This window comes from Amphiura filiformis, chromosome 20, assembly GCF_039555335.1.
Source record: "Amphiura filiformis chromosome 20, Afil_fr2py, whole genome shotgun sequence".
In the NCBI taxonomy this organism is placed as follows: Eukaryota; Metazoa; Echinodermata; class Ophiuroidea; order Amphilepidida; family Amphiuridae; genus Amphiura; species Amphiura filiformis.
In genome coordinates this window covers 28,290,083-28,434,261 of record NC_092647.1, presented here as the reverse complement: position 1 = coordinate 28,434,261, position 144,179 = coordinate 28,290,083, and the positions used below count along the sequence as shown (strand labels likewise).

At 36.5% G+C, this 144,179-nt stretch overlaps 4 protein-coding genes and 1 long non-coding RNA gene across 6 annotated transcripts; 3 read left to right on the top strand and 2 right to left on the bottom strand.

The window, feature by feature from the left end:
* Positions 1–34,460: 34,460 nt before the first annotated feature.
* Positions 34,461–67,067, bottom strand: LOC140142239 (uncharacterized). The gene is made up of 10 exons (XM_072164207.1): positions 66,996–67,067; positions 64,673–64,805; positions 50,473–50,567; positions 46,529–46,621; positions 45,609–45,671; positions 43,168–43,212; positions 41,309–41,394; positions 39,100–39,175; positions 35,402–35,645; positions 34,461–34,510 (listed from the first exon to the last, which is right to left on the bottom strand). The coding sequence occupies exons 1-10, from the start codon at positions 67,065–67,067 to the stop codon at positions 34,461–34,463; spliced, it is 957 nt and encodes a 318-aa protein (XP_072020308.1).
* Positions 67,068–78,888: 11,821 nt separating this feature from the next.
* LOC140142438 (arylsulfatase B-like) lies at positions 78,889–98,543 on the top strand. The gene is made up of 7 exons (XM_072164408.1): positions 78,889–79,330; positions 89,853–90,036; positions 91,567–91,763; positions 92,239–92,455; positions 93,989–94,239; positions 95,795–95,955; positions 98,297–98,543. Exons 1-6 carry the CDS (start codon positions 78,971–78,973, stop codon positions 95,873–95,875), a joined length of 1,290 nt encoding a protein of 429 aa, XP_072020509.1. The 5' UTR covers positions 78,889–78,970; the 3' UTR covers positions 95,876–95,955; positions 98,297–98,543.
* A 5,107-nt stretch (positions 98,544–103,650) lies between these two features.
* On the top strand, positions 103,651–104,995 carry LOC140142238 (uncharacterized). The gene is made up of 2 exons (XM_072164206.1): positions 103,651–103,813; positions 104,644–104,995. The coding sequence occupies exons 1-2, from the start codon at positions 103,653–103,655 to the stop codon at positions 104,993–104,995; spliced, it is 513 nt and encodes a 170-aa protein (XP_072020307.1). The 5' UTR covers positions 103,651–103,652.
* A 480-nt stretch (positions 104,996–105,475) lies between these two features.
* Positions 105,476–142,457, top strand: LOC140141774 (xylosyl- and glucuronyltransferase LARGE1-like). 2 transcript variants are annotated; one of them, XM_072163643.1, is made up of 15 exons: positions 105,476–105,556; positions 110,488–110,544; positions 111,744–111,836; positions 112,522–112,589; positions 113,802–113,853; positions 115,358–115,463; positions 116,453–116,592; positions 121,533–121,684; positions 129,775–129,850; positions 131,090–131,136; positions 132,902–133,064; positions 135,744–135,825; positions 136,626–136,743; positions 138,757–138,846; positions 140,615–142,457. In XM_072163643.1, exons 1-15 carry the CDS (start codon positions 105,491–105,493, stop codon positions 140,793–140,795), a joined length of 1,491 nt encoding a protein of 496 aa, XP_072019744.1. In that variant the 5' UTR covers positions 105,476–105,490; the 3' UTR covers positions 140,796–142,457. The 2 variants fall into 2 exon arrangements, with proteins under 2 accessions (XP_072019744.1, XP_072019743.1); XM_072163642.1 differs by lacking the exon at positions 105,476–105,556 and adding an exon at positions 105,557–105,673.
* LOC140141775 (uncharacterized) lies at positions 125,274–129,055 on the bottom strand. The gene is made up of 3 exons (XR_011857446.1): positions 128,874–129,055; positions 127,889–128,003; positions 125,274–126,396 (listed from the first exon to the last, which is right to left on the bottom strand). It is a non-coding gene; the product is annotated as an uncharacterized lncRNA (long non-coding RNA).
* Positions 142,458–144,179: the final 1,722 nt, after the last annotated feature.

Here is a 144,179-nt window from a genome sequence, read left to right as displayed (position 1 = left end):
GCGATGACTGTATTTAAAATCATTGGTGTTTTTTTAATCATGATTGTTTCAACGTCATGCATACGTATTGTAACACACATTTGACACCATAATTAATCAGATATTATAATTATTAGTATATGTTCTACAAATTGGAGAAAAATTAACGGACAATACAGGTTTTCCTATTGCTCATGCTTAAATAAAACATTAGCCCATCATTTCCCTAAGCCCACTTACTTCCTTCATCTTCGAAGTACTAGTTATTACGTAATGATGGTAATGTTAGTATTCAATATCATTCTTTTCGTGGAAGCAAGGGACAAAATGATCTTTCTTGAACTTATGGGCAACAGCATTTGGGGGTTTTAAAACCGCTGCTGGGAGAGAACATCGAGTATATTTCGATTATAATATTGTAACGGCATTGAATATTAGCGGGCGAAATTAGTTACACCGAGAGTGAGTTGTTTTTAAACCAGTTATTTATCTAAATTATTGATGCAGTTTAACTTTGTTCTCATTTCAGACTCTCAACGTAAGGAGATGTTTTCTTATCTACAAATCCCACGACATACTTGTTTGTTTTTCGCTTGTCAACTCAAACTTCTCGCTCGCAAATACATGTCGCTTCTGCCAGCGATATCTCATGCGCAGAACGAAATATACCTACAAGCATGCAGGCGATCCATGCTAATCTCGAACACCTCTCAGACACATTCTCAGGAGTTCTTAATCGCCAAATTCGCATGCGAGTGATTCGACGGATGATGATAAAGTATGAAGCATTATACTCCGTTTTACAGACATTGCGCCAAACGAAGCGCGGGAATATTTTAAGAGATAATGTAGCCAGATTGGTTGCTCAGATGTACGCCACAGTATGCGGAAAAGCAGAGCGGAGCTGAAATGCAGATAGATGATGCGCGTTTCCTATAATTGCGTTACAGTGCGTGTGCATGTAGGGCTCTCATGGCGTGATGTCTTGTGCGTGTATGGCGCTCATGACACTATGCCGTTCACACACACACAAGAGGTGACAAGAGGAAATCACATTAAAACGCACCCGAGAAATGCGTTTAAGTGTGTATGACGTTTTTCGGCGATCGATTCAAATACGTAAGAACACAGATTCTGCTGGAGCATTTGTGACCGTCCACGGCGAATGAGCCGTAAATTCCTCCCCCGGTCAATTTTGTTTTATTTCGTGTTTAAAAAATAAACATCATAAACTTAAAAATGGTATATCATTTGACTTCAAACGATATCCAGAAGCGGGGTTATGGTTTGTTAAACTTTGCTCCTTCAACAAAATTATAGCTTTTTACGTTTTTACATGTGTCTCTTTTTCCACATTGCTGGTAATATATATCAAACAGTCATAATTGGCGGTCATTTCAAATCATCCCCAAGTCAACGAGGTTTAAGAAAGTTCTCTCATTGTTAATTGTTGGTTATGCATACCTGTACAAAATACAATGGCTGGTAACCCACCACTTGAACAGGATTTAGCAAAAGCAAACAAAGACCAGAGCTATTAAAAGTTCTATAGCCGGCCATCTAGGTAGAAGCTTATTATCCACTTCAACAACTAATTTTGACTATTAAAATAAGACGGATGTCGGGCCAGCTTAAGGGTAGATGCGGTATTGTTGGTCGAAGCAGCCAAAAAAATCGATTTTCATTGTCTAAATCAATATATTATTGAAAAATAACACTTTGATGTTTTGCAAAAGTTCACTATACAAATCATATACTTTGAAAACCTGCTTAATTTATTGTTGTTAATAAGTTATGTACATTTTACGAAAGTGTTGTTGTTTCAGCCCTCTTTACAACATAACTCAAGAACCACAGGACCTACAAAATATTTCTGTGATATTTGAATTCTTCTACACGCTCGCAAGGAAATGAGCAATGCAATTTTTGCCAAAGCTCACTACCATTCGCAAGATGTTGTGAACTACCAAATCGCAACACTTTAAAATAGTGTATTACCTTAAGTTATCGATGAATACGACCTTCGTACACATTTTACACCGTAACACAGAATACAATTTAGGGAATTTACGGCTCATTTGTGCTGCCGGGTCACATTTGCTTGTTAATACAGCATTTTACTTTAGGAGCAAACTGATTCAAAAACACGTCCTCACAGAATACAAGTCTGTCGTAAGTGCGGCATTCATTTTTTACAGAAGCAATTTGAATCTTTATATTTGAGCAGTAATGAAAATTGTTTAAATCATTATAGAATATAGTATTTAATAATATTCCAAATCTAATAATTAAAGACAAAATAACAAATAACATCATCGTAAGTGTGTGTGTCAGTTTTGCTGTTTCCTGCATTACTATCGTAAGTGGCGCTGAGAACTTGAAGACCGTAGAGCAAGAAGACCGTAAGTCCACTTGGCCCCTCAACATGTATACACTAAAGTTGCGTATAATTTCGTATACTTTGGTAATCTGTTATACATGTTCAGGGGCCAAAACAAATCTTTCACAACCTTTCATGATGTTTTCATCCTGGAACATGTATTTTAACACATTATAAATAAAAACCCTAAGAAACTATACGCAACTTTAGTGTAATACATGTTGAGGGGCCAAGTGGACTTACGGTCTTCTGGCGCTCAGGTCTTCACTTGTAGTCTAGCATTCTGAACTCAATTAATTTTCAGTACGAAACCGGGTACGAAACTATCGTAAGTGCATAAGAGTCTTGTACTCATCACTCAACCTGAAATGAGTACAGATTGATATAGCATCGTACAGTCGCACTAACGTGCATTCAACACCCCACCCAGGTGCAATGGGTAGCTGTTAGGGGTAGTCAAAGTCGTTATACTGTGAACCCTGCGCCATTTGTAGGCTGCAAACGTGGTTCCGACATAAATGTAAAGCGCTTTGAGGCTACTTACGGCATAAAGCGCTACATAAATATCTACATTTGTTTGTTTTTTTGTTTTCTCACATCTCAGTCTAGCTTACAGCCTGTGTAGTTTGATCAGCTCGTAATCAGCGGGAATTGTTAGACCTTGACCAATACGCCAATAGATCCACGTTAAGAGTGATATAGGTGACTTGTCTGGTCTATATTTTGCGCGTTAAAGAAAGTGCACAAAGTATAGGACTTGAATTAATAATTCGAGATTCTTTTGGCAAGATGTCACAAGACTATTATCAAAATAAAATATATTGATATTAATCCGCGATGTTATAAGGACCGCCAATTATGAGCTGATAAAACTAAAGCACTTAGGAAGTTTTATTTCATGAAATAAAACATTATATAGTCAATTTCACAACGTAATTTAAAATAATCAAAATACATCCAAATCTAAATTTCGCTAATGTTACTACGATGTCTTGCATTCTTCTTCTTCCTTATAAAGTTATAAGTGCCTCCCTCATATGTATGAGTATTATCGCACTGCGTACAGACAAGCTGTACTTATTTTTTACTCTGGAACCTAGAGTAGATGAGTGTATTTTTGAAGTACAGTCAACAGTACCGGGATGATCCCTGCTCTTTTCGAATAGCCTGTGACGTTCTTTAACGTGCACACTACATTAATGTGAGAAAATATGCATGTACACGGGACCGACAGCTTAAAGTGCCCTCCGAAGCACTAAGCAAGTAGAGTGAAGTGTCTTGCTCAAGGACACAAAGAGCCAGCCGAGCTTAGGCGGACCCGGGATTCGAACCCTTGACCCTTGGATTCACAGTCCAACGCCTTAACCGCTAGGCCACGCTCTCTTCTATTCTGCTGACAACTGTCTCCCAAGTAGAAAGTCAATATCTATTACGTTGTTACATATATTGTATGTCCATAATTTTTATGTAACTTTTGAATGCAGGAGAGCGTAAATAAATAATAATATTAAAACCATTTCCTGTGATGTGAATGTAAAAGACATTTTATGTATAAAAGTAATTTCTTTTACAACCTTTTATTCGAACTCTAGTGTAATTGCTTTCATAGTGTAATATTTGCTTGTTTTGTTTTATTTTATTTGAAAAAGTATTATTTAAAGCAGAAGTTAAATCAAATGATTATCAGTTCAATGAGCGTTTGAACAAATGGCAAGGTATGCATAATGTGACGCTCTTTAATTATAATAATAATAAATATAATAACGTAAATATATTAAAATTATTTATTTATTGCTCCAAATGTGTATAATTATGCGTTACATTTGTCACTCTTTGTCAAAGTAAATGGAATTAATATTTGTTGTTGACACCTTCTGACGCTTTTGCAAATCAAATAAATTCTAATTATTGTTATTAACACAATATAACTATAAGTGCGTTAAACTTAAATTGTTAAGTGCTGCAGAGGGCTTTATAACATGCAAACCTCTTGTTTTACCTTTTGCTTTTGTATATTTCAATGCGGTACTTGTGTGAAGATGATTGTTAATGTGTTGGTAAGTGGTACTTTTCATAAACGTAATGTGTTGCTTTGTATAAGTGGTACTTTGCAGACACTTAAACAAAGGAAAACTTATTCAAAAAATAATATTTTACTCTGTTTAAAAGGTATAGTTATATATAAATAACCCGGAAACAAAAAAGTAAACTTAAATTATAAGTATTAAACATAAGGCCCGTTACATTAAACTTAGGTCTCAAGTATAAGGAATATTCGTGGTTGTTTTTGTTGTTTTTTGTTTTTTTTGTTTGTTTTGTTTGTTTTTTGTAGGTTTTTTAAGGCAGTGATTTGCAGTCGATATACCGTAGAATCCCGTCTACAAGCATATATGCCTCTAAACGATTTTTTTTGTCGAAAGAGACGAAAGACAAATATCCTTTACAAACACGTTACAATAGATTGTTCTTACAATAATGCGTGTTTGCCTATATCAGTAATATAGTTGTTCAAACTCCAAATAATGTTTTTGTGGAGAGTGTCGGCCTCTCGTCTCTTTCGTCAAAAAACTCTCGTTTAGAGGCATTATATTGTAGACAAGGTTTTACGGTATACTATTAATATCTGAAATTTCTTCGCTGTGTTTTAATAGCAAATCATGTCTGGCGAATAACATAGAATAAAGAACACAAGACTCAAATTATACATTTTGTATCTGTGATTTATTTTTGGAAGTCGTAAATCAAATATCTGAATAAAACATTTTCAAAATAAAAAAAAAACATTCCGCATTAGCATTTGATCATCTTGGAATTTTGAGACAAACTTTTAAATTAATTGGGCCAAAGAGATAACCAACTTTCTATAATCATTAACTAAGATTTGTTGTTCCCTTTGTTTGGTTTTTGACTTTCATGTCATCATTGTTTCGTAATATGAAAATGATTCGAGTTGAATAATATAATGTGTGATGTGTTTTTCCCTGTAGTAACCCCGGGGGTAATAACTCGTATTTCGAGGTGTTTAGAGGTTATTGATTGCGCACCAGTTGTTTGAGGGTATTGTGAAATATCTAAATATTGTACTTTGGAACCAAGGAATATCCAGAGGGGCGCAGCCGGCCCCGAGGGATATTCCGAAAAAATGATGCAAAGTCATTAATACAAAGTCATTAACCTCATTAATAACCGTCACTTTTTTGTTTTGGTTTTTTTAATTCATATAACAACATATTTTCTTCTTTTAAATTTGAAAACAAAACACACTTCACTGTATCTTTCATTTCCCCTGTAAACAAATCGAATAGCCTATTGAGGAAATACCGCTAGCGACCAATTTAATAGTCCTCGAAGTAAACTTAATAAATCTAATGATATGTATTTGAAGTGTATGTAGCTGGGATAAAAAGCCGATGATCAATTTACCATTTTGACCTTTCATATTGAAAATATGGATTATAAAAAAAAAAAAAAAAAAAAAAATAAGCTTTTTGGAAAGAAAATGTATATCTTCAATATGAAATGTCAAAATGTTGAATTGATCGTACACTTTAAGTACATATCCTTATATTTAGAAAGTTTACTGTTCAAAAATCAAAAATTTTGAAAATATCAAATTTTAATAAGTTGTCATAAAATTTGTATTATATTTTAAAACAATCTAAATTATTTGATATCAGAAGGACATTCAATTCGATATGTCCAATGTGCTCTCATGTCTCACAAAAAATACTGTCGAAACGTTCATCACAAAGCCCTAAAGTGGCCCAAGCTGTTTTAGGACTACTTTACACAATTGGTCATATCTTCGTTTGTAAGCCACACATCTTGGTAATAATTATGTAATTATTCATCTACTTTAACCTCGTTTTGTCCATTATCTTGTTTCCTGTCACTGAGAATTATTATTTTATCCTCTTATCAATACATTTTACTTTCTTCTTCAAAATTTATGTACATTTCTGATGAGTTTTTGTTGAGTGTTGCTGTGTATTCGTTCATCTTTTGTATGCGTTGCGATTAAGAAGTAAAATGAGTTGCAATGGATGTCGGTCCTATATACTTTAGTATATAAACCTAATATAACAAGTTCTTCCTTTCTTTCTTTCTTTTTTTCTTTTTTCTTTCTTTCTTTCTTTCTTTCTTTTCTTTCTTTCTTTCTTTTTTTTTCTTAATTTCTTTCTTTCGCTCTGTCTTTCTTGTTTTCAAAACTGTGTAAGGCGCGCATTTCGTTTTTTTTTTCACTTTTGAAAAAAAATACTACTGGAGAAAACATCACACATTTTTTTAATACTTTTTAATCTGCAGGTTGAAAGGGATGGATCATAAATATTCTTGAATATGAAGAAATGTGATTTTTTTTTGTGTGTCAGAGAGACCCACTGTAAAATTTCCATTCCAATTTGTAGCAAAAAAATGTTTGTTTGTTTTTCATTTGAAGACACGGATTATAAAGAAAAATAAAAATAAAAATAAAGTTTACTGTACAATTTGACTGAATTAGTCATAGTCAATAAATATTTTCTAATAGTGCCATATTTTTGACCAAGTTTGTCGTGCTATCATGGATGAAATTGATTAACGAAGTCATTAAAGAAGAAAATAAAATTTTATATCGACCGCTGAAAATTTGGAACAACCACTATTGCATTTGTATAAGCATTTCTGCAAACAGAATATATTATAATCTCAAAGCACAGGTTTTGTGTTTGTGATAAATATCTTTAGTACATTATATTATGAAAATAGAACACTTAGTTCTTCCTGACATCAAAACATTTATCTTAGTCAGTATCAATTAAGTGTATAATTTTGAATACACAGACCTGATTCCGTTTCTATCTAATATCATAAGTGTTTTTATCCATTTCATATCGTTTCAGAGCACTTGTGATGCTACTAATTGCATATAAAGATTCATATTAAATCTGTGATAATATTGCATGTGGTAAAGTATAGCATAATCAAACGTAAATAATACTCAAGCTGTGTAAACTCCGCGTGTCGTTCAAGGACACTTCTGGTAATAAGTTTAACGACCTTTGTTTCTTTCATTGAATACCAACAGTTTCTGTGATCTCTTGTCTGGTTTTCGCAGACTAGTTCGCAGACTAGACGTGCACAATACGATGATCGGAATCTACTACTACTGAGGTATATGCTCGACAGGTACAGGGCAGATATTGCACTTACTCTCTAAATTCCTAAGATTTAAAAATAGAGACTTGTTAAAATGACAAAACCTTTCAGAGACTTAAAATTCAAATCTTTATTAGAGTAAAATTTAAATCCATTAGATTTGAATTTTAAGTCTTTTCAAAGTTTTGTCCTTCTAATAAGTCCCTGGAATTTAGAGAGTACCCACTTCTGGCACTGAGCAGTTTTAAGGCGAGGAGTGTATATGAAGTGAATATAAATACCAACTAAAGCTACTGTGGCTCATGAGCCACGAATTTCAAAAGGCGGCCACATCTGACCTCATTTGACTTTTAGCATCATCTTGATGTTTTCATGTTTCCCTCACATCAAGGACGATTTTTACCAAGTTCAAGCACAATCAGGCCCATTTCAACATTTGACCTCGTTTGACATTGGGTGACTTCAGGCTGATGTTTTACGGTTTCATACTCCCCAAGTCTCAGGGATCATTTTCCGCAAGTTACAGCTCGATCGGAGCCACTTCAAATTAGTCCTGATCTTTGACCTCGGACGACCTTTGCCGTTTCATACTGTACTCCTGAAGTGTCAGGAATCATTTTCCTCGAGTTACAGCCCAATCTGAGCAACGTTAAATTTGACCTGCCCTGTAACCTCGGATGTCCTTTATGGTTTCATACTGCCAAGGGTTCATACCACTAAATCCGCGTGTGAAGCGGTTTCCGGTAAAAGTTTATCACGACTATAGTCCCAACTTTGCATAAAAAATGTGCAGTATCAGCTTTCAGATCAGCAAGATCTTGCTGACGTCACTGACATAGCAACGCAAAATTGGTATAGCAACGTGTGACAGAATTAGCAGATAAAAACCTGTGCCGTTGCACACCCATTCGTATTTAGCAGTAAACCCCGATAGAAATTGATGACGTCATCGTAATTATTCCTTGATTTCATCGGCATCAAGATTCTGGTCTCAAAACTCCGAGGCTGGAATTTGGCGATTAATCAACAACAGAGGGCGCTATGTAGAGTAATTAACGACAGGGGGTGAAAGATCAGCTTCACGATATAAATCAAAGAAATACGATTTACTGAGTCATTGGCGATGACTGTATTTAAAATCATTGGTGTTTTTTTTAATCATGATTGTTTCAACGTCATGCATACGTATTGTAACACACATTTGACACCATAATTAATCAGATATTATAATTATTAGTATATGTTCTACAAATTGGAGAAAAATTAACGGACAATACAGGTTTTCCTATTGCTCATGCTTAAATAAAACATTAGCCCATCATTTCCCTAAGCCCACTTACTTCCTTCATCTTCGAAGTACTAGTTATTACGTAATGATGGTAATGTTAGTATTCAATATCATTCTTTTCGTGGAAGCAAGGGACAAAATGATCTTTCTTGAACTTATGGGCAACAGCATTTGGGGTTTTAAAACCGCTGCTGGGAGAGAACATCGAGTATATTTCGATTATAATATTGTAACGGCATTGAATATTAGCGGGCGAAATTAGTTACACCGAGAGTGAGTTGTTTTTAAACCAGTTATTTATCTAAATTATTGATGCAGTTTAACTTTGTTCTCATTTCAGACTCTCAACGTAAGGAGATGTTTTCTTATCTACAAATCCCACGACATACTTGTTTGTTTTTCGCTTGTCAACTCAAACTTCTCGCTCGCAAATACATGTCGCTTCTGCCAGCGATATCTCATGCGCAGAACGAAATATACCTACAAGCATGCAGGCGATCCATGCTAATCTCGAACACCTCTCAGACACATTCTCAGGAGTTCTTAATCGCCAAATTCGCATGCGAGTGATTCGACGGATGATGATAAAGTATGAAGCATTATACTCCGTTTTACAGACATTGCGCCAAACGAAGCGCGGGAATATTTTAAGAGATAATGTAGCCAGATTGGTTGCTCAGATGTACGCCACAGTATGCGGAAAAGCAGAGCGGAGCTGAAATGCAGATAGATGATGCGCGTTTCCTATAATTGCGTTACAGTGCGTGTGCATGTAGGGCTCTCATGGCGTGATGTCTTGTGCGTGTATGGCGCTCATGACACTATGCCGTTCACACACACACAAGAGGTGACAAGAGGAAATCACATTAAAACGCACCCGAGAAATGCGTTTAAGTGTGTATGACGTTTTTTCGGCGATCGATTCAAATACGTAAGAACACAGATTCTGCTGGAGCATTTGTGACCGTCCACGGCGAATGAGCCGTAAATTCCTCCCCGGTCAATTTTGTTTTATTTCGTGTTTAAAAATAAACATCATAAACTTAAAAATGGTATATCATTTGACTTCAAACGATATCCAGAAGCGGGGTTATGGTTTGTTAAACTTTGCTCCTTCAACAAAATTATAGCTTTTACGTTTTTACATGTGTCTCTTTTTCCACATTGCTGGTAATATATATCAAACAGTCATAATTGGCGGTCATTTCAAATCATCCCCAAGTCAACGAGGTTTAAGAAAGTTCTCTCATTGTTAATTGTTGGTTATGCATACCTGTACAAAATACAATGGCTGGTAACCCACCACTTGAACAGGATTTAGCAAAAGCAAACAAAGACCAGAGCTATTAAAAGTTCTATAGCCGGCCATCTAGGTAGAAGCTTATTATCCACTTCAACAACTAATTTTGACTATTAAAATAAGACGGATGTCGGGCCAGCTTAAGGGTAGATGCGGTATTGTTGGTCGAAGCAGCCAAAAAATCGATTTTCATTGTCTAAATCAATATATTATTGAAAAATAACACTTTGATGTTTTGCAAAAGTTCACTATACAAATCATATACTTTGAAAACCTGCTTAATTTATTGTTGTTAATAAGTTATGTACATTTTACGAAAGTGTTGTTGTTTCAGCCCTCTTTACAACATAACTCAAGAACCACAGGACCTACAAAATATTTCTGTGATATTTGAATTCTTCTACACGCTCGCAAGGAAATGAGCAATGCAATTTTTGCCAAAGCTCACTACCATTCGCAAGATGTTGTGAACTACCAAATCGCAACACTTTAAAATAGTGTATTACCTTAAGTTATCGATGAATACGACCTTCGTACACATTTTACACCGTAACACAGAATACAATTTAGGGAATTTACGGCTCATTTGTGCTGCCGGGTCACATTTGCTTGTTAATACAGCATTTTACTTTAGGAGCAAACTGATTCAAAAACACGTCCTCACAGAATACAAGTCTGTCGTAAGTGCGGCATTCATTTTTTTTACAGAAGCAATTTGAATCTTTATATTTGAGCAGTAATGAAAATTGTTTAAATCATTATAGAATATAGTATTTAATAATATTCCAAATCTAATAATTAAAGACAAAATAACAAATAACATCATCGTAAGTGTGTGTGTCAGTTTTGCTGTTTCCTGCATTACTATCGTAAGTGGCGCTGAGAACTTGAAGACCGTAGAGCAAGAAGACCGTAAGTCCACTTGGCCCCTCAACATGTATACACTAAAGTTGCGTATAATTTCGTATACTTTGGTAATCTGTTATACATGTTCAGGGGCCAAAACAAATCTTTCACAACCTTTCATGATGTTTTCATCCTGGAACATGTATTTTAACACATTATAAATAAAAACCCTAAGAAACTATACGCAACTTTAGTGTAATACATGTTGAGGGGCCAAGTGGACTTACGGTCTTCTGGCGCTCAGGTCTTCACTTGTAGTCTAGCATTCTGAACTCAATTAATTTTCAGTACGAAACCGGGTACGAAACTATCGTAAGTGCATAAGAGTCTTGTACTCATCACTCAACCTGAAATGAGTACAGATTGATATAGCATCGTACAGTCGCACTAACGTGCATTCAACACCCCCACCCAGGTGCAATGGGTAGCTGTTAGGGGTAGTCAAAGTCGTTATACTGTGAACCCTGCGCCATTTGTAGGCTGCAAACGTGGTTCCGACATAAATGTAAAGCGCTTTGAGGCTACTTACGGCATAAAGCGCTACATAAATATCTACATTTGTTTGTTTTTTTGTTTTCTCACATCTCAGTCTAGCTTACAGCCTGTGTAGTTTGATCAGCTCGTAATCAGCGGGAATTGTTAGACCTTGACCAATACGCCAATAGATCCACGTTAAGAGTGATATAGGTGACTTGTCTGGTCTATATTTTGCGCGTTAAAGAAAGTGCACAAAGTATAGGACTTGAATTAATAATTCGAGATTCTTTTGGCAAGATGTCACAAGACTATTATCAAAATAAAATATATTGATATTAATCCGCGATGTTATAAGGACCGCCAATTATGAGCTGATAAAACTAAAGCACTTAGGAAGTTTTATTTCATGAAATAAAACATTATATAGTCAATTTCACAACGTAATTTAAAATAATCAAAATACATCCAAATCTAAATTTCGCTAATGTTACTACGATGTCTTGCATTCTTCTTCTTCCTTATAAAGTTATAAGTGCCTCCCTCATATGTATGAGTATTATCGCACTGCGTACAGACAAGCTGTACTTATTTTTTACTCTGGAACCTAGAGTAGATGAGTGTATTTTTGAAGTACAGTCAACAGTACCGGGATGATCCCCTGCTCTTTTCGAATAGCCTGTGACGTTCTTTAACGTGCACACTACATTAATGTGAGAAAATATGCATGTACACGGGACCGACAGCTTAAAGTGCCCTCCGAAGCACTAAGCAAGTAGAGTGAAGTGTCTTGCTCAAGGACACAAAGAGCCAGCCGAGCTTAGGCGGACCCGGGATTCGAACCCTTGACCCTTGGATTCACAGTCCAACGCCTTAACCGCTAGGCCACGCTCTCTTCTATTCTGCTGACAACTGTCTCCCAAGTAGAAAGTCAATATCTATTACGTTGTTACATATATTGTATGTCCATAATTTTTATGTAACTTTTGAATGCAGGAGAGCGTAAATAAATAATAATATTAAAACCATTTCCTGTGATGTGAATGTAAAAGACATTTTATGTATAAAAGTAATTTCTTTTACAACCTTTTATTCGAACTCTAGTGTAATTGCTTTCATAGTGTAATATTTGCTTGTTTTGTTTTATTTTATTTGAAAAAGTATTATTTAAAGCAGAAGTTAAATCAAATGATTATCAGTTCAATGAGCGTTTGAACAAATGGCAAGGTATGCATAATGTGACGCTCTTTAATTATAATAATAATAAATATAATAACGTAAATATATTAAAATTATTTATTTATTGCTCCAAATGTGTATAATTATGCGTTACATTTGTCACTCTTTGTCAAAGTAAATGGAATTAATATTTGTTGTTGACACCTTCTGACGCTTTTGCAAATCAAATAAATTCCAATTATTGTTATTAACACAATATAACTATAAGTGCGTTAAACTTAAATTGTTAAGTGCTGCAGAGGGCTTTATAACATGCAAACCTCTTGTTTTACCTTTTGCTTTTGTATATTTCAATGCGGTACTTGTGTGAAGATGATTGTTAATGTGTTGGTAAGTGGTACTTTTCATAAACGTAATGTGTTGCTTTGTATAAGTGGTACTTTGCAGACACTTAAACAAAGGAAAACTTATTCAAAAAATAATATTTTACTCTGTTTAAAAGGTATAGTTATATATAAATAACCCGGAAACAAAAAAGTAAACTTAAATTATAAGTATTAAACATAAGGCCCGTTACATTAAACTTAGGTCTCAAGTATAAGGAATATTCGTGGTTGTTTTTGTTGTTTTTTGTTTTTTGTTTGTTTGTTTTTTGTTTTTGTTTTTTGTTTGTTTTTTAGGTTTTTTTAAGGCAGTGATTTGCAGTCGATATACCGTAGAATCCGTCTACAAGCTTATATGCCTCTAAACGATTTTTTTTTTGTCGAAAGAGACGAAAGACAAATATCCTTTACAAACACGTTACAATAGATTGTTCTTACAATAATGCGTGTTTGCCTATATCAGTAATATAGTTGTTCAAACTCCAAATAATGTTTTTGTGGAGAGTGTCGGCCTCTCGTCTCTTTCGTCAAAAATCTCTCGTTTAGAGGCATTATATTGTAGACAAGGTTTTACGGTATACTATTAATATCTGAAATTTCTTCGCTGTGTTTTAATAGCAAATCATGTCTGGCGAATAACATAGAATAAAGAACACAAGACTCAAATTATACATTTTGTATCTGTGATTTATTTTTGGAAGTCGTAAATCAAATATCTGAATAAAACATTTTCAAAATAAAAAAAACATTCCGCATTAGCATTTGATCATCTTGGAATTTTGAGACAAACTTTTAAATTAATTGGGCCAAAGAGATAACCAACTTTCTATAATCATTAACTAAGATTTGTTGTTCCCTTTGTTTGGTTTTTTGACTTTCATGTCATCATTGTTTCGTAATATGAAAATGATTCGAGTTGAATAATATAATGTGTGATGTGTTTTTCCCTGTAGTAACCCCGGGGGTAATAACTCGTATTTCGAGGTGTTTAGAGGTTATTGATTGCGCACCAGTTGTTTGAGGGTATTGTGAAATATCTAAATATTGTACTTTGGAACCAAGGAATATCCAGAGGGGCGCAGCCGGCCCCGAGGGATATTCCGAAAAAATGATGCAAAGTCATTAATACAAAGTCATTAACCTCATTAATAACCGTCACTTTTTTGTTTTGGTTTTTTTAATTCATATAACAACATATTTTCTTCTTTTAAATTTGAAAACAAAACACACTTCACTGTATCTTTCATTTCCCCTGTAAACAAATCGAATAGCCTATTGAGGAAATACCGCTAGCGACCAATTTAATAGTCCTCGAAGTAAACTTAATAAATCTAATGATATGTATTTGAAGTGTATGTAGCTGGGATAAAAAGCCGATGATCAATTTACCATTTTGACCTTTCATATTGAAAATATGGATTTTCCCCCAAAATTATTTTAAAAAATAAGCTTTTTGGAAAGAAAATGTATATCTTCAATATGAAATGTCAAAATGTTGAATTGATCGTACACTTTAAGTACATATCCTTATATTTAGAAAGTTTACTGTTCAAAAATCAAAAATTTTTTAAATATCAAATTTTAATAAGTTGTCATAAAATTTGTATTATATTTTAAAACAATCTAAATTATTTGATATCAGAAGGACATTCAATTCGATATGTCCAATGTGCTCTCATGTCTCACAAAAAATACTGTCGAAACGTTCATCACAAAGCCCTAAAGTGGCCCAAGCTGTTTTAGGACTACTTTACACAATTGGTCATATCTTCGTTTGTAAGCCACACATCTTGGTAATAATTATGTAATTATTCATCTACTTTAACCTCGTTTTGTCCATTATCTTGTTTCCTGTCACTGAGAATTATTATTTTATCCTCTTATCAATACATTTTACTTTCTTCTTCAAAATTTATGTACATTTCTGATGAGTTTTTGTTGAGTGTTGCTGTGTATTCGTTCATCTTTTGTATGCGTTGCGATTAAGAAGTAAAATGAGTTGCAATGGATGTCGGTCCTATATACTTTAGTATATAAACCTAATATAACAAGTTCTTCCTTTCTTTCTTTCTTTTTTTTTTTTTCTTTCTTTCTTTCTTTCTTTCTTTTCTTTCTTTCTTTCTTTTTTTTTTTCTTAATTTCTTTCTTTCGCTCTGTCTTTCTTGTTTTCAAAACTGTGTAAGGCGCGCATTCGTTTTTTTTTTTCACTTTTGAAAAAAATACTACTGGAGAAAACATCACACATTTTTTTTAATACTTTTTTAATTTGAAGGTTGAAAGGGGATGGATCATAAATATTCTTGAATATGAAGAAATGTGATTTTTTTTTGTGTGTCAGAGAGACCCACTGTAAAATTTCCATTCCAATTTGTACCAAAAAAAACTTTGTTTGTTTTTCATTTGAAGACACGGATTATAAAGAAAAATAAAAATAAAAATAAAGTTTACTGTACAATTTGACTGAATTAGTCATAGTCAATAAATATTTTCTAATAGTGCCATATTTTTGACCAAGTTTGTCGTGCTATCATGGATGAAATTGATTAACGAAGTCATTAAAGAAGAAAATAAAATTTTATATCGACCGCTGAAAATTTGGAACAACCACTATTGCATTTGTATAAGCATTTCTGCAAACAGAATATATTATAATCTCAAAGCACAGGTTTTGTGTTTGTGATAAATATCTTTAGTACATTATATTATGAAAATAGAACACTTAGTTCTTCCTGACATCAAAACATTTATCTTAGTCAGTATCAATTAAGTGTATAATTTTGAATACACAGACCTGATTCCGTTTCTATCTAATATCATAAGTGTTTTTATCCATTTCATATCGTTTCAGAGCACTTGTGATGCTACTAATTGCATATAAAGATTCATATTAAATCTGTGATAATATTGCATGTGGTAAAGTATAGCATAATCAAACGTAAATAATACTCAAGCTGTGTAAACTCCGCGTGTCGTTCAAGGACACTTCTGGTAATAAGTTTAACGACCTTTGTTTCTTTCATTGAATACCAACGGTTTCTGTGATCTCTTGTCTGGTTTTCGCAGACTAGTTCGCAGACTAGACGTGCACAATACGATGATCGGAATCTACTACTACTGAGGTATATGCTCGACAGGTACAGGGCAGATATTGCACTTACTCTCTAAATTCCTAAGATTTAAAAATAGAGACTTGTTAAAATGACAAAACCTTTCAGAGACTTAAAATTCAAATCTTTATTAGAGTAAAATTTAAATCCATTAGATTTGAATTTTAAGTCTTTTCAAAGTTTTGTCCTTCTAATAAGTCCCTGGAATTTAGAGAGTACCCACTTCTGGCACTGAGCAGTTTTAAGGCGAGGAGTGTATATGAAGTGAATATAAATACCAACTAAAGCTACTGTGGCTCATGAGCCACGAATTTCAAAAGGCGGCCACATCTGACCTCATTTGACTTTTAGCATCATCTTGATGTTTTCATGTTTCCCTCACATCAAGGACGATTTTTACCAAGTTCAAGCACAATCAGGCCCATTTCAACATTTGACCTCGTTTGACATTGGGTGACTTCAGGCTGATGTTTTACGGTTTCATACTCCCCAAGTCTCAGGGATCATTTTCCGCAAGTTACAGCTCGATCGGAGCCACTTCAAATTAGTCCTGATCTTTGACCTCGGACGACCTTTGCCGTTTCATACTGTACTCCTGAAGTGTCAGGAATCATTTTCCTCGAGTTACAGCCCAATCTGAGCAACGTTAAATTTGACCTGCCCTGTAACCTCGGATGTCCTTTATGGTTTCATACTGCCAAGGGTTCATACCACTAAATCCGCGTGTGAAGCGGTTTCCGGTAAAAGTTTATCACGACTATAGTCCCAACTTTGCATAAAAAATGTGCAAAATCGGTACATATTAACAATTTTAGTGTTGCAAATCGTGTTTTGCTAGAACTTGTGAATGTGATCTCTACTAATTTGAACAGAAAACGCGAAAATTTGAGTGATGTTTACGATGATGAGCGCATGAACACACGAGGTCAAAGCGCGGTTAGCAGTCAGACGTAAACACGGGAAAATCGGGTATTTTTATATAGCGCTATTTTTCTCAAAAAGTAGACCTAAAATATATGGTGTCATTTTCAGATATGTTATGCAGAATTTTGTTCTGATTAAAATGATATCAAATATATATTTCAAAGTAAGACGTAACTCGACTTATAGCCTAAAACGTGACCACCTGTTTTGCACGTAAAGTCTATGGAAAGATATTTGGTGGCATGTACCCCCAAAGTGACCGGGATCATTTTCTGCAAGTTACAGCACGATTAGAGTAACTTTAAATTTGACCTGACCTTTGACCTCGGTTAACCTTTGACGCTTCATACTCCCCAAGTGCTAGGGATTGTTATCATCGAGTTACAGCCCAATTGGAGCTATTTTAAAGTTGACCTGACCTTTGACATCGGATAACCTGTGCAGTTTCATACTCCTCTAGTGTCCAGGATCATTTTCCCCAAGATACAGACCAATCGGAGCAACTTTAAATTTTGCCTGACCTTTGCGGTTTTATACTCCCCAAGTGCCAGGGTTTGTTTTCCCAAAGGTACAGTCCCAGCGGAGCAATTTTAAATTTGACGTGACCTTTGACCTGGGCAAAGTTTAACATTTGAGAGAACACCCACCCCACTACCCATACTGCCCTCCCACCCATGAACAAGCGAAATTACACTCCTAAAAATTCTCCACACCTCTTACTTGGTCAACTTATACAGTTGATAGCCCCCCCCAAAAAAAAAAAAAAACATCTTATGTGAGATGATGATCCATTGTTAGCTATCTTCTATTGTTTATAAGATTTTGCTTTAATAATACTTGGGTATGTCACAATATTTCACAAAAGTTGTGGCTTGTCTACTACAAATGTAGGTCACCGTGCCTAATGATTATGTTCTATCAAATTTTATACAAAGATGTTCAAAGCCAAGAAGAAGAAGAAGAAGAAGAAGAAGAAAAAGAAGAACAATATATCAGTGTGGCATTTGATGCCACCCGATATAAGTACAATCGTCTCCATGGAAATGCCACCATGAATTCATATTGTAAACCATGGTATTGGTGAGCAGCAACATTAATACTTTTGTGTGGGACAATGCTCGTCTGATTTGGTTTGATATTAATAAAAGTCTCATAAAATATTTCCATTGTAACTAAAAGCACGAGCATTGTAAAATATTCTATTTTTAAATCTTTTTTTTCGTTGTAATTTTAGTGACATGTTCTTCAACTAAAATACCATGTGGATAAACAAAGAAGTACAACAAATTGTGTTCATATTGTTGCAACAGAAAATAGAGAAAAATGAGATTAAGAAAATAATAAAAGGAGAAATTATGACTCCGAGCAAATTTTAATCGGGTTTTGTTGTATTAATCTGTTTTTATTGTTGTTGTTTTTGGTATCTGAGATGATCAGCAGTTTTTTTTTCCGTAAAAGCAGCAGAAAAAGGCCACTCTGGGATATCGCCGAATTGTTGATTTAGGTTTCCCATAAGGCCATTAGGTGAAAAACCTGATTGACAGAAAAGGGCACCAAGGAAATCATCTGTCTTAGTTATGACTCTGGTAATCACTGGTACGCAGTTAGCTCGTGGTACAAGTATACAAACCTATGACCCTAACCTAATTATATCTGACATCCCTACCCGGAACTATGTCCATTAGAAAATTTGATTTTGGTAAGTCTACATGACGCGTATAAAAGCATTATTTATAGCATGCAGTAGTGTTTATAAAGCGTTACAGGAAACGTTCTCCATATTTGAATACTTCAATTCATCTATACTCTTGACAATAGCTGGGATGGCGAATACGCGGAAGTGTCATCTGCTTATTATTATAGCCCAGTGAAATTAAAAATTACCCATCACTAATTTCAACAGAATCCTTTTCACAAAAGCTTACACAAAAACATATCAAAAGTCCCGGAAAGTCATGGAACGGCGCGTAAGTGGCATAAATCCAAAACGGCCACTCACGCAGGGGTGAAATGTAAAATTTAGTCTAATTTCATCATACGAATTCAGAAAAAAGTATAATTTGACCTATCTCCGAAGTACAGTTCTTAAGTTATAGGGGAAAAGGTCAAATGTCAAAATTACCATGATTACTCATAACATCGTTTATGACATAAACCATAGTCCCTGTTTTTGCTCACTTCGGGCATAGCATAGCATTCTATATTTATATAGAATCACGACGCAAATATTAATCCGTTCCTTCTAATATCCGTAATCTTTCACAGTGATAACCATACGAGAATATTAAATAGAGCCCTAAAAATATTTGCGTGTGTCAATGCCTTTACTTTTAAATTGGTATATCTTGCTAGGGTGCTATGAAATATCTCATTTATATAACAATATCTTAAAGCATAGAGAATAGAGAACAATGAGATTATCAGAATAATATGACTAATTTTAATTGGTATTGTTGTATTAATCTGTAAATTGGAGATATCCAATGGTTTGGATTTTTTTGTTGCCTCTTTTTTTCTTTTTGCATAAATAACAAGAACAAAACGCCAAGGGTTATTGCCAGGTATAAGGGTTGCTATATAGGTCTCACCGAGGAGTCAATCTTGATTGAAAGGTATAAAAGATGATTTCCTTGGTGTCTTTTTTATCTTACTTTTGGCGTCTTCTGAACAAAGGCAGTTATCTCGAAATACAATGAGATAGAACTGTGAGCACTGGCCTAAATTAGTTTTGGGATCCATGGATCTATAGACTAAAATGTTAGGGCCCTAATGGTCGAAAAGGTTCATCATAAGAAATCCTTCCACTAATTACTTCTCAAACTTTTCTTTTTTACTTTATTTTTTTTAACTACTTTTCACTGGTGCTGAATGTATGACGCGTATTCATCGTATCACGAAGAAATTCACGCGGGCAATTCTAAACGAAAGTGAATTAACAATGTTGAATCATATATTCTACTAAAAATTGTATTTTATCAAATTTTGTATGAGATGAAAGAAGTCACAATCCTCTTTTTATTGGGTCATTTTACAATGAAATGAAGTATAGTATGTTTACTATTGATTTTGTTTTACATGAAATAGCACTGTTTCTAGAACAAAAACGGACTTCAGACTGCACAGACTTTTCATGATAGGTGCTAAATGACATGACAATTGTCGTACAGCTTTGCCTGAACCTCCTTGATGTTCATACCCCTAATAAAGAACGTCATTTTGCATGTGTGCAATAATATAATACCACCAACGCTTATATTTTGTGAGGAAACTACTAGGTTTTGAGATTGTAAAAATACGTCTTATTGCGCTGTACAACAATGGTGTGTCCTACAATAGTTCGTCCATGAAACTTTAGCAGTGATAGCGTGTATAATAGAAAGCTTTAACAAGCAAGAAAACGATTTGCCTACCCGTTGCATTAATGTTAAAAGACAATACGCGAATATATATTGGCAGAAATCCCTACTCATTTCATAACATTTCTTGAACAAAATGAAAGTGATACCACTTCTAACCCCCTCCCAATAAAGTCAATTGTAGAATGTAAAATATTCTTCTTTTGAGGTAAGATGACAACACAAATACTAACCTTCCCAAACACTCAATAACACTCACTTTATGTGTATCATGTAAGATCATGTAAGACTATAGACAGGAGATTTACCCACTATCACCTTTGGTTTAATATACGATGTTTGAACACAATTAGTGTAACCCATGTTCAAATTACATTCTTGAACAAAAAAATCATGTACATTGAACGATTATCATGATTTGTATTATTAGTACACTCACGTCACAAGGATTTAGCTATATGTTTCATGTTACCCGGTCGGTGAACTATGATTTGAACACTATGTTCAGTAGTCTTAATTCACACCAACATATATTCGCATACGTGCGTCTGTATTCTATAAACTTATCACTGATCTCTAAAATATATACATTTTTTTCTTAGTATTAGTCAGTAATTTTAGCACATCGTATCCATAATCATACGCGTATGAGTACCCTATATCTTTGGCTACTAAATTTTTTTAATAAAACAATAGTTCAAATCCTAGAATATTCAGCAAAGAATTGACCAGCTGATTTTGATAAATATAGCTCATAACATCGTATCCATAATCATACGCGTATGAGTACCCTATATCTTTGGCTACTAAATTTGATCAATAAAGCAACAACTATATATCGACTGAGGCGATCATTCAAACACAATTGTATTCCAACTAGTATAGACGAATCCAACGAGCCAAGTCATGGTCAGGATTTGGTCGGACATCTTTGGGTAGCCGCTAGCACCAACCTGGTGTTTTTAGCGTCCAATTGTGCAAATAAAAGCCGCCTAAGAGAAGATCCAAGGACGAGGAGGGTTAATACGCCTTAGAAGTGACGTCATAATCGGATTAACTATCATAGCAATAGATGAATACAATTTTTGAATATACCGCGCTGCACTACAGCAGGTTACATTCAACACCTGTCTTCAATCATTATAATAGATTGAATACAATACCGTTCTTTTCAAAGAGACTAATCTTACAGGTGCAAGTGATTAGCATTTCTTTGACATCTATGGTTCAATGCATCGGTACTGCATGAACGTTGTAGTGCGGGGCGATATAGCCAAAATTGTATTCATCTATTGCTATGGTAGTTAATACGATTAACTACGTCACTTCTACGGCGTATAGAATAATAGCTAATAATATAATGGAGATAATTCCGCAGGTAATCCCGTGGCATCTACGATGTACTTGTTTGCAAGTACATTAATGCATAGATACCGCGTGTAGTTAATCCGATTATTATGTCACTTCAACAGCGAATAGACCAGCTGTGTCTTTTGTCGAAGGGAACTGTATTGTGTTGTAAACTTTAACCTTTCTTTTGTCTACCTGTGTTTTCGCGGAAGGTGTAAAACGGGTGATGGAATGCAGTTTAAAATTTCCGCCAAGGCCGAATCATTTCATATTTTGAGTGCATTGTAGCCGACGGCTACCCAACTAAAGGCTACTAGTCAGGTGTAGGAATGCGTGAATTTGGATTCCTCTATAGGAGTATTAATCCCAGAATGCTGAAAAGAAATTTCTTATCAACATGTGTCTCAAACTAAAAATTGAATATGCCGCGTATTATCAATCTACCATACATGACTATTAGTATTTCTAATCCCGTTACCCCACATAGTTTTTTGTTTGAAAATCTCTATTTAACTCACAAAATATGTTAATTTTATCAATAGACAAAACTTTAAAATGATTAAATGTATAAAATTCAAGTCCACTGAATAATATTGATGGATATTTACGATAATTCTCTCTTCTCATGAGCCTTAAAACCGTACAGACAATTACAGTTGTTACCGGCTATAATAAATTAATAAGAAGAAAATTTCACATATTTTGTTATTTAGATTTAAAAAATTCGGGCGATTCCGGGCAAATATGTTGTGGATTTTATTAACTTGGTTTCCTTTCTTCATGAAATAATACTGAATTTTGACTGCCCTGATAAGCGCTTTGGGGTAAAATACACTTTAAGAGGTTTCGTTTAGAATGGTGTATTTTCGGCAAATAATGTACATTTTCAATTTTGCTGCTCTTTATCAGTTTTTATCATGCATTTATTTATGACAATTAACTGATGATATACTATACATTTCCAGGTTTAATATGTAATACTTATTTTGATGCCTTGGTTTTCATATTATCAAAAGCAAGGCATCAATAAGTATTACATAACCAGCACATTTGGCGGCACACTTGATATAGATGAAAGCATAGTTACTTCTTTTGTGGACGGATTATGTTACAATGCGTATTACGTAATGGCAATGAGGTAAGAGATAGAAAGGAGCGGCAATAAGATTACGTAATGCTTTGTTCCTTTGATACCGATTTGATTTTCCGACAAGCTATTCATAAAAGTGGTATCATTGTTTTCGAACAAAGGGGTTCCGCCATTAAATTGGTCACTGATCCGGTATCATATTAACGCTTTTAAACAACAGGCGAGCATCAATAAGTGACCACAATACAGTCATGTGTTACAAGGGCAGTCATGTGTAAAGTGGTACCATTGTTCTCAAGTATCCCAAATGTGTGCTAGTGATATGTTTTTCAACTAAAATACCATGATTGTGTTTAACAAAGAGGTACAAAATATTTTGTTCATATTGTAGCAACCGACAATAGAGAAAAATGAGATTAAGAAAATAATAAAATTGGAAATTTTGACTCACAGCAAATTTAAATTGGGTTTGTTGTATTAATCTGTTTTTATCTGCTTTTCTCCGTAAAATCAGCAGAAAAAGTTCGCTCCTGGATATCGCCGAATTGTTGATTTAGGTTTCCCATAAGGCCATTAGGTGAAAAACCTGATTGACAGAAAAGGGCACCAAGGAAATCATCTGTCTTAGTTATGACTCTGGTAATGATTGGTACGCAGTTACCTTGCACTACAAGTATACAAACCTATGACCCTAACCTAATTATCTCTGACATCCCTACCCGGAAATATGTCCATTAGAAAATGTTATTTTGGTAAGTCTACATGACGCGTATAAAAAGTATTATTTATAGCATGCAGTAGTGTTTATAAAGCGTTATACGAAACGTTCTCCTTATTTGAATACTTCAATTCATCTATACTCTTGACAATAGATGGGTTAGCGAATACGCGGAAGTGTCATCTGCTTATTATTATAGCCCAGTGAAATTAAATTTACCCACCACTAATTTAACAGAATCCATTTCACAAAAGCTTACACAAAAACATATCAAAAGTCCTGTAAAGTCATGGAACTGCGCCTGAGTTGCATAAATCCAAAATGGCCCCTCATGCAGCGGTGACATTTCAAATTAGTCAAATCTCGTTAAAGACCTTGTATTCCTCTCGTCATAACAATTCAGAAAAAGCATAGTTTAACCTATCTCCGATGTACAGTTAATGTTACTTACCTCTGAAGATACCTGTACTTCAAGTTCGCCCATACCCCACCCCTTTGAAGATAAAATCCCAAATTATGATTTTTCTCTCTTTGCTTGTCATAATATTATTAATTCTATACCCGGTATGTTGAGGTATAGCTGCAAATTTACTTGGTTACTAAAGAATCGGTGGGCGACTGGTCAAATATTAATCCTTCTTCTAATATCCGTAAACTTTCACTGTGAAAACCATGATATTAAACGAGAATATTAAATAGAGCTCTTAAAATATTTGCGTGTGTCAATGCCTTTACTTTTAAATTGGTATATCTTGATAGGGTGCTATGAAATATCTCATTTATATAACAATATTTTAAAGCACAGAAAAATAGAAACCAATGAGATTGTCAAAATAATATGACTAATTTTAATTGGTATTGTTGTATTAATCTGTAAATTGGAGATATTCAATGGTTTGGATTTTTTTGTTGCCTCTTTTTTTCTTTTTGCATAAATAACAAGAACAAAACGCCAAGGGTTATTGCCAGGTAAAGGGTTGCTATATAGGTCTCACCGAGGAGTACATCTTGATTGAAAGGTATTAAAGATGATTTCCTTGGTGTCTTTTTTATCTTACTTTTGGCGTCTTCTGAACAAAGGCAGTTATCTCGAAATACAATGAGATAGAACTGCGAGCACTGGTCTAAATTAGTTTTGGGATCCATGGATCTATAGACTAAAATGTTAGGGCCCTAATGGTCGAAAAAGTTCATCATAAGAAATCCTACCACTAATTACTTCTCAAACTTTTCTTTTTTACTTTATCTTTTAAAGCTACTCTTCACTGGTGCTGAATGTATGACGTGTATGCGTATTCACCGTATCACGAAGAAATTCACTCGAGCAGTTCCAACCGAAAGTGAATTAACAATGTTGAATCATATATTTTACTGCAAATTGTATTTTATCAAATTTTGTATAAGATGAAAGAGGTCACAATCCTCTTTTTATTGAGCCATCTTACAATGAAATGAAGTAGTATGTTTACTATTGAATTTTCTTTACATGGAATAGCATGTCGCATTAATCTATTTCTGCAACAAAAATGGACTTTACACTGCATAGAATTTCGTTATACAGTTAGCCAAAAGAAAGGTACCAGTTACGTTCACCCCTGCTCATAACCAAAGACAGATACCGTAGAATTCAGTCTAGAAGCATATATGCCTCTAAACGAGGGGTTTTTTTAACGAAAGATATGAAAGGCCAATACCCTTCTCAAAAACATTGCAATAGATTGGTCTTACAAATATACATGTTTGTACAGCCGCCTTTATCAGTAATATAGTTGTTCAAACTCCAAATAACGTTTTTGTTGAGAGTGTCTGCCTCTTGTCTCTTGTGTCAAAAAAACCTCGTTTAGAGGCATATATATGCTTGTAGACGGAATTTTACGGTATGTCATGATTGGATCCAACAGCCAATAGTAAATTTAAGACCTCATTCGTTGAAATTGTTCAAAATTCAAAATTATTTGATATCAGAAGGACATTCTTCGTATTCAGAATGCAATTTGATATGTCTGATGTGCTCTAATGTCCCACAATAAATACTGTCCAAACGTTCATACCCCATCCCTTAACCCCATGTATGGAATATTTTCATGATTTTTCTTTATTTATAATTCCAAAACAGTTCATCACATGCCAATTAAATCAATTTTGGGTTACAATGGCGGACAGGTCCTACGGCAATTTTGGGCTGATTTGTTGTGAATTATTCCCATTTCATTTTGATTAATTGCAAATTATTTGTCTAAACTCTCAAAGGTATGCTATTAACGAATGTTTTCTATTCTGTGAAGAAAGTAAAAAATGCTACATCGTCTATTTATTTCTGTTTTTGAGGTCAGATGTTTGTTTTTTTTTGGTTATTTTTGGGTTTTTAATTTGTCTCTTTTATACTGTTAAATATTCACATTTCAAACAATTACATGGTGCTATAAAGGACTACTTTCCATTTTACAACTGTGATGATTCCAGATATGACAATGATTATTTATATATTAGAAGAGTAAAAATTACTTAAATTTTCCATTATTACCGTCTGCAAATTGCCCTTTCCGAAAATCCCATAATTCCCTGCGGTTGGACTCAGGATGTCGTCATTTTACGTCACGCCGATGCGCACATCGCGTCGTTTAGCGAATATCATTACTGCGCATACATTGCAAGTCGACGTGACGTCAAATGACGGCATCTCGGGTCTAACCACGGGGATTTACCGAAAAGGTCAATTACATCCTTTGTGTGGTTCAATATGGCGGGCAAGCCCCGTGGCAACAACTGAATCCTTATTGTAAATTATTCCCATTTCATTTCGATTAATCACAGTAATAGATGATTGCCAAAAAGAACGTGTCTCAGGAGTTATTGATGAAAACCGGGTGATCACCAAGAAATATTGGTCGATCCCAGTTTGCACTGAATTTGTAAAATAGCATTATTGCTTATACAAAAATTGTGTTTTTGAATTGAATTTTACTTTCCGTTCAGAAAAGTAAAATTCAAAAATAAATAACATGTATTAAATTCCCTCTGTTACTTCTGCTTAAAGCCATAATGTGTGATTTGCTACACAGCGACGCGACGCCTTCAAGTTTTCTCGAATTCTACGTTTTGCATGATTGTAATGCCCAGCGGTATACTAAAAATACCATATGAAAGACTAAGCCTGAAGTGCTTTAAGGCGTATAAACTGTGTGCATATCGCTATCCGTCTTACGCCTGCTTTGTACATCCCTGCTGCGTGACGCTCCGCCAATAATCATGACAATAACACGATCAGCAAGCTAATACAAGTATTGTAAGCATTGGCATAAATACCAATTTTCTTCGTTTTACGTCATTTGTTTGGCTCGAAATAAAACGGGGACAATGTGACCAGCATACTGCAGTTACTGTCCGTTTTCCTATACACAATACACAGTGCTCTTACCATTGACGCGTGACCTTTACAAATAGCGTACGTTAGAAGTATGGGGATTTGCCTAGTTAACGTCGCTGTGTGAAAAATAACCGGCCAATATTAAAAGTACTCTTCTAAAATTCTAGAAAATATAGTTTTGTAATATGTCCTAAATTTTTAGCTAATTTAGATGTTTGGAAATATTCGTACTTTGGTGTTTTAGTGTATGTTATAGGTAATAGTACATTGCCTAGTTAACGTCGCTGTGTGAAAAATAACCGGCCAATATTAAAAGTACTCTTCTAAAATTCTTTAGCTAATTTAGATGTTTGGAAATATGCGTACTTTGGTGTTTTAGGAAGGATATGTAAACGACAGATAACACCAAAAATATGAAGAAATTATTTCCAAACCGTGTTAAGTCAACAATCATTATGTTGCTCATTTTCAAGAATGCTGGCTAACAAAAAGCAGACCATTGTCTCATTTCGTGAACAAAGGTCCACATACCATTGTTTCCTTGCGTTTCCTTTATAATCGGTTACCCAACTGAAGCTATAATACCAGCTCATTGCATTGCCACAGACACATGTGCACAACCAGAGAAGATCTGATTTAATCAGTTGAGCTGTTTTCAATGAGTGTTATCTTGGTTTAATAGCTTTTAATGGGGTTTAAGTCCTGCAAAGTTCGTGGTGAATTCTACTGTAGACATGACTGCATCATGGCAGCTATCAGTCTATGGCTTTAAACCATTATAAAGTCATTGGTCGGAATATATTTGGTATTATCTGTATTTTTAGGAGATCGCATATTATGCTCAGATTAACTATTTTACCTTTTTATTCTACACAAAATGATGAATGAGAATCTTTTAGTGTCACATTCGTCAATGACAATAATGTATCTAAATGCATGGTTGTTGAAGATTATTAAATCAGTGATTCATGTGTTTTTAATGCACTCTAAAGAGTGATGTGGGTTTTTTTTCACTGATACAAAAGCTTCATTTATTTCATCAATGTAAGAGTGCTTGCACAGTATTACGTGACACTCCCTCATTTCAAATCTTTAGTTTTGGTTTCTCTTTTGTTCAGAAACCAACAATCAAGGGATTAAAATGTAGAGCAGATCTGGTCTGCTATCATAACACTATTATGCTGGGAGGACACAGTATAGGGTATATAACAGAAGTATACAATAGCCTATTGTGCTAACATAATTATTATCATGATTGATATCGGAAATCTATCCCGCGGACGACAGTTGATGCTCTCTGTCGAAGGTGGCATATTACACTCACGAGTTCTAGGCCTAGAAATCATATACATGCGCGTATATTGAAGGATGGGGTGGGGTGGCTTTGTTTGTATGAAACATAAACGACGCATGGAGATGATTTGATTATGAATTAGTTTATTATCCCCGGGAAGCACAACCCATACCTCTTTAAGAGGGGGCTCCCCTCCCTATATAACCTCTTCCCTAAGTGACTCCTTCTCCCCCCCCCCCCCCCCTCCTCCTCCCCTACATTCCATATCTTCATCTCGAGCTCTCCTCCCTCTTCTCTTTCACTTCCAATGCTCTCTCCCATCTGTTTCTCTTTCTCCCGGCCCATACCCCCCTTGCCCCCCCCCACACACACCACACACAATCTCTTCTCCTCTCTATCTTCTACTTTTTGCAGTAGAAATTGCTTCAGTAAAAGTCATTAGGTTATTAGAGGTCATATAATGGCCTTCCATCGATTCTGGTACATGGGATTAAAGACATGAATCGATTTTGTTTATAGCACCTAAGGGCACCTAATTATGTTAGCACAATAGGCTATTGTATACTTCTGGTTATATACCCTATACTGTGTCCTCCCAGCATAATAGTGTTATGATTGCAGACCAGATCTGCTCTACTTTTCAATCCCTTGATTTTTGGTTTCTGAACAAAAGAGAAACCAAAACTAAAGATTTGAAATGAGGGAATATATATTACCATGCTCGATTTCTATCCTCGTGAATATTGCACTGCGAAATTTAATCATTTCTTTTGTATACTTAGAGTAAGTAACTTCAAACCAAATAATTTTTTTCTTCACACCACTTATAAGAAACTGAAACCAAAACCGAAACTGACTGACACAAATGTTCAGTTTTTAACAAAAGGTTGAAACAATGAGTTCGATATCTTATGATTCAAGTGGTTAGGCAGGACAATAGGAAACCACGTGACCAAAACCAAAACTAAAACTAAACATTTGAAATGAGGCACTGTAGCGTTCATATTGCATTATGGGATTAATTATACTATACTAGTTGGAATACCATGATACTGGAATACAATTTTGTTTGAATGATCGCCTCAGTCGATATAGTTGATGCTATATTTATCAAAATAAGCTCGTCAATTCTTTGCTGACCATTATATATTTTGAACTGTTGATTTTATACGCGTATGATTATGGATACGATGTGCTAAAATTACTGAGTAATACTAAGAAAAAAAATGTATTTAGAGATCATTGAAAAGTTCTTAGAATACAGACGCATGTATACGCATATAATGTTAGTGTGAATTAAGACTACTGAACACAGTGTTCAAATCATAGTTCACCGACCGAGTAACATGAAACATATAGCTAAATCCTTGTGACGTGAGTGTACTAATAATACAAATCATGATAATCGTTCAATTTGCATGATTTTTGTTAAAGAATGTAATTTGAACATGGGTTACACTAATTGTGTTAAAACAGCGTATATTAAACCAGAGGTGATAGTGGGCAAATCTCCTGTCTATATAGTCTTACGTGATCTTACATGATACACATGAAGTGAGCGTTATTGAGTGTTTGGGAAGGTTAGTATTTGTGTTGTCATCTTACCTCAAAAGAAGAATATTTTACATTCTACAATTGACTTTATTGGGAGGGGGTTAGAGGTGGTATCACTTCCATTTTGTTGAAGAAATGTTATGAAATGAGTAGGGATTTCTGCAAGTATATATTCGCGTATTGTCTTTTTAACATTAATGCAATGAATCTATAGGCAGATCGTTTTCTAGATTTTTAAAGCTTTCTATTCACACACTATCACTGTTAAAGTTTCATGGACAAACTATTGTAGGACACACCATTGATGTACAGCGCAATAAGACGTAGTTTTACAATCTCAAAACCTAGTAGTTTGCTCACAAAATATAAGCGTTGGTGGTATATATTATTGCACACATGACGTTCTTTATCAGGGGTGTGAACATCAAGGAGGTTAGGCAGTTTGTGCGACAATTGTTTTGTCATACAGCACATACAGTAAGCCAAAACATTAAGGTACAGCTGTCCTAAATAAAGATAAATATTTCCAAATTAAAACAAACAGCTAATACTTGCACTCTTTAGCTCTGATTTAAGACCTTATTTGTTGAAATTGGTTGAGAATTAAAGAAACGATGATCTAAAACCTGATGACTAGGTATGCCGTAAAATTCAGAGAAAGTGAGGGTATGACGTAATACTCAGAGAAACAGTAGCCTTTCCAGAGGTCTATACTTTGAAATTTGTAGATAAATATGTAGTTATTAGGCAAAAAAAAAAGTTTGTTTCCTGTAGCGCACATTTCGGTTTTGACGGCTTATTTTGCGCATTAGATTTTTTTTTACTTACAAAGGAGAAAAAAAATCGCAAAATCGCAAAAACAATAATATAAAACACTACTGGAGAATACATTTACACATAATTAATACACAAACGCGTGTAGTAAAATACTACTGGAGAAAATCACACTTTTTTGAATTTGCAGGTTGAAGGGGGATCATAAAATTATTCTTGAATATGAAGAAATATGATTTTTTGTGGGTGTCGGAGAAACCCACTGTAAATTCCCATCCCAATTCGCATCAAGAAAGTTTTTTGTTCATTTCAAGGCATGGATTGAAAAAAAAACCGCATTTCGCATTTGACTTTTTAGACCTGCTACAGGAAAGAAACATGTTTTTTTGACCTTATAGCGAATAATTAGAATCACAAATAACGTAAAAAATATCAGGTAACATGAATTTGGTAACTAATATCTTAAGTTTTCTAGACTATAATATAAGTTGAAAATTAAATAGTTTTCGCTTTTCAAAATAAACAATGTTACAACCAAACAGCAGTGTTATGTTATACCTCTATACGTCCATGCGAGAATCTATAATCTTGGAAAAAAGTACTTGGAACACTTGGTACATGTTGTCATAATTCCGTGCAGAATTTGCAATGAGCATGGGTATGACGTGGATTTTGTTTTTGAACAAACATGACATATACAGCAATGATTTGACCTTCCCCTCTCCCCGTCAATTAATGTTGGAACACTTTGGAATACTGCTGAAGACATTGGAATTTCCCAACATTGCACGGGGGGAGGGGGTGCCAGTTTTCAATTCTTGACACAAAAGTGTTACAAGACTTATTTCCATGATTGTAGGTGATGTTTAGAACCAGTCGACCACATAATGTTCGACGGACAGATACACGCATTAAAGAGACAGGTGCAGAAATGGCTAACACCAGTTGCGTAGCCAGCAGGGGAGAAAGGGGTGGGGGGCAGAGTGCCACCCTGACAAAAAAAATGAAAGAAAAATGTGCCCCTCTGACAAAAAAAATAGTGTAAAATACAAACATTTTGCACGCTGCGCGCGCAGATTGTCACAACAAAGCCCCTTTCATCTCAACCATGGGCAAAAAAGACATGTACAGTCTCTCTAAAAAACAAAACCGGCTAATGTATGTATGATGTATCTGCAATATTTTTCGTCTGTGCCCTTGACGTTTTATTTTGCCACCCCTGACCAAGAAAGCTGGCTACGCCGCTGGCTAACACATTTCTTTGTTTTACATCATTTTGTTCGGCTGAAAATGAAAAGTTGGACATATCTGATAGTACAAACTAACATTTTGTGGAAAAAAAATTTAAAATCTATTTTTCAATTTTTTTAAAAATAATTATTATGGATGTACTGCATTTTGGGGAAGTATGGTGAAAACCTTGTACGGATAAATCATTGCTATTCTATACTGCTCATATTGTAAATAGTGGTGAAATATCGGGTCAACTATTCAACTATGCAAATCACTGTCACGCACACACACCCCCACACTGTCATTGATTTCGCCACTGCACACACACCCACACGGTGATTTCGTGTGGTGTTGGTTGGCTGATTTACACCAGGCACAAAAAGAAACTCGTCAGTTATAGTCATCCTTGCTGTTCAACAACCTGATAATTTTGGATTATTCTGAAATATGCATTTTGTTATTTAGACTTTGCTTTCTCATTTGACACCCTGTTCGCGAAAATTGAATAAGAACTGACCAAGAAATGCGCCTCCAAACCCTCAGACCCCAAAATCAAAAGTTGCAATTTTAACGATTCGATTGTGCCTGTTACACTGTGTGCTTTATTGACTGGCCCCTGGGCAAGTGTGCGTTCCCCATTGAAAATCGTTGAAATTGCAACTTTTGATTTTAGGGTTTGAGGGTTTAGAGGCGCATATCTTGGTCAGTTCTTGTACGATCTTCACAAACAGGGTGTCAAATGAGAAAGCAAAGTCCATTTAACGAAACGTATATGTCAGAATAATCCAAAATTATCAGGTTGTTGAACAACAAGGATGACTATAACTGACGAGTTTCTTTTTGTGCCTGGTGTATATCATCAGAAGTCAGTGACATTCAACTTGCCAACACATTGCATCTTTGCAACATTCTAACGAAACACATGTTTCGAAGTCGACATTCATGCATCTGTTCAGAATGTTTCCATACTATTATAGCATTAAGGTCATAATGTACGATCTTATAATATGAATTTGGTTAATTTTTTTCAAACCTGATTTTTTGGCATATTTGTAATGTTTACACATGTCAGAACTTGCACCTAAATGGAATCAGCCAAATTTGTTGTGTTTGTAGGTAAACAGAGCAAAGTTCGACATAAAGTCATAATTCAAAGAATTATGACTTTATGTCTTCCTATAGAACTGCGTGTTAAACGGCTAAAATAACAAGCCGTATTTACCTCGTTATTTCAGCTCAAAATGGACAGAAACCATTCCCGATCATTATTACTAGTATTATTTCAGCATTTTGAGTATATAATGACAAATTTAAAATTTGAAGGAAATCGTACATTAAGCCTTTAATCAAACATAATGTACAGCTGTGTCAAGAACGTTAGTTTAAAGGTAAAAGAGGTTGATGTACTCGAAACTCTGTTTCTGTTTTTCTTGAAGTAAATATGTACATGTTACTTTCAGAGTAAGAAAAACAAGAAAGGTATGCGGGTACTGTGAGCACCGCCTTCTTCAAAGATATCAGACTTAAAATAACTCGTTTTTTGTTTTTTGGTTGTTTTTTTCCTGCAAATATCAATCACAGAAAGTCACTGCGTATATTTTTTTTAAAGTGCATCGAGTTAGCTAGGTGTTCCATAAGACCCATGATTCGGTGGGGTTTTTTTCTGAGAGAGTCGTGCTTTTTGTTCAAAATATATCCTGAAGACTTTAGTTTATTAATTGGGAACCAATTTTCTTATTTGGTTAGAGTATATAGGGTGACCCAAAATTGTGATGGGAGAAATTTGCACATAATCGGAAGAAAACCACATTATTGGGAAGAAAGCAGGAGTATTCCCATGATTGGAGACCTCTCCTCATTCTCCTTGGAATACTTGTCTTACTGAAGAGGTAAATTTATACCGATTGAATAGTAGGATCTACTTGAATGAAGTAACATACTCTGCAATAGCAAGGTCTTAATGCTGTGTGTGACAAAATCTGAGATTTGTATTCAAATCACGGAACATGACCGAAAACAATCGAAAATATATTGGCAGAACTGTCTCGTTGATCACGTGGATCATTGACGTATAAGATATGCGTATATTATTATGCGTCTTTATGTTATACGTGTCATGTAGGCCTATACGTCCATGCGTGAACCGGTGTGATCATGGTGATAGTCATAACACATCGACTTGGTCGACCTCATAACGTACGAATAATTTGTTCGCCTGGAAAAGGGAAATGTCACAATATTGCTTGAAGTGTTGCTGAATATTGAGACTTAATAAAAGATTGAATTTACTGTTAGACATTATAATTGTTATTTTCAAGTATAACTTTATTGTATCTGATAAGTGATCTATCAAATTGAAAATAAGACAGACTTATTTGATATTATCAGTATACGCCCTGTTATCGCGATGATAGCTTGAAGATTTGCTAATCCAAAATAGACTCTTTGATGTTATCAGAATAATTTGTTGTTATCACCATGATAATCATATGATTTTCTATTTGCTGTTTACAATGAATCTCATCTTTATCAGAAAATAAATAATTTTCATGAATTATATAATTCAAGTTGCTAGCCACGTATGACGTATGAAAAGTTTTGTAAATTACAAAACAATTTACAACATATTTACAATATAGCCACAAGTTATGTAAAAAATATAATGACATCAAATGACAATATGTCCGCCATCCACCATCATAGGTTCTTGTAATCCAGCTGTGGGTTGAAACAAGATAACATTGAAATAAAAGTTATTGTTATCAAACTGTGGTCTCGCAAATAATCCTGAATATAATAACCATATCACGGTTGTTTGATGGCATGTAAAATGTAGTCATTTTTAAGTAAAGTTAAACAATGATGGCGCTATTTATCTTAAATCTTGTTTGCATCTTTACAAGGAGTAGACACTTGTATATTGGTATTAAAACATCAGTAAAAAGGCTAGCAAATGGCAAGGGAAATTTAAAAAAATCATGAAATGTAAGGAATAACTCATATTATTTGGGTAATTTAAATTAAACTATATGTAAATAGCGCCCTCAATTTGTACATAAATGATCATTTTAAAGAATACAAATTACCAAAAGCAGAAAAGGGTGAATAATGAAACCAAAATCTGTGTTGAAAAATAGCTACATATACAAAATATATGTGTCTAGTTGGTATTGTCCAGGTCTAGAATTGAACGAGCGGGCGGGCTCTACGTATCGATGCTAATAAGGTTTGTTCATACGCTGTGGTTTATAGTGGACTAGACATATAAACAATCAACAATCAGGGATTTCAAGCTATATAAGAAGCGCACACCATATACATACCACAATAAACGTTCGCAGTCAGGATCAGATTCTCAAGCTCTCGTATGGGTACATATAACCGAGATAAATAAGCAATTACCTCATTGCCAAGGGAACTTCAGGTGAGCTCAATTATTCACGAGAAAAAGCAGAGTCTGCGCCGGGCTCGAACTCATATCGTCAAACACCAATGCACCGGAGTCTAAATTGACTGCATTTCCATGAGTTACATTAAGACAATCGTATGGTATTAACTGGGACTGGAGTTACTAAGTAAAACTCAGCTCAACACACATTATACACTTACGCCCAGGTCTGCTGTCATATGAACCTCTAAGACTACCTCCCTGTGGTGCCCCTCTTGGATCTTGCCCCCTACCACCTCCCCTGGTATTCAACTGCCCCGTTCTTTCTCCAGGTTTCGGCCCGCCACCACCACCGCTACTTCTAGCTTGTCCGCCTCCTTGCCGACCCCGGCGTTCACGCCCTACGCTGACCTCAAGCTGCTGCCCCTGAAGGGCGCTCACATGTTGCGTTAAAGCACCTGCTACCTGTAAACAATATTTTATTTAAAATACAGATCAATATGAACATGATGAAGAAAATTGATGTCCATACATTAAAGCCATGATTTTTCCGTGTTACAAAATTTAAATTCCGTGTTACAAATTGGACGATTCCGTGATTTTCCGTTTTACATTATAAAGCACTGAAAAGTGCATACATTCCCAAACAAGCATGTTTGTAGACTCCCCTCAACATCCCCATTAAAATTAAGCATCATCAATTGTCTTGTGTGTACTTCCGATAGCTGTATCGGACAGAATCTTGCATCGTAGGCCTAGAATAAATGCTAGAATGGATTGTTTAATGGTTGATTACTGCTAAATTATCACTTTTCTTTGTTGTTTTTTTTGGAAATCAACACAAAAGTTAGACATTTTACACAGATTTTCACTATACTTTGTGGCATTTTCAAATTTCCGTGAGCAAACCCCGAATTCCGTGATTTTTTCCGTTTTTCCGTATCACGGAGAAATCATGGCTTTACCATACATGTTCTTCTCTGGTTTAACACCTTCAAAAAATTATTTCCAAAACTCAAGCTTGTATCCGATCGATGAATTTTGAGTAATATTGCACGCGTGTCAAAAACAAAATGTATCTTCAAACTATTCAAACATGTATTAAAAACCATCTGACCACTTTACAAGCCAGGTCTATTGCCAAATAACTAAAAAAATAAATATTATACCAAAAAAATTATAATAATCACATTATTTAACTCTGTGCTTTTACCAACCACGAAAGCCTGTTCAATCCCCATCTTAATGGTTCGAAACACGTTCTACTACTATGAGCACAAAGAATGGCACCATACTATAATACAAAGCCTGTTGGGGATTGATTTAGCCATGACACAGGGTATTTAGGTTTTAATTTAAAACAAGAAAAATCTCAGGTGAACCTATGCGCGCATGTACCTCGCTGGTACAACAAAGATTTTATTTACTTTTAAATTGTAAACACGAGTGAAATAGTGAAATGAAATCCATACAAAAGTGCAGTTTGAGTTTACAAAAGATTCTGGATTTTCTTACCTTGTATTTATAAAAAAAACATACAACATAAAAAGTACATACATATCAAAAAAACTCAATCTCGCGAAAGAAATTTACAACGTCACGCGTCAATACTTCAGCTCGTAATCAGCGGGCCTTATAATTATAACATCGCGGATTAATATCAATATATTTCATTTTGAGAATTGTCTTATGTTATCTCGCCAGAAGCATCACGAATTATTCATTCAAGTCCTCTGAACGTGTTTTTACTTTTCGGCGTAGTGGTAAAAGCTTAACATTTTGTTACATACAATAAATTTGGCCTGGGCGATGCATGAAAAAACGACGAGCGCGAGGAACTATTTGTTTGCAGGCCATCTGAAAATGCTGCTTTAAAATCACTGAAAATTATCAAGTTATATAGCAAAAAGGTACATTTTGGGTTTTCATGCTTTAAAATGGCATATTTTCTTTCAATATAATGATTATGACATTTTTGTTGAAATATCATCAAAATTTGTCCGCACGGCATCAGTTTTAAGTAAATATTTGCCCTACCCAAGTGTAACTTTCAGCTTCGACGGCGCACTACCATTTTAAGTTATAAAACAAGAAAAATCTCAGGTCAACTTATGTTGAGGTTTTGATCATTTGACATTGGCGTTTAACTGAGGGTAATGTGATTTGTGACGCTGTGTAATGAGCAATACAACTCAACACAAAAATTGATAACCATGAGAGTTACAAAATAGCGTGGAAAAAGAGTTATTGTTTTCAGCAAAATAGGATGTATTTAATTTGCACTGTCCGCGAAATTTGGATAAAAGGGGTACTTGGGAAAATCAGGTAATTTTATGTCAATATTTAGTGTCACTGAAAAGGAGTGTTTGAAAAAAAATTAAAATTGTCTGAATTTGTTTCAATCGATTTCAACTACATGTATATACTTAACCCACATTGGTCAAAGAGTGGCTGTTTTTAATTTCATATGCACATTCGTGTTCGATCAGGCCGCGCTCGTAGAACAGGGTTTTATTTGTTCATCGCCTAAAAGCGGCATTCTTGTGCAAAGTAGAATAGGCGTACAAGTGTCATAAAATTCATTAAACTCACTCTATAGGCCAAGTCAGTTTTAAGGACACAAAGGTATATCAAATGAAAGAATATATATCAAAATATAAACTCGTGAAAAAACGTTAACCGATACAGCCGCCGAACTGCGTGAATGATCATTGAGACAACTCATGTTAATAATACGATGACTAAACGTTATAAATGCTAAAAAGGCGCATTGACTCCGATTACAGCCACTTATTACAAGAGAAAACTCTTGTTTACGATAAAACGTTCACTCCGCTTAAACACATTGCTCAATCTAATGTCAACAATATTATTCGTTTAATATTCAGATATTCAGATATCCAGACATCTGGCTGCTTCATTAAACAATAAGCCTCATTTTCTTTACATCAAATCATTCATTACGTGTGATACAATTCTTTGTATATCACAGTTATAGTTTTGGTGAATATTGATTCTAAATTCCAACATTATTTTGTTTTATATGCTTAGTTGTTTGTTTGTATTATGACATATAAATCATGTATAAATGAAGGCTTCTTTTATTTACCGAGATTCAACAATGCGAAATACGCACGTGGCTCATGATTTTGAATTGAATTTAAGAAAAATATTCTCTCTAAAAAAACGAGCTGGAGTTAAATATAATTACGGAATAATCATATAACTTCGGGGGGAAAAGACGAAAGAAAAAGAACAACTATTTATAACTTTACAAGTCAATATTTTAAGATAAGCTTTGAATAAGAAAGCAACAGATGCTCCAAAAAGGGTTTTTTTATTTTAAAAAACACCAAAGTATATAAAGCAAAACAATGTTGGAATTTAAAATCAATATTCACCAAAAACTATAATTCCGATATACAAAGAATTGTATAACAAGTAATCAATGATTTGATGTAAAGAGAATGAGTCTCAAGGCTATTGTTTAATGAAGCAACCAGATGTCTACCACTGAGTGGGAGAACACAATTATATGGGAACAACGGCTTGCTAAGAGCAGAGTCTGGGCAAAACAAATCGTTTTATCTACAAACTTTATCTCATCATAATACTTGTTAAACAGATGATAGGAATTGGATTACGTATTGATTTACCTTATAACGATCTAGTACATTTGACTAGACTTCTACGGTGAAATAAAGTCTCGCTAGATTTTCCGAGTAAAATTTTACCCGATTCTAGACTTGATTTGGGGTCAATTTTAGCTCGGAAAATCTACGGAGACATTATTTCGTTAACATTCACTAGAATACTAGACTATCGACTAAATTGTGTTATCAGTGTAAACTTTTAACAGTATAAATGCGCCCACACATACATATTATTGCGTCTTCTGTCTTTAAAAAAAATTATTTACCTTGTAGTTTTCGGCACAAAAGAGTTCCTGTGCTTTAAAATATGTTGTGAATGCCTGTAGTACGAAAGGTCCTCGGCTGTAGAAAGAAAACAAACCCACACAGATGATGCACACTATATATTATACAGAAAGTTAGGTGAGGATCTGTTGTTCGAAAATAATATTTGTCTAACTAATTTTTAAAGCATTACATACGAAAATTCGCCAAATACATTCAAATAAGGCTAGGAGTTAAAAATCAAAATTGATAAATGATTTTGGACAAACAATTCACATTGCCTTAAATCTGTCTGTTTGTCTGTCTTTCTGAAACTCCCATAGAAACTCGGCAGGGACAATTGCCATCACGCCAAGCTGACACAAGGTCCATTTCTTTACGTCTGTTGTTTGGAAACATCGTAGCCTTAATGGTCCATTTTTGACGGTACAATGGTTACTCTTGGGTCAATTGAGTGGAAGCAATGGCCTAGATGGGGTTCGAACCCACAACGTTGCGATCATTTCGGGAGCAAGAAATTGCGACCATAATCCTACACCCTAACCCTAATTTATTTAACTAACCCTAATCCTAAACATTACCTTGCATCCCTTCAAATCGTAGCCAGCTTTCTAGGTGGTGGTTTGGGGGAAGGGTAAAAGAAATATTTCTTCCCGGTTTTGGTGATCGGGGAGTCGGGAGGAAAACTTTCCCTGTGTGCATCATTTTGGCCCGGTATTTACCTGTGGATGCGTATATCTTTGGGTATCTTTTTACAAAAACTTTGTAAAAAAAACCTTCCTGCTTCCAAAAGGGGCTTTGTTGGGTAAATTTGAGGGTAGCTCGCGAAAAATGTCTTCCCGGTTTTCGTGATCGGGGAGTCGGGGGGAAACTTTCCTGTGTGCAATATTTTGGCCCAGTATTACCCGTGGATGTCTATAACTTAGGGTATCTTTTTACAGGGTTACAAAGACTTCCTGCTTCCAAGAAGAACTTTATGAAATTTGAGCGTAGCAGGGTGCTTCTTTCCTTATTTTCTTCCCTTCCTTTTCCTTTTTCTCTCCTTCGCCCTTTCCTCTTTATTTGCCTTTCCAAGCATTTACGGATATAAACATCTCAAAAAAGTATCTAACCCCCCTCAAATAATGGCCATTGTTCAAAAACGGGCGATTGTATTAACAATCTGTAAAATGCGTTGGAAGCAGAATTTACGAATTTCTGCACATTTTGACACCTTATTTGTAGCAATTGACTAAATATAGACGTCACAGCGTACATTTCAATCAATGTAACCCAAGATTTGAAAGTTGCAGTAAATTGTATTGATTTGTTGATGGAAGGAAATCTGTGTATGATATCTGGACCTCACTGCATTAAATTGACCGGTGTTTTATTGTTTTCTGGGCTATCGTATCAAATGAGATGTCAAAATGCGCAGAAATAAATTCTACTTCCAACGCATTTTACAGATTTGTAATACAATATCCCGTTTGTGAATAATGGCCATTATTTAAGGGGTTAGTTACTTTTTTGAGATGTTTATTTACCTCTTTATGATGACATGTAGCTACATGTGATCTTACGGTACTTGACGTGGTAGAATGGCAAATAAGTATCACACATCGTCATCATCCCTATATCTTCGTGTCAAAAATTGCCGTGTACAGCGAATCCTCTCGTTTTTCCAAAGCTACGCATGGCGATTTTGTTCGAGATAGGCCGAGCGACTCAGGCTAAGCATACCATGACTATCATATGAAATACCACAGAGTTTCTATATTCTACACATTATTACGATTTGTGCATGCTCTAGTACCCCATATGATGTTGCTATTACAAGAAAAATCTATTTGTTTTCAGGTAAAACCCAGCTTTTGTTTCCAGTACACTAACTTGAAATGCAATACACTAATTAGCGGCGACTGCTGTTTGTTGTGTATATATTTTACTGCATTTTATCCGTAAAGATTTTTAAATCGCCGTAAAAATTGTGATATATTTAATTTTGAGAATTACAATTATACTTTGTAGGTATAAAGGAACACGTTTAGCCCATTCAGTTAAGATCCAGGTGCTTGTATAGATTATTCAATCACAAGTCCTATAACACACTGCATATGTAAACTTTCTTTATCTGTGTCAATAATAGAATATTGATTTCAACGGTGTATGGAGCTGTATGGAAAAAATATTTATAATACAGGGAGTTGACACTGTGTATCATCAACTTACGTTTCTAATACAGGTGGGATATCCCGAATGAGGTCATCATTCAAATATTTGTAGTCCTCCTCTTTCGCTGTAAACTCGTTCTCAAGCTACATGACATGACGAACAAAAACATTAAAAAGATAGGTATTGGATTTTAGAATTATGACATTAACTGTGATTGTTGTAATTGAAATCAAAATAACTTTAATAAGGGGAAAATGAAAACAATATGTAATTCTATAGACGAATCCAATTTCACGCATTCCTACACCTCAATGGCAGCCATGGTCGCGACGGGGACCCAGCTATCTCACCTAAAATGTGAAATGATGCGGCCTTGCATTCTATCACCCGTGTGTCACAAAAGAATGATGACAGTTTACAACACAAAGGAATCTAACATCGAATTTTAAGCGGGTTTAATCCACCCAATTGGGCACTCACAACACCTGTTTGGTACATGCGGGGACCCTAAAATAGCCGACCAAATCCTGACCATAACTTGGCTCGTTGGATTCGTCTATAAGAAAAACCCCGCGTGCTCAATACCAAACTAAACGAAAATCATTTTCCTTTCAAATCTTATATCAAACAAGGTCTTCGAAAAAAAAATGGTCGAAGTGGCGCATATGGGATGCAGTTGTTTAAGGGAACACTCTAAAAACTATCAAAAGCATTGCAAACTAGGAACAATGAAAAGCATTGTTGTGAAGATGCATCCGAGATAGGATTTTGACACTTATTCACACCCATTCAGATAGAGGTTATCCACTTCACTCATGTGTGACTTCTAACAAAAGGCGCTGGTTCCCGTAGTATTCCTCATTCAAACCAATTCAATGCACGACCTCGGAGTTACCTGCATGACTTTGGCGGGTTAGTTTGAAACAGTCATGGTTGCAGGTACTTCTTTTGAAAGTCCTAAACAAGGTATAGCAGTCGTTGATAGGATATGCAGCTTATAGAACACGGATACCCTCTATTGTCCATTGTCCAGATAAAGAAGACTCTAATAATTTCTAGGGCCGTGTAGTTCCCCTTCATTTCTGAAGAGGTCGTTGATGAAGTCTCGTGTTTGGTGGGCTCTATGTGCAGTAGAAGTGACGTAGTTAGTCGGATTAACTACCATAGCATTAGAGGAATACAATTTTGACTATATCGCCCTACACTACAAAGTTCACTCGTTACCTATGCATTGAACCATAGATGTCAAAGAACATGGATAAAGACCTGTATTGTAATTCTATAGAATATGCATATTATGCTGATCACTCGCACCTGTTAGAGTGCACTCTGCTTGTAGTGCAGGGCGATCTATTCAAAAATTGTATTCCTCTATTGCTATGGTAGTTAATCCGATTATAACGTCACTTCTACGGCGAATTATGCCTCAGTGGTAACCCAGTTGGGCAAAAAGATGATAATAATGGGCGTAACCATGGTGGTGAAAAGGCTGAGTAACCTGGCTGTGTATAAAGGTTGAGCAACCTAGTTAACACCCTGTGGTTAACACCTATGTCATCCTGCACGTAGACCGATATCGTAAATTATATAACTTACAGAAAGATTGTGTGCCCTTTCCTCAGAAAAACAAATCCTACTTAACCGGATACAAAAGAAATCGATCTGGGTACTTGACCTAAAGTGTTCCGTAGAGATTTCAACAGGCTTAAATGCGCTAAGGATAGAAACTATTGTCATTCGTGCAAATTTTGAAAAAGCAACAAAAAATAAATAAATACAATAATGGTTTATGAAATACGCTTATTTTCAGGCAATATTTACACGTAGGCCCCTAAGTCTCGTTAATTTAATATAAAATAAAAAACAGCTGAAATGGAAATATTATTTTGTGTTCTTTAATTTCATCAATTACCTACCTTGTTAATTTTGTCATCGGTGACTTTAGGTGAATTGTAAGCTTTCTGAAATAGGAGAAAAGAGTGATTAAAAGTTGATGGATAGTGATGGATACCCAACTTAAATAATAGATATTTAGATTATAAGCAGATCCGATTCCGACAACGTATGAATACTAAATGGACAATTAACAGAGTTTTATATGAGAGTTTGATATGAGACGAAAATCTTTGGATACCGGGGTAGAAAATGATGAATATCTCTCGTAAATGATTTCGTCTAAAGAAGCCAGATGTGGTTCCTTGCACTTGAATATATGTTTTGAATAGATATGATAGTCGTTAGCTAGCGTCTTGAGAAAGAAGCTTGTGTCTTGAACTCAAAAACTGACAATAATTATGATTTTATATGTGCCGACTATACAGTGTATAGGCCAATCGTGGAGGTAGTCTAAAAGCAGATGACATATGGCGTACCATGGTCACTCACACACTAGCGAGGTCAGTCACCCATGGTCACCGGGCTATTGTCAGAGCCTTAGTCAGATGTCCTTCGGTCCATTATGCGTCTCATAACTATTAAACAGGTTGGAACAAAATGGCCATGCGTGGCGGTGGATTCAACCTACCATGGCGATTTCTGCCATGAAGATATCGGGGCGATGACACTGTGTGATGTTGATATTGTTTATGAAGTTAATGGAGATGAGGACATTACCTAGCATGGTAGGAAAAAATGTGCACTTTTGATTTTGAATGTAGGCCTCAATGAAGGGAAATTAAAGGCGGTATTAACCCTAACGCCCCAAGTACTTTTCTGGCGAAGGGGAAGGAAATAACTTATAGGGCGATGGAGAGAAAAGTTGTTTTTTCCGGCCCTGTTTTGAACCACTGACCCATCGGGCTATTATGACTCAGAAGAGAGGCTCATTTTCTATTGAAATCTATTGATGCTACATATTTTCTAAACCACATTAGGTAAAGATGCGGGATACTCATGTACATACTGTGTCATTTACCTCTACTTGTTCCTAAGTGGTATAAATATGCGTAATGTGGGGGTCACATAAACGGCACTGAGTAAAAGAATAAAAACCCATGCACTGATGATTTTTTACTTATTTTTTTAAAATGTTTTAAAGAATAATATCTTAATTGGAATAGCATTGATTATATTATTTTCAATTAAGTTGCTTGACTCGAAAGAAAACACAATTTTCTTGCGTTCTTTGTGCCATACATTATTGTAAAGGAGATGAAACAAAAATCCCCCTAAAACGGATGACCCATGATAATTTAAAGGAACATTCACATAAGAGTCAAAAAGGTTGTTTTGAAAAATAGGCTCATATACTATTGAAATCATACACACGGCCATTTCCCTATTATAAATTTACCTGTTCTTGGTACAAACATGAATAACTTTAATGTCGTATAACGACATATAATAATGGAATAAAACCCAACGATGTATTCAAAAAAGAATAAATAAAAACTATATCTTGGGATGATATTGATATGTGTAATTTTTAATTAAATTGTTGACTCGAGAAAAATCACGATATTGAATTGATACATAATTTTGTATGCGAACGTTTTACCAACTTTGGTTGTACATTATTATTACCCATAATTATGTTCATAAAAGAAATAGTAAGTTGAGTGACATCATGGTCTACAAAGTGAAGTAGGAATCGGGCTTTATATAATAGAGAAAAATTATGGAGTGTCACACATATACCCTCGTATGACATGTAAGTAGTAGAGAGAGGCTTTGCTAATCTCGTCTAACCAGCATTATATTTAGCATTCATTGGCAATTACCGGTTTTGATCTACGGATTTGACAATCAGATAATTTTAATTATCATTTAAAACTACGAGCAAGAATGCCGTTACTTGATCAAATTGAGTTTTTTGTTTGTTTTTGTTCCTATAGGGATGCCGATGAAATAGGTCGTTCAATTATGGTGATAAATATGATGTTGATACGTTGATATTGTTAATGATGATGATGGTGACAATGACATGGTTTTGAGTGCGGTAACCCGGAGCTTGGAAAAAGCACATTGCTTCCACGTGTTGCCTTTACTGCATAATATATTCAATTATGTTTTGTTTACGGTGACATTAATGATGGTATCACTTTGCTGCAGTTTTAGGGCTGCGGCACACATTTTGGAAACATTTTCTCTACTCTTGTCGCTGCACAAACTACGGTTTATTATTCAAATGGGTCACGTGAATTACAATCTCCACAGGAATTTACGCATTTCGTAGTTTATTGTTTCAACTTATGCGACAAAAATAACGCTGAAAACAAAAGAGTTCAAATTCTAAAAGAAGAGGGCTAAAATTAGTCCCCTTGAATCGACACCTGATTGCAAGAAAGTCGTAAATGCCTTGATATTTGTATGCATTTACGGCTTTCTCACATTCAGTTGACGATGTGAAACTACCTACATCAAGTGCCCGCCTGGCTGTGTCGTAATCCATTAGCTTGTTTTCTCGTTTTTTCACTCGCTCCTGTAATAGATACAATGTAAACAATAAATGCTGCTATATAGTTTAACACAGTTAACTGTGCAGTAGAACATAAGACACGTTTGCTTTTTATGTTTAAATAACCATGGCGTTTTGATTTCTATGGTGTACAGTTGCTCAAAGATTGGTTTACCCGAGCACCCTTCACTATATACTTGCAGGATAAAAATCCAAAATGAAACTCCGAAACACAAAGTATGGGTTTTTATCAATAGCATCCTTTTTGGAGCTCTTGGGATCTGAAGAATAATTTGATATGATAATTTTGAATTTCAATTTTTAAGGGTCAAGACGCCAAATTTGAGCGTGATAAACAACGTTTTAGAAGCACCCTAAGATGGTACTACACCCTTCGATAAATTTGTGACTATTTTTGCATTTTTCCCAAAAAATAATAACACTGTGTTTAATAACAAATGTTATGTATATTATAGGGGCAAGGAATCCAGTTTAATACTACACTGGAATTTCAGGTACTCAAGACAAGCGGTACGTTATTTATGATAAGAAAAGAGGTACCGCTAGAACATTGTAGAATGTACCTCATTTCTTAACATACAAAATGAACCACTTGTCTTGAATCAGTATATTGGATTCCTTGCCCATATAATATACATAACTTTTGTTACCAATGTGTAGTTATTTTTTGCGAAAAATGCAAAATTAGTTACAAAATTTATCAGGGGGTGTAGTAACACCTTAAATCACCCTAATAGGTATCCACTTTTAACATGAGCTGCTTTCTACATTTTATTACAGTATAAGAATTTAAATCCAGACTTGTCTAGGGGTATAGTTGCGTTCATTTCCCGACAAGCTTCGTAAATGAGTATTCATACCTTAATATCAACAAAATTTATCTGGTATCTTCTAAGGGGATCTGCTAAGTTGTGTACGTCACGAATAAGATTGCCGCATATGGTTTCTTGGTCCTGCAAAAAATGGAAAATTGTCAAAAATGTATTTGATAACGGGTCAGTAACACTCACAACTGCTGAGAAACCACGCTCACTTCTCATCATCGCGACGTTGTACTTGAATCATAATGTTCTGAAAAGTTCTCGGAAAGTTCCCTGTCCTCAATCTTAGTGTAGTTTCTTCTTTGTTATGGCAAACTTTCTCAACATCACTGTAAGTGTTAATTCTCCGAACGTTGATCTTAATGTGATATTTTGCCGTTGTATGTCCTGTGCGATGTTATCATTTGCATGGACGTTAGGGTTGAAATCAAAACTTGACCGCCGGTTCCGTCCGGTGTCTATTGTTCTAAACAACTGGGAAAACGGACGGAACCGGCGGTCAACCGCCGGTCGAGTTTTGATTTCATCCCTTAGCGCATCCCATTCTCTTTTTAAAAATGCAAGAATCTAATTTTGATGATTCTTTTAAGATCTTCTGTTTTAGCGAATCACCGATAAATGCCTTTGGGCCAAAACACCATTGAAAAACACAAGTTCGTCATGATCGTACACGGTCAATCGGTCACGTATATAATGTCACACTATTCCACGACTATATTTCTTTTATATGTACATTATACTGTCATATTCATGTTGCATTTTGACAGTTTTGTGTTATCGTAATAAGTATCTTCAGATTTAACATGAAATGTGGTCAGAAACACCCAAAAAAATGGTTAGAATGGTTAGAAACTATTAGATCAAACACTCATGTTCTTAGTAAAAAAAAAAAAGGAAGGTTCCCTAATACACCTGTTTTTTAGTACAAGCAGGTGTATATAGGAGTGGCGTCGATTTCTTTTCGAAAAGAGCGAAAACCTCACTCCCAAAAAGAGTGGTTCACTTAAACTACTCAATAAAGAGTGAAATGTCTTTTTAACTTTAAAACCACTTAAAGAACGAGAACCACTCTAAAAGAGTGAATTTCAACTCGTTCAAGGAGTTAAATGAAGGACAACACATTTTTAGAGTTGTCCCTCATAACTCTTTGAAAGAGATGAAATTCACTCTTTTAGAGTGGTTATCACTCTTTTAGAGTGGTTTAAAAGTTCAAAACACATCACTCTTTTTGAGTTGCCTTATAAGTGAATCACTCTTTTGGGGAGTAAGTTTTTCGCTCTTTTACATTTAGAGAGATGGGGGGATGGGGTTTGTGAAAGATTCTTAAGTAGAGAGAATCTTGTCCATTGGTACAAATGCGAGCTTAAATGAGCAATTTTTAACCTTAAATTGTCAAATGTGATGTTAATGTGGTACAAAACACACACACATGGTGTATGGACACAACCCCACCCCTCTTATTAAAACATTGGGATGGCTCCGCTGAAATAGTCTTTTTCGGTCTTATGGTCTGGACTTTTATGTATGATATATGCCAAATTCGTATAAACTAGCGGTCACCCGTCTTTCGCGGTTCGTAAATAAATGCAATTTTACAAATGCATTGCCACCCTCCGAATTTTTATTGCGAACAATTTTACCAACTCCCTAATTCATATCCCGATTGATCAGTCATTTCATTTAATTCATTTTAATCAACTTCCCCCCCGTGTTGTCCCCTATCCTCGACCCCGTTCTTTTCACTGTTCCCCCTTAGCTCACAAAATTAAAGCTAAAAAATGTTTGAATGTGAAAATAAAATGTAGGCCTACAATTTTTAAGTCAGTATAAAGACAATTGTGACGGCTATTAATTTGCCATGTTCACAAAATATGATGGTCACCCATGCATCGCGGATTGTTAAATAATATCGCCAACCCATGGCACCCATGCACTCTCCTCACTCATTTTAGAGGCAGCGTGTTGATACGCGATGTCGCGAGATGACGCGAACTAAATGATACGCGTTTTTTTAGGCGGACATAGTAACTGATGCTCACTATTTTGAGGTCCCTGGATATTTTTAAAGGTATTTTTGCTCATTTTTAGACTTTAATCACTGAGATTGGAAAAAATGAGGTGAATATGCAGCGTAACTCAGTGAATGATTAGGTTTGCAAAAGTGAAATTTGCAGTTGCATCTCAACCGTTCGAGTTTTTATCACGAAAAGTTTTGCAACTCGGTAATTTGTTATAGATTATAGGCATAGATGGGTCAATTTATTTCGGCAAAATTTTTTCAAATTTGTTTTGAAGGTACATTGTTTTTTATCTTATATTGTAAAGGCTCTGTGGCGTTGTTAATCTCTCATCCCGCGAGTTTTTTTCCACGGCCTTAGGCCTATTTAGGCCTATTTTAGATATGCCTATAGCTACATTTATATCATTCTTTGAAATTATTTGATTTAAGCTGAAATAAGTTCGCATCGTGAATCGTGATATAAACATGATAAACTCTATCATTTTCTTTATACTTTCTATACAGCCTTAGTCAGCCTACGTGCATGGACAGCATGAGTCTGGATTTCGATAGCTATGGATCCGAAATCACCGTGAACAAACACTAATATCATGGTCTTTACTATGGGGTTACAGAGCCTACGGGTAGAAAAGAACTAGATGAAGAAAATTGCTTTTGTAAAAAATGACTTTTTAACACCATATTTATATACTCGTCAAAGAACCCTTTTTTTGTCTTGTCAACATGGTCAAAGACAATTTTGTGTTTGCCGTAGGCTTGAATGTCAATCAACAACAATTTACAAGAGCGGAAAATATGTAACGCTTTTTTTTTTTTCGTTTTTCTAAAAATCGGTGGTCGGACTTTAATATGTTGTTATAATTAACTACAAATTTGCTCAAAGCAAGAATAATTTACGTGGGCTATTTAGATGGACAATTTCGATAAGTATAACTCCTTGAATTGTTAAATTTAGTTTTACAAGTCCAGTGGAGGTGAAAGACTAGATCATTAGTGCATTACTGATGAAGTCTTCCGGTTGGAAGATGAAACGTGTATAACGTGAGTGAATTATTGGACTTGTTGTAAAACAAAATAGTCTATCAGAATAAGTTTTAATACCCGTGAATTCACCACGCTCTCTAATTATTATCACTTATTTTGGAGTGCGTAGGCCTACGTGATTCATTTTGAGAGTTGACATACAGAATTCATGGCAATATATAGCTTTAATAAACAAGCATAAAACACATCATGCACATAATCACACCCACTTCATTACGAGATAAAAACTCATAAGTATATTACATACTGTAAAAAAGGACCATAAATTATCGGACGCCCGTATTTCGAAATTTCCCGTTCTTACAAATGTGGTAGTATTTAGCTACAGTATACAGCTTTAAAGTGTAAATATACTATAGCCATCTAACATGAGAACTGCACTCTCTAGGCGAGTTTGAAAAAAAAATAGGGCGAACACGCCCCGGTCTCCCCTACACTGACATTTCAATGCAACTTTTGAATCTGCACCTATTGTCATTCAAAGAGTTACTACCAAGGTTAGTATATGGAGCGATACATGTATCCAGAGAAAATAAGGTATCAAAATTGTTACAACTAACATGACAATTCTGTTTTTAAAATTGATGCATTTCGTCACACCCTGTGTGTTACTTTTTAAACACGTTATGTACGTCTTATAGGAAGTTTTGTGGTCTGATATCCAAAAACTTTGTTGATTTCTTGGGTTATGGTGCAAGATATTGAAAATAAATAAGTCAAAAGAACCGCCTCCTTTTTTGTCGTTTCCCGATTTTTTTAAAACATATGTTGTATGCTACGACTCGCTCTCATTTATCTCAATGAACTTGAGAACACATGAACTTGTGAACACTTGTGAACTTCAAAAACAATTAATATGAAATTAAACCGGATTTGTTTTTAAATATCAAACGACTTACGGAATTTATTTACATCTTACCTGTAAAGCTAGTTGAAATTCTCTCGCTTGCGGCCAGAAATCTTCATAAAAGTCCGCCATTATGTCGTTCAAGCCCTTCATTGCTTTCTTCATCTCTGAGAAAATTACAAACGATGCACTCTTAGAAAAAAAGCTTCTTGGCTGTCCTGTATGTAGAACCTTCAAGAGAAAGAGGTTCTTCAAAAATTTAAAGAACCAAAATTGGTTCTTTCTGGCTTTTCCAGGACCCTTTTCAGGTCTATAATGGTTCTTTCTGACCTTTCCAGAACCCTTTTCAGGTCTGAAATGGTTCTTTCTGTTCTTTGTAGAACCAATTAAGGTTCCACATACGGGACAGTTCAAGAACCTTTTTAGGTTCTATATAGGCCTACTTAGAACCGTTTTTTTTTCTAAGAGTGTATCACAACAGAGATGACATTATTATCACATCATTTTTGACGTGGTGGTATTCATCTCTTCTTTCGTCGAAATCATTATAGTTATCAGCATCATCATCGTCATCATCATCGGTCTATATTTATTTTCTTTGTTTGAATTTTGAATGGCGGGAAAGATATACCCTGACTAGAAAATAATACATTTTTGAGATGATTGACCATAAAAAGATAGACCTGTGTATATACCTGAATTTTGATTCTACTACATAGGCTTAGTTATCCAGATATTGACGAAAATAGGATTTTTAGTAGGCCTATAATGGCGTTCTTAATTGGGCGGATTTGGGCGGGAAACCACAGGCAATGAATTTGTGTAATGTGCGGGTATGACTCTTTCTACCAATGGGGTCAGTTGTTCTGCATCTGGCGCTTTTCACTTGAATAAATTTCTGGGCTCCGGGTCTATCACTATACCACTAACATCAACAACAACAACAACAAAATCATCATTATTATCATGCAATATATTGTCATAATTATATTGCTAAATCTTTCAACCTTGATCATGTTGACAATCAAACCAGTTCAAAATATCAAAGAAAACGTGTCGGCGTTTAACATAAAGAAAATCAGTCAAAACATGGATCTAAGAACCGATTTAAAATAGATTTGCTTCCCTATATAAGTTCTGCCTTTAAATCTTTCTTAAAGCCCCCATTAAATCCTTCAGTATATAATTACCTTTAAACTTTATATTTTTCTACTTAAATTTGATAACGGCAATTCGTCAGAGAAACACATTTTGTAGTCATCCGGGAGTGAACATGAATATAAACAGATTATATGGTTGACTTTTTTGATGACTTTCCTTAAATTAGAACATCTTATCATGACAGCTGATATGTTCCTCTCATAAAAACGTTTAAGTCAACAATATTATGTATGCTTTTTATTTTTATTTTTTATCATGGTATATCTACGCATCAATAGCTGAAATCTATAAGAGATAACGCTGACGAAACTTCGGTCAGGCAGAAGTGACCTGATGGGTCGCATAGCTGGTCGGGGTATTTTTACAGGACAGGCAAGTGTAGCCGACAATCGGGCGTTACCCTGATCGGAACCGACTGTAACGAGGTCTATTTTTTTTAATTATGGATCATCTGCACCGCCATCGCCATTACCAGATGAACCACGGGGAGAGCGGAGATTGTTTTGTCCTGCGGGGAATTGAACCCGAGACCTCGCACCAAAGGCTAAGACCTTAAGGGGTATAGTCCATACAAGATCCCGTCCAACAATTTTTCTTAAATTTCGTACCAATTAGATTTCATCGATATATATCGAATATCTAAAATAAAAAAGAGGGGTCACCGAGCTAGTTTTTGGGAAATAACCATTATAAAAAGGCTGTTTGGGGGAAAAATTATAGAACAGGCGTCTATGGTAAAATGAAAAATTCAAACATATTTTCGATTATATCAAAAAATCTACTCCAACAATTTTGCTGATTTTTGTATGTAAAATGCGCACTGATAGGATGTTTCAATAAAGCTAATAAAAAATGGGGGTCACCGAGTTACTTTTTCACAATTTGAGCAGAAATGGCATATTTTTTGGTTCAAAATACCAGTGCGGCGTCACTCGCGTTAACGCGCTATAAGTTGCCCGGGGGGGGTTCTTCCTGGTTGAAGGTATACGGGGATGTGCCACGGTTTTGGGGTACCTTTTCAGCGATTTTGGTATATCGATGGGTGGGTTTTCAGTGGATACCAATGCGCCCAATTGGGCGCATTTGGGCAAAAATACCATTAAGGCGCCCAATTATGGCAAATTTGGGTGCTTTTTGGGTGCTTTTTCTTGAAAATTGGTATACTGATGGGTAGTAAAAACAGCAAAAAGTAGGTATAGAGAAAGTCAGCATCCGAAAGTCTGCGTGGCACACCCCGTACAAAATTTTTCGAAGAACCCCCCCCCCCCCCCGGGATAAGTTGTCCGCGTATGCAGGTGATATCGCAAGAACTGCCGGACGCTTAATTTCTTTCTGCAACCATAGTGGGCCGCAATATATCACTAACCGCATAGTCCGAGGCAAGGTCCATTATTGTCAGGGTTAGGGTCTTATGGTTAGGGTTAGGGTACGGGTTAGGGGTTAGGGTTAGGGTTTAAGGTTAGGGTTAGGGTTAGGGTTAGGGTTTAGGGTAAGGGTTGGGGTTAGGGTTAGGGTTAGGGTTAGGGATTAGGGTTAGGGTTAGGGTTAGGGTTAGGATTATATACGTATTTATTAGTACTAATATAATATAGGCCTACTAGTAATAGTATATTGTGTGTATGCACTTTATTCCGTAATCAATAAGTATCATAAACAAACACCTTTCTGGCACAACGAATCATAGTAGGCCTACATTCGTGTAGGCATTAGACTATGGATACATAGATTGTGGGTTCGAACCCCCCAGGTAAACCGTTGTAGAATTTTAATTCTATCGATTGCTTTTTATTTTATTAAGGGATCAAAAATGAGCGTTTATTGCGTTTCGACAGTATTTTTTGTGGGACATGAGAGCACCTCGGACCTATCGAATTGCATTCTGAATACGAAGCATGTCTTTCTGATATCAAATAATTTTCATTTTTTGAAAATCACAATATAATACAAATTTTATGACAAATCATAAAAATTTGATATTTTTCAAATTTTTGATATATAACAGTCCTCGAAGTAAATTATATAAATCCAATGATATATTCTTAAAGTGTATGTAGCAGGAGGAAAAGCCGACGGTCAATTGAAAATTTTGACCTTTCATATTGAAGATATGGATTTTTTTCCCAAAAAGACCTAATTTTTTTTGGTGTTTTGGGAAAAAATCCATATCTTCAATACGAAAGGTCAAAATGTTCAATTGATCGTCGGCTTTTCATCCCACCTACATACACTTTAAGTATAAATCATCAGATTTATAAAGTTTACTTCAAGTACTGTTAAATATCAAAATATCAATTTTAATGATTTGCCATAAAATGTGTATTAAATTGCGAATTTCAAAAATCAAAATTATTTGATATCAGAATGACATTCTTCGTATTCAAATGCAATTCGATATGTCTGATGTGCTCTGATGTCCCAAAATAAATACTGTCCAAACGTTCATACCCCAGCCCTTAAGTAAGAGGAAATAATAATGGTAATAAACTCGTGTTATATCTAGCCTCATAGGCCTATAATTACATGTATGTACTATGTGTTATCGCATTGCGGCCCATTATGGTTGCAGAAAGAAATAACGCCTGCCGGACAAGATATTGTCAGAAATTCCTTTCGAAACGAGTGCGTAAATACTGCACGCATGGATTATACCCCTTAACCAGTGTGCCACGCTACTCCCTGTTTTACATCAGGAAGTAACATCTAAGTTATATCTGGCATCGCTGGATTGTTTTTCTAACTCATATTTATCGCGATACACCTGTCAGATCGCTTATATATAAATGTTGTTTGCTGGTTTGTTTGTGTTCTGTCTATTTTATTTTTTAATTTATTTTTTGGGTTTCTTTTCTTTTTTTTCCTTTTTTTCTTTTTGTATTTTTTTTGGGGGGTTCGGGTTTTTTTTATTTCTTATTTATTTATTTTTGTTTCTTTTCTTTTATTTTTTGTTTTGTTTTTTTTTTTCGGGTTTTTGTTTGTTTTTGTATTGTTTTGTTTTGATTTGTTTTGTTTGTTGTTGTTGTTGTTGTTTTTGTGGGTTTTTTTGTGTGTGTTTTTTTTAAATTTTTTTTAAATTTATTTATTTTTATTTATATTTATTTTGTTATTTCATTTATTCATTCATTTACTTTTAGTATTTATTTTGCTTTATTTTGTTCAATTCAATCATTTGGTTTGCTTTATCTTGATAACTGTTTTGTTTTCACACAATCCTTTGGAGATGTTATATGGAAGGTGAAATTTCGATCGAATATTTTCAAAAAATACAAAGGAGAGATACATCATCAAGAGAGATGAAAAGGAATTACCTTGTTTTGTTGCTTTACCTGGAATAAATTTTGCTAGTAGACTTTCATTATGATTTCAGATATGTCACAAAGAAAGCAGCTCCAAGTTTTTACTAATTATAGCATCTATAATACGTAAACCAAATCAAATATCCTATTTCTTTCTCACCATCTCATGACGACCGTGTAGTGCTTATTGGGGTATATGTAGGCTAATCAGTCACCATGTAACATATGTTGCGGTGTTATAAAATCGAGCTCATACTGTACATCATCAATGGTGTACGCATATAAAGGCTTGCCTCAAGTTTAAATCAGACATTAAATAATAAAGTACAACGTTTGTCCCAATAAAAATACCGGGTGCTCTATTTTGTTATAATACTTCTAGCGCCCAGGTTTTTCATAAAAGTTCGAACTAAAATGATCACTTCAGCAGTTGATTAATATTGTTTCATTCTAAACTGATGCACTGGATGTATATGATGGATAATAAACTCGTGTAAATGCATTCGTCTTAATATTGATCGCACTTGTCATGAAGTTATTTCATTTAGGCCTCAAGTTTAACGGCTTTTGATCTAATTGCAATAATTCCACTTAATTCATTATAGTAGGCACAAAATGACAAAATCGAACCAAATTCACAATGATAGGAAACAGAGTGTGCTACAGCTTCCTTTTTAAATATGATTCCAATTCGAGTTATAGAAAAATAAAACCACTTGATTATTTTATTGGGACACACTGTACGACGTATACGCTGGCGAAGTTACGTAATAATCGGATTAACTATACCATAGCAATAGGTGAAAACAATTTTTGAATATACCGCGCTGCACTGATACTTTCACGTGGTACCTCTGCATTAAACCGTATCATGCTAATCACTTGCACCCGTAAGATTAGTATTTTTGAAGACCGGTATTGTATTCAATCTATGATTGCAGACCTACACAGGTGAGTAGTTCAACCTGCCTGTAGTGCAGGGCGATATGTTCAAAATTGTTTTCACCTATTGCTATGGTAGTTAATCCGATTTATTACGTAACTTCGGCAGCGTATTAGGTCTTTAAATAAAATATTGCTGGGTGGCATAAATTACCTCTTTTTCATGAATTTGTTGTTACATAATCTTGTTGCTCTACTTGTTTGACATTCTCTCTTCGCCAATATAGTCCGGTGGCAGAGCAAGGTTAGATGGTTTTGCCAGTTAAAGTAGTTTTCTTTGCTGATTATTACTCTTTCAGTGGTACAATATAAGATTTTGGGGGATGTAAAATGGTAACCCTTGGGCAAGTAGAAATATTCAAGATGGCCGCTATGGATACTAAAATTAAGCTCGGTTATTCACTAGCGGTACCATAAAATGATAACTTGAAGTATTTTGTGTAAATTATTTTCCTTTTGGGTGCTTTAAATATAAACTATATACAGTTTTAAACATGACACTCTCGCAATTCAAAATGGCCGCTGTTAAACGTCATAAGCAAAAACCATTAGTTTCAAGATAAAGTTCTTTTGCCAGATTTTGTTTCTTACAATAATTAATGTACACCCTAGAATTAACCAGATCCAGATTGACATTTTACTTCCTTACAATCGCATAAAAATTCCAAGATGGCCACCACCGAAATGAAAGGTAAAAATATAACACATTTTGGAAGACTTTTTGCAGGGAGTGTATTTAGTGACAGCTCGGGGTTAGCAGCTTTCCGTTTGGTGATATCTGAACTGATATCAGTATCCCGATCTGTATCTGCCCAACTTGTACCAATCCTTCCTGAGCTGAGCGCCTTCAATTCCTTGACAACTAATATCAACAGCGCCTGCAACTGCAGCCGAAATTCTTGAAGTGTAGGAGCGATCATTATAGCAACATGTAACCCGGTAGTCGAACAAATGGTTTCTAATCATCTTTGAATCTCTGAGTAAGACACCCAATGCCACTTGAAGATCCATTGCTTGCTTTTGCACAGGACTTTTTTGCATATCAGTAAAGCTAACAAGGACTTCTTCAACTTCGGCGATGAAATTGTAGCATGTCAGATACTGATTATGCAGCCAAATCCTCGTCGATTGCGATATTGTAGTGTGACTTGACAATGCGAATGTCTTTGTACTCTCGTACTATCTGCTTGGCTACTCTTTGGATGCTACTGCCTGTAACAGTTTCATTATAACTTCACATTTCACGTGCGTTAAAGTTGCAACGGAATACGATAATACTAGAATAACTTTGTGATGAAAGAACTAGTTCGGCAAAGTTTGTTTGGAGTTCTTCATTGTGTCACCTACGATCAGCACGAGTTAATGTGATTTCCAAATGTGTGTAGCATTTCTGATACAATTCAGCAGGTTTCCAAATGCGACTCTTATCACCAGATAGGATATCTACAGCATGTTTTAGGAATTCATCAGTTGCATCTTCTTCAGATGCTGCAACATCACAGCGTGTATTGCTTTTGTCACTAAAAACAGTAAAATAATAAAGTTTGTTTGCTGGTTTTATTTCTTCTTTAGCCTGGAACACTCACTGAATTGAAACACAATCATCTGTTCTTTCTTCAGGCACAGGATCTCTGTGATGCCTAATTTCCATCGCGTGAAGATTACTCACAGAGATTTCTAAACGTTCTCTGATTTCATTTGCCTAGCTATCATCACGATCGCGCATTTTGCTATCAGATACTCAAATTTTGGCATAACGTTCATGTGTAGATATGTACATAATGCAAGCTTCCATCTGTCTGGATGCTTTGAATCTTTTGGAGTTCACACACTTCCCCCACATTAGTATTGCTGGAAGTCAAAGTGGGGGAAGATCAACGTAGTCGTTTGGCGGACTGGGTAGAGCCATCTTCTACATAATTGGCAATATTAGTTTTGCGTGATCATTTTTCAGGCTGACATAAGCTGACATACAAATCATACTCATAATCTTGCTTGCATTGATTATTGTTTGTATACGTGCTGGCCCATTGTTCAGAGAGCAACGATGAGCATTATTACATTCGTTCCCGTATCGGTATGTGAAGATAAATTGAAACAAATACATACTGTTTCAATTTTTTTTAAATGACTGAAGAAAATATGCTGTTTTTTTTTTTTCTGCGCACGTTGGAATGTTTTCTCGCTGTATAATATAGGCCAGTTTGTCATTTTCAAAACTAAACCTTAGTCCATACAAATGTGGGCTATTACTCAAATTACTCCCTTGGAACAGTAATCATTATATCTTCACACTCCTTGAAAGTGAATTTTCAAAGAGTGTCATACAATTATAGCTACAATTCTCAGGTATTTGTGTTAAAGAACATATAGCTCTCCTACATGTTCACGATCAAATAATGAGAGCTGTTGATGGCCGGAAAGCTGTCTTTGTTGCATACTGCAGTTACTGTCCGTTTTCCTATACACAATACACAGTGCTCTCACCATTGACGCGTGACCCCTACAAATGATGTATGTTGGGAGAATGGACACTTGCCTAGTTAACATCACTGTGTGAAAAATAACCAGTCAATATTTTATTTATTCTCCAAAACTTCTAGCAAATATATTTCTCTAACATGACCTAAAATTACAGCTAGGTTAGATGTTCAGAAATGGTCGCACTTTTGTAAAATATGAGTGAGGGCAAGGCATAGCTAGCCAACTCCCCGTGTTAATTGAATGGAGATTTGACCAAAAATATTGGTATCGGACCGCTCACTTCTGAAGGATGCCACAAAAACGGTAAAAGCTACATTTAAATTATTCTAAATAGGTTCTAGAAAATAAAGTTTTGTAACATGTCCTAAATTTTTAGCTAATTTAGATGTTTGGAGAGGGTCGCACTTTTGTGTTTTAGGAAGGATATGTAAACGACAGATAACACCAAAAATATGAAGAAATTATTTCCAAACCGTGTTAAGTCAACAATCATTATGTTGCTCATTTTGAAGAATGCTGGTTAACAAAAAGCAGGTCTTTGTCTCATTTCGTGAACAAAAGTACACATACCATTGTTTCCTTTCGTTTCCTTTATAATCGGTTACCCAACTGAAGCTATAAATACCAGCTTTATTGCGATGTCGCACATTGAAAACAGACACTTGTTCACAACCAGAGAAGATCTGATTTAATCAGTTGAGCTGCTTCAATGAGTGTTATCTTGGTTTAATAGCTTTTAATGGGGTTTAATCCTGCAAAGGTCGAGATGAGTTCTACTGTAGACATGACTGCATCATGGTGTTACTTGACTTGACCGCCGCATTTGATACAGTTGATCATGGTATTCTATTGCGGCGGTTGAGTCAAGAATTTGGTCTCACTGACACTGCCTTGAATTTTTTCAAGACCTACCTGACCAACAGAACTAGTCAGGTTTTTGTTAAGGCAAGTTTTCCGAGACTGCTCTTCTCAAACATGGTGTACCCCAAGGGTCTGTTCTCAGGCCACAGGCTTTCTGTTATTACACTATTCCTATGGGTCAGATCATTCGTCACCATGATGTTCAATTCCATTTTTATGCGGATGATGTTCAGTTGTTCGGCGTCTTTGATCCTGCTATACCTGGTGATGCGGCTTGTGCCCTCTTTAAACTCATTAATTGCATCAATGAGTTGAGGGTGTGGCTTCAGAGTAACAAGCTCAAGCTCAATATGGCAAAAACTGAATATTTCATTGCCGCCTCTGCTACTCATTATGAATTGGTGAAGTTTTACACTCTTCACCTCGATGAGCATGTTATCAAACCCTCCGCCTCAATAAAAAATCTTGGCGTTGTATTTGATGGTGACTTGAAGATGTCCGACCATGTCACTCAGCTTTGTAGGTCCCTTAATTGGCAACTACGGAATCTTGGCAGGATAAGACGTTTCATTGACTTCAACACGTGTAATAACATTGTGCGTGCCCTTATATTGTCTAGGATAGATTACTGTTCCTCCCTCCTAAATGGCATCCCTCAGAAAAACATTCAACGTCTGCAGGGTATCCAGAACAAATCTGCCCGCCTCATCTTCCAGAAGCCCAGATTCACTTCCACATCCCCATTACTTGCCCAGCTTCACTGGCTTCCTGTGGCTGAACGAATTAAATTTCGTACGCTTGTCCACACTTACAAATGTGTCAATCTGGATTCTCCTGATTACCTCTCTTCATTGCTCCATATCCGCCAGTCCTCATACTATCTCCGATCGGCTGGTAACTCGCTTGTCATCCCCAGAACCTTCAAACTGGCTGGGGATACTGCCTTTTCTGTGGCTGGCCCCAGTCTTTGGAATAAGCTGCCTATAGTCATCAGAATGGCCCATAGCACTGGGACTTTTAAAAGTCTCCTTAAAACTTATCTCTTCCCCCAAATATGATGTTTCCCTTCCTTCTGTCTTCTTCTCGCGCCTCGCATCCCTTGGAAATTTGTGCGCGTTATAAGTTCAGTATTTATTATTATTATTATTTATTTCATGCTGACAATATATACACATGTAATGATTTTTAATTCAATCTAATTGGTGTATTCTATTGCTAAAAATGAAAGACAGGTAAAACTTTATGCAAATGGTTAAGAATGATTAAATTAAATAACAAGAACGTATGAGTATGATATGTTATGCAAACCATTCAATATGTTGAGAAAAGACAGTTACCTATTATGAGCATACATTACACAACTCACGGGACGCCATCATGCAATTTGGGCTCACTGAAGCGTGTCAATTCATAATCTACGTGCATATATTACATATTGAGCCCACACTACCATTAATGCGCACTACATACGCTATAATTATTTGTTTTGTTACCAATAAAATCATTTGAATGCTATTTAAGAGTTACGTGTCGGCCATTTTGAATATCTCGGATTGCCCAAGGGTGATAATTTCACACCCCTTGGAATCTTATTCTACACCACTCAAAGATCATTTATCAGCAAAAAACTAACTTTAACTGCCCAAAACACTATAATTATTTGGTATGATACCATTTGTCACTAAAACACCATTTGAATGCTATTTCAGAGTTACGAATTGGCCATTTTGAATATCTCAGATTGCCCAAGGGTGACAATTTCACACCCCTTAGAATCTTATCCTACACCACTCAAAGATCATTTATCAGCAAAAAAAACTAACTTTAACTGCCCAAAACACTATAATTATTTGGTATGATACCATTTGTCACTAAAACACCATTTAATGCTATTTCAGAATTACGAATCGGCCATTTTGAATATCTCGGATTGCCCAAGGATGACAATTTCACACCCCTTAGAATTTTATCCTACACCACTCAAAGATCATTTATCAGCAAAAAAAACTAACTTTAACTGCCCAAAACCCTATAATTATTTGGTATGATACTATTTGTCACTAAGACACCATTTGAATGCTATTTCAGAGTTACGAATCGGCCATTTTGAATATCTCGGATTGCCAAAGGGTGACAATTTTACACCCCTAGAATCTTATTCTACACCACTTAAAGAGCATTTATCAGCAAAAAAATAAACTTTAACTGCCCAGAACAGCATTTGGTATGATACCTTTTGTCAATAAAACACCATTTGAGGGGCGCAACACTAAATAAGCGTCCCATAGGATAACGTGTGATTTTGGCCTACTTCGAGCGCCATTCCTGGCGTCCCTGCAATACTTGGCAAAATAAATTTGGTATCAAATTAAAGCTCTGTTTCTGTAGATTCCAAAACTTTTGTCGGCATATATCGATGACCGTTGACTTTTTTTCGCTATTTCGCGGTGCAAAAAATATGGCCTAAAAATATACTAAATTCACCACTCACATTTCAAAATCGGAAGTTGTCTTCATCCGCCACAGAGAATTGCTTTTGAGATAAAATGTCCGGTTTTTCTGCATGTTATCATTGACGACACTTGTCGAATTCATATGAGCTGATATTGAGTGATTTAAAGTGAACATGTCGGTAGATATGGTCGCTACAATCTCATACTCACTATGGACTATATTAGCCGAATTTCGTTCTTACATAAAATGCGTAGTGATTTAGTGTTGCGCCCCCTTATAAGGATTTAAAAGTTTTCAAAATCCACATTTGTCACTTATTAATTAAATTAGAGAAAATTTGTAGCTCAACACAGAAAATTTCATGTCTCTGCGACATTTCGTTCAAGAGAAATGTTGTTTTAAAGATCAGTGCCGAAATGCGGAAAATCGCATATTTCGACTTTTCCTCCAATATGCGAGAGTTTGCACAAAACTCACTAAAACTAGTGACAAACAACAATTTAAGCACGTCTTTGAACCAAGTTTAATTTCTTTTCTAGATTATCTGTCTTGCCATTTTGTTTTGGAAAGCACTTGTTAATGAGTGTGAAGTACAAAGATCCCCCCCGTTTCAGTAGTAACAATTATGATCTTTTTGCATAGGCCTACTGAATATGCACGCAACGGCTTCATGCAGATTAACAATGCCTATTAACTTTAAAACCCATTTTTGAGCCTTTTGAAGATTTTTGGATACAATTTCTAGACTTTGCAGGCGCCTGCTCGGCCAATAAAGCATTTTCCCAATAATAATTCATCAGGGTGACTTTTCGTAATCCTTGTTTATCATCATGATTGAAATAGAACACATTTCATGACGCGCATTTCTTATTTTACGCGAAGAATGTAAAAACAACGCGTTCATAACGACGGCCGTTACAAGGGGCGCAACACTAAATAAGCGTCCCATAGGATAACGTGTGATTTTGGCCTACTTCGAGCGCCATTCCTGGCGTCCCTGCAATACTTGGCAAAATAAATTTGGTATCAAATTAAAGCTCTGTTTCTGTAGATTCCAAAACTTTTGTCGGCATATATCGATGACCGTTGACTTTTTTCGCTATTTCGCGGTGCAAAAAATATGGCCTAAAATATACTAAATTCACCACTCACATTTCAAAATCGGAAGTTGTCTTCATCCGCCACAGAGAATTGCTTTTGAGATAAAATGTCCGGTTTTTTCTGCATGTTATCATTGACGACACTTGTCGAATTCATATGAGCTGATATTGAGTGATTTAAAGTGAACATGTCGGTAGATATGGTCGCTACAATCTCATACTCACTATGGACTATATTAGCCGAATTTCGTTCTTACATAAAATGCGTAGTGATTTAGTGTTGCGCCCCTTATAAGGATTTAAAAGTTTTCAAAATCCACATTTGTCACTTATTAATTAAATTAGAGAAAATTTGTAGCTCAACACAGAAAATTTCATGTCTCTGCGACATTTCGTTCAAGAGAAATGTTGTTTTAAAGATCAGTGCCGAAATGCTGAAAATCGCATATTTCGACTTTTCCTCCAATATGCGAGAGTTTGCACAAAACTCACTAAAACTAGTGACAAACAACAATTTAAGCACGTCTTTGAACCAAGTTTAATTTCTTTTCTAGATTATCTGTCTTGCCATTTTGTTTTGGAAAGCACTTGTTAATGAGTGTGAAGTACAAAGATCCCCCCCGTTTCAGTAGGAACAATTATGATCTTTTTGCATAGGCCTACTGAATATGCAGCAAAACGGCTTCATGCAGATTAACAATGCCTATTAACTTTAAAACCCATTTTTGAGCCTTTTTGAAGATTTTTGGATACAATTTCTAGACTTTGCAGGCGCCTGCTCGGCCAATAAAGCATTTTCCCAATAATAATTCATCAGGGTGACTTTTCGTAATCCTTGTTTATCATCATGATTGAAATAGAACACATTTCATGACGCGCATTTCTTATTTTACGCGAAGAATGTAAAACAACGCGTTCATAACGACGGCCGTTACAAGGGGGCGCAACACTAAATAAGCGTCCCATAGGATAACGTGTGATTTTGGCCTACTTCGAGCGCCATTCCTGGCGTCCCTGCAATACTTGGCAAAATAAATTTGGTATCAAATTAAAGCTCTGTTTCTGTAGATTCCAAAACTTTTGTCGGCATATATCGATGACCGTTGACTTTTTTTCGCTATTTCGCGGTGCAAAAATATGGCCTAAAAATATACTAAATTCACCACTCACATTTCAAAATCGGAAGTTGTCTTCATCCGCCACAGAGAATTGCTTTTGAGATAAAATGTCCGGTTTTTTCTGCATGTTATCATTGACGACACTTGTCGAATTCATATGAGCTGATATTGAGTGATTTAAAGTGAACATGTCGGTAGATATGGTCGCTACAATCTCATACTCACTATGGACTATATTAGCCGAATTTCGTTCTTACATAAAATGCGTAGTGATTTAGTGTTGCGCCCCCTTGAATGCTATTTTAGAGATACGTGGCGGCCATCTTGAATATCTCGGATTGCCAAAGGGTGATAATTTCACACCCCTTAGAATCTTATTCTACACCACTCGAAGATCATTTATCAGCAAAAAACAAACTTTAACTGCCCAAAACACTATAGTTATTTGGTATGATACCTTTTGTCACTAAAACACCGTTTTAATGTTATTTCAGAGATACGTGGCGGCCATCTTGAATATCTCGGATTGCCCAAGGGTGACGATTTTACATCCCACGGAATATTTTTCTACACCACTCAAAGATCAATAACCAGCAAAAAAACAAACTTTAACTGGCAAAACCATCTAACCCCCAAAATATTGTTTTTGCAGCCGGACTAATAGGTCTTTCCCACTTTAAAAATGGTCATTGTTAATTCGCTATTTGTCCCAGTTAGAGAAGTGCTTAAAACTGCATGGAACTCACTTGATGGCGTTTGGCTCTGCTAACTCCAATAGCAGAGTCAAACGCCGCCAACGGCAACGATCGAAGTGGTCAATTACGAAAAAGGTGTACTGGATAGGACAAATAGGACCTACCTTTCAAACAGTGTTCGTATCTTCCAATTTCCTGTTTTAACTTCTCTGACTGTGCCATTTGTTTTTGAAAAGAAAAGTTGAAGTCGTCAAATACAGGGTCCCTTGTTCCTTCAGCTCCCATTTTTTGTAACACCTTTGATACAAGCAAAAAAAGAGACATATGTGACGTGTCATGTCAAAAGGAAACACTTTTGGGCAGGTTATCAATTTTGAGGTTTTTACATATCTTAAATATAGAGATATTTTGCTCCACAACACCATTTTCCCCAATGAAATCGGACATTTCTAAGCGAAGATATTGAGTTCGTAAGTTATGGTATTATAAACTTGGAAATTGAGATATCGGCCTTTAAAAATACAAGACGCCAGTTATATTCCAGTCTGAAACTATCAGACAATATTTCTAACATTAATAACATCGCAAATTCGCAACAAACCCAAATTGTGAAAAAATAACCCCCGGACAGACTTTTGACTATTTATTCATGATCCACCAGCTTTACGTGACTTTCCGAACCACGAGACCCCGTTCATACACAACAGTGTATGGGAGTGAGAAGGAATTCTACAATTATATTTATACTGCTTTAAGGGATGGGGTATGAACGTTTGGACAGTATTTATTGTGGGACATTAGAGCACATCAGACATATCAAATTGCATTCTGAATACGAAGAATGTCCTTCTGATATCAAATGATTTTGAATTTTGAAATTCGCAATGTAATACATTTTATGGCAAATGATTAATTAAAAAATTAATATTTTTGATATTTAACAGTACTCGAAGTAAACTTTATAAATCTGATGATTTATATAAAGTGTATGTAGGTGGGATGAAAAGCCGACGATCAAGTGAAAAATTTGACCTTTCGTATTGAAGATATGGGTTTTTCTTTCCAAACACAAAAAAAAATTAGGTCTTTTGGGGAAAAAAATTCATATCTTCAATATGAAAAGTCAAAATTTTCAATTGATCGTTGGCTTTTCCTCCCAGCTACATACACTTTAAGAATATATCATTAGATTTATAAAATTTACTTCGAGGACTGTTATATATCGAAAATGTGAAAAATATCAAATTTTAATAATTTGTCATAAAAGTTGTATTATATCGTGAATTTCAAAAATGAAAATTATTTGATATCAGAAAGACATTCTTCGTATTCAGAATGCAATTGATATGTCTGATGTGCTCTCATGTCCCACAAAAATACTGTCGAAACGCTCAAAACGCTCATTCCAGATCCCTAACCCTAACGCCCTAAGGGCTTTTCGGCGACGGGAAGGGAAAGAAGGAAAGAATAAAGAGAGAAAAGAAGGAAAGAAGTTGTTTGCTCTGGGTGGGATTCGAACACTCGGTCGGCGACACTTTGCCACGGGTCTTGGGCTTCGCTGGCCAGCGAAACCGTGCCTATATATCACTTAGGGCGATTGCGTCATCACACCACGTGGGATGCATGCACGAACAGCGCATATATCAAGTAGTATTTTGTAGTATTCAGGCGGGTTAGGGTTAAGCAGAGTCTGCTTCACAACCAGACGAATAAACTCTGAAACTAACCTCACAGTAACTGAACATAATTGCAGGATTCCCGACCTTAGAGGAACATTTTGGGATAGGCAAATGAATTGTCACAAAATATAAGCCCGAGGCTCGAACTCCGGCTCCCAACTCGATCAACACAAAAGTTGGCAACCATGAGAGTTACCAAAATTTTTAAAGACCCCCTTTGATTTTCATCAAATTTACCCCCCCCTTTTTTGGCCAAAAACTCTTTTTGTGGCTTTCAATGACAAAAATAATTTCAAACACCTCTTTTCAATGACTAGAATTTCAAACACACATTTTCAATGACACTAAATATTGACATAAAATTACCAGATTTCCCCAGTACCCCTTTTATCCAAATTTAGTGGACAGTGCAAATTAAATTTATTTTGCTGATTTCAAGGTCAAATTTCATGGACAGGGGAAATTAAATATTTTGCTAATTTCGCGGTCCTCGCTACTGGTAAGAAAATTTACCCCTTCTCCGCGCTATTTGGTAACTATCATGGTTGCCAACTTTTGTGTTGAATTGGGGCGGGGCTCAAACCCATGCAGATCGTATTATCCCGGCCGATGGCTCAGCAGCGCCTATACCCGCTCGGCCATCACCTTACTCTGACTGTAATACTATTATCATCATGATCATCCATGCACAAAAATGCTGTGGTGACTGTGGTGTGATGTGTCTGTTTCTGTCAGAAAGAGATAATAAGGGCGAGTGGGATTGGGAAAGGGGGAGAGCTCAAAATAATCAAACAAGTAAAAACATTACCTTTGCACCAGCTCGTTTACCATGTTTAACGGCCTGGCTTTTGGCCTTGCTTGCAAGATAATCCATCGCCATCCTGCTATTATTCGTTGGACACCGCCTAGACTGTTACAACAACTGACTTTAATTATCCTAACATAGGCCTTTTCTGTTCATACACCTTTATGTTTACATTTTGCTGCGGTTGTTGTCATACAACGCGTAACTGTCACTATGCGTACATGACTCGCGAGCGAGTGTAGCGTGTCACGCGAGCGAGTTTAGCGTGTCACGCGAGCTCGCTGACAACTCATCAGTGCTCGGTGTTGCGGACTGAGCGGCGCGCCAGGGGGAGGGGAGCGGCGCGCCCAGACAAACAAGAACTGCGCGAACAAGATTTTGTCAGAAATTCCAGTTAGAAACCAGAAACGAGCATAGACCACAGAATTAAAACCAGAGAACCAGGACTCGACCGCCATCTTGATACAGTCATGGAGCAAAAATTGGGGGTATTCGGTTTCCCTCGGTATGCGCTCGAGGCATTCGTTGTCATGCAACCGCGACATGGATGATGGGCGCATTTGAGAGACGCACTTGATGCGACCTGCACGCGAGTACCAAGACGCTTCAGATGAGACGCAGAATTGTTTTCGTTTGTCTCCGCGCACCGTCGGCAAGGACCCGAATACCCCCAATTTTCTCCCCATAGCTGACGGCGCGATTGTACGTGGCGGTATAGGGAGTCCCGGTTCTCCTTCTCTAATTCTGTGGCATAGACATAGGCCCTACCACTAGTTTGTCTGGGGGTGTTGCGGACTGAGCGGCGCGCCAGGGGGAGGGGAACATAGGCTTGATCCACCAGTCCTTCAACTGCTTACGCACGGTCATCGGGTTGTGCTTGCAGGTGAGATAGCGAAAAACGTAAACAAAAATCAAAATAATATACCCAAAATCTTTCCTATAGCACATGTTTTGCACGCATTAAAAAATAAGGTATTTGGCCTATAGGCCCCTAATGCTGAGCTTTTTTCTTCTTTTTTTAAAGTCTAGAATAGAGAAGGTCCGGAATGTAATGAGGCTATTGAATTCAGATGATGATGTGGTCCGGAAGACTGCTGAAAAGTCCCTGAAACTGCATATGCAAAAAAGAAAAGTTAAAAAAACTAATGATGAAGGTAAAAACTTTGCTGGGTATGAAACTGGTGAAAATGGTATCATCACAAAAAATATTCAGACTTGCTTGAGCAAGTCAGCCTGGGTTGAGTTAAATGAGATCTGCTCAAAACTAGCCATCGAGTTGGTTAAATCAAACAACGAAAACTTTGCGTATATGGCATAAAGGCAAGTGAAACTATAATGGTTTGTCACAAAGTAATTTATCATTTTATCATAAAGAAACTGACTGAAACTGAACTAATCACTGGAAAAATCTTGAATCACAGGGAAGACTTGCGGACCTCGAGAAAGCAGATTATGCATGTTCGATGGAGCATTTAAAGAATGGTGATTTAAGTGTCGACCTGATTAAGTTTATCACCAAAGCTAGACTCCAAATCGCTGAATCAAATTCATTGCTCCATGTAATGTTTCCTCAGGTCAGCAAGTCGTGCCCTCTTTGCAGAAATCCATATGATACAATTTCACATGTAGCAAACGGCTGCATGCAATTTCGTTACAATTCCATTTCAAGACACAACCGGATCATCAATATCATTGAAAAGGAAATTCAAAAATACAACAGGTGTGATATCTACCGTGAAAAGATCATCTCGGGTGCCCTGATCACGAATGACGATGATGAAATTGAATTCGCAAACATCTTTCAGGACATTCAAGCAAGAAAACCAGACTTATTTCTCATTGATCACGAAAACATGAAGTGTTTCATTTTGGAAGTAACTTGTCATTTCGATGCTTTCATTGAGGAAAGTTACAACACAAAGTTCCAAAAGTATACTCCTCTTTGTAACTTGCTCACATTGTGCGGATTTGATTGCAAAATCCTTGTCTTCGTGATTGGGTCACTCGGTCATATTCATCACCGTTTCCGAAGTGGGTTGAAGAAACTTGGCTTCCCTAAACGTGTTTCCAAGGCTGTTGCCAAGTATGCTTCTGTCAGTTCCATGATTGGAACCAACATCATTTGGAGACTGCGAAATAGGCTCACCAAAATCAATTAATTCTTCCTGTTCATTTTCATGTTGTTTGTAATTTATTCATGTAATGATTTATTAAGCCGCTTTGGTGGCCCAAATGTATTTGCTCATTATTGAATAAAAAATTCGTATATGTAGGCCTATGTGGTTTATGTAAAAGGCTCCGTCAATTTCGATCAAAATGTCGCCAAATTCATACGGGAGATCGAGGAACATACGGGAAATTGCCTGGCCTTTATTTGGTTGAAATCGGTCAAGAATTGGATGCAAAAACAGTGAAAATATAAAAACGGGGTTTTTGTTATGAAAAACTGCAGCTGGTAGGCAGCGCGTCAGCGCCGCGTGCGTAATACGCACTACGCCAATGCGCGCGTAAACGGCGCAGATCCGCACGACTTGCGAGCCAGAGACCAGTGGACATGATCAATATCAATATCAATATATTTTATTAACATTCACCAAACAAACTGGTATAGTTAATATTTACAAATACAAATATTTACAATTGAAATTGCAATATTAAAGTTACAAGTACAAATATTTACAATTATAGAAGAAATATAAATTAGTCTTAATAATAATAGACAATATTAATAGTGGCGCTCAAGTCCATGTTACATTGAGCCTATATAATGAAAATATGACAGGGGTCGCTGCTCTAAGCCCAAATGGGAACTTTGTTATTATCTATAAGTCCATGTTCGTTCGTGAATCAAAAGCTGATTTGACGAATTTGGTTATTGGAGTAATACTGTCAAAATCACTTGCACTCATTATAAGTTTGAAAATGTCAGTGTCTACCATACCATCTATATCATACATTTCATGTATTGTAGATAATAAATCTTGGCGAGGGTTGGTATAGAAAGGACATATCATTACAAAATGAAATTCATCCTCCACCTTATTTAAATTACAAAGTGTACAAATTCTATTCTCTGGATTAATTTTTGGAGAGAAGTGACGCCCTTTTCGATCATGAGATTATGTGCGCTTATTCTTAATTTACAGAATGCAGCCCTGGAAGATCTTTTAGCGATAATAACATAATTTTCTGCACTGAAAGAATTTTTGAATGTACAATATGTTCTGAGTTTAGGACTAAAATTATTAATATGATTAACCCAAAGATTGTTATAGGCGATTTGAAGTTTAGATACAATAATTTCATTAAAATTGGAAGCGGTGATCGTATTTGGTTTATCCCAAATGTCAATCCTATTGATAAGGCTAAATATATTTTTTATACCTGTCGACCATGTGAAATTATTAGTACACACTAACTTTCTGTTATCTACAAGTGCTTGAATTACAAGAGAATCATTACCATTCATACATTTTTCGTTTAGCTTCCACCAGTATTTTACAGATAAAGAAAGCATAGTTGTGAGCAGTGGAAAACTACCTAATTCGCCTCTTACTGCATTGTTAGTGGATTTTTATGAACTCCGAGTATAATTTTGCAAACCTTAATGTGAATAGATTCACTTGGAAGTTTATCACATGTTGTAAGAAAGTTTGAGTCGTTCAGTTTGTTTAACAAATATGGTGCCCAAACCTCACATCCATAGCTAAGGATTGGTTGGATGAGGGTCTGAAATAATTTCATGCTACATTTGTAGGAGTCACTTATAAAATTATCCCTAATTTTATAATATGCTTTCATTGCTTTGTCTTTAAGTCTAATCATTGCTTTTGTAAATGAACCAGATGGTACAAAAATGATACCCAAATAGCAATATTCATTAGTTATGTTGATGTTACAATTACCATAATTAAATTTACAACCTTTCAAAACATGACCACCTTTATTGAATATCATGACATTTGATTTGTCAATGTTAACTAACAGTTTCCACTTTCTGCAATAATTGTGCAATTTATCAAGGGCATGTTGAAGGCCATTTGCACTTTCAGATAAAATGATTAGATCATCAGCATACATGAGACAACTGAGAGGTGAGTTGTTAAGACTCACTGGAGCGCAATTAGCATCAAATATTTTTGGAAGATCGCTAAGAAAAATATTGAAGAAAATTGGGCTAAGGACACAGCCTTGTTTCACGTAGACTGGCCCCCAGTCTCGGTTCGGTTCCATCTCTGGATAATGTAATAATTACGTAATGCCCTATGAAAAAAATGCCAACTCCCCCCCCCCCTTAATAAATAAATAAATAAATAAATAAATCCACAAATCGACGCCACTAATTACCCCCACCACAGTCAACCATGCAGCAATATAGAAATATACTCGTATTATAAGTGAACGCGAAAGTCCATTGAGCGCTGATGGGTTGATTTTTAATGCTATGTAATCTACATTACCAGTCGTTCTCCACGGACCCGAGGGAGGGTCTATGTTTCACGCCGACTGTGGTGTTAAACGCATCAGTAAGTTTGTTGTCACATTTTACAGCGAAAGAAACAGATGTATACATGTTCTTAATTATTTGAAAAAAGTTGCCGCCAATACCCGTTTGGCTTAATTTATATAAAAGAGCATTTCGCCAGATGGTATCAAAGGCGGCAGAAAATCAATAAAACATACATATAAATAAGATTTACTAGCACGATGAATATATTTATTAATAAGTGTTTTGAGAACTAAAATGTGGTCACTGGTTCGAGAGCCCTTTCTAAAACCAATTTGATTATGTGGAATTATAGTTTCCTTATCACAAAAGACATTTAAACGGTTATATAACACTAAACAAAATAATTTACATAAATTACTCGATACAGCGATTCCTCTGTAATTTTTTGGCTGATTTTTGTCGCCTTTTTGTGAAGTACTGTTACTGTGCTAAGTCTCCAGGAAGAGGAAAAATTCCCTGCCTAAAAATTGAATTAAAAAGACAGGTTAAAGATGGTGCAAGAACTGATATACCCTCTTGTAACATTTCGTTATAAATACCGTCAACTCCAACTGCCTTTCCTTTTTTTTAGAGTTGAGATTGCTTCTTTGACTTCGTTGATGGTAATAATAGCATTAATGTTATTTACATCATTAGTAATAATAGAATCAATATTATTTACATCATTTTCATTAAAATTTGACACAAAATTATTTATATAATCTTCAAATAGTGTATCATTATGAGAAACATTTCTATTCATGAGAGTCAGAAAGTGTTCCCACCACTGTTTAGGTGTGATAGGATTCTGGGATGAAGACTTTTGGTAGTGCATAAACCTTCATAAACTTTCCAAAATCCCTGCGGATCATTGGTTTCTAATTTGTCAAGCGTCCGAAAATGTTATCTCTAAAAGCGTCTTTTAGAGTTCAAAAGTTTCTTATATTGTTTACATAATTTACGGTAATCATGCACTAAAAAAAGATTATGTGGCTGACGTTTAATAGAGCGAGATATCGATTTGATTTTACGATACATAGATTTACAATCTTGATCATACCACTTATTTTTGGAACGTTTTTTGCGGGTAGTAGGCCTACTCTTCTTCTTTAAACCCGCTTTAGTTCCGACACACTCAAGTAAATCATAAAAATCATCAATACAATTCTCAACTGAGTTTTCCGTCCCGTTTTCCGTGTTGGATGATTGTTCCAAATAAAAACGGTCAATTTTTGACTTTATATCAGGCTGTTTCAAAGCCCAGCGCCATTGTTTACCTGATGTAATAGACCAGATAAAGTGATCAGGGGGATCATTAAGTATGCAAGTGTCATCATTAGCAAAAATGGTTTTATACTCGCACCAGCCTGTTTTTAAGGTGCATGAGATCATGCAATGGATGGAATAAGGAATCAGTTCATGGACTTTGAAATATTCAATATCGTTGAAAAGATCAGTATGGCATAACAAGTAATCAATTAAGCTAGGGTTACCCCAGTGATTATAACATGTATAGTTGCCACATAAATCTCCGAGTTTACGACCATTTACAATTCGGAGACCACTACCTTTACACATGTCTAAAAGAAGTTTACCATGTGTGTCGATCATTTTGGTATCCAAATTTCTTCTACAGATAGGTGTATCGATCGTATAATCGGAATGAACGTTTAAATATTTACAAGTATCATTTTCTACAAAATCAGGTTCAACACTAGTTCTAGCGTTAAAGTCACCCATTAGAACGCAATTGCCATGTTTAGAAAAATTAGTGATGTCTTTTTCAATTAATGTGAAAATGTCATCACTACGTAAATTATAACTTGAACCCGTAGGACTAATGTAGATGTTGCAAATATAAATATCATTTTGAATACCAAAAAATTTCTTACATAATTTAAACCACATAAACTCTGAATGAGAAGGTTTGAGGAATTTAATTCCTTTAACTAAACTGAGACGGACACCGACAGCAAGGCCCCCAAAAGCATGAGGGGCTTTTAATGAACGAGGCCTATGATTTTGTTCGATGTGATATCCATCAAGATCAATTATGTCAGAAATCTCGCAGTGTGTCTCAGTTAAGCAAAAAATATCTAAACTTTCAAGTAATCTTCGAACTGGATTGAAACCTAACTTAGATGTGCGAACATTAGCGATCCTTGAAAAAAGACCGTCGATGTTCCATGCACCTATTTTGAGCGACGATCTAGAAAATAGAGACATGATGAAATCTTAATTTTAAATTACCCTTGTATCTGTGTTTTACTCCAATATCTTGAGTGGAGGTTTAATACCTTTTCTATCTTACACCTTAGGTTGCTTGAGAACACTTTTGTACCTTCATCTGAAAGGTGATATCCATCAGTACCAAATAAGTGACGATGGGGATACCATTTCTGGAGAAGTTACCGTGGTCACAGAATGTAGTATTATCGTTCCCAGTTGAATTAATGAGACCCTTCAGGATCGCGTTAACTATCTCGGTGGCGGTGTTTAATTCTTGGTTGTCAGTTCTTGATATTCCAAGTGATGTGATGAATTTAGTCTGCGGGTATTTTGAACTGTAATGATCTACTACAGAATGAAGGTACTGGGCGCACTCATTTGGACTTGGTGCATATTTTATGTCATTTGTTATCTCATGAATAACTATGCAATCGGGTGCAAATGACAGATGTTCAAGTTGATCGGCTGCTTCAACAATTGTGTAGGCCTTGAGCAATATCACCTGTGCGTCTGGAACCAACCGATTGGCTTCCACTGGTGCGAGGTGGGAGTTGCCGATTACTACCACTGTTGGTTTAGTAGAGGCCGGGTGATCATGTCTACGATGAAATGATCTCGTGCTGTTAGCACTGTTTGCTCCGGGAACTGTGTGATTGACATTTGATCGTCGCGGACGCGGAAGATTTGATTGTCGCGAGCGCGGAAGATATGATTGTCGCGGATGCGGGAGATTTTGGTTGATTTTACTAGTGGCATGCTGTTTCGCCCCCAGACAAACGAGAACCTAGACCAATAACTTTGACTCGCGTAGTGAAGCCGACACTGCTTAGCAACGAATTTGACAAGGACGCATACCCGGACGCAAACAAGCAGACATGTTTGCGTCTATGGAACATGTTGCATTTGACGCGGCGATAACGGCGCAGTAATCACGCAAACGAGCGCGTCAAACATGTATGCGATATTTCTCCGCGCCTAGTAACCCCGTCAATCCGTCAATATCACCTTGGATACGGGGCTTCACCTCCCGCTGTGGTAAAGGATGGGCAGTAATAGGTCTAGGTGGTATGTCTATGGTTTCGCCGATGAACCGCGTGTCTTATCTATCTTCATTGGTGACGTTGGTGTAGAAGCACTCGTGGTCTTTGGTCTACTAGTAGGCCTATCTTGCTGCTTCGGATGCGACAAATCCAGTTGTCTTGGTGTTCTCATCACTGATGTTCTTGGTCTTGGTGTGGTTGATGAGGGGTTGCCACCGCTACAGACAACTGAGGCATAGCTTGGAGCTTCTTTGGTTATCGGCTCAGTTGATGTCATTGTATGTACAGACGTAGAAGACTGTGATGAGTTGATGATGCCTTGCCGTCCGACTGGGATGAAATCCTTAGTGCAGACGGATGTTTGGGTGCGGCGGGATTCGTACGCATCATCCTTTGCTTTGATGATTTCTGCGTTTGATTTGATCAGCTGTTCTTGTAATGCAGAAATTTGTTTATCTTTTCCAATGATAATGCTCTCATAGCGTTCTTGATCATGTTGGCTTAAAGAGAGTGAACGTTTCATTTCTGTTTTTTCAACTTCCCATTGCTGATGTCTGGCTTTCATTAACTGTTCTATGTCTGTGCGTAGTTTGTGAAGGCCTACCTTGAAACCAGATGAGGACGCCGAGTCTTGCTTCTTGATTTGGATTTGACATGCAGCCACCTCCTTTGTCAGTTCCTTGTTTTCCTTGGACAAACGAGAACACTCTTGCTTTGACAAATCAAGGTTACCTTGTAATATTTGGACTTTCAGGTCGTAATTCTCTTTCATTACACCGCACAGTTTATCTACCAGATTACCTTCCAAATCACGAACGGCTTGGATGCACTAACATGAATCATCAGAGTTATTAGCATTATGAATGGGCTTCCTTACAGGAGCAGGCAGGACTACGTTTGCAACTTGAGGAGTTGCAACTTGAGGAGTTGCAACAGCCAGAACATGATACTCTTTATCAGGGTATGCAGGAGGAGCAACAGCCAGAACATTGATCCTCTTTATCAGGACATGTAGGCCTAGGCGGAGCAAGATCAGTAGATGAGAGTTCTTCGTCATGAACGGCTTGGATACACGAACATGAATCATCAGAGTTATTAGCATTAGAGTTATTAGCATTAGAGTTATTTGCATAGGCCTATAGAAAGTGGACATGATAATATAGAAAGAAGAAAAATAAATAGAAAATAAAAGACAAAAAGGTACATGGACGGGTCCGCATACACGCTATGAGAGGACGTAATAGGCCAACGGGTTAAAGTAACTAAATGAAACGGGAACGAAACAAAGAAGGAAAGAAACCATTCAGGAAATGTAAGAAAAAAGAAGCTAAATTAATGAGAACAGAATTAAATAGAAACCATGGAAACGGGAAATCGCAAGCAGCAAAAAAAAAAAAAGAAAAGAAAAAAAAGAGAAGCTAAAAAGGAAATGTAAGAAATAACAGATTTAGAAAATAATGGGAATGGGGTTAAATAAATAAATAACATGGGAAAAAAAGAAAGGAAATGTAAGAAGAGACAGATTTATATAAATAAAATGTACCTTTTCAATGATTCTACCTGTTCAGTAATTCTTCCTGTTATAGCGAACGCTCCCATTTAGGCCTACTCACTAGCGGGGACCCGCGCGAAGCGCGGGTATCCCGCTAGTCTTACTATTATAATAAATAGGCTAATGTTGTATGTATGTGTGTATGTATGTGGTTTGTGTAAAAGGCTCCGTCAGTTTCGATCCAAACGGGAGATCGAGGAATATACGGGAAATGGACTGGACATTATTTGGTTGAAATCGGTCAAGAATTGGCTGCAAAAACAGTGAAAATATGGGTAAAAACGGGGTTTTTGTTATGAAAATCAGTTGCCAGCCTGCGCGTCACTGCAGCTGGCAGGCAGCGCGTCGGCTCGCGAGCGTAATGCGCACTACGCCAATGCGCGCGTAAAACCACGCGACTTGCGAGCCAGAGACCAGTGGACATGGTAATACAGAAAGAAGGAAAAATAAATAAAAATTAAAGGACAAAAAGGTACATGGACGGGTCACGGGATTATGATAAAGATGAACACGTCCGCATACACGCTATGAGAGGACGTATACGGGAAAAATATTAGACCCTCCCTTGGGTCCATGGAGAACGACTGGTAATGTAGATTACATAGCATTAAAAATCAACCCAATACATAATCGGCGTGGGGAGCGGTCACTGAATTTTAGCGTTCAATATAGGAGGTGTGATCAGTGTAGTGGCATCTATTTGAGCTAATTTGTGTAGAGAGAGGAATTGGTTTTGGGCTGTGTATTTAGAATCGGGGGGGTGAAGGACTATGGCATATTTTGGTAGGCTATTATGTAATTATGTATCGTTCCATTATCCAGGCCGGACCGAACCGAGACTGTGGGACAGTCTAGAAAAATATGTGTGTTGTATAAACAAAATGAAGCGGTAGACCCACTATAAAGAAAAATGAAATTAAAATGACAAAAGAGGTACGAGTAATTAGGCCAACGCGTTAAATTAACTAAATGAAACGGGATGAAGGAAAGAAACTAATCAGGAAATGTAAGAAAAAAAAAGAAGCTATAATAATGATAACAGAATTAAATAAAAAACATGGAAACGGGAAATCACAAGCAGCAAATAAAAAATGAAGCTAAAAGGGAAATGTAACAAATAACAGATTTAGAATAAAATTTACCTTTTCAATGATTCTACCTGTTCAGTAATTCCTCCTGTTTTAGTGAACGCTCCCATTTACTCATCTAGCGGGGACAAATCAGCGGCTACGTCGACAATAATCATAGTGAAAAACAATGTAAACCTCAGCTTATGCAGTAGAAAGAGACGATGATTCGGACTGTGCATTCTGCAGTTACTGTCCGTTTTCCTATACACAATACACAGTGCTCTCACCATTGACGCGTGACCTCTACAAATAGTGTATGTTAGAAGTATAGGATATTGCCTATAGTTAACATCACTGTGTGAAAAATAACCGGCCAATATTTAAAGTATTCTCTGAAATTCTGAAAAATATTGTTTTGTAACATGTCCTAAACTTTTAGCTAATTTAGGTGTTTGGAAATATTCGCACTTTCGTGTTTTAGGAAGGATATGTAAACGACAGATAACACCAAAAAATATGAAGAAATTATTTCCAAACCGTGTTAAGCCAACAACCATTATGTTTCTCATTTTTAAGAATGCTGGTTAACAATAAGCAGACTATTGTCTCATTTCGTGAACAAAGGCCCACATAGTATTGTTACCTTGCGTTTGCTTTATAATCGGTTACCCAACTGAAACTATAATACCAGTTCATTGCAATACCGCACAGGTAAAACAGAAACATGTGTAGTGTGGATTTAACCAGAGAAGATCTGATTTAATCAGTTGAGCTGTTTTCAATGAGTGCTATCTTGGTTTAATAGCTTTTAATGGGGTCTGGAATGAGCGTTTCGACAGTATTGTTTGTGTGACATGAGAGCACATCAGACATGTCGAATTGCATTCTGAATACGAAGAATGTCTTTCTGATATCAAATAATTTTCATTTTTGAAATTCACGATATAATACAAATTTTATGACAAATTATTAAAATTTGATATTTTTCACATTTTTGATAATCCCACCTACATACACTTTAAATATAAATTATCAGATTTATAAAGTTTACTTCGAGTACAGTTAGGCCTATATATCAAAAATATAAATTTTTAATCTTTTGCCATAAAATGTGTATTACGTTGTGAATTTCAAAAATCAAAATTATTTGATATCAGAAGGACATTCTTCGTATTCAGAATGCAATTCGATATGTCTGATGTGCTCTAATGTCCCACAATAAATACTGTCCAAACGTTCATACCCCACCCTTAAGTCCTGCAAAGGTCGTGGTGAATTCTACTGTAGACATGACTGCATGGACGCTTAATGCTATCTTCAGTTGATAACAAAAAAACAAAACAAACAAAAAACGTGTTTTGCACGCATCAAAATCGATTGGCTGCAAACAAAGGATTTGAACCGATGTCCTTCACCGTAATCATGACGCAGTGCAGTCCATTCAATCAAATGTTGTCATCAACTTTGATCGTAATGCATTGTTATGTGTGTGAGACGAACTGTCGCGGTTGATTGCAATCATGTTTTTGTTGAATGCATTTGAGTAGTCCGCCATATTTACGGTATGATGCGTCATATGCACAATCTCTATTGCAAACATGGCACAACAAACTGTCCAGATAGCGATCACAACATTTATCTTGATTCTTATTTATATCATTGTGTGTATATCATTCAAAAATCAACGTGAACATGTACCAAAGATGAAAATCAGAGGATACGGTGTGCCCAAAAAACGTGAGCTCAGCTCGGAGCTCAGAAAATCAAAAGAAACGTCGCCTCATATTGTATTCATTTTAGCAGACGACTTGGGCTGGCATGATGTCGGTTTCCATGATAGCGAAATCAAGACGCCGTTTATGGACGGATTGGCTTATAGTGGAGTTCGTTTGGACAACTATTATGTACAGCCGGTATGTTCACCTACAAGAGCATCTATTATGACTGGACTCTATACGGTAAATATAATAATTAAAACAAACAACAAACTCGCCAGAAAAAAAATCAGGGTTATACTTGCTCGAGAAGTCTAGCCACGAATTTGCTCACCGATAGCTTCACAATCATTCGATAACGTAACTATCGTATGCAAATTCGAAGCTCGAGTAAGTTTATACTTCGAACTATTTCGAACAAACTTAGTGGTTAGTGAGAACTGGCTCACAGTGTCATCGCCCCGCACAGTGTCAACACCTAAATATTTTTTCCATACTCCGTTGGTGAGCGACGGGCGATTGGTATTTCACCGAACGTAAGAAAAGGAGTCCTATCTGATTGGCTAGAAATCGATCGCTAGATCGCTCAGTGGTAAAGTACAAACTCAAAATGTATTCAATTCTATTGAAATCAATATTCTATTATTGACACAGATAAAGAAAGTTTACATATGCATTGTGTTATAAACTTGTGATTTAATATTCTATACAAGCACCTGGATCTTAGCTGAATGGGCTAAACGTGTTCCTTTATATAATTGTAATTCTCAAACAGTTAAATATATCACAATTTTGATGAACGATTTAAAAATCGTTACGGATAAAATGCAGTAAAATATCCACAGCAAACAGCAATCGCCGCTAATTAGTGTATTGCATTTCAAGTTAGTGTATTGGAAACAAAACCTGGGTTTTACCTGACAACAAATCGAATTTTCTTGTAATAGCAACATCATATGGGATACTGAGCATGCGCAAATCGTAATAATGTGTAGAATAGAAACTCTGTGGTATCTCATATGATAGTCATATTGTGTAAATGGTATGCTTAGCCTGAGTTGCTTGGCCTATCTCGAACAAAATCGCCATGCGTAGCTGTTGAAAAACGAGAGGATTCGCCGTAGGCCCCTACTATCACGGCAATTTTTGACACGAAGATATAGGGATGATGACGCTGTGTCCCGATATCTTCATGGCAGAAATCGCCATGGTAGGTTGAATCCACAGCCACGCATGGCCATTTTGTTCCGACCTGTTTAATAGTTTTGAGACGTATAATGGGCCGGGGAACATCGGACTACGGCTACTGACAATAGCCCGGTGACTGACCTGTCTGTGTGTGAGTGAGCATGATACGCCATGAGGTCATCTGCTTTTAGACGCGAGTGGCCTATACGCTGCGCTATAGTTCGGCACATATAAACATGATAAAATCAGAATTTTTGTCAGTTTTTGAGCTCAATACGCACGGTTCTTTCGCAATACGCAAGCTAACGACTATCATATCCATTCAACACACATATTCAAGTGCAAGCAAAAAATATGGCTTCTTTAGAATAAAAAAATTACGGGAGATATTCATCATTTTCTACCCCGTTATCCAAAGATTTATCGTCTGAATATCAAATCGTGCATAGCACATTCACGTGTATCGATCCCGTGTATTGATTTTAGTGTCTCTGCTGTACCAAGTTATTATTAACCAGGCGATGTCGGTGTGTGGCTTTGAAAAAGACAACGCCATGTTTACTCGAGAACTCTAGGCTCGAATTTGCACACGATAGGTACGCATTCACAATCGAATTCTTGGCTAGACTCCACGCCATGTTTGAAGATCATAATAACCAGGTCAAATAAATTATTTGCCATCCGATTTTCCTTTTTAAAAAGATTCAATCGTTAATTACATTTTCAATAATTGAAAAATAACAAGTGGTTTCTCTAACTCTGGGAAGAAGGGGGTTAGCAAAATGACCTCACATAATTAGTCCAGGCAAACTAATTGATTTTTTCACCACAATGCATAAAGTCCCTAGAATGACATATACATACTAAAAGTCCCTAAATATCAAAGTGGTGGAAATATGCCTAATTTGCATAAATCCAAAATGGCCGCCAATTCACATTTTTTTTCACCTTATTTGGAATTTAACACTCATCTTATGTAATTGGGTCTGTGGTATCTCTACTGTGACCCCACCCTCCCATGCCAATGAAAATGTTTCTAGAATGGAAAATTAATTAAGCAGTGACGAAAATTTACGATTTTCATCAAAATGTGCTTAATTTGGAAATCATCAATTTACAAACATCTGCTTTTGATGGTTATAGGTACGCCCGGGTAGGTACGTAACTAATTTTTTTCCATGGATTATTGTGCATGAACAAGCAAGTCCATCGGGTAATACTTTATGGCATTTGGGGTACAATTTATGGTATTCTTTTGCATTTTATATTGCTCAACTACCCAGCAGAATTTTTTTAAATAATATTATAGATGAATATAGACATTAGCCCACTTTCTGTACAAAAACAAACAAAATTATTGTGCTTTAACTTTATTAACATAGAAACACTGTATTCCATGTTTACATTTTTCCTAATAATTATGTTCCTATTCCAAAAATGATTTTTTGTTAATCCAAAGCTCAAAGCTATCCACTGGGGAGAATGGGAATTATAGCATTAAAACTCATATCATGGACTGATACCATTTTTTCAGGAATTTCTTGTTTGTTTCGCAAAAATAGACATTATTGACAGAAGACATGGTAGGCCTACTTGTATATTGATATCCACCAAAAAAACGTTGACAACGTAAAGAAAGCAGCAAGTTTAAAAAGCCCCCACCTCGGCTCACTTTTTGAAACTTGGTCCCATTTGTAAAAGATACTGATTTAATCTTTGTCATAATTATCAACTTAAAACATTTCCAGAAGTGTTATGTATCTTTAATGTGCCGATGCGATATTAAGTTGTTAGCATTCTGGAACGATCAGAAAGGTTATTATGTTGTTCTTGGCCAATATCCTATATATGTTTTGTTTTATAATAACTAGCGGGAGACCCGCGCTTCGCGCGGGTCCCGCTAGTTGAGTAAACGGGAGCGGTTAGTACACGGGAGTGGTTAGTATAAACATGGTAAACGGTGATGATGATAATCATGGTGTCTTGGTGAAGATTATTCATCCAGTATAGTAATGACCATGTTAGCTCGATAATCATAATGTTAGCTCCTGTCATATTAAAGAAGCTAAATAACTTTAAGTGAATATCCAGACCTGTGATAATGTTGTTACTCACTCAATCCCTCAGATTTCTTTTGAAACAGCTTGTGACAAAATGGTTGATCTTTAACTTTATCCCAACAAACATAAAACATTAATGTTAGAAGAGGTTGCTAGAAAAGCAGCAAAACATTTTAAGCGAGCCCGTGTTAATAGCTAGGTCTACATTATAGCCAGGATTTATTTGCAGGGGTCGCAGAATTTAATAAATGTGGACTTTCAAGTTCCACTAAAGTGGGCTCACCCACCCCATATCATTTAATCTTTTCGGGCTATACTGAACAGTTGAACGACTCTGTTAGCTATATTTTAACATTCCATCTGAAAGTGGACTTTTTTGCAAATCTGTCACCAATAACCCCCCCTTTTCATCAGCTTACACCCAATGATCCCCCAGAAATGGCTTCAAGGCCTTTGCTTTGACCCAGTTTCCAATTCTGAGGGGACACAGCCGGCTGAACGGCGCGCGACACAATGGTGCTTCGTGGCAAAGGTGGCGGCAAAAAACTTCCGAGTGTGCCCCACCCCCTTCCAAATTCCTGGATCCGCCACTGTCTCAGAGAAGCAGTTACGCTGGTTTCATACTACCCTGCCACTTGCCGCTGAGCGGCGTGGCGCACGCGCATTGCAGACAAACACACCCAGACAAACATACGTAGGCCTACGCGCGGTAAGCCAACATTAAATGCGTCCATACCATGCGCCGCATTGCGCGTGAAACCATGGTGCCAAGGATTCTCGAGTACTAATATACTATAGGATAAGCCACTCGTTTGCGCAAATGAAGTCAGTCATTCGGCCTATGCGCGATAATGCATAATGTGATGGCATAGTATCATGTACGCATGTACGTGTAGGAGTGTATTACCTGTGGAAGAGATGATGCAATGTTTACGTCATCGTTTCAAAAAATTAATGGCGAAAAACGGCGAACATTTGGTCGAATCTTTCCATTACTATCATATCGTGAAAAACCAAATAGCTGAGGAGTTAGCTCAATATACTAGGAAAATATTATAACCGAGGACCCCATGACGAGACTGGCTAAATAAGCTGTATTTTTGCTGGAAAGGGTCCGAATAATTGGCAGTCGATGGGCGCCATCTTGGACAAATTTAGGGTACCAAACTCCCCAAAAACTGTCAATCAACATAATTTAGGGTACCAAACTACCAAAACTGTCAATCAACTACTTTGGTACCTAGTTTGGTACCAAACTCCTTAGCAACCGTCACTCAAACTGCCGATATGTCAATCAAACTGCCGTAAAGTGACTTCACTTTTTGTACAGGGATTGAATACGAGTGTCACGGCCCTGATGGTGCTGTGTACGCGCAGGTGCGTGACTCGCCACTTACCGCGCGTGTTGGATTTGACGCGTTTGCTGTCATGAACTGAACCATAAGGTTATTGACCTCAACGGCCTAGCAACCGAACATTTTTTTTGTTATTTCCATAGTGACTGAATAGTTTTTCAAAAATGAACGTCAGATGGTTTAATGGCAGAGGATGATTTAAGCACTTCCCAGCAAGTCTTGCGGGTAGCACAGCTGTGTGAGTGAACATGACACCACTGCCCGCCCACTGCATACACACGTGCATGGTGAAATTTGAATTTGGACAGATATATTTACAATAAATACACCTTCAAAAGGTTGGTCGATTTCACATTTTATGTTATCTACAGAAGGTGTGAATTATCCTTCATGCATACATCACTTTAGATCTGAAATCGACCAAGTAATAATGACACACGGGCAATTCTAAAACAACATCTTTTTGCACAGAGTTCAATGGGATTTGAAAAGTAAACTGGCAGTTGAAACTCTAGTGATAACACTTTTACAATGCATGATGGGGCTTCCTTAAATCATCCTCTGGTTTAATGGCAATATGTACCCGATCAATGTACGAATAAATCAGAGCTGAAAGTGAAAGCATTTCGGAGACTGCTTCTGGACAAGATTTAGCGACTTCCTTTTATTTATATAGATTATTAAGTTCATGACCAATGATTGAATTAAACGAATAACACGTAGGCATGTTAATGGCAATAATGCTATTGTTTAAACGTTAAAAACACCGATTTGCTGTTGATATTCAAAATGGGACCAAGTTTCAAAAAAGTGAGCCGAGGTGGGGGCTTTTAAACTTGCTGCTTTCTTTACGTTGTCAACGTTTTTTGGTGGATTTTCTTTCTTTTTATGAATGTAGCCAAGCAGCTCTAAGCTGGGAAAGTCATCGGGTTACGAAGTACTCCATAAAACGAATAAAACGAAAAATGGATGTTTGAAATTATGTTGTCCTTGATTTATGACAGTAAATAATTTAATAAAACTTTATCAGCCGTTTATTTTTAAAACTTGCTGGATACAGCGACCGCGTGACTGTAATACATATACATTTTAATCTTACTATAAATAGGGGAATGTTGTATGTATCTATCTGGGTTAATCAAAGGCTCCGTCAGTTTCGATTCAAATGTCGCCAAATTCATACGGGAAATTGAGGAATATACCGAGACGGTATTGCGAAAATTTGGTTGGAAATGGTCAAGAATTGGTCTCAAAATCAGTAAAAAGTGGGGTTTTCGGGCAAATTTATAGCGGTTGTTTGTTTACGGCCTATGCCAACAACCGCGTCCACATGTCTAGCATAAACCGCGCCGTTAGCGCGTCGGCGTACACGACGCGCGCCACTTGACTTGCACGCACGGGTGCGGCGTGCGCATAGCCAACTTGCGCTCGGGGTTATGGTGTACGGGATATGGGATAACGGGATTAGGCCTACGAAGACATAAATATCGTAAGGTACGGGAGGAGAAAAAGAAAAGAAAGAAGGACATAAAAAGGTAGGCCTACTTTGGATGGATTACGGGTACGGGGTTGTGGTTTAACGGGATGGGGTTACGAGATTACCAGGATGATAAAAATCGTAAGGATTCACAAGAATGAAGAATTTTTAATGAGTCTACCTGTACAGTAATTCCTCCTGTTTGAATGAACGCTTCCGTTTACTCATCTAGCGGGGACCCGCGCGAAGCGCGGGTGTCCCGCTAGTCTTACTATAAATAGGGGAATGTTGTATGTATCTATGTATCTATCTATCTATGTATCGTGTATAAAGGCTCCGTCAGTTTCAATCCAAATGTCGCCAAATTCATACGGGACATTGGACCATATACCGAGACGGTTATGCGAAAATTTGGTTGGAAACGGGCAAGAATTGGCTGCAAAAACAGTGAAAATATGGGTAAAAACGGGGGTTTTGATTTGAAAATCGGTTACCAGCCTACGCGTCACTGCAGCTGGCCGGCAGCGCGTCGGCGTCGCGTGCGTAATGCGCATTACGCCAATGCGCGCGTAAACGGCGCAGAGCCACACGATTTGCGAGCCAGAGAGCAGTGGACATGATAATACGGAAAGAAGAAAAAATAATAAAGGATAAAAAGGTACATGGACGGGTCACGGGATGAAGCGGTACTATAAAGAAAAATTAAATTAAAATGAAGACAAAAAGGTACGAGTAATTAGACCAACGGGTTAAAGTAACTAAATGAAACGGGAACGAAACAAAGAAGGAAAGAAACTATTCAGGAAATGTAAGAAAAAAAGAAGCTAAAATAATGAGAACAGAATTAAATAAAAAACATGAAAACGGGAAATCACAAGCAGAAATAAAAAAAGATGCTAAAATAGCTAAAATGTAAGAAAGAACAGATTTAGAAAATAATGGGAACTGGGTTAAATAAATAAATAACATGGAAACGGAAAATCACAAGCTAAGCAGAGGAAACTAAAAACGAAAATGTTAGAAGAGACAGATGTAGATAAATAAAAATGTACCTTTTCAATGATTCTACCTGTTCAGTAATTTTTCCTGTTATAGTGAACGCTCCCATTTATTCATCTAAGTATACTTTAATTATTCAAGGCAACTAAGAAAATGTAAATATGAACAACACATACCCAATGTTGACGATGCCAGCGAGACACAGAGTCAGTCCGATTTACTTCAAATTGAAACTATGTAGCAAGGCTTATACTACGGAAGCGTCTAAGTGCCACGACTTAGCAAGATAATTATGTTTTCATGATTGTGGTTTTTGTAGCCCTGCGGGGTAATATAGTTGGATATCCAAATTTCGCGGTTGATAGTTCTTTGTAGCCCTGTGGATTTCCCTATTAAGCGGCGGTTGTTGGCGGTCTTTCGCGGTTTGTAGTTTTAATTTCCCTCATTCTTCATGCCCTACCCTCTATTGGGGGGTTAATTATAGTTTAAGCTCGATGGATAACTATACTTCGCGGTGTGTGGTTCTTTGTAGCCCTGCGGGGCAATCTAGTTGGATATCCAAATTTCGCGGTTGATAGTTCTTTGTAGCCCTGCGGGGCAATCTAGTTGGATTTCCCTATTAAGCGGCGGTTGTTGGCGGTCTTTCGCGGTTTGTGGTTTTGATTTCCCTCATTCTTTATGCCCTACCCTCTATCGGGGGTTAATTTATAGTTTAAGCTTGTTGGATAACTATACTTCGCGGTGTGTGGTTTTTGAAGCCCTGCATGGCAATCTAGCTGGATGTCTCTATTGATCGGCGGTTGTTGGTTGTCTTTCGCAGTTTGTTGTTTTAATTTGTTGGATATCCAAATTTCGCGGTTTGTGGTTTTTTGTAGCCCTGCGGGCCAATCAAGTTGGATATCCCTAGTAAGCGGCGGCGGTTTTGGCGTTCTATCGCGGTTTGTGGTTTTAATTTCTCTACTTGTTCAGGCCCTGGCCTCTATACGTGGCTAATTTGTCTTTTAAACTGGTTGGATATCCATATTTCGCGGTTTGTGGTTCTTTGGAGCCCTGCGGGGCAATCTAGTTTGACATCCCTATTGAGCGGCGGTTGTTGGCGATTTGTGGTTTTGAATTTCCCTCATTCTTCAAGCCCTGCAGTCTCTAGGGGGCGGGTAATTGGATAACCATACTTCTTTGTAGCCCCGCGGGGCAATTTAGGTGGATATCCAAAATTTGCAACCATGTGGGGCAATCTAGTTTGACATCCCTATTGAGCGGCGGTTGTTGGCGGTCTTTCGCGGTTTGTGGTTTTAATTTCCCTCATTCTTCAAGCCCTGATCTCTATCGGGGGTTCCGTGTGTCTGTGGTCATGGTGGTGGGGACAGTCCCTCCTTTCAATAGGCATTTGGGTATTTTTGCCGCTTTGCTAATTTGTCTTTACGTATGACTTTAATGGCCTTCCATATTTGGTTGTCTCTTTTTGGATACGTTTTGGTCTGGCCTTCCATACTAGTGGAACAATAATTTTTCACACCTATAGAGTGTATGCAATAAACCAACTGGAACGGTATAACAATTGAAATGGCAGCCATGTTGGAGTGCAGTTCTAAAATAGCTGAAGATGACAGAAAGACAGGTCTCTAGATCGATTCCACAACATGTTTTATTGTCCTATTTAATCAAGTCGTGCTCACACGGTCAGCCTGACATATTAGCGGTTACATATTAAAATGTTTGGCTAAAGAAACGATTCTCTTATAAACCATCTATGCTCAGCTTCCACCTCGATACACCTGAGCACATAATTTCGTCCAAACTAGCAGTCAATTATCTCAAGACAGTCTTTCATTACACTGCTGCAGCCAAACTAAATTGTTTCGCTTGCCCAAGATCGGAGTTGTTGGAGAAAGCTTGTAGTGGCCTGCTCCGGAGCCGACTAATGATGATAATGTCCGACCGTGTGAACACGACGTGAGAATGACTCTGCAATTAGTGACGTGGTATTGCATATATCCTAGTATTGTTATCCTGATGTAGTTTCTTGTGTTATTCAGATTTGTTTTATTATTTGTTCGCTAACGGCTACAGTACATGGATAGGGGAGAGCGGGGAGTGTTCGCCCTATTTTTTTCTGACCAGCCTAGCGATGTCAATTTTAAGGTTAGGGATGACCTGATTAGCCCATGTGAAAGCCCTATGTCTTAGCTATATACGACCACAATCCCAGAACTATAGGCCTTACAATAGCAACAGGATAGAGCAAACAAAAAGGTTTTGCAAAGTGGCGAACTTGCCCCATATTGGGGCAGGTTCGCCCATATGGTGGGGTAAGTTCACCCTAATCACAAAAAAAGGTGTAAACATTGCGTAACAATAACATATTCAATGCAAACATTTAGCAAGTGTATACAGGGCATTCATTCTCTTCTGCGGAATCACTAAATTTGTTGCAGGGGTCGGGTCAGGGTAAAATGTAGGGGTCCAAAGTGAGCTTAAACGTATCATGTTTACAATTTCAGGGGGATTATGGATTAGGACATAAACGGTGGTATGAGTAATACTGATATCACATAACTTTAAAAAACATGATTTTCAGTAGTTTTACCTTGTATAATGGTATTATTATCAATATTTTGCATAATACGCTGATGGGGCAGGTCCGCCCTGCAGTTTGGGGTAAGTCCGCCCGGGGAAGATAGAGGGCGAACATGCCCCATTCTCAAAAGGGCGAACGTGCCCCTTGTGCACATTTTTGTTTTTTCTTCAGGGTATGCAAAATACAAATCGAATAAGGAGTTTGTAACTGCATTAAATCTTTAACAAATCCCATATGTTCCAAATACAGATTTCCATTAAAACCATTTGTATTTATGTATCAATGATAATACAACATTATTAATGCAAGAAAAAATTACGTTTTGGTGTAATTTTTTGTTTTGGCTGCAGTTCGATGAACACGTCCCTATATGTCGCGTAGCTAATATGAGAAGTTTATAATGACCTATGTCACCTAATTTTGCCATCACCAAATCCCGCGATAGCCGTAGTGCTGAGAAACAAGGGATGGGCGAACCTGCCCCTAGGGCGAACACTCCCCGCTCTCCCCTACATAGAACTGGTCTCTATCATTGATGATGTTGTATGACACTGTGTCGTCTGGCCAGATGAAGGGCCCAGACAAACAAGTACGTATGTCTATGATGAAGGGGGCTATACCCGGCTATACCCGTGACGTCGCGCAGACGTCACGGGTCTAGTAAAGCTGTTGATTAAATGCACTTTTTGGCCCAGATCTATGCTGTTTCGTATATTTAGGCTATCAGCGTTTCCAACCCTTTTGAAAACATCCTAAGGCATTCCGTGCGCTACAATGTCAAAATTGTGGCTACATCATAGATATCTCGGGCATCTCTGAGCATTGACCAGGTCTGAGCATATGAAAGCAATTCAGGTGTTGCTTCAAAGCTTTAGTCGTGTGCTGCCACCTAGCGGTGGTTCCGGGAACGTGGCGTCTAGTCCATCGTCCAACGAGTCCGTCAGGCGTTGTTGTGCTAACTAATCCATTCTTGACGGACTATGGAAATTGGGCTAGGCGAAGTTATACATGGCGTACGGAGGAGTGGCCACTAGCATAGCCTGTACATTTTTTTTATAAATATCAAAAATTTACTAACATTATATTTGTCTTTTCATTAACTTCATAGAGCCATAACGGGATTAATAGATGGATTCGTCCAATGGAGCCTACCTGTTTACCATTGCATTTGCCAACCATAGCTGACAGTCTGCGACAGAATGGATATGCAACACACTTAGTTGGGAAATGGCATCTTGGCATGGCCAGGAATAGTTGTCTACCACTCAATCGGGGATTTGATACATTTTTCGGTAAATACGTACGTCTTACTTGCAGGGGCGTAGCCAGCTTTCTTGGTCAGGGGGGGCAAAATAAAAATTTTGGGCACAGACGAAAAAAATTTGCAGTTGCATCATACAATACTATAGAGTCTGTATGTCTTCGAGCTTCCCGAAAAGGGCCTTATTGGGATGATGTGCGCGCGTAGCGCGAAAAAAATTGTATTTTACACTATTTTCGCCCATTATCCGGCTAAAAAAAGGGCTTTATTGTTACAATGTGCGCGCGTAGCGCGGAAAAATTTTTGTATTTTACACTATTTTGGCCCTGAATTTTGCTAGAAAAGGGGCTCCTTGCCCTTTTTCTTTCCTTTGCCCTCCTGATTTTCCCTTTCATTTTTTGTCAGAGGGCACTTTTTCTTTAATTTTTTTGTCAGGGGGCACTCTGCCCCCCCCCAGCCCCCCGCTGGCTACGCTACTGCTTACTTGTAGTCCAGTCAAAGTGGGATTTGATCCAACACTAATTGCAGCAGAATAGTTTATCTACGCACAGTTTCCACCTCGATACACCCGAGTACATGATATTTCCAACCACAGCCAGTCTAGTTTCTACGCAGTCAGTAATTATACTACACGGTTGAGCGCATAGCATCATAAGAGCTGTGTGAGATCTAGTGGAAAATAGGATTCTGTGATTGGTTTTTGTCAAAACCTCAAGTGTTCCCTTCATCCAATCAGAAATTTTATATTGAACGAAAGCTAACACTTCCCCCTAAAAACACCTTTTTTTCAATCTAAAGGTCAACAGATAACGCAATTCAATGTTTTTAGCAAGGTGAATGTGGTAAATCTGTTGAAAACGACCTATCCAAGCACATTTTTGACCAAAATGTAGGTTTAAAAGTCAAAACATGTTCCTTACAATATTTTATGAATTTTATGTCCAATTACATTCCAATGAGCAATGTCCAATTCTCTTTAAATTGCAAATCTTGTGCAAAAAGTTACTATTTTCGCCTGTTTTGTCATATGGTTGTAAATTCAATGAACTATGACTTTGCTAAAGAGCTCTTTAGACATAATGGATAGCCACCTTGTTAAGAACTAGTGCATTACATAGGAGTATCATGTGCAATTATTACAAACTTGTATGTCATTTCAACATGTAAAGGGCGCACACCACTAAATAAACGTCCCATTGCCACGTGAAAATACATGAAAGTAAGTTTGATTTTCTACCCCATATGTAACAATATTTTTAATATTTTGATCGAACCAATGTCTTAAATAAAGATTAAATTTTAAATTTGAATTTTTTTTAAACAAGTTCAGACAAACTTGAGAGATACGAACCATATTGTAGCCCGAAATAAGGTAAAATTGTGTGTTTACCGGACCGATTTTTCACTTTTTAGGGGGTTGATATTTTCTTTTGAGGACTGGTTTTAGGGGGGTTGAAATTTCCCTGGGGGTTTACTTAGCAAACAAAATTCGTTTGGGGGTCTAACCCCACAAAGAGACCACACTATGCATAATCCTTCTTCATTATTATTTATCGAACAGGAATTTACACTGGATCAACAGACTATTATACTCACCGCGCAAAAGTGAATGCTCCATCTTATAGTTTTTCTGTTGATGGCTACGATTTTAGGGACAATGAGAGAGTAGCGAAGGAATTATCAGGTCAATATGCGACCAACCTCTATGGTAACAGGGCACTGGAAATAATTGACCAACACGCAAACAATAAAATACAGGTATTTCAATAAGGCTAATGAAATTCGATTCCCTGTTTCCCGTTACCTGACCGAAGAATTGCCGATTATTCATTATTTCAAAATATTACAATATTTTTTTTTTTGAGACACAAAAAATTACTTGCAACTATTCCACATCAATAAAAAGGTATTTTAAGCATCTTTTTATGGATATAGTGGACCGTTATAATGCACTCAACTTTATTGGTTTGTTTACTACCTATACAAAATAATTATTTACCTGGTGTGGACAGTGTGTATCGAGCTATAATATATATCAAGTGTTCTTCCTATTCTTCACGTGTGTTTAGTGAATTTTTCCCCGGAATAACTTCGAGATCCGTAGGCCAGCTATCGTGGTGTGTTTCAATAACTTGTAAGTTGCTTACCGGTCATATAGTGGCCAGCGACTTTTTGTACAGACGCAATGATCTTATGTAATTTCGTTATATAAATGTGTGTCTTTTTCTTTCAGAAGCCAATGTTTTTGTTTCTATCAATGCAAACCCCACACAGTCCGATACAAGCACCCGACGGGAAAAGGTTTCTTGCTCAATATGGCGATATCCAAAAGGAAACACGACGTCTATATGCAGCAATGGTGTCCTCTATGGATGAGGCTATCGGGAATGTGACACAATCACTCGACAAATATGAAATGAGAAATAACACCGTTATAATTTTTTCATCAGGTAAGTTTGCATGTTATTATTTAAAGGGTATATAATTTTGCTCGTACAACATCATACCATTGGAAATAGCCACATCAGTTGGCATCGATTTAAGGGGTCGAGGAATTTTTGGTCAAATTACCCAGAAATGGGAGGAATCTGCCATGTTTGCTGTGAAATTTTGCCTAGGAATATTGATCATATGTTCAAAATTATGTAAATAGGCTTGTATATTTGATGTTGCATTTTAGCTCACGCACTTTTTTGGCGACCAAGATTTCATAAATTTGCTGTGCGCCGATTTCGCTACAACTTCGCCTTGGAATGTTGAACACTCCAAATAAATAATTATGGTACTTACTTCCAACTTTGGAGAACGGCATATGCCATAACGAATCTCGTCAATGCAGACGATTCGGCGTCCCACTTTTTGACAAAAAAAACTTCTACAACCGCTGCGCCAGCGGAAAAAAAATTAAGGGTATTTAGTACATGCTTCCTGTTAAAATCGTCCGGTTTAGTGGTGAGTTCTGATCATATCTACATAATTGATGTTACGGAATTTTTTAGCATAAATTCCTTGGTTATAAGATTACCCTTTCAACTTCTCGCCACGAAATTGGACACGTAAGAAGGCCAAACACATGCCTTGCACTGTGGTTTCTATTATACTTACGATTGTTTCTTCTGTTAGAAATATTCCATATTTTGCTGGTAAAAGTTCTCCGCAACACTTCGTAACTGGGAGCATGTGTCACTATGTTATTGACTCGACTCGTTATCGATACCTAGGTTAAATTACTGACACTGTCTTGAATTTTCATATGAATGTTTCATTCACTCAAACAGTTAACCTCAATCACTCTACGAAAATAACGCCCAAGGCAAAGGCGAAAACCAGGAAAATGTACATTATTCGGAAAGCATAAATTGATGACGGATATTGGGGGCAATTCGTCAAAATAATCATTAACCATAACCCTAAAGTCTAAAACTAACCCAAAATCCTAACCCCAACCCTAGCTCTAATCCTAAATTCTAATGATAATTCCAAAACCAAACAAAAACACACATAAGCATGCCTCGCACCCTCATGGAAATAAGGTATTGTTGGTCGAAGCAGCTAAACAACTCGATTTTCATTATCTAAATCAATATATTATTGAAAAATAACAAGTTCATTCTACAAATCATATGCTTTGAAAACTTGCTTGATTTGTCGTTGTTAATGAGTTATATACGTTTTACAAAAGTGTTGTTGTTTCAGCCCTCTTTACAACATAACTCAAGAACCACAGGATCTACAAAATTATATCTATGATATTTGAATTCTTCTACACACTCGCTATGAAATGATCAATGCAAAATTTGCCAAAGCTCACTACCATAACAAGATGCTATGAACTACCAAATCGCAACAGATTAAATTAGTTGCTAACCTTAAAATACAATCACTTGCAACACTTTTTTTTAAATTTGGTAAACAGGTCTGATTTGTCTTTCACGTGACATGTTTCTTGCGAATAACCGTTGCATTATTTTGAATAATTGTAGATAATGGAGGCAAATACCAATATGGCGGCAATAATAAACCACTTCGGGGCGAAAAGCATCAATTTTATGAAGGTGGCATTAGAGCTGCTGCCTTTGTCAACAGTCCACTGTTATCACCCACGGTAAATGGCACTTCGTATTGGGGTCTATTGGGGGGCAGCAGACTGGCATGCTACTCTAGTAGAAGGAGTCGCTGGCGGCAAAATGACTACCAATCAAACGGATGGGTACAACATGTGGAATGTTATCAGGTGAGGTATCAGAATTCCCCCCAAAACATGTCGAAGGTTGCATCCAAGTGCAATTTGCATGACAAAACCTGATTCGTCACGTGAGTTCTGCAAATCGCCAATGTAGTTATTTGGGATTTGGGTTTTGGGTGTTATTTATTTGTTTTTTATGTGCAATATTTTCGGTTCGGGAATTATTTATTTATTTGGTTCTGTTGCCTGATCTGCTTATTTCCCTCATTTCTTTTTTCTTTAAGGACCCCAATGGAAATAAGCCTCAATTTTATTGAGGCTTTTTGGGCTATCCTTGGTATTCGTCTGGTGTTTACTCCATAATTCATATATTTCGTTGCTATATCTGGTATTTCATGCAATTGACCACATCTTGTATGTATTTATAATGTATATTTTTTTTTTATCATATGTGCTGTAATATTTTTATGTGAGTACTGAATAAATATGAATGAATGAATGAATAGTTTTAGGGGATTAGTAATAGTTTTAGGGATTTCCATTCCGTCTTTTACGGTGCCAATAATTTCTAAAATAGCCCTTTGCGAGTTGTAAGTTCCTTGTCCAGGAGATATTCTGAGAAATTTCAAACAGGTTTATAGTTCGTCGTGATTATTGCATAGTGCCGATTAGCGAGCACGGTGGCCAAGCGGAACGGGCTCCCGACTCATAATCGGAAGGTTGCGGGTTCGAGCCCCGGCGACGCCATCGTGTTGTGCCCTTGAGTAAGGCACTTAATCTCGATTAATCTTCTCCACCCAGGTGTATAAATTTTTTAATGCTGGGAATGTAACAGACTCACTGTGGAGGAGGTGTGGCGATCCCCCACAGCAACATTTTACGGTGGAGTAGTCTGGCCTAAACGAAAGAGAGATGGGCACTCTGTAAAAATAACCTATTATAGGTTCAACTCTTTTTTTTCCTTTTTTTTTTGCCGATTAGCACTTAAAGTGCCTTGCACGACTATTCACTATTAAACAAATTTGGTAACGTTGCCTTCTGCATACATGTACAAAGAAATGCTGACGCAAGCAGTTTATATTTGGGTGCTCTCTGGCAATAATGTGGTATTGATCATAACGATTTTTTACCTGTCTGCAAAGCTCAACCACGTATTGTCACACAAACAAATGCCTTGCCTGTTGTGATGTAACTTTGACTGCTAGTGCTTTAAGGATGACTAGGTATTGTTGGTCGAAGCACCCAACAAATCTATTTTCATTATCTAAATCAATATATTATTGAAAAATAACACTTTGATATCTTGCAAAAGTTCATTCTACAAATCATATACTTTGAAAACTTGCTTCAATTGTTGTGAATGAGTTATGTACGTTTTATAAAAGTGGTGTTCTTTCAGCCTTCTTTACAACATAACTCAAGAACCACAGGACCTACAAAAGTATATTTGAATTCTTCTATACACTTGCTATGAAATAATCAATGCAATTTTTGCCAAAGATCACTACCATTCGCAAGATGCTGGGAACTACCAAATCGCAACAGTTTTAAAATAGTTGCTAACCTTAAATTGCTTGTTTTGATTTACCATCTGTTGTCACAGGTTGGGCGAATCCTCACCAAGATCAGAATACCTCTTTTCAGTTGGTGGAGACTGCACCTGGACTCCTACGTTACCATTTAAAATCCAGGATCCAAATAATGTTCCAACAATGTATGGTTGCATAAGAAAGGGAACTTGGAAGCTTATAATTGGCGAGTCAAGTAAGTTCGTCATTCTGTCGTCTTTTGTTGAACCACAGTGTATAGCTATAGGGCCTGCATGATTCAATATCTCCTAATAAAAAGATATGAAGGCATATCCCTTCTTCGACACACTTTCGTACAAGGGAGCCCTGGAATTTTGCCGTCCCAGTTCATATCCCCTCTTTGCCCCCATCAAACAAGATTTGGACAGTCCACTCGAGATAACCCCCTAGACATTACTGGTCATCTAACAGCATTTCTGATTGGTTGATAACTTGAAATGTTCATTTCAATTGCCAATTATGACTAGGCTTTAAACTATTTATGGTCAAACTTGCATTATTTTGCAGATGATCTTATTAATACCCTCCGTGATTGGTTCAAAATTGGACACAATATTCATTTTGGCCAATCGGCAGGTAGTTCCCATGGGGATAAAGTCAGGGGCCGAAGCCACCTGCTCCTAAGTATGAAAAACTAAAGCGTATGATCTCCACAAAATTAATGGAATTTATTGCTCAATTTCTGCTCAAATCAACAAAAAACTGCATTTTTGTTAAACAATGTGTACGGGTGTGTCAAACATACCCACCAAGTTAAAAGACCAAACAAAAAAGACCTATAGTAATAAGGTTAACATTTTCGTGGATGTGTAGTTTATTTTGCATGTGGGTGGGATTGTGGGTGAGGTGGGGGTATGTGGGTGGTGGTGGTGGTGGGGTGTATGGGTTAAGGGGTATAACTTTAGCTACTGTGCTATCGGACATCCAACCAGCCCGACGCTTTGTCCTGGGACAGATGTTGCGTTGCGGTTTTTCGGAGCGATTGTCGGTTCTCGGCTGAAATTTTCAGCTCGAATGATTTAATCTGGGTTTTGTTATTCTTTGCGATGTTTTCGTCAATTCTTTGTCGGCACGGTTGTCGCAAATTTAAAACTCTCGTATAGAAATCTCGTCAAACTATATAGTCTATATATTAAAAGGGCATTTCGTGATCCACCCACTTTTCTCAAAAAAAGTTGAGATTTTTATCAATGAAAACCTCTGGCTACATAATGTTTATGTACAAAACATTTCTTGCAGATTAATTCGTTTTGCAAAGATATTGTGAAATTTGAATTTCGTTCTGGTATACCAGAACGAAATTACAACACATTGTCTATGGAGCAGTGTAATACACATAATCATGCATAACTCGCAAACGCAAAATCGGAATCAACTGAAATTTTGGGAATAAGTTTTTTCGAGGATATATCTACTGAAAAATGTCATAAAAAGAGGATGCTAGGATCACGTAATACTCCTTTAATATATATCTGCATATTATGCCTTATTCTATCGGGCTGACATCGCACAAGGGATAAAGCCTTGTGTAAAGACAGTATGCGCATGTAGTTCTCCTTCGTCCACTTGGCTGAGTCCATCTCGAAACAATAAACAAGGCGGAACAAAATGGCCGTCTCTCTCACCTGTCTAGCGCCAATTTCACGGGATTGCCGAAATCCCGGATTATATAGTATCATTCTCAGCATTTATAATTGAAGACCGAATTAAAAAGACTAGTTTGCGTATGACGTCATGGCAAAGGCGCAGCGGGATTGGTTACTGACCTGCGCAGTACGGCATTTTGGTCTACAGGACGTCATACACAAACTTGTCTATTTAAGGGAAGGGGTATGAACGTTTGGACAGTATTTATTGTGGGACATTAGAGCACATCAGACATATCGAATTGCATTATGAATACGAAGAATGTCCTTCTGATATCAAATAATTTTGATGTTTTGAAATTCGCAATGTAATACACATTTTATGGCAAATCATTAAAAATTGATATTTTTGATATTTAACAGTACTCGGAGTAAACTTTATAAATCTGATGATTTATACTTAAAGTATATGTAGGTGGGATGAAAAGCCGACGATCAATTGAAAATTTTGACCTTTCGTATTGAAGATATGGATTTTTTTCCCAAAACACCAAAATAAAAGGTCAACATTTTCAATTGATCGTCGGCTTTTCCTCCCAGCTACATACACTTTAAGAATATATCATTAGATTTATAAAATTTATTTCGAGGACTGTTATATAGGGCCTATCAAAAATTTGAAAAAATATCAAATTTTAATAATTTGTCAAAAATTTGTATTATATCGTGAATTTCAAAAAAAATGAAAATTATTTGATATCAGAAAGACATGCTTCGTATTCAGAATGCAATTCGATACGTCTGAGGTGCTCTCAAGTCCCACAAAAAATACTGTCGAAACGCTCAAAACGCTCATTTTAGATCCCTTAATTCGTCTTTAATAAATTATAATACTAATGCTCTATTTTCTTTCCTTTTCACACTATACAGGGCAACTGAATTTACAATCAAAAGATGCCTACTTAAGAAACGAGCATGCAGTCTCGTTGTTCAATATCCACGATGACCCTTATGAACAATCCAATGTGCTAGCCGACCATCAGGACGTTTTTGAAGAGCTTTTAAAGAGACTTAAATTTCACTGCCAAACACATGTGGAGTATATTCCAATGAAAGAGGATAGAAACTCTGACCCAAGAAAACGTGATGATGTGTATGGTCCATGGTTATAACCAACGTCAGCATTATGTATAGAGGTTATCCGTGTTCTATAAGCTGCACTCCTATCAGCGACTGTTATACCTTGTTATATGCATGTGATTTCAAAATAACCCGCCAAAGTCATGCAGGGAACTCCTAGGTCGCGTGCTTTGAATTGGTTTGAATGAGGAATACTACGGGAACCAGCGCCTTTTGTTAGAAGTCACACAACACGACACACATGAGTAAAGTGGATAACCTCTATTAGTCTAGTCAATGTAGGAAAAAGAATGGATATACCTGGACTCAGTTGGAACATCAATTTTTTTTTCCGCGACGCGAGAATTTAGACTGTTTTTGCGACATAAGGAACTCCTCATTATGTATGCAATGTAAACTGGGCTCAAAAAGAAACTTCCTGTCCATCAAAGTGAACCAAAATCACACATAGGATTACTTCAATACTCTAGACACACCCCAGTAACCAAGCAGTTGCTCAACTGACACAACAGCAAAATGTATACCTGTTGTATTGTATATATTATCATGCGAATTGGCCCGTGGTACCTTATGGATGTCAGAATTTTATTTTAATGAGGATGACTCTGTCGAGTGACGTCGTATTGCATACCCTCTATATTGCTTTAAGCAATACGGAATGTTACGTCACAATATTTTGTATTATTAGTCAAGGTTGTGTCTATTCTGTCATCGACCTGACAACAGACACGCCCACGGTACGGTACAAATAAATGCTACTTAAGTGGAAAATCGTGTTATGACAAAAACATTTAAAAAATGGTATTTTTTTTACCCCTACCCACCTGGCATCTGGCATCTAGAACCACCCCTTAATCATTTAAGATAAATCATATGAATCAAGTGCCATATATTTTTTCCTGTTCCACTATGGCACCCTGGACGATTATACTGAAAGACTTTCCTTCAGGGATTAAAGCTTCTGAACAGGACTTACGTTTAAAGCTTCTGAACAGGACTTACGTACGGTACTTTCCTGAAATTAAAATATACCCAAAAACTTTCCTAACATGCGTTTTCGCGCGTTAAAAATGCATTCGGCCTAACGCTGTGCTATTAGGCCTAGTAAAAAATAAAACATGTTTCTCGCCCCCCCTGTTTCCTTTTTTTGAGGCCGCTTCAAATTTATTTTTATTTTTAAAAATTCCGTCATAATTTTTTAAGAAAGGTGTGTAGGAAGGTAAAACGCTTTCTACAGCCTTTCTAATATATAAGAAACACTTCTGAAAGGTTCTGTGATCATTAGAGGGGCTTACCTATACCAGAAAAATAAAAAAATATAAAAGACCTCTTTATTTATTGAGCAATCATCGAAATAGAGATTTTTCTAAATTTCTGTGACATGATCTGCAAGAAATGAAAGAAATCCAGACTAGGCCTACTTTTAAATTTATATTATCGTCAATTGGAGAAATCGCTAATGATAATAGAGAAAAAGAGGAACTCTCTACTTTTTACACAGGCTCTACTTACCAAGAAATTAATAACTATACATTATTTTCAGAAAAGAAAGCACCTCTAATTCAGTTCTTAATGGGGGGGTCAAAAAATTTGAGGGTAAAATTCCGGGGTAAAATGTACTTCCGCGAGAAGGCATGTACATTCCAAAAATTTTGCGCGATCATGAATGTTAAGTTGTAATCTCAAGCTACAAATCAACAAAATGTGCGCACTTTACAATTTGGGTGTAACACTATGACTCCAATGAGTAATAACTCCAAACGGTAATTTTTAGCTAATGAGTTAATGACCATAGGGGTAGATCCCGGGGGGATGGGGATCCCCCTCCCCCAATATATTGTTAGGAGGATGGTCCATACAATCATGAATCATCCCCCCAATCCACACAATCATTATGCAGTAGCTTGCAGTTACTGTCCGTTTTTCCTATTCAGTGCACACACAGCGCTCCAATTGATGATTGACCTTTAGCTCACTCACTGTACTTTAGGTATAAGCAATAGACTAGTTAGTGGGCTGGAGGGAAAACCCTTCACCCAATAATAGCCATAGAGGCTCACATGTGAATTATAATGTTCATCCTTAACATACTACAATTTTAAGTAAAAAATGTCACGGGAAAGCTGTTGTCCAGCTGTTTTTCCGAAGAGAGTCTTCCAAAATTTTCATAACAGTCGGACGTGTAATTTTAATGGCAAATTGTGCTCAACAGCTGACTCGAGATAGCTCCAACTTCGAGCCTCGGCGAGCACCATCGTGTGATCGGTTTGATCAATTTTCGCCATAGAAGCTGTAAAAAAACTTAAATTCTTTCCCTCTATGGTCATCTAAAAATGATTAAAATGCGATTTTGGGAAGATTGTTGTCGAGCCCTCCCAAATATGGAGTTCTGACTGCCCGATAGGGAGCTAAAAAAACCTTTTTCCAAACCGTGTTAAGTCTAAAACGACATGTTTCTCATTTACTTGTGTGATACGATCACAATAAAATAATGTGACAAGTTTGACATGAGTTGTACCATCAACATGGCTGGATAACAATATGCAGACTTTTGTTCTCAGTTCGGAAACAAAGCTAAGGCCACGCTCAGTATTGTAAATGTGCGTTTGCTTTGTAATGGTGCATCCAACTGAAATTATAATACCTATTTCATCACAGCACATTGCGATATCGGACAGGTAAAATCAGAAACATATATTTATGGATTTATCCAGGAATATGAGACACATCCCTGATTTAACATAGTTGAGCTGTTTTGAATGAGGTTTATCTTCAAGTTGGTGTAATGGGGTTTAAGTCCTCCAAAGGTCGTGGTGAATTCTGCTGTAGACATGACTGCATAATGTGTTGACGCCTGTATTATAGGCCTATGGGTTTCTAACCAAAATTAACCCCATATTTGGTCATTTTAAAATAAAAAGTGCCAATTTTTTGCGCTTCGCGCGCATTTGTACCATTAACTTATTTTGTCAGCAAAAGGTGCTGGATTCACTGGACTTATTGATTTCATTTGATTTGTTCGGATTTTGGGTTATTCCTTCATGTAATTTTACACGAAATTAGGGTTAGGGTTAAGGTTAGGGTTAGTTTAGGGTTAGGATTAGGGTTATGATTATGATTAGGGTTAGGGTTAGGGTTAGAGTTAGGATTAGATTACACGAAATAATTACATGAAGGATTGACCGGATTTTGACAACCCTGGATAACCCAAGAAAGCCTCTTTTGAAGCTTATTTCCATTGGGGTCCATTGAACACCGGGACGGATTGGGAACAGTAAGAGGTTAACACCCTACACTTTTCGAAATTGGCTGCGAAATACATGTACATCAATGCAGGTACAGGTATGGCTCTCTGCACACGGGACCGACGGCTTATAACGTCCCCTCCGAATGTCGGAGTACTTTCATGATTCATTTACCCAATTCTAAATGAACCATGGGGAGAGCGGAAGTCTGAATTTAATCTACAGAAGTTGCCAATTAGTTTCAGACTTTTTCCAAGTCAATATCCCAGCAAATCGCCACCGTCGGGAATTGAACCCGGGACCTCATACACTAAAGGCAAGTACCCTGCCAATGCGCCACGCACTCACTCCTTGACTTTCACTGCCATAGAATAATTAAACTAAGACCAATCTACCAATCACCTCAAGGCTACCAAAACCAGCAGAAATTTTCTCCAACCTATGTCAAAAAGAAATCTATGCCAGTAATGCCACTGTTAATGATGTATATTCTTTTTTAGGACATGAAGGGGGGGGTCAAAAAATTGTAGACCATAAAAGGGCGGATCAAAAAAATCCACCCTTTTTAGGGGGATCAAAATTTTTTGACGTCCAAGGTTCCAACTTTTCCAACCCCCCCCCCACACCAAAGTAGGCCTATTTATGAACACTCCCTAATTATTTGACATTTATTAAGGGCTGGTGTATGAACGTTTGGACAGTATTTATTGTGGGACATTAGAGCACATCAGACATATCGAATTGCATTCTGAATACGAAGAATGTCCTTGATATCAAATAATTTTGATTTTTTGAAATTCGCAGTGTAATACACATTTTATGGCAAATGATTAAAAATTAATATTTTAGATATTTAACAGTAGGCTACTCGAAGTAAACTTTATAAATCTGATGATTTATACTTAAAGTGTATGTAGGTGGGATGAAAAGCCGAAGATTAATTGGAAATTTTGACCTTTCGTATTGAAGATATGAACTTTTTAAAAAAAAACACAAAAAAATTAGGTCTCTTTGGGAAAAAAATCCATATCTTCAATATGAAAGGTCAAAATTTTCAATTGATCGTCGGCTTTTCCTCCCAGCTACATACACTTTAAGAATATATCATTAGATTTATAAAATTTACTTCGAGGACTGTTATATATCGAAAATGTGAAAAATATCAAATTTTAATAATTTGTCATAAAATTTGTATTAGGCCTATAGGCCTATCGTGAATTTCAAAAATTAAAATTATTTGATATCAGAAAGACATTCTTCGTATTCAGAATGCAATTCGATATGTCTGATGTGCTCTCATGTCCCACAAAAATACTGTCGAAACGCTCAAAACGCTCATTCCAGATCCCTTAAGGAGATCTTATACTTTTACACAGGCCCGTAACCAGGATTTGGTTGGGGGGGGGCTGATTTTGAAAAAGTTGACCTTTGTTAACTTTTGTAAACACTTTCAGTATCATCTTTTATAATTCTTGTTAACTTTTGTTTATATGGGTGCTCCACCAAGACCATATACATTAAGGGACCGATCGTTATTTACGGCAGGGGGGAATGGGTGTTTTGGCAAAAATATCGACAAAAAATTTCGCGTTCCCCCCCTCGCGTCCGCTCAAAATTTTCGCGTTCCCCCTTGTTTTCCCAATTTTCTCCATTTCAAATTTAACAATCCCCCCTCCTGGTTCAACTAAAAATTTCAGGTTCCCCCTCAAGACCACAAAAATTTTTCGCGTTCCCCCCTAAATTTACCCATTCCCCCTGCCATAAATAACGATCGCTCCCTAAATTAGTACTTGTTTGTCTGGGACACCGAGCAGTGCAGTATCAATTTACGAACTCATGAACTATGATGGTTTTCTGGTTTCAAGTGGTGCACCGGTTTTGATGAAGAGGAATCGCATCTGATGTCAGCGCCCGTGATGATTTTTAGGAGAGCGTCTCGGAGGCGAAATATTCGCTTGAATATTACGTCTTTTGTGTGGTTTTTGTTCTCAGGGTCTTTCATTTCATTAGTTGTAACATGTGCGTATGTGACAATCTATTTAGAGGATGATCCAGATGACAGGTAAGTGAATACCAAAGCTATTTACTGTCACTCACCGTTTTGCACAAAGAGGTTCAGAATTCGGCAGCCATGCATGCATGACACATGTTTCAATTGTACCATTATTGACTTTGTAGTGGTACAATATAAACTTTAACTGGTAATATTACCATTTTCATTGCCAGGATCAGAAAGTAAAAGCCATTCATAACAAACCCAGGGGTAGCATCACAATTGGATACATGTAGTAGGTAACCTAGGCAAACCTTAGTTAACACATTTACTAGTCAGCGAATTCGCCGAGACCGGGGCCGCAACACAATGCATATTTACATAGAAATTTGAATTTTTTTCGAGAATAGGTGGGTGAAGGAAACCTACATAAATATGTTTTCTATACTTCACTTGACCCAAATATATGATTTTTTATGGTGATAATCAAGTCGCACATGGAATTTTAGAGGATTTTGATAGCAGTTCCATTAAAAAAGCTGCCATCGCCATGAGACTAAGATCTAGAAACACCCCGAAATGCCGTTTTGGGGAATTTTGCTAGCTGAATCTTTTTGATGAAAGTCAATCTTTGACAAGATGTAACTTTGCTACGGAAAGTGCTATGAAAAAAAGGTTTTCAGTTTTGGCTTAGTTTACTCAAGGGCTTTAATTTGATATATAAAACGATGCAATTTGATGGCAAATTTGAATTCACCTAGGATACCTACATCATGTAGAAACAAGATTAAACATGAGAACTCCCATTGTTCTTTCTTTTGCTCTTTTGATTGATTATGATGTCAATCTCTTTTGGAACACTCTCATTTTTGTCATTTTTACTCTTTTTTTTTTTACAGAGATTATCTTTTTGAATTTCCTGATGTAGAAGATAAAACTGAGATTGAGGACAAAATTCTTCTTGGAGATGATGTGCATGATGATCTAAACCTAGTCAGCTCTAAACTGATTGACTCATCACAGATAGAATTGGCAGGGTGGTGGATGCCACACGTCAGATGGAATCCAGAGATTGACTGCAATACTGGCCAGCCTGGTATTTGCAGTAAGGTAAGCGCCAAACTGATTGACTCATCACAGATAGAATTGGCAGGATGGTGGATGCCACACGTCAGATGGAATCCAGAGATTGACTGCAATACTGGCCAGCCTGGTATTTGCAGTAAGGTAAGCTCCAAACTGATTGACTAATCACAGATTGAATTGGCAGGATGGTGGATGCCACACGTCAGATGGAATCCAGAAATTGACTGCAATACTGGCCAGCCTGGTATTTGCAGTAAGGTAAGCGCCAAACTGATTGACTCATCACAGATTGAATTGGCAGGATGGTGGATGCCACACGTCAGATGGAATCCAGAGATTGACTGCAATACTGGCCAGCCTGGTATTTGCAGTAAGGTAAGCTCCAAACTAATTGACTCATCACAGATAGAATTGGCAGGGTGGTGGATGCCACACGTCAGATGGAATCCAGAGATTGACTGCAATACTGGCCAGCCTGGTATTTGCAGTAAGGTAAGCGCCAAACTGATTGACTAATCACAGATTGAATTGGCAGGATGGTGGATGCCACACGTCAGATGGAATCCAGAGATTGACTGCAATACTGGCCAGCCTGGTATTTGCAGTAAGGTAAGCGCCAAACTGATTGACTAATCACAGATTGAATTGGCAGGATGGTGGATGCCACACGTCAGATGGAATCCAGAGATTGACTGCAATACTGGCCAGCCTGGTATTTGCAGTAAGGTAAGCGCCAAACTGATTGACTAATCACAGATTGAATTGGCAGGATGGTGGATGCCACACGTCAGATGGAATCCAGAGATAGACTGCAATACTGGCCAGCCTGGTATTTGCAGTAAGGTAATTTGCCAGAGATGAGATTAAATGCATTTATTTCATGAATGTATATATTATACTGTTTAAATTTATTGTAAGTTATATGAGTGGATATTACCGTATAAATTTGTTCCATTTAATAACCGCCCATGCCCCTATAAGCGCCCACCCAGCAACTTTACTACACATGACCCCCAATCATTATGTGCAAGAACCAATATGGAACCATCTATACAATTAAAATCAATATTTTGAGCCATTGTTTACGTTTGCAATAATGTAAACAATGTCAAAAATAAGCACCCATCCAAAATGACATTGTTAAGCGCCTTGGGCGGTTAATGGAATGAATACAGTAATTCTTTATTCATTTCATTATTGCAAGTTGTTTTTAACAATAATAATTAACAATTACCAAATTAAAATAATAATGTTCCAATAATCACTCAGTATAATGAGATTAAATGTGAAGTTTTTAAGGAATTGTAAAGAAAAATACAAGAAAATCTTGCAATGAAACTGAACTGACAGATTCTGAAAGTGTGTGGGAAATTATCTGGTTCATGAATTTAGAATAAGTAAGTATTGTTGCTCTTTTTGCAATATACCTAAGAACAGATTAGGCTATATATGTTATACATATGTACTAGTAAATGTATCCAGTTACAACTTTGTAATTAAGACCTCTGGCATATGTGGGCACATATTGATCTAGATATAAATAAGTATAACATTAACAATCATATTGTCACTCTTTAACCCTAAGCAATAATTGCATTATGTGATTCCTCACAATATAAAATTCAAAATTAAATGAATTTGATTCTGAGCAATGATCATTAGTATTAATATGACTGCCTGAACTTAACCCTGATCAAAACAATTAATTCTATTGATCCAATATGACTAGTAAACAACCATAATTATTGTATTCCTGTCTCAAAACTTTTAATATAAATTATTGAGCCTGTAATGTGTTGAGCTATCATGAAATTCCCCTTCATAACTTCTTGTGCAAATTACAAATCAACATGTTCAGAATTGGAAACACTGAAACTTCATTTTTGACTTATAAAATCTCCAATTTGTATGTACATACATGTATCGCTCATTCTACAAAATACGGTGCCAATAGCCTTTTTTCCATTCTTTGGTCCACAAACACTTTGTCGGGCATTTAGGGCATCAAATATGTTGTTTTTCTGGTAGAACTCAACAAGATCTACACGGACATATATAGTTTTCCATACTTTAAATGCTTTCTTCAGCCTGATTAACCCTTGCAAAGGCTCAAAAATCGCTAAAAATGCGTTTCCACTGCTCAAGTGTCACATCTAACCCTGAATATTTTCTTTGAATAAATGTGATTTCTTTACATATTTGTTGTTTTTAATTAGATAACGCACCGCATATTGTTTATCAACATTATTTTTAGTGATTAAAACGTCTTTGTGTAATTCTAAAATAAATTGCACTTTCCACCAAAACGCTGTGAGCTATGTTACCCTTTTTAACACACGTTATTGGAAAGAAGTAAAACAGAGGTATCAATGTAATTTGCGTTTTTTGAAAGGAAACACTCATAGGTTTTTAAAAATCACAGAAAAAATCGTGATGCTGTAGCATTTTTGGCATAGAAATGTTGTCAACATTGAAATTTCGACCGACCATGTTAAGATTGGTGAGCTACGTTACCAGAATTCTATAGTATGCACTTGTATTACATGTACTTCCTAATAATATGTGAAAGCTACCAGTGGTCGAACCCCATTTATATTAGAATTAACCGACATAACATTTTAACGTTCGCAAATCACATCAAAAACATTAAAAACCCGTGAACTATGTTACTGTGAGCTACGTTACACACTCATTTACACATCTTTAAAACTTCTATGAAATGGTGAATTTGGGGTTACATGTCACTCAAGTGATCTTTAGTTTGCTTTTTATGACCTTGGATTGAGTAAAACCAGCCCATTTTGTAGCCGGTAACGTAGCTCACATTACATTGAGCTTTTTAGTGTTAAAAAACATCATGACCTCCTGAAAGAAAAATATGCAAGTGGTGTTGGCAATCTTTTAGATATGAAAGTAGTGATACATTTACTCTTAAAAAACACAAAAAGCAGGTCTTTTTGAACAACTTTTATTTTTTCAATTTTTACAGTGGATTGGCACCCGATTTTGTAGAATTAGCGGTATGCACGTTCATAAAATAATTGGGTTTGACTTTGAGTACTATAGGCACCATAAACGATTGCCCAAAACACACATACAAACAAAAGTGGCATCAGAAGTATTTGTTGCTGGATGTTAAACAGTTATTCTATGTGTGAACCATGGATGCAAAACCAATGAAGTTTTTGATTGAAAAAGGTACTAAAAATGAAGATTTTTTTGAGGGCATATCAGCAATGCTAGGAGCATTAAAATATTTTCTTATAAGATCAATTCTTGCTCTCCTTAGTTTTTCATATTTTCAATATGGTCACGCGTTTTAAACTCGCCACCCAAAAAGGGTGGAGATGTTACGCTTTTTGGTATCAAGCTGCAGTTAATCTCATATATTTTCATAATTACAAAAGCTAGATCAATGCATGTGGTCTCATTTGAAAGCTGTGTTATTATGCCATATTCCTGCAAAGTGGCATTGCCATAGTCCATCCAGAAGTGAAGATATACCTTTTTGTAGCTTGAAGTACAGGGGTGGAGGCGGAGGCGGCGCCGGAGGCCTGTACAAACTATATGGGAAATTGACATTTTAGTACAATTTTTGCAGAAACGATGATATTTTTGTCAAATCTTTGTGTATGGCTATAAATTTGGTACCAAAACAAAGCTAACATATTCTACTTTATTGTTTTATGATTGACAAGTAGGTAAATGAATGTATAGTATGGACAAACCAGGTGATAATAAAGAAAATAATAATAACATAGTGATTTTGTGACAATTATAAACTTGCAAATCGGTAGGAAAATAATTATTTTTAAAATAATATTTCATGTCCATTGATTTATTTTATTTTAAAAAGCCAAATAATGTTAACTGTTGGGCCTATATACCTTCCAGTAATTAAGAGTGCATATTTTTGTTTATTTTAAGTCAATTAATGTCAGCATGATGCTAAAGACCTTTTTTTATTCCAATAAATCGGAAAATCCATGAAAATGAAGATGAATTTGGACATCAAGATCAGTATCCTCCAGGAACTAAGGTCATCAATGGATACTACTAAAATGTACAATCTGCACAACATTCAGGCAATCCAGATCACTACAAAGCCAATCCTAAAGCCAATTGATGCTGTCATACCTAAAGACTGTGTATCATATTTTGGTATCAAAACATGCTATCGGACACAACCTGCATGGACTATGTGGATGCAGTGTGTGCAATTGCACTCTTTAGATACTTTTTACAGTCTATGAAGTTAAAATCCTAATATTTGTGTATGTATGTTTGAAAGAATCAGCCTGTTTTCATGGGACATAGATAAATTTCATGTACTATCTTTAAGATGCATTCCCATCGACATATTTAATTACTCGGTAAGCGCAAGTTGTTTATCAGGTATGTTAATGTTTTTTAAGTAAATTATGATGACTTGTTTCAGTGATTCTTCCTGCCACAAAAGCATGTTGGAATGTGTTTAGTTAGTCTGATATAAATAGATAGGTTTTTGGGGTGATAGTGGGCAACTAAAGACACTTACATACATGGAATCTGTGAAAAGATTAAATTTCCGATTATAAATTTGCACCAAATTGGGATGGAAATATTTATTTTGGGTGAATCATGAACCCCATGCAATTTGATATTGTTGTGAGGGTCTAAGTGTGCTCTGCAAGAAAATAGCATTATTTTTGCTATAGGGTTACCACAGAAAATGTTATTGTAAAAAACATTGAATGACTAAAAATATATAAAAATTCACATTTCAGTCAATGTTACCTTTTTATCTTACACCTAGTGTCAATTCTGAGTGCATATTTGGATTCCTTGGGCAATTTCCTTTCAGAAAATGTATACTTTTACTACCATAGGGGGTATACTTCAGCAAATATGAATTTGTAAAGGTAAAATCATGTTGCGAATGCAAAAATCCCCATGTAACGCGAAAGGAGGCGACCTTAAAACGCGCGACCATATTCTTGTAGAATGCATTATGCTGTTAATCATAAACAGGGCCGGATTTACCATAGGGCCAGATGGGCCCTCAAAATTGCCCTGTGCAGTGTGCATCTTCCATTTTAGCCGAAAAACACCATGTTTGGGGCTAAAATAAGGTACAAAGATTGTAAAATTTTCAGCGCTTTGCGCGCAAATGGCCTGGTGCATATATATTTGGCAAAATTCAGCTTCAATTTGGGCTAAAATAGTCTAAAATTGAATTTTTTCACGCGCTTCGCGCACAAATGTCCTATTAGTATCTAAAGGCTTGATCACTTGAGTGCACATGCCGTCCTCACGGTGCGTTTGGGGCCTCCAAATTTTGGCCTGGCCCAGGGCCCCCAAAAAGGTAAATCCGGCCCTGATCATAAATTCAGACCCTCAAGTTCAATTTGGATGATGTTTTGTGTAGTAGTAAAAAGAGTTACTTGGCAACTCAGGTACCAAACAGGAGATCACCGACTGGTAGCCACAGGTATTTCACTGGCCTGGCTAACAAAAGGGTGCAATAACTAAGGGTGATTGCATCATGGTGTCACTTAGGATGCATGCATGAGCAGTAGGTTGCTTTGTAAGATTTTGTACAATTTTATAAGAGTTTGGGTTAAACCGTTTAATTCCTATTTTGTATTTATTCATTTTTTTTTTACATTTCACTGCAGGTATTGAGTGTGCGATGTAAGCCAGACAGTATTCGAGCCATATACCAATACCTACCAGTGAGTAAACAATGTTATTCATTGTTGCAATCCGTATACAAACACTATTTACATGTACTTCTTATACCCTCTACCCTATAGATGCAATACATTTTATGATATGATTTATCAGAATCGCCTGAAACAAATAAGGTACTATATCTGCTAAGGAAAAACTCTCAAGCATACATGGTTGAATAATTCATCATAATCTGTAGAATAAGCTGGATATTATTTCTGATCCAATTTCTGATAAATTGCACTTACTGCATGTGTACGTTTTGATAGCAAGCTATTAGTTTTGTCAACACTGGATGAAGACTGGTGCAGAGAACTTGTCATCCAATCACCTATTGATTTCCTGGTGATTGAGCACTGCTCATGAGCACTGCTCGGAAGCAGAAAAGGAAGTAGGTAAAACAGTCACCACAGCAAGCAGGACAGAATTGCTAACAACCATCTATTCCATAAATCGGCCATCATCACAGATCAATTTGATGCACCTTGACACTGAAAAGTTTTGGCAACAGTGGATTTTAGTAGTAGTCCCCATCCAGTTTTATATTAAACCTTGTAATAAAAACAAGCAAACCAGGTTGATCAACTCAATTCAGTGGTTATAAAGTTTACAACTACAAGTTATACCAAACCTGTGCATTTTTGTTGTGAAAAATACAATTTATCACTAGTTTTTGGTAAATAAAGGGAAGAGGGTTCCCGTTTATGATGCGTAAGCCTCTTCCCTTGTTTGTATGCTTATAATAGGCTGATGGGTAAGCATAATTGATCTCATACACTGGTATGTAATTGTGTTGTTTGTGCTCTTTACCCTGACTTGAGTCCTGTTTATCAGGGACAGTCTGTGTAGCTCAGTGGTTAGAGCGCTTGCCCCAGCAAGCGAGAGGTCTAGGGTTCAAGTGCCTGCACAGGCAGGTATATCCGGAGTTTTAACTCCGGAGTTTTTACTCTGGTATATCTGCCTATGCATGTCATGTTTCTATAAGTAATTGTACTAGTGTGCGATAGGTAATTCTTCTTTGCCCTGTAAATGTGTTTATGTTTGTTTGTTTTTCTGAGACTGTAATCAATTTGTGTTGTTTGTTTTTCCTTTCTATTTTTAAGTTTCAGAAGTATTTGTTCCATATATTTTGTATGTCTGCATGCTCATCAGAAATATATCATTTTACTTACTTTTTACATTTTTTTTTTTTTATCTTCAGATAAATATCAAAGCATCAGAAATCAAAAGTATATATTTTTCTGCTACAAGTTCATCATCTGCTCTGAAGAGGGATGCTACATATAATATTATGGTATGTATACATACAAATACAGTCTGCACAAAAAGTAACGTTTCAGGTTTTTAATTTAACCACACAGCCAAAAAGAGGGTAGATTTCTAACCCAGGGTGGAGAGGGGCACTGGTCATTGACCATTGGTATCATGTGTGACCAAAGATTCATGTAAAAAGGGTCTTTTTTAATGATCATGCACTATATGTATGTGTCATGAATAGGGTATCTACAAGGAAATTTAAGAAAAAATGCATTCCTTGCACATATGCTAATGGGTACCAGCCTCTTGAGGTACCCAGTTCAATCCCCAGTGGTGGGGACTAGACTTGCTGGACATGGCCTTGGAAGAAATGCTTCAATAAATATTTGATAAAAACATAGTTTTGTATAAAATAAAGTCAAAATATTGTTTGGCTTATTATAAAAATTACATTATATTGCAGCCACAGACAGAATTGCATGACATTTTACAATATTTATTTTATCCCTTCTGTCTATAGCCATAAAGGGGTACTGGTCTTGCTAGCATCTTTATGTATGGGTGTTCCATATGTGTTAGGTTTTTCTTTTTTTCCATATGGGGTGTAACTTGCTAGGGGCAAATTATATTCAAAATCCATCAAAATAAATTAAAATTAATTCAACAGATTGTGATATATTTTTTATTATTTCAATTATTTATACATTATTTTTGTATTTCAGGTTGAATCAGCCATGTATAGTGCAATAGCCTTACTGAAATATACAGATGACAGTCAAGATAGAATGAGGTAAATAACCTGTATGTCTACTATAGATATTTCAATTAATTTGTGGCTTGGGATGAACATACCTGTGGCACACTATAAGTGTTTACACAGTGTCACGACATGCATGTGCATGATTCGGGATAGCATTGTATGTCTGTATATTTGCTGCTGTGGAGCTACAAGCGCCCAAGTGATAAGCGTGCAGAGTGTTCCACCAGGGCCAACAATTACCTGAAATATCTGTAATAAAATAGTGATAGTGAACAGTACATACATATTATAGTAGACAGTCATGGAAAAATTATTTGAAGTTTAGAATACTTTCATTTCAACAACGAAAAACTACGACCCCTCTCTCCTCTGTGCAATACTGAGAAATATCATCAGATTTTCAAAATCATCCAACATTGATTGGTGGGGAGAGGAGAAGACCAGAAGGGTAAATCATTGTTGTCCTGTTCATGCCTAAGCATAATAGCAGTACATGATGTCCATGATCATGCAGAACTCTGCATGGAATTTTGACAAAGTGTGTCAGTGTTCCAAGAAATTTTTGTTCCAGGATTGGTCCCCGTCACAAAACTACTGACAACTTCTACTATACCTACTACAATATTTGACTCACTAAAAATTTTCAGTGTATCATCAACTGACTGTCAGAGAGCCTCTCATTCAAATTTTTGGCCAGGGCCTTTTTTAGCTTACCCTATAAGTGATGGCTTCAAAATGTAGCCACCGGTTGACCACTGGCACCCTGGCAAAATGGATGCGGCATTCCATTGTTCCAACAATAGAAATCAGACCCAATCACCAGGGCTCTGCCAGGGTGTTAGAGGTAACCCAGTGGTTGGGTTTTGAAGCCATCCCTAGCGCATACTCGGTCATCAAATTGTTTGTCTTTTTTTATAAGATAGCATTTCCAGTTAAATTTTTTTTTTATTGAAACTTGTTAAATCATGAAGGTTTCTTTACATGACATATATAAGATTCACAACTTTTAAGTTTCCCCCAACTTTTTTGGAACTATATCAAAAAATATTTTTTACATTTTAAAAATGAAAAATGGTAAGTTTAGCCTTATTTGGTTTTACACATCTGGACTAATTTATAGCATCACACATTATATCGTTCGGTCACAATGGTTCATTATTATAAAAAAAGAGGCTGTTTCTAACAGTAATTATAAGTTACAGATCCTATATCATCGTCTCTTTGTTTTTTGTGCTTTACCAGGTTGGATTTCCCAACAGGAACACATCCATATATCAAAGCAGAACTGGACAAAGTAAGTGCCCATATGTCTACTACAGTCTGTCCACTTAGAAGTACAAACCAAATCTGTGACATCGGGGGTCGATGCTTTGGGTCACACGCGAGCGCGACGCGTAAAAAGCGAGGTGCACAAATCGCACAGCAGTTGGCACGCCAAAGAAGCATTGCACAGAAATAATTATTCTCATACCTCCTGTTTCCGAGGTCTATTTACTTTGTACTTCTATGTGGACAGACTATAGATTATGTTTTTGCAATAAGCTAATATTTTTTATTTGAAATTCATGCCTGTGGGAGATGACACTTACATGTTGAATTGTTTGGTCAATCAGATGGATTTTATTTGTTTGTTCTATGCTGAAATTCAGCTCAAATCTGGGGAATAAGGGTGGGCATTGCCAGGGTTTTCCATGTCGCGATATTGTGGCAAAATTTATTGATCATATCGCGATAAATTTTAAGACTCAAACAAATTGTAATATAAGCTTAAAATAATGCTGTATAATCTTAAATGGAAGGAATTAGTTACATCACAAATGCTTCATTATATTTTAGGAACATACAATCTGACTACAAACTTGGAATATTATTGCCAAAGTGGCGACTCTATTCAGCTTTCATTTGGGAGTTGTTGAGTCTATATAGTTTATGGTGGGGTCATCGATGAATCAGTAAGGTAATTTCATCTAGAAAAAATAATGATGACCTGGTTCAATTCTTTGTCACTTCAGTTGTTGAGTTTTAAGGCATTGCTATCACCCATCTACATGTACCATCAGTCCATCGCACACCCAAAGTAATTACAAAGAGTGTGATTTATAGCACACCTGAAAATGTAGAAAGGGTATTTTAGTTAAATTAGGAGAATCACACTCCTGGCAAATCTTCTAAACAAATTCAGAATGATTTGTAGCCCACTGGATATTTGAAAATGCAACCGCATTCACTTTAGGGAACAAACCAAAAGTTTGATGATGTCCTGTAAACAAAAGTGCTTTCGGTAGGTTGACTCTCTCCCTCCCTTTAACATAAGGACTTTCATTTATAGGACATCATCAAACTTTTGTTTTGCTCCCTTTTAATCTCTTTCTTTATATGTGTGCATCCATATCAAAAAGATGCACTTGTCGGCTGCTACATGTGTCTCATTTCACATAATAGCTGGGAATAAATATCAGACTCATATCAAGTGTAGGTCACTTCAAATCATCCCCAAGTCAAATTGTATAAGGAATGTTCTCTGTATTCCTAACCCATGTGACTTCGGATGATTTGAAGTGACCTCCACTGTGGAGATGAGTCTGGTATTTAATCCTAGCTATTATGTGAAATGAGACACATGTAGCAGCCGACAAGTGCATCGTTTTGATATGGATGTACACATGTGTTTGTGCAAGTTAATAATTTAAGAATTAATTGTATTATTCAATATAATATTTATTGTTTGATTATACCTTGTACGACTAACGAAATTTGTAGAATTCTTATTGTAAGTTTTGTTTTGTTCTTCGTTCCAGGTTGTTCCATCTGATAAACAACTCCAAAGTGTCACAGTTATGTTATGTTGCTATGGTTACCATGGCTCTGTCAAATTTCTAGATATAATCGTCAAACCAATAATTGGTAAGTTAAGTTCTTTATTACCACCACCAGAATGTGTGTCTTATTTGCATTTTTTTTAAAAATATTTGATATTAAGAGGATGATGTAATGCAGGTTCGGTGAATTCGCAGACAGGATAATTATAATCTAATTGCAGATGACAATACAATGTAGCTGTTATATCAACTGCAACAGGAGTAAGCTGCTTGTGATGACTGAATGCTTCCTATCAGCGAGGAAAGCATGGCTTTCTAGTACCCGTACATGTAGTTGCTAGTGGCCAAGCATGCCATTTGGATCAGTGACGAGCTAACGGCGAAGGGTCATGGTCTCCAAGAAAGTGGGTGGCGATAATGTGCCGAGCCGCCTGAATGAATTGTGTTGGAGAAATAACCAGGGTCACATGGATCATTTATATATAACTGCCACCAGTATAATGCTCAGGAACACTTGCTACTGCTTATTTTGTAATGGAGTTTTAATTCCTGATTTTTTTTCTCAAGAGCAGTTTTTTGCCAGCACTGGAACATACTGTTCTCTTTTCAGAGCTGAGCACAGTCCAGTGCAGGAAATGTAACATGGGGCTATAGTTTGAAAAGCTAGTAATCGGCGGGCCTTATAACATTGCAGATTAATAGCAATATATTTTATTTCGAGAATTGTCTTGTAGCAGCTCGCCAGAAGTATCACAGATTATTAATTCAAGACCGATAATTTGTATACTATATTTAACATGCACAATATATAGACCAGAAAGGTCAACTATATATCACTCTTATCGTGGGTCTACTTTTCGGTGTAGTGGTAAAAGCCTAACAATTCCGGCCAATTTCGAGCTGATCAAACTATAATTATTTTTTGTATTTGTCACACCAGCATAATGCATGCAAAATGTTGATGAATTATAGTAGGCTTGAATTGTGCTGCCGTAACTGTGCCTCGACTTTCACATGTTATAATTACTATTTATGTATTTACCAAGATTTGCATTGGGTCTTTTCCATCAACAGAATCAGTGCCAACACCTGGTCCATTACTCACTGAGCCAAGTCATTACATAGAGGAGTGTCCTGATTACAGTGCACCCACATCTAAACAACAGGCGGTATCTTTTCATTCAGAGCAGATATTTACTTCAGACCTTACAGAGGTAAAAAATTATTCTTTATTTATTTAGGCAATAGAAACAAATTAGTTCAATCTTTCGACCGACCATCGATGCTTGGTTGATCCTTTTAATTAAAAACCTCGCGTCGAGGTTTTCCAAAGTTTAAAAAATAACGGTTAGTTAATGAAAAAAGAAGAAGTGAAATTTAGCAACGCGACAAGGTTTATTTGCCCGTAATAGAGTTCTATTGTATTCGCTATTGTATCCACTATTGTATTCTATTTATAAAAACTACTGCAAGAATTGCGGCATACACAGTTCTTGCTGGTCACTACCGCCAGCGTTTCGCATTTATTAAAATTCAAAATGATCGGATCCTCTTACAATTATAGACTTATACCCGCTTTTTATATAATATTAACAAATTGCAATTATGAAAACTAAAAACTTTTAAAGTGAAATATATTTACCATCGAAAATATATCATACTTAATTGTATATAATCTATATTGAACCCTGAAGTGCCCAATTATATCAAATGGAAATTCATACTAGCACCTATGGGCATCTGTCGACGTATAACAATGTTAATCTTTCGTTCATGCTTCACACCTAACTCGTTTATTTACACACTGCACGCAAGAAGCATATTGGAAAGGCTAGCATCGGCGATGGCAATAGCGGCGGTAGATGCAAGTATGAACAACATCATTCAAGCGTTTAATCCCTTATAACCTTTAGGTCCGAGAAGTGTGAAAGTTTGTGAATGATGTTCTCTATACGTCAGTGTAGAATCATCGTATGCAATTTCAACCGCAGTAGGCATATTATGACACAATAATCCATTAATTACTCGGACTAGAATCCAGAACCCACAGTCTTTTGATAGTTGGTGGTTGTGTAAATATTTTCTAAACACTATAAAAAGACAGCTTTGTACTATACCAGAGAAGATGTAATTCTGTTCTCCCTGCTTTTCTTACATCTTCTCTTGCAAACTGGAATGTGTATGTGGAGAATTGTAATTTTAATATCCGATGCTAAGGAAACAAGCAGGTATGACTATAATATTAATCAAAATCAAGAATAATATCAAACAAATCCTCCTACTCTCTCAGTACACTTGATTTAGGCCTGCATTATGATTATAGGCCTACGGTAATAAATACTTGAAGAAAAAAGTTGAGCTAAACAAGAAACCTTTCGTGCTTGGCTGATCCTTACTGGATGAAGGTCATATAGAGGCCCTGCATGCTTTTATCGATTGGCTCTAAACAAAGGATTTGAACCGGTGTCCTTCACTAAATCATAGTGCAGTTCAGTCATTTCAATCAAATGTTGTCATCAACCTATTTGATCGTAGTGCATTTGTTATGTGTACGAGCGTGTTTATAGTGGGAGCAGATGTGCGGTACATTACGGTAAATTTCTATCCGGTCAGAAATTATCCGGATAAACACTAGCAGTATATGTATGTAGGGTAGATCGATATCCTTCTCAACCGAAGGATATTGTATTTGCACTATAAACACACCAGTATAAATTGTGTGCGGTATTACCGGAAGGAGGAGCTTCGTCATGATGGGTAGACACTAGTATTTTGATAAGTAAAATAGCTGGATGAGGTATGTAGCTGGTTGGGGTGGTTACGGGTCGCTAAAACAACTAACCGCGAAATATGGATATCCAACTAGTTTGCCCCGTATGGCTACAAAGAATCACTAACCGCGCAATGTGGATATCCAACTGTTTTGCCCAAGAGGGCTATAAAGAACCACTAACCGTGGATATCCAACTCAAAAAAGCATCAATATCTACCAAAACGTAAAAAAGGGCCAAAGTTTTTTTAAAAAAATTGATAAGCTTTTCACCCTTTTCTAAACTTGGTCCCATTTATCACACTAACCGCGAAATGTGGATATCAAACTAGTTTGCCCTACAAGGCTTCAAAATATCACTAACCGTGATATATGGATATCCAACTAGTTTGCCCCAAGAGGGCTACAAAGAACCACTAACCATGAAATATGGATATCCAGCTAGTTTTCCCCAGAGCTTCAAAAACCACTTACCATGAAATATGGATATCCAAGTAGTTTGCCCTGCAGGGCTACAAAGAACCAATAATCGCGATAATAGATATCCAACTAGTTTGCCTCGCATGGCTACAAAGAACCACTCACCGCGCAATATGGATATCCAACTCAAAAAAAGTATCAATATCTACCAAAAAAACGTTTTAAAACGCAAAAAGGGGCCAAAGTTTAAAAAATCTTTCCTGTGTGGCTTTTCACCCTTTTTTAAGCTTGGTCCCATTTATGAAAGTTACTAAAGACCCATACAGAGTCATCTATACCTGTTGGTTTTCTTAGTTGTCAGTGTTTATTTCGTAGAGTAAATGAATTAATGTTCGTGCGTGATTGAAGTATTTCCGTATAGACGTTATAATGTATTTTGATTTAAGAAAAAGTAACAAATACTCACTTTCTTACATTTTTCATCGTCATGTTGGATTCTGCGCCTTATGTAGAGATGTGGGGCCTATATGCAGCAGGTTGACATACAGTCGATTTGCTAAGTATAATACTCCACTACTCTTTATATAAACACACAATATAATAAAATATACACCTTCTATAATGTTTTTGATAATAGGCCTACATACATTGATATAGCCTAAGTCATATTGCACCGCTTTCGAACAGTCTCAAAACTATTAAGTGCTAATTTTGTTGCATGGAAAAATTATGACCCGTTCTTCATGTTATTATGATTAAATGGGACCAAGTTTAAAAAAGGGTGAAAAGCCACACAGGAAAGATTTTTTAAACTTTGGCCCCTTTTTTGCGTTTAAAAACGTTTTTTGGTAGATTGACAATGGCCAATATAAATTTGAGATTAATTTTGATTAATTAGTTGTTAATAATTAATAAGTTCATTAATTAGAAGCATCGAAGCAGCATCGAAGGTTGATCCAAAGATCAAACAAATTTATTTCTGGTGCCTTAAGTTATAATCAACTTCTTTTCATTTTTGCATTGTTATTGGGAACTTTTGGAAAATAAAAGAGTGGGGTGTTTTATTTTATATTGAATAAAAAAGTGTAACTTGTTTAATAAAAAAAAATGTGTATTTAATTTATTATATGTAAAAGGTAGTTGCACAATATCTTGCAATAGACCTTTTAGACAGCTGATTGTAAATATTCGGAAATTAGTTCAGAAAAATGATGTCGCATGCAGTTAAAACAAAACATCACAACCAATCACACACTGGCGACTGCACATTCAATGAACATATGATTGTTTACACCAATCATGTACTGCATTGCGTGTAATGTACTTGATACAGCGTATTGAATGTTGTATCCATTTCCTGGTCAAATACACATTCAAATCGCCAGAAAGTGATTTGTTGTGAATATGTTTTGATGGTCGCACACAATCTATGTGACACGATCTGGTCCATGGGGGCCAAAGGCGGCAAATTTCAAACTGAGATAAAGGTAAAAAAACATCGAGTAAAAAACAATAGAAAATAGATGATAGCCTATTGTATGTAGAATGTAATAATTACAGTAACTCAATTTTCAAAAATGCCTCCTTTGGCCCCCATGGACCAGATTGTGTCACATATGGTGCAAAAATCACATGTTTATGTCAAGTGATGCTCTTTACCTTGATATTCACTTTTATTAATACTGTATAGTATAGGGCTGATTCACGGCAGAGGCATACCAACTGTGGGGAGGGGGCAGGGGCAAGTTGCACCCTGGATCATAATTACTGTGACAATATTGACCAAAACAGTTGTAATTTGCATCTTCCTTTAGCATAATTTGTCCTCGTTTTGGCCCATTTTAGCCCTAAAATTGCACATTTGTCCCAGTCTAGTCATTCTAATAGCTGTGTAATGATTTGGAAGTCTTGTCCCCTTGGCTCATGTTCCCTGTAGGCCTCTTATTCATGGTAGCAGCCTTATAGCAAGTCAACTGGAGTTTGTTTGTCATCCAGAATGCAGAGAGTACAATACATATTTATCTGCTGCACCTAATTATTTCGGATATATCTACAGATGAGTGTATTGCATTGTGGAGGACAAACTAACTTCTGACCTCTCTTGAATTAAACCACCCTATTATCAGTATGAAATTAATACACTGAAAATCACACTGATATCTGAACTGAACACTGAAAATTTACACGATATCGCCACTAGTTCAACCACACTGAAAAATGGACTGAAAGGCCTCTGAAAATCATTGGCCACTTATTAATCCCACTGAAATTGATTTAATCACACTGAAATGAGCTGGCCAGTTCTGTTAATATTGTTATGGAAATTATGCCCAGGATCATTGCTCATTATAGCAGACAATACTTGATATACCACTGAAAAATAAACTGAAAACAATTTCAGTGGAACATTTATTGGTTAATGAACACATATTACTTTTTGGGAGATAAATTAGACATGCATGTGCTGATGTTGATATGTCTAATCCACAAGCCCAAAGGGGGGAGTGCATTAGATGCATCAACATCAGCGCAAGTGCATTATTTTGTCTTAATTTCTTGAGCAAACAAGTAATATGCATTCATTAACCTATTTCATACCCGAGAAGAAAAAACACATGATTTTTGCTGTTTTTATAACACAATTATCACTAAATATGTTGGAAAATAGAATGAAATATAAATGCATCAACCCGCCTGAAAAATGAATCAATCCTATGCGACGTTATACACAATCAATGCACTCTGCGTCAATCCTATGCGACGTTATACACAATCAATGCACTCTGCGTCAATCCTATGCGACGTTATACATGTACACAATCAATGCACTCTGCATACTTTTCTACCCGCTTTTCTGATTTGCTGCTTTGATATAGGAGTGTATGAATTTCCTTTGTTGTGGTGATTTTCAGTGGAACAATGTCATTTTCAGTGTAAAGATATTCTTATATTTTTTTCATGAAGATTACAGAAGAAGTGACTTTAGTAACACATGTCTCCATGGACAGAATAGACATTCTACAGAGAACAATAGAACACTGGAATGGACCATTGTCGGTGGTATTGTTTGTACCAACTAAATCAAAGTCAGAGGATGAAAACCATGAATGGAAAAGGTAGGGAACAAAGGGCAACCTTTTTTTCAGGGAATCCAAATTTTAGCGAAGTGTGAGAATTTATTCTTTCAGGATGTCTTGTCAAAATATTCGCTTCAATGAATCTTGTGATTTTGACAGAAATGTCAGATTTTTTACCAAATCAAGTCATTTAATGCTCCAGAATGCATGATAATATATATTATCATGCATTCTGGAGCATTAAACTATAGTTTAAATATTTGGTTTACCATTTCAAAAATGATGACTTTATGTGGTGTGATCAAGCAAAATCAGTCTGAAGTCGGTCGTATTCAATTTCCAGTTTCTTGTAGGATAGTAAAAAGTATAAGCTGCATTTTGCAGAAAACCCCATTGAAAGTTCAAAAGATTATGAGCAATTAAAGAGTTTCTGAAACTTGTCGCCAGGTTATAGTTTCCAAAACAATAACCTGTTACATGTGTTTTGTGATTTCAAATTTGCTACCTTTGCCTCCCATGAACCAGATTGTGTTACATGTGAATGACACTATGTAGGGGAAGGAGAACAAAATGGTGTTACCAAGACCAAGAATCAAATGCAAAATATACAACCAAATTAATAATGTTCAAGATCCGCATGAAAACTCAACACACATTTCACAATTACAGTTTACTGGTACTGTTACAATACCTCAGCACAGTTAATGATTTTGTTTCCTACTTGTTTGCACCAGCAACATGTTAAAACTTGTGCCAATTTTAAACAGAACTTGAACATCATTTATTATTTAACAGTATTTGAAGAAATATCAAGTTGAAATTCTGGATCCTTTTTGGTCATGTCAAGGAAAAGTTTCAGTAAGCAATTACTTGCTTATATCATACAGTAGCTTCAGCCTTGGTAGCCTAGAAGCTTAAGTGAAAAAAAATTCTATTTACTGATCATTTATATTATTTATTTGTTATTTATTCAGGAATTTTCATCAATATAATATACTGGTCTCCCTGGAAGACCTGATACATAATGTACATGATAATATGAATATAATAATAAATATTACAAAATGTAGTAACCAAAAACATCATGATACAAAACAAAATGCAATGCTGAGTTCAAATTATTATAAAAGACTTATAGACCAATCTATCCAAGCTCATTGAATTCAAATTGATACGAAGGTTGGAAGAACTTATCTATGCAACTGATGATCTATAAAGGAAAGTTTTCTTTCCAGAAAAAGTTTAAATTTTTTTTTAAAATCTATATATGGGATATGGGATATATGTATATAAAAACAACAACTATTGTCTGCTTCATTATTTGGGTAATGATGAAATTGTATCCCCTGTGGCTTCAAACGCATAGATAGTATGCCCATCATCGCCCAAGGTTCCAGATCATCACAGGGGATAGTTTTCACCATTTCTCATATGAACAATCAATAATTGTACACCAAATTTAGCACTCGACAATCAAACAAGTTTCAACCACGTCAAGCCTTAATAGTAGGCATGTCCACTAAAAATTGAAGTACTTTTAAATTGATTCAGACCTAACTTATTGGCTGGGAATTGATGAAAGAAACATTTTGGCGTTTAAATAATCTTAATCGGACGTTTCATTCCAGAGATATGGCCTTTCGAGTGTCACGGTTTTATATAGGGCTGCTAGAACAAGTTAAAAAGTTAAAGTCCAAAATGGAATACTAACAGAAAGTGCAACTTTAAGGTACTTTTTCTTAATGTATTTATTAACTAGCGTTATCTGGAACATTATATTTGCTTATAACAACATGAAAATAAGATCATCCTGAAAATTTAATCGATTTTGTTGACATACAACAAAAAATATAAGACCTCAAAACCCATGGTTTGTTTGGTGAAACCTCAAGCATGATCATAGATGGCCGCCATGGAAAATATCTCCATAGAGGAGATGAACAATAAGTGCATTATTTCAAATGAATAGCGGTAGTCTTAAACATTGTTCAATCTTTTAAGGTCAGCACATTTTATCTTCAAAAATTATTATATTTCATCATGGCATAAGTTTGGTAACATTAATCACTACCAATTTTGAGAAATTTGCTCCAACTCAAAGGTTATCTTTACTACATTGAGCAATACACTGTGTGTGCTTGGAAGCCATGATCACATGATGATGGATAGCATATGAAATGGACATGGTAGTGAGAAGTGCACGGAAGTCCATTATTTGAGATGGGCGCATGGTAGGCTTAAACATTCTTAAATTTCTTAACATCCTGTACATTTTGTCTGCAAAAATAGTTAAATTTTATGAGTATGTAAGTTTGCTTGTCTGATTCACTCCAAATTCGGAGATAATTGCGTTTGAACACCTGATGCACGGAATGGTGTCACTTCAACCTGTTGTAGTTCTCATCTCATTAAATTTTTCATTAAAAAAGTTGATCTCTTCATGAAGGAAGGTCCTCTCTATTTACTGACCAAACAGGAAAAAGTTTGGTTAATGTTTTCTGGTGGAATCAGGAATTTCTTGAAACACCCTGATATAGGCCTACATTTGGATCAAAACAAGTATGTACGCCATTTAACAGGCCTGGGATTTCTTGTATCGATCAGTTTCTCCATAGACAATACGTGTTTGAGTGCACGCACACAGTAAATGAAAAATCGTTCTAGTGGAAACTGTATTGAGAGTGGGCATCCCTATTAATAGACTGTACAATGTGTATGGAAATGATATGTTCACATTTAGCATTTTGAATTGTGAAAGGATTATGTTAACTCCTGTTATAAACATTGTTGTGATTTGGGCATACTGCCACAAAAGACCTGTATAATGTACATTTTACAATTGGGAAATATGATCAATATAACCTAATTTTAAAGGCAAAGTCCCCGTTACTATACACACAAAATGGTAATTTTAAAACTGCAGCCAACAAGCTAATAGTTGAGACTTTAAAAAATTAAATTTGATTTTCTTATAGAAAACATTCATATTGTCACACTGCATTAATTTTATTCATAAGTTTTGAATGTTAAATAAAAGGATGAAAACACCAGATATTTGCACACAATCCCAATGCAAGGTATGGTCAACTGTGCCACATGTGTACAAAAGGCAGACATACCATGGCCAGAAACCCCATTCACTAGGAAGTTCATTTGTTAAGATTTAGTTCAGATTTAAACATTTTCTTGACTATTTGTTAACTTTTCTTAAAAAGAAATAGTTGTAAGGAATATCAAGAAATATACAAGAAAATGTCTGAATCTTGAATAAATCTTAACAAATGAATTTTCTAGTGATTGGGTTATGGGAATGTCCTCTGGGGTTTGTCAGTATGCAAAATTCACTTGTAACAATATCGTCACCCTCATAAACAAAACTGCCTAAGTCATTCTTACATGTTTCTCATTTGCAATTTTGATTTTCTTAGTAATAAACCCATAATAATCAAATTTCTAGCCGCATTCTTCATGAACTTGTGGAATTCATCTCTTTTGATGTATTCCACAAGTTAATGAAGAATGCGACTAGAAATTTGATTACTTATGGGTTTATTACTCAGAAAATCAAAATTGCAAATGAGAAACATGTAAGAATGACTTAGACAGTTTTGTTATGAGGGTGACGATATGTTTCAATTAAAGGAGCACTTTTGTGATCCACAAGCTCATCCCCAAACTTACTCCAAAAAGTGTTTTTCCATAATACCTTTAGACACAGAATATGCTTTCAAGATTTTGGCATTATATAACACTGCAGGAATCATAATTTGATTCCCAAATTGCTTAATAAAGAGAACAGATGGGAATCAAGGCAGCTAGTAGCTGAAGGATATCTTAAAAATTCACATAATTGTCAAGAGCACCAACTGAGGTGAAGTCTTTGGGTACAAGAAGCAAATTGGGATGGTGTCTTTGGTCATTTTGATCTCTGAATACTTAATTTTAACCATTATTATGTTCTCAGAATCTTCCTTCCTATACTTTGTACAGAGTTGAAGAGTCCAATATAATCAACACTTTGACTCAAAACTTGGACTGTGTTTGGATAGGCTCACTTTTTCTACAAAAAATTTTGTTGACCAAAACTCATTATTGACTCGTTCATTTTTGACCAAAAATCACATTTTTGACCCAAAATCAAATTTTTGACCAAAAATCACATTTATGACCAAAAAATCAAATTCTTCACCAAAAGTCATGTTTTTGACCAAGAAAAGATTCTGAAAACATAATAATGATAAAATTGGATGGTTTTTTTCACCCAATACAAAATTTGTTAGTCTTGCTATGAGTTTAAAAATATTGGACTCGACTTCGTCTCGTCCAATATTTTAAAACTCATAGCTCGACCAATAAATTTGTGTATTGGGTTCAAACCATCCAATTTTATATCACTATTTCAATCATACAGCAAATGATCTGAAATCCTAATTGTACCATATGGCATCAAAAGTTTGTAATATCGGTGACCCGGTAATATTTCAGTAACCAGCCCATAGCAAACGTGACTAACAGCAATAGAATGATGAGAACAATACATAAGCATTTCTTATGTTTACACTTTTCCTCCTTGAAAAAATGCGGATGGTCATCATTGAATGAATGTCTAGGGCTAATGAAGGTGAAAGGATTCGTTATGACTACTACTGGAGACATGTTGTCCATGGGCAGTAGCACCGATGTCCAATCCTGTCTCTGGTCATTTGATTCTGCAGCCATGATGTAAATTTTGGGGTGTCAAATTAAGATTCCTGAAACAAAAAGAAAAACATGTAATGTTGTTGATTTACATAGGGCAGATGGGAGGGGAGGGGGCAAATTTTCTTTAGTAAATGTATGATTGCAAAGTGATCATGTGTCATGCTTATGCAATGCCAGGAGATGTGCTCATAAAGGTACATGTGACGTGTCATGTAAAAAGGATACACTTTTGGGAAGGTTATCAATTTTGAGGTTTTTACATATCTTGAATATATAGATATTTTGCTCCACAACGCTGTTTTCCCCAATGAAATCGGCCATTCCAAAGCGAAGTTATTGAGTTTGTAAGTTATGGTATTATAAAATTGGAAATTGAGATATCGGCCTTTAAAAATAATTATTGACAATGTTGGGAATAGGAATTACCTTTAAAAATGTCTCAAAAAATACAAGATGCCAGTTATATTCCGGTCTGAAACTCTCAGACAATTATTGTAAACATTAACAACAAACCCAAATTGTGAAAAAATCACCCGGGCAGATTTTTGGCTATTTCTCTATTTACGATCCTGCCCAAAAGTGTCTCCTTTTGACATGACACGTCACATATGGCTAACATTAATTTTTGAAATATAATGGACAAAATTACCAAATTTAGCCCAAGCTGAAAATTCTTTTATAAAGGAACACTGACAGATGCATCCACCTGTATGACAATACTCAGTGATCATAAGCATGTTTAAGGCAACCAAAAAAAAAAACCCAAAAAAACACCCTTTTGTTGAACTAACTTCTGGCATGATTTTTAATTTGTTGAGATTTTATTTTTTTATAAATTTGCTGTATGCATGTACAATCAGCTGTTTGGGGCCGAAGGTTGTTTATGAGTTTGACTGGAATTGCCGTATGCAATGCATGTGAAATCAGTTGTTTTGGGCAGAAAGTAGGTTTATTTGACTGAAAAAAAAAATTGGGCAAAGCACAGGAACAGATATTGGTGACTTTTAGAGACATTTCCTGCAACAACAAAAAAAGACCCTGGCTGGCCGACCCTACTTTAGAGGTCCATCTGCCCATACATTGTAGAAATGGCATTTTGTTTTGTTTTTGTAACCTTTTTTGGCATGTTTTTACAAAACAACAGTATTCCAAACTAGGCACAAATGTGACACGATCAAGGGAAATGAGTCGGATGTCGCTAATATTGATTTTGAGATACCGCGTATTGACAAAGAAAGTGTTAAAATTCTTTTGTTTTATATTGTTTTCAGCGATTGGTAAATTGACTTAACTTCACAAAGAAAAGTCGTATCAACATGGGGTTTTCAGTTTCTGAAAGCTCTAAATGTCCTCTTTATAGAAGCCTGTGTAAAACTCATTTTCGACCAGGGCCGACATGTGACTCATTCCCCTTGATCATGTCACAAATGGGAACTTTACAATGTAGTAGAAGAAAACAATATTTCTGTATAATAGATTGAAGTTGTTTATTTGTAGTAGATGCTAAAAGTCATATTTCTATTCTAAGAAAATAATACTCACTGTGGACGTTTCAAGATCTTGCAGGCTCCTTTTTCTACACTAGTGTTGGTTTAATAATCTTCTGTTTACTGCAGAGGCGGCTGGTTGCTCAGTAACACAGTTGCCAGTTCATTTTCTATGAAGATCATAAAAAGAAGTTGTTTCTCTATTCAAATGTGTTTTAAATTATTGCTGAAATACAATTTTAAAGAAAAATAATAATAAGGAAAGAAAAATAATCAGGAAAGAAAATTGCTCATGTTACCAACCCCTCATGTATTCTGTATAGAAAAAATTGATTCATAGTACTGAAAGCTATGCTAGAGTACAGGTTTTTCCACTTTGAAGTACAAAGTAAGATACGCACGTTTTGTGCAAGTGTATCGTGCGTCGCGTATTAAGATGCTCGTCGCTCATACATTTGTATACGGTGCCAAAACTGTGTAATTACCTGCGTACTTTACTTTGTACTTCAAAGTGGACAAACTGTAGTGCCATTTACTGTGTGTATGTGAACACCGAATTTCGTAACACGATAGGCCTACTAATAGTCTCATAGTTCAGGCTAAAGTTAAGTTGTGTCATACACTGGTGTACATGAACACTGACACATATATGTATATAGGGCTGGAGTATTTATTCTACCAAAATTTAGCATCCATAAAATTATGTCCCGATTTATAAACACGGCACTCAAAACTTAATTGGAAATACATCTTTACTAGTATTAATTTTGTTACACGCATGGAACCCCTGAGCTTCACATAAAAGCCAACTTCATGTACTCATATCATAACAATTGTGTGTGGCATGCAAGAATGCAACTTAGCGCAACCCCTGTCCAGCATGCTTTACAAAAATCGCTGAATGCATTATAGCCTACACCATAGCATCATTCATAGATGCAGCTCTAGATCATAAAATGCACCATCAACTTCACTTCCTTTTCAGAGCATAGCTTCCTTTTGGTGCATAAAGGTTTTTAACTTTTATTATGTTAAATTACCTTATGTTTCTGCTTCTTTTGTCGCAGCCAATGGTTGAATTCCGATCCTTGATGTTATATTATATCACTGATATAAGAGCGTGGGAATTACTGTTTGGCAATTAGCAGTGAGCTTAGGATCAGATTTGCCTTGCATGATATTCGGAAATTCTCAGTAGGATATATTTAGCTGTCAAATTGTGAAATAATTATTGAATTGAAATAAATACTTTAATAGTACAAAAGGATTGAGAGTACAAATGTAGTTTAAAAGTTGAATAAACATTTTTGTACAGTGTTGCCATTTTGGCTTACATATACTTTAAAGAATATAAAAAGGGGGTATATGGTAGATTATAAACATAACTAGCGACAGCTAGACACTTCTTCAATATAATTATGTTAAACCAGAAGCTTATCAATGCTTTTAACAATGAAGGACATCAAAATGATAAAAAAATGCTTATTTTGTTTATTAATACTGATGGCAACATGCATACAGGCCACCTATTTAGGGAACATTAGGGAAACCCCCATGCATAGTGCAATGATAGAAAAAAAACCCAATATACATGTAAACAAGTCATTGACAATAATGCAACATTGGATGGGGCTTCTTTTTCATGTAAAGGATCAATGAACCATGAAATTAGGAACAATGGTGCCAAGTCATAAGGTGATTTGTCATTCATTTGTAATTTGCATTGCTTTATTATCTCATGTTTTTTTTTTTTCCTTAAATGCATAATGTACGATTCAGTGAAATTTAATTTTGTTATTCTATTTTCAAAATGTTGAAATAATATTAGTAATAATAATTTATGGACCAAAGACACTTACAAAGTTAATTTATTCATATCTTTCATATCATCATATGCATGTTTAACTACAGCTGCATGGTATCTTTTTTGTTTTCTTACAGATATTACATTAAGAAGAAGTTGAAGGATACAAAGTTTCAAACCAAATGTGATCTGACTGCATTCTATGCAAAAACAGTAAGTAGTGTAAATAAAATGGAATTGAAACATAATAGTCATCTTCTAATAATTGTGGGTGGAAAATATTCTAAACTTCATGTCTTACAATTACTACTATACTTGATTAAAGTTGGGAATTTCGGGAATTCCTGTGCCCGTGTGCCAATTATATGATACTCAAATCTTACGGCAATGTTTGTCGAACATTGTAAACATGCATGTGTAACAGTGATTACCGTATAGTCAGTATAGACAGAGCCTGGTACACAGTATTATGTAGTACCCAAATAGACTGATTCATGCAACACAGATGACCGTTGTATAGATGAAATGACCTCAATGTTTATCAACAAAGGCAAGGGACTGGTATGACTGGCAAGGGACTGGTATTGGATGAACCCTATGCAACCCCTACACTGTTCAATAGCCTTATTGTGACATGTCGGGAGTTTTAAAAACACAAGCCCTGAACAAAATATGATGCACGCGCATACTGCCAGGCAAAAAACAATGGAAATTGTGATGATGCGTGTGCATACTGCCAGGCATTGACGTCAACTCATCTATAAGCTTTTTCCTGTGTGAGTACTGAACAAAGTTGCACACTAGAGCTATTTCGGGAATCGAGCATGTTATTTTTGCTCCTGGGTATAACAAAAATAACAAAAATTGTAAATGAAAAGTATATTTTCTGGGACTTTGACACAAAGCAATGCTCAATAAAGGCTACCATGGCCTGATGATTGCCAAAGAAGCCACAATTTTGGCACATACCAACAGAATGACAGGCTCATTTTTCATGATTTTGTGACTTAACCCCTTTTAGTTCTGAGGTCTTCAATTGTGTGCAGCATTTTTTTGGCAGTGACAAACATCGAGAAGAACAAAAACCAGAACAATTAAAGTTAATCATTAGATCTGAAAATCACAGCAGAGAAGCGAAAATTGCTCTGGAAGACTACATTTGTATAATGCAACATCTATCACAGCGGAAAAGCATATGACTATGCAGGCTGTACAAATTTGATTGTTCTATAACTCCATTCTTTTTTGGTGTTTTTGAAAAGTCTGCTCTTCCAAATGCACCACAGGATCTACTTGCAATGACCAGATACAGGCATTTCAAAACACCTAAAACAGATGGTGTACAGAGAACAATCATATTGATAACAGCCTGTAATACTGGTCTTACACTGCAGCAATAGCACCACTGGCATATCTCCAACTTGAAATGTAAATTTTCATTTGTCATTTCAGGTGGATGACGACTATCCAATAAATTATCTACGAAATAAAGCCATAAGGTAAGTCCTGTGATCAAAATAGCGTAGCGTCATAGAGAACACGTGCCCCCCCTAATCGATTGTAAAATTTAGAAAATCCCATAGGAAAATTGCCAAAAAATGGCTTGTGTCCCCCCCCCCAATCATGGTCAGTGCCCGAGCCTGCTGATAAGCCCTTGAATTTTTATCGTCAAAGTCGGCTAGATGGACTCAATGCTGACTTCATCATCAATCCATGGCAGGTAATACCTCCCTTTTTTTATCTGCCAGACTGAAGTTTTACAAAGTGTCACAAATGTGGACCCATGTAACAATTTGAGTTCAGGCCTCAGAAAATTGATGATTACCTGTAGATTCAAATCTTGCAATATATACCTTGAAGATTTGGCTTATTTTGAGCACTGTGTACATCTTAGATGACATTTTGACAAAGGTCCACACTCATGACAGATAGAAGTGTCTTACCTTTAGATACAGGTGCAGGATATTTTTACAAGTCCGCAGTCCAGGGTCTCAATTCTCCCTCTAGATGATGTGACGTCAGCAGGTGGTTGGCAATGCCCATTGTTACTTGCCGGCATGCATGCATGCGCATCATGTTTTGTTCAGGCCATTGAACAGTACGTGTAGTGATCAAATGCAGTTCGCTCAGACGTAGTGATAGACAGTCCCTTGCCTTTGTTGATGAATGTTTATATTGATGTCACCCCATCTATATATACTACTGATACCACCATTTGAAGCCTAAGCGGGTATGGAGCAAATCCCCCTTTCTTGTTGAGTGATGAGATTGAATGAAAAAGCATTCCCTCTTTCTTATTGAATGATGGTTAAGCAATTATCTCACAGATGGCTTTTTAAAATGCCAGCTCAGTGCCACTGCTTCTTCTTGTTCAGGATAGTACCGTAACCACTCGGGTATAAGCCCACGCCACTAGATGGCAGATTTCACTTCTAAAATGGGGTGGGCTTATAACCGGGGAAGGGCTAGTGCATGAATCTTCCCCCATTTGTATATGCCCAATGTACCAGTAATTTCTATCATCTATGTCAATTTCTTAAAATTATAAGTGTGGAATGTTAATTATCAACTGATATTTTTTTATATTTGTTCTTAAATATGAGAGCAAAGCATTGATTTGTTTTTAGAACTTGGCCAAAATTTAGTACTGGGCTTATACCTGAGTGCACCCTTGTTCCCAGAATGTTTTGAAAAATAGGGGGTGGGCTTATAGCCGAAGGTGGGCTTATACCCGGGTGGTTACGGTAACATCGTTGGACCTAGCTATCCAGAAAATTCCTATACTTTGCTTCTCCTCGAGTTTGGTAGTGGTGAAGTGCATGTACTAACCTAATCGTGCAAAGCGTATACACACAGGTGCATGGGTGGTTTGTCAGCATGCTTGTGGCCCAACTGCTTAAATGCACTGATGCCACTACCAAACTCAGAAGAAAAACAAAGTATTTAGTTGTCTAGCTATTTCCTGACTACCCCAGCAAATTTATTTGACAAGTAATTACAGTATTAGGTTTACATTTTGTATTGTAATTGTTCCTTCTGTTATTTTGTGCTTTTGTTGTTTTTGGTTATTATATTTCAGCTATGTATATTGGGTAATTGATAACAATTTTAACCATATAACATAATCTGTTACATAGTGTATTTGTCTTGTTGGCTCATTTGGTAAGATTTTCACCATCTTAAATAAGTATTATTATTTGAATTAGTATTATTATTTTCACCATCTTAAATAAGTATTATTATTTGAATCCATTTATTTTGCAGCCAAGCCAAAACACAATACCTATTGTTATTAGATGCTGATTTTATCCCCTCACCAAACCTGGAGCAGAGCTTCCAGTCCACACTGAGGGGCTTCAAACCATCTCTACCACAGACCAAGGTAGCTTATGTGGTACCAGCATTTGAGTATTCTGAAGATGCAAAGGTTTGTACTTCTTTATTTTGAATTTTCCATTATCATAGTAGACCAAAAAGCTGTATACTTTTTGTGTGAGTTGAAGAATAGCTCGCACCATAACTGTGAAATTATGTTGGCCTAAGTTATACATACACAAAAGCGTGTACCACAGCTGACTGATGCCCTTATCAGCCATGGGAATGGCTTTTTGTTTTTAATAGCTTGGAAGAGCCTCTGAGTTCAGGCTCAAAAGGCCCCAAACAGACTTTTAAACAAAATGTGTGAATTTGGTTACCCAGATGAACATTTTAGGTAAATATGCATTTTCCACTCCCAATAGTACATACCACTAAATATTTACTAGCTACGTATACAATCCTGCCTTTATGTATCATATATTATGTGATCTGCTGCATAGGGGCCAAAGCTTAAAGGAGGCATTTTTGAAAATTGCCTTATTACAAACATTAGGTCTAGTAAACTTATTGGTTCTCAAGTTCTCTGATGTGTATTTTCTAGTTTTTTTACTCCATATTTTTTGCGTTTATCTCAATTTCAAATGTGCCACCTTTGCCCCCTCCCTCCAGGAGCAGATCATTTCACATATATTGTATCATTAGCATAATTTGAGGCACCCTCAATATCTAAAATTATACTAATAAACTTGGGAGGTTTGGCTGTATGTCAGGATATTTCCTATTTACTTTTAAATTTGCTTATACTTTCTTGCTTAATTTGAGTGGTGTCCTTGAACTGTGATGGCTTTCCACAACTTTCTGTCCTCCATTGCTGTCTTGAAATCTGCTGCCTCCAGTCCAGTGTCATCTTTCAGAATGTCAATGTAGGTCAGAGCAGGTCTTCTAGGTTTCCGCCTCCCATGCTTGGGCATCCAGTGTACCATTTTTGATGCGGGCTCCTCACTTCTGGAACAGTGGCCAGCAAACCGGGTTCTTCTTTCCCTGATCTTATGGCTTGTTTTTGGAAGATTTACATATAGGTCTGCATTTGACATATTATGTTCCTTCCAATGCACATTCAGAACAGTTCTTAGCATGCGGGTATAACAGCCATCCAAACCCTTTGCAAATTTAGGGGTGATGGTCCATGCTTTGCATCCATAAAGCAGCACCGACTCTACTTTTAAATATTATTTACTAGCTTCGCGCGGGTCCCCGCTAGTTGAGTAAACGGGAGCGGTTAGTAAACGGGAGTGTTTAGTAGACGGGAGCGGTTAGTAAACGGGAGTGTTTAGTAAACGGGAGTAAACGGTGATGATAATCATGCTGTCTTGGTGTAGATTATTCATCCAGTAATAATCAGATGTTGATAATCATGTTAGCTCCTGTCATGTAAGAAGCTAAACTTTTATTTAAGGGAATATCCAGATCTTTGATAATGTTGTTATACATGTTATAGGCCTACTCACTCAATCCCTCAGATTTATTTTGCAAATCTGTCACCCAATGACCCCTTTTTCACCAGCTTACACCCAATGACCCCCTTTTTTTTAATAGAAATTTACACCAAATCTGCAAATATTTTAGGCGCTTTGCGCGCATTGTGAACAAATTTAACATTTTTGTAGCAATTTCAGTTTCAAAAAGGCAAATTTTCACAAAACGTTGCCCAAGTTATATTTTACGGTTAATGGCACTGAATTTTAGCGTTCTCACACATTTTCTTGGAGGCCCACACTGAATAACCCCCTTTTTGACCATAATCGCCTTCGATAGACCCCTAGTGTCATACTCTGATAGGGACAGGTACGTTACTTTCATATTCGAGTGCCCCTCCCCCCCCTCCGCGTATTGATAAGAAACTTGTTTTGGACATCCGATAACAACTATTATAGTGTCAATGTGGTCGCGAAATAGCTTCAATTCGGTCTTTATTTTGATTTTTTTTTCAAATAGGGCCTACTCAGGGGGCCACATCCCCCCTGGGTATTAAGAAGTGTCTGTTTTTGCTTCTGCTTCGGACAGCTGTATACTTACGTTTTAAACGATGATAACAACATTAGTGTCAAAATGGTGCTTCAATTGAGCCTTTATTTTGATTTTTTTTTTCAAATACTCAACCCCCCCCCCTTGATACCCCCTTCAGTATAAAGAAGTGTTTGTTTTGGCTTCTGTTTTGGACACCTGTACACTTTAAAGCAATGACAAAACAAAAATAATCCCCGAAATGGCTTCAATTAGGCCTAGGCCTTTATTTTGATCATGTGTTCAATTCTGAGTGGACCACCCCCCCTCCTCAGACCATCAGACAACCCTCTGCGCGTGGCGAGCTATAAACCCAGACGCATGTACGTGTCAGGGTGCGCGTGACTCGCCACTAATCGGCAAGCGATGCATTTGACGCGCTTTTTGGTCATGACCTGAGCCGTAAGGTTATTGACCTCAACGGCCTAGCAACCGAACATTTTTTTGTTATTTCCATAGTGATTGAATAGTTTGGCAAAAATGAACCTCAGATGGTTTAATGGCAATATGTACCCGATCAATGTACGAATAAATCAGAGCTGAAAGTGAAATCATCTCTGAGTCTATTCGCGAACAAGATTTAGCGACTTCCTTTTATTTATATAGATGGTTCATTTTAGGTACTATAAAAAAGTGTTTATGATAAAGACACAACATATCAAATTGAACGTTGTACAAAGATATGTTTCTTTACATCAGCTTACTATTTTCTTTCCAACTCCAGGAACCACTTCGAGATCCACCCAGTTCCAAGGAGGAGCTAAAAGAGAAGATATTTGGTGTTGGAGCAAACATTATTCCATTCCGTATCCTTGAGTTTATATTATCTGCAGCAATGCATTGGACCACTGAAGGGTGACTAGGCTGGGGACAAAATACCTGTGTGCACATCAACATTATTGATAAAGTTTTTAGCTTATAGATAATAAGTATTGACCTTCGGGTAACCCTGCACCGGAATTCAGAGCCAGGTACCTCAGGGACGAGAGCGTACCTGATGAGAGTCTGTCTGAATATCCCAGCCTTAGACATATGTGTCCTGAGATGAGCAGGTATGAGATCCTAGTAGGGTGTCATCTTAATAGGGTGTCAGTACATGTACATGTACATGTATGCATCTGGATGATCTCATGTGAGAAGTACCATATTTTTTCTACATATGAATTGCCCAGGGGAATTGCATTTTCAAAAAGGGGAGGGTTTGTTAAAGAAGTATGTCATTTTTACACCGCTAATTGCCAAAAAATTGTTTGATAAGCTTAAAAGTCATGCCGAAATATTAAACTCACTATGAACTTAGGATCAGTGACGTCCAGTTTACTTCTAGGTATGCGATGTCATTTTTCGCTAATTGACGATCAAGTGTGGACCTTGGTAGGCTTACTTTAATAGACAAGGTAGCATAAAAATTTCAGTATTTTTTAAACATATCTTGGTTGAAGAAATTAATTGGGGTGTTTAATCGAGGAAATACAGTATTAGATAACCCCTTTATGAAATGGAATAAGATTTTCTATAAATTATTTAAAGAACTCTTTTTCTAATCAATTTGATTCAAGACATATACTATGTCACATTTTCCTTGACCAATATGTATTATCTGCAGGACACTTCATATCACCAGAATCTCATAGACCAACTGATTACAGGGCTTGGTACACCTCCAAGGAACCATATAAGGTTATTAATTATGAAGATAAATTTGAACCTTACATTATTATCAGGTGAGTACATTATATAGATTCAGTGAATATAGATTCACATGTTTCACTAAAACCTACCATTGAGGACACACAATTCTAGCCTAAAACCCACCAATTGGGGACATATATCATATGTGTCAATTGGGGACATATGTATGTCAACTGGGAAATTTGTGTGCGAAAACAAACAAAACTTGTAGTAAAACTTACAATCCTGTACATGCTATTCATCCCCTGACAACCGGGGACATCCATTTTTGGCAATTTTAGCCATGTGGTGCAGTGGAGAAGTGCTGGAATGTGTGGTGGGTTTAAGTCCAGTAAATGTCTCTATTTGTGTTTACAAGCACCCCCCCCCCACACACACACACACCCCTGTCTGTGTTTGCCTCCAAACGTGGACATTATGTTTTGCTATCTAACCGAGGACGTGTGTATGATGTTTTCATCGCCTAACCGTGGACTAAAATGGCGGATTTTTTTTGTGTATAATACGAAACGGAATTTTAGCCATCACCCTGCGGACGGTAGTTTTTAGATGTGTGGTCCTCGGTTTCAGGCAAATAGCAATTAAAGCATCTAGCATGCATTTGAGGTCTTTTGCAGCAGTTTGAGACCAAGGACAGTCCTCGGTTGGAAGTAGGTCCACAGTTTAGGGTGAAAAATCTTGTGTGTGTCCTCGTTTGTCGGCAAACACGTACGCACCCTTATCCTTCCCTGGCTTTCACTGACCTTGTATATCAATAGGGGGCGTATCTCTAAAATGCATTTGGCATGCAATTGTGACCTACTATACAAATGTAACTCCACAAACCAAGGATGATGCTCATTTGCACATAGGTCCATGGCATGGAAACACCTACATGCACCCCACCAAACACACACCCACCCACCCCCCTACTTGTAAATACCTGCAAACGAGGTCCTCTAACTGAGGACCTTGCCCACCCAAAGCTAAGCTCCAAACCGTGGACCCATTTGACTTTCTACTATCTGAGACAAGACTTAACATTGGCAAACAAGTAAGACAAGTCTTGAGTGCATTTTTGTGTTGTTTCAATACACTGGTAAGGACAGGGAATATTGGATCTCCTCAATCGCTGGATGTCATCACCTTGTGTATTTTTGTTGAGTGTGCATCCTCGTTACCTATATCCATGGAAATAGTAGATATTTTACATTTAGGTCAACAAAAACTACCTAAAAAACAACGAAAATATATGCTTACCTCAGAAAAGTCATATCTTTGCGAAGGAACGTCCGATTTTGATAGAATTTTCGGTAATTTCTAGGTTGATTTCTTCTCGATGTGAATGTTTACAAACAGTGGAAAAACAGTGGCAACTGAGTTAACTACGCATACTCAAAAAACCCAAGCCAAGCCAAAGGTCACAGCTTCCGGTAAAATTTGTTTGTTCGCGCAAGATTTGTGATGATGTTTTTTTTTCAGTATTATATAAATCAATCTATGTATCGATCAATAGCGGCAATGTGACTGTCCCTGAGAGCGTCGCGATAAGTGCCTTCCAATTGAGGGTTGTTTGCTCAGTCGAATAGGTAACTGGATTTACTTGGATTAGAGTATCTCGGTGTTCTTCCTTCTTATCTACTATTTCCATGCTATATCCCACACGCCACTCAATGATGCCACATTATCCAAAGTAATGAGCTTTCAAACAGGCACACCATAGTTGCTTTTTAAAAGTGAGAATTATATTTTGGAAAGTAATAATTATAGCTTTACATGCATTTGCACCTTCATTCATAGTGGAGTTGAATGAGTCTTTACATTAGTTTTACCCATGTTAGTGTTCAAAGGACGGACAAATTAAGGCAAACAAAGAGACACAATTAAAAATGTTTTCCCTTTAAGATGGAACTATGTATGGAAATGATAGTAACATGATTGAAATATCTTGCAATTCGTAAGTTACATTAGAAGAATCAGGACCTGCAATTTCTTTAACCTGTTGTTCACAATAATATCTTTGCAAAGTAATTCTTTCATTGATTTGTGTTTCTTTCCTTGTATAGAAAAACATCAGATCTACCATTATTTGATGAGAATTTCTCAGGGTACGGAATGAACAAAGTAGCTCACACTATGGAGCTATTGGCAGCAGGGTAGGTGAAATTTCATTATTATAATAGTAAACTGAGCTCAAAAAGAAACTTTTTTTTCACAAGGTCATGTCTTGAAATCCTGTCCATCAAATTGAACCAAAATTACACACAGATTTACTTCAATACTCTACTCTTAACACATGTCAGTAACCAAGCAGTTATCCAACTGACACAACAGCAAAATGCACCGACATGGGACAGCTTCCTGGACCACATTCACAGCGCAACCCTGTTTCATGAAAAAAGTGTATGAAAAGCAGAAAGCAGCACCGTTTTATCATCTGTGCAAGGATCTTGTGTGCATTCTCACAGATTTTTTGTCCTGGGTGCCAAATGTTGGGCTGTGAAAGTGAAGGAAGTCCAGGAAGCTGTCCCATGACAGTGCATTTTGCTGTTGTGTCAGTTGGACAACTGCTTGGTTACTGACATGTGTTTTGAGTAGAGTATTAAGGTAATCCTGTGTGTAATTTTGGTTCATTTTGATTGACAGTATTTTAAGATATGACCTTGTGATTCACAAGTTGTAAAAAATTATAAGTTGTTTTTTTTAGCTCAGTTTAGATGTTATTGCATTATCAGGAGTGCAAGTGTACATATCAACCTTTTTCAGCACTATTTAGTCAGGATAAATTGCTTCTATACCATTTTTCACCCTAATGTGGCAGTGATGTCAATGCGCATTTCATTGGGTGCAGCATCAAATTGCTACCTTTGCTTTTAAAGACACTACATATATTCGCAAGTGAAACAGTTGCTTCAACGCGTTGATGTTACTGCCACATCAGCGGAAGAAATGGTATATCCAGTTAGGCTTGTAATTTTAACAGCCTGGTAGACAGCAAAATAACCAACCCAGTTTATAAGACTGGTGTTAAAGTACATTGCTGTGTGCATTATACCAGCCAGTCAAGTTGGCTCAATTGGTAATAGTTAGGCTCCGGTGGATTGGTGTTTGGTGATGCGAGTTTGAGCCCCGGCGCGGTCACTCTTTGTTCTCATGAAAGATTGAGCTGACTTAAAATTCCTCTGGGCAAGGAACTAACTACAGAGTATGGCTTGTGGGGTTATCCCTGCGTGCAGCCCTGCCAATTGTCCCTCATTTTGAGGGACTGTCCCTCAACCCAAAGTGAAAGAGGGACAGTCCCTTTTTCATACAATTTGCACAGTGACGGCAAATTTAAATGTAAGAACAGCAGAAAATGATGCAAATTTAGACCTGCAAAACCTTCCCTGAATTCTGAAAGTATTGCACACCTCAAGTCTTTGAATTTGTCGGTACCTGGTTTGTGTGTCACATGTACAAGGTTTTGGCCTCAATGTCCCTTTTTCTGACTTCGGTAGGTTGGCAGGTCTGTGCCAGAATACATGTACACTTTATATAGCGCACTATAAATCATCACACTTTTTTTAAACAAATATTCTGTTCAGTTTTATTTTATTCAAACATCATCAAAATACAAACAACATAATATTATAAACATGCATGTTACAGAAATTACAATTTAACCATAACAATTTTGAGTTGTAATAATGCTTGCAGTGCAAGATTTAGTGAAGTGAATAGCTCTCATGTATAAGCAACTTCATTTGTTAGTATTCACTAGGACAACTAATGATCCTTCCCTTTTCCTCTTTCATATCCTATCTCCCTCCCTCTTTCTCTCTATATCTATCTGTCTTTCCCTCAATCAAATGAATGTCAATATAAACTCATTTCTTCATGTAATGTTCATTTATTTTAATATTATTCAATTATTGTTTTCAACAGATTTACCTTTGAGGTACTACCCAATATTTGGGCCATACATCTTCCACACCGTGTCACTACATACAACACAAACTTTCTAACAGACCCACTGGAAAGACTACAGAATAGAATCACTAGATTTGAATTTGTGGCAAAGATAATGAAAAAATATGGACTTGGACCATGTGGGCAAAACAGGTAGCATTGAAAATTATTTGATCTCGCTAAATACTCTGATGTGTTGGAGTATGATGCAGTTACTAATGTGACTATCCACGACGAAGTCAGTGTAAAGCCGCCAGTACAGATTTAGAGATACAGACCAATAAACCAAATAGAAATCAATTGAAAACAAAGTAATTTTCGTACCAAATTCTTTATTTTTGAGTAGCTAATTTTCAGAAGCAATTATAGTTTGTGATATATCTCAATTTTAGCTCTTGTTTTAAGGAGATTTTGACTAATTCAAAATCTAAGATTCTTTAATGTGCAACTTTACACTGGGTTCGTCGTTGATGATCATAAGTTATGACTATTTTTCCCTCAGTACTGGCTACGGGCCTATCACCTCAAACCCGGAGGCTGCATCTGTGTTTGTTGTAAAAATGCCTGCCACAAACTACATCTTCTCTTAAGATGGATTTAGTGCTTTTGTACACATTACATAATGGGTGTACTGTAACTCTTCATTACCTCCATGCCAAGGGCAGGTAATATATAATACTTGACACCTTTGTTTCAAACGTACATTTTATAATTCAGAGCTTGTATTTTATAATTTAACGGACAAGGTCTTATTGGGGCCAAAATATACTATTCTCACAGCATGTGAAGATTTTAAAATCCAATTGGGAATGCGGTTTTATGTTTTTGGTAGGAAAAAAAATTGCAACAAATTCAAAATAAACATGTGCGGCAGCTTTAATTTGAGGCATGCAGACCTTTTGGCCGTAGGTGAACTATTACTTATGAATAACAAACCACACAGTTTTAATTTGGGGGCAATTTTGTATAAAGGGTGTTTACATCAGGGTTTACATGTATTTAAGTCTGTCCATGGAGGGCAATAATATTACTTAAATTTTAGGCTTATAGTAAAAATGTATGTATGAATGAATCTATGTATGAATCTGGAATTCTATAAGAGAAAAACTGTGTGTCTTTGCTTTAATTTGGTGCTTTACTCAAGTTGAGTGGAAAACAGTGTATTCCTATATTTATTTGTTGTATAACAGATTTTAAACAATTATTTGTATTCATTTTGATTTGTTCAAATCCAAAGAGCCGGGGTGTTTTATAAAACTTCAAATTATACAGAGGCAATTTCAGGATTTATTTGGGGATGTTGATTTGGGGGAAAGTGGCCGTTTCTGCCAACAATCCAAAGTTGCCCCCAAATTGTTCTGAAACGTAATGTTACATAAAAAAAAGGCTTATTAATCTTACCTGCCTATATTTGATCTTAAAGGAGGATTTTGTGATCCTAGTATCCTCTTTTTATACCATTTTTCAGTAGATATCCACAAAAAAAGCTTATTCCCAAAATTTCAGTTGATTCTGATTTTTCGTTTGCAAGTTATGCATGATTACCGTATTTCGTCAAATAGTCGCCCCCCCTCAAATAAACGCCCCCACCACTTTTTTTCAACCAAGATGTTTCAAAAATGCCGATATTTCCATGCTATCTTGTGTAGTAAGCTTACCAAGCTGCGCACATGGTCGATAATAGCGTCAATAATCGGCGAAAATCTGGATCAAAAACCCGGAAGTGAGCCAGAAGTCAGTGTTTCTGGTTCATAGTTCGTCATTTTAGCGTGTGTTTTTAGTTTACCTAATGATTTTAACGGGAATTATCGTTCTAAAATTGACCTTGAATAAACGCCCCTTGGGAAAATGTAACGCCCGGGGTTTATTTGACTAAATACGGTATGTGTATTTTTCACAATGTAAAATTTCACGATATCTTTGCTAAATGGATTAATCTGCAAGAAATTTTGTGTACATATAAATGTTATGTAGAGGTTTCCAGTGGTATAAAAATATCAACTTTTTTTAGAACAGTGGGGGGATGATGCTGTGGATCACTAAATGCCCTTTTAAATAGATCTTTAATATTTATGAAACGCTCTTAAGGGATCTAAAATGAGCGTTTATTGCGTTTCGACAGTATTTTTGTGGGACATGAGAGGCGCCTCAGACCTATCGAATTGCATTCTGAATACTGAAGCATGTCTTTCTGATATCAAATAATTTTCATTTTTGAAAATCACAATATAATACAAATTTTATGACAAATTATAAAAATTTGATATTTTTCAAATTTTGATATATAACAGTCCTCGAAGTAAATGATATAAATCTAATGACATATTCTTAAAGTGTATGTAGCAGGAGGAAAAGCCGACGGTCAATTGAAAATTTTGACCTTTCATATTGAAGATATGGATTTTTTTCCCAAAAGACCTAATTTTTTTTGGTGTTTTGGGAAAAAAATCCATATCTTCAATATAAAGGTCAAAATTTTCAATTGATCGTCGGCTTTTCATCCCACCTACAAACACTTTAAGTATAAATCATCAGATTTATAAAGTTTACTTCAAGTACTGTTAAATATCAAAAATATCAATTTTAATGATTTGCCATAAAATGTGTATTAAATTGCTAATTTCAAAAATCAAAGTTATTTGATATCAGAATGACATTCTTCGTATTCAGAATGCAATTCGATATGTCTGATGTGCTCTAATGTCCCACAATAAATACTGTCCAAACGCTCATACCCCAGCCCTTAAGTTTTTAAAAGTTTGTATAATGTATAGCCATAACATGATACTTCTTCTCGCTTGTCTTTCACACAAGTGTTTCATTTAAATTTGTACATATACTTGGTTTTATAAATGAGTTGGGTGATTGACATGTGGTGATAATCTGCCCTCATCACAGAATTAGCGAAGGAGAACCGAAACTCCCTATATCGTAAGGTACAATCGTGCCATCAGCTATGGGGAGAAAATTGGGGGTATTCGGGTCCTTGCAGACGCTACGCGGAGACAAACAAAGACAATTCTGCTTCTCATCTTTAGCATCTTGCAATTGACACGTTTCACTATGAAGCATGTCAAATTATGCTTAGTATGTGATGTCTCGCTTGCATAACAACGAATGCCTCGAGAGCTCTCCGAGGGAAACCGAATACCCCTAATTTTTGCTCCATGGCTGTATCAAGATGGCGGTTGAGTCCCGATTCTCCTCCTCTAATTCTGTGGTCCTCAGAAGTAAAAATACAGTATCGGTTGTGTTAATTAGTATCAGATACTGCCTTTTACTTCAGGAGCACACTGATTCAAAATATATTTGACTCCCAAATAAATACACAGTATCTGCTCAAGTTTGCATGTCTGGCTTTTAATTGGCGAACATTGTTTGGTTTTGTTATGCGCGTCAGTCCAAGTCTAACTCATGCTTGCGTAAATACACATGCGTATGCCAGATACTTAATGCGCACTGACTAGCGTAAGTGCTGTGCCCAACTGCGTGCATGCCATTGTATATCAATACACTATGTTATGAGTCTTCTTTTTTTGCC

Excerpts from the sequence above, each read along its gene's own strand:
- LOC140142438 (XM_072164408.1), top strand. The coding sequence starts at position 78,971 with ATGGCACAACAAACTGTCCAGATAGCGATCACAACATTTATCTTGATT. Across the intron at positions 90,037-91,566 it reads GGGATTTGATACATTTTTCG|GAATTTACACTGGATCAACA; the intron begins GTAAATACGTAC and ends TTTATCGAACAG. Across the intron at positions 92,456-93,988 it reads CGTTATAATTTTTTCATCAG|ATAATGGAGGCAAATACCAA; the intron begins GTAAGTTTGCAT and ends GAATAATTGTAG.
- LOC140142238 (XM_072164206.1), top strand. The coding sequence starts at position 103,653 with ATGTCAGCGCCCGTGATGATTTTTAGGAGAGCGTCTCGGAGGCGAAAT. Across the intron at positions 103,814-104,643 it reads GAGGATGATCCAGATGACAG|AGATTATCTTTTTGAATTTC; the intron begins GTAAGTGAATAC and ends TTTTTTTTACAG.
- LOC140141774 (XM_072163643.1), top strand. The coding sequence starts at position 105,491 with ATGCCACACGTCAGATGGAATCCAGAGATTGACTGCAATACTGGCCAG. Across the intron at positions 105,557-110,487 it reads AGCCTGGTATTTGCAGTAAG|GTATTGAGTGTGCGATGTAA; the intron begins GTAAGCGCCAAA and ends ATTTCACTGCAG. Across the intron at positions 111,837-112,521 it reads ATGCTACATATAATATTATG|GTTGAATCAGCCATGTATAG; the intron begins GTATGTATACAT and ends TTTGTATTTCAG.
- LOC140142239 (XM_072164207.1), bottom strand. The coding sequence starts at position 67,067 with ATGGCGATGGATTATCTTGCAAGCAAGGCCAAAAGCCAGGCCGTTAAA. Across the intron at positions 46,622-50,472 it reads AATTTCAACTAGCTTTACAG|GACCAAGAAACCATATGCGG; the intron begins GTAAGATGTAAA and ends CATTTTTTGCAG. Across the intron at positions 43,213-45,608 it reads CAGCCAGGCGGGCACTTGAT|AAAGCTTACAATTCACCTAA; the intron begins GTAGGTAGTTTC and ends CTCCTATTTCAG.